The sequence below is a fragment of the Delphinapterus leucas genome, chromosome 11 (genome assembly GCF_059928025.1).
Source record: "Delphinapterus leucas isolate spDelLeu-1000000601 "Yukka" chromosome 11, BTC_Dleu_Yukka2, whole genome shotgun sequence".
Classification (NCBI taxonomy): domain Eukaryota; kingdom Metazoa; phylum Chordata; class Mammalia; order Artiodactyla; family Monodontidae; genus Delphinapterus; species Delphinapterus leucas.
The window spans coordinates 56,993,445-57,125,700 of record NC_143139.1 but is presented as its reverse complement, the minus strand read 5'-3'; the positions used below and the strand labels follow the sequence as shown (position 1 = coordinate 57,125,700).

Sequence of the window (132,256 nt, the reverse complement as noted above, 5' to 3'; positions counted from 1 at the left end):
TAGACATGATGACACTGTAAGACATGTGAGACTCCATAGCAGCCACACAGGTCCAGAAGAGAGACCTCTTGAGGCATATTGTGCTTCTAAATCCATATGAGCATGATTGAGTAGGAGTCAGTCTTATCAGGCCCAATTTAAAAAGCCTTGACATAGAAAGTCAAATTGGAGTTACAACTGCTGCTACTAGTGTTTTCCTTTCTTTTTTCCCTAACTTTGGGTAACGTATGAATAAAATGCTACTTTGAACATTTACTAGTATCTGCAACTTGCAGAGAGCCCTGTTTCATTCCCAGCCAAGGCTATAAGGTGTATTCTGTGGCTCTGTTATGAATCATGGTTATTTTTCTATTTATATAGAAGAACTACCTGGAGATGGCCTAGTCTTCAGTGCTTTAAACTGATTTTTCCAAATGACATATTTTAGCCCAGTTCCAAAAATGTTTCAATTGACGTGGAACTCAGTAATGCCAGGAATAAAATAATTCACTTGGGGAGGAAAAAATTTTGCATGAACTTAGAAGGAATATATGCCTCCTGTTTTCAACAAGAAAGCAGAAGATCTGAAATATTCAAGGCCAATTTGATTGGTCTTAAGTGATGTGACTTTATGGCGAGTGATGTGACTTTATGGCGAGTGCTGGTGGGTCTGAATTTTTTCCTCCAGTTTAAAGACACAACTGCATAGAAGACAGTGAATAGACTGTTAAGAATATAAGTCTGTTGTATCACAGCTACCACATAGAATTATGAATATTTTGCTTTTATGCAAAGCTTTTTAGTAAGTTTTGGAGCCCACCCAAAACAGAAACATATGATTCTTCAAGGGCACCTTCAATGTATGAAGTAAAAGCCCAAATCCAAACATGAAAGCTATTTGCGCAGCTGTTCTAAAAGAGAATATACTGCATTTGTCCTTTACTTGGTCATTTTAAAGCTTCAAGATTGAATATCAATTCAGCCAAAATCAAAGGTGGGTTTACAATGTTGTTTGGTCTGTCAAGCAAATTAAGCCTTGCAAATGTTCTTACCTAGTGATGTAAGACTTATGAAAGAGAATAATAGCCAGCAGCCTAAGGGAGCTGAACCAATTAGGAAGGGTGATAGAGGAGTTGGTGAGCTGTTTGCATTAATGGAGGTAATCAGGACATCTCCTGCCAAGGCCAGAACCAACACTCAGCTTGGCACATCCTACAGTCAAAATTATGAGACTGCCTGTGGATATATTTGGCACTTTATGCTGGTTGAAATGGAGCTACAAAGAAATAGAGGAGTGTGAACCATTGTAATGAAAAAAGCATATCTAAAAGATCTGGATATTAGATTTAGCTCCCACTAGCTGTGTAATCATGACAGGACATTTCATTGCTTCTTGTCTGTTTCTACATATACAAAATATGGAAATATGAGTACTTACCTCAGGGGTGTTGAGAGATCATATAATAGAAGTTATCTTTAAAAAATATATATTTTGAGTTTGGGATCATTTTCCAAAATTTTGAGGGCAAAGAGATGCTATAAAATAACAATTTGCTTTTTTTGGACATAATTTCATTGCCATCAGTTGGAGCATATGACTCTACCAATAGTCAAGCATGAGTTAATTGCTGTCTAATTAAAAAACACAACGGGGATCACTGTCATCTAAATTCAGTGGTTCATTCCTGGTGTTATTGCCTAAAATAACAGGTAAGACAATCCATTAGCAGATGGTCTTAACTTTTAAGTCAAAAGGGTCAATATGAAGACTCTATTTTTCAGTTCTGAGGATTCTCAGCATGTTGGGTGGGCTCTTTTTATGGTGTAATGGAGGATAAAGACCACTCCTTAATTCGGGACTCAGTGTTCACTTGTTGATGGGTCTAGAAAGAGCATTCGTTGCTCGTTTAAGTGCAAAGAGTAGACAGTAATCCAAGCCACTTTCCATACTTTTTTATTGGAATTGCTTATAAAGGGCATGGCAGTATTGACCAATTTAAGCTTACTTATGCTTCCAGGCAGAAGTAATAAAATGACCTAATCAGGCAAGAGAAATTGCATAAAGTTTGCATGATCCCCAAGCTGGAAGACAGCCCTCCAGGAACATAATCTTAAGAGTAGAGAATTACCTTATTTTTAACTATGATTTTACTTTTTATTGTAATGAGGCCAAATCTGGTGGGAGCTCTGGTCCCAGTGGTGGAAAGAGATAAAAATCACAGAACGTAAAGCAGGAGATAATTGGCAGCATTGACTTTTGGTGACTGATTAATGCAGTACTGAATAAAAGCAATGTGATCTAGCGGGGGGTGGGAGAGGAGAGTCTGAGTAGAAATAGCCAAGAGTAAAATCCAGGGCTTCCAATATATTGTAAATGAGCCTCCTATGTTAGGACTGGCAAATGAAAATAGCAGTGGCTTAGATAACCAACAAGGACCTACTTACTGTATAATATAGGGAACTGTACTCAATATTTTGTAATAACCTATAAGGGAAAAGAATCTAAAAAAATATGTATATGTATAGATATTTAACTGAATCACTGTGCTATACACCTGAAACTAACACAACATTGTAAATCAACTATTAAAAAATAATAAAATTATGCAAAAAAATAAAAATGTAAAATTGGCTATAAATACAAAAAAGAAAGAAAAAAGGAAAGAAAAAGAGGAAGGAAGAAAGAAATGAGGAAAGAAAGGAAGGGAGGAAGGAAGAGAAAAGGAAGGAAGAAAATTTCTCAAGTAAAAATCTAGGCGATGTGGCAGGAAGGAAGGGAGGGAGGAAGGAAGGAAGGAAGAAAAGTTTCTTAAGTAAAAATCCAGGCAGTGTGGCACTCCCTGGTGATAGAGGGCCTAGGCACCTTCTGTCTTGTGTGATCACTGTTCCCAAGAGAGCTGCCACATATGGTTCTGCTTGTCATGTCCTGCACATGGTCAAAGCCCATGATCGGCTAGCTTATCAGGCATCCTAGGGCACTGGTTGAGTCGGTCTGGAGGAAGGAGGGTCTTTTTCTAATTCACAAAAAGGGACCACCTGGACACCAAGTTCTATGGGGAGGGTGGGCCTTTTTCTGAATTGCACACAGCAGTGTCGTGGTCCTGATGGTTCAAGATGGCTTTTCCAGTCCCAGGCCTTCTGTTCACATTCTGTTTAGCAGGAAGGAAAAACAAGGAAAGACAAACTTCCTCTCTTAAGAGTACTTCATAGAAGTTAAATATAACCATATCCACTTTTGTCCCATTCTTCTGACATTTGGCCACTGCAAGGGGGCTGGGGAATGTAGTCTTTATTTAGGTGGCTATGTGGACAGCAAAAATTCAAGGATGAAGCATAGAATACATATTTGGGGACAGCTAAACATCTCTCCCACACCATCAAATTAGAGTAAACAGACTATAGAATGAGGTTAGTGGCTTGAACCTAGTTCTGATCTCTAAATAAAACTAATGGTGAACCACTAAAATCCCTTCCAGTTTTATAATCCTACTCTATAAATCTTTAGTTTGGAATAGGAAAACAAAGTACATTTCCCAGACTTAGCTGATTAAAGTAGGTTCAGGGATGGGCATTTAATAACTAATGCTTAGTTGAGGCCTTAGTCTATATCAGACACTGTTCTAAGTGCTTGAGGTTGATTAACTTATTTAAATTCTTATATCAGCCCCATGAGATATTGTTAAAATCCCCATTTTATAGATGATAAACTGAGTCACAACAGGTTAGGTAACTCAACTGAGACCCAGTAAATGACAAACCCGGGAAGTGGACTTCTGAGTGCATGCCCTTAGTTGGAAACCTACAACCTCTAAAGTGACAAGTTGGTTCACTGAGAAGCAATCCTGGGGCCTTTGGGAGAATTACTGAGAAGGAGGCTCTTTGTTGTTGTTACTAAACTAGTAGAACGTAAGCCTGGAACTGTGGCAGCCTGGAACTACTTCAGAAGCAACGTGAAAGCCCATTGGGAATGAGGTCCAGGAGGAACACGGAACTGAGATGGGGAAAGAGATTCTGGTGCTAGCAGGATTCACTGTGTCTGAAATCAGATACCCCTAGATTTTTCAGGTATTTAAAATTTTTTATTCTCATCACTACCTCCACCTGCCCCACATACCTTTTATTAAATTGAGCTTCTGAGATTCAGTAGAGTTGTCTTCTGACAACACAGTAAGTTAACCAAATTCAGCTAACATTTGTGGACCTATGTCTGAAGATCATTAAGTTGCATCACTGATTAAGACACTGAAGACAGAAGATGGAGTATGTTCTTAGAGCCACATGAATTAAGCAACTTAAGTAGTAACTTGTTGAGAAGTATGGAAGAATGGAAAGCAAGAAAGTTGCATATTTAGATATGTAGGGGGTAGGGCTGAGAAGACTGAAAATTCAGAGACAACTATCACAATAATGCTTAAGGTCTCTTTAATTTGCGTTCAACGCCTGGCTACATACCCTTGGGAAAGTTCGCTCCTCTAAGCCAACATTTCTTGTGTAAGAGGAGATTAAAACTAGCATTTATATATCTTATTTGAGGTTGTGAGGATAATATGATCATACAGGTTAAGGGCTTAGGCCAGTCCCTGGAACGCTAAATACTCAATAACATTAGCCTTCCGTAGCAGATGTGAGATTATAGAAGCAGTTTGAGGGAAGAAGCCTCAGAAATGTGGGTTAGGGCAGCATTTCAGTATAACTAGAGAAGGCTTGTGGTTGGGGGGTCTAATTACTTTCAATTCCCGAGAGTAATTAAGACCTGAAGAACAAGTTGGGACAAAGAAAGTGGAGTAATGCTCCATTTTATATATATATATATATATATATATAATATCAAGCTACTTTGGACCTATATTTATTTGGCAAATAAAGTTCCATTGAAGGTTTGGAAACAAAATGGTGCTGACGGATGGGGATAGCACTTGCAAAGAGATGAAAGGAAACTATGGCTTTTAAAAAGTTGGAAATTCCCTACTGTGGGAAATGTACTAAAGAGATTACAGTGATCTAGGCCTTTTCTCCTCAGAGTGATTCTAGATCTACAGCATCAGGAACATCTGGAAGCTTGTTAGACATGCAGAATCTCAGGGCCCACTCCAGACCTACTGAACTGGAGACTACGTTTTGATAAGATCCCTGTATGATTTTACACACATTAAAATTTGGGAAGCACTGGTCAAGGCTAGAGAAAAACGCATGGATTTCATTGTTTGAAATACAAAAGAATGCAGGAATGTGGTCCCAAATCACTGGAACATCTAAATGTTGGGAATACAGTGGATACACGTAGCATAGTTTTCTTCAGGCTCTGTCTCATTTGAGGTGTGTGCCTACCAAGCACAGAAATGTAGCACTAACCATTGATCTACATCCTATCAGTGTTCTTCACACTAACACTGATGCTAAGGAGTAATTCTGGCTCCCCAAGTTTTAAATCTTTTAAGTGGTCCTGAAATTTTAGTGAATGATAACTCCTTGTTTATTGTGAATAAAGGAGAGTTAGATTAGTTATGTATTGCTGTATAACACATTACCCCAAAGCTAAGCAGCTTAAAGCAACAAACTATTCTATCACTGTCTCTGTGGGTCAGGAATCCAGGAGTGGCTTAGCTGGGTGGTTTGGCTCAGAATTTCTTATGAAGCTGTATCAAGCTGTTGACAGGGGCTGCAGTCAGTCATCTGAGGCTTAACTAGGGCTGAAGGATCTACTTTCAAGCTTGCTCACATACTTGTTTGCAGGCCTCAGTTTCTCACCACATGTATGTATCCATAGACTGCATGAGTGGCTTCATGGAATGGCAGCTGGTTTTCCCAGAGCGAGTGAGCCAGGGGAGAGAGACAGAGACAGGCGGAAAGAGACAGAGAGGGGGCACTAAAAGTGGACGTTGCAGCCTTTCATAATCTAACGATGGAAATGACACACCATCACCTTTGCCATATGTTGGTCTCACAGACCAACCTTGGTACAATATGGTAGGGGATTACACAAGGGTGTGAATATCAGCAGGTGGAGGTCATTGATAGGCCATCTTGGACCCTGGCTACTCCAGGTGCAGCTTGTATAGCTGGGAGTGTCTTCAGTCTCTGTGGAGAGGAGGGTACTGAAACAATGTTTGGCTTGCAGATCTCATACCCATATTTAAACTTCAAGAGCTACTGATCCAAGCAGAAATGGATTTTAGTCCTAATTGGTGGGGAAAAGAGGGGAATATGGAAGCAAAGAACACCTATTCACTTGAGATTGCCTTTATATTCCAAAAAATTGGATGCAGAACACTCTCAGCAGTTAATTCATAATTGCATCAAAAGTGGGGAAGGGATGTTTTACTTGAAAATAGTCAAACCGACTCCTCTAAACAGGCCATACTTGCCCGCGTACTAACCTTCCTACATCAAAGGTTGGCCACAATGAGTGATGAATATAACCAAATGTTGGGAAAACTTTTGCAACTCCTCTTATCAACAGGCCTGCAGATTCTGCTTCAGGTGGTGCCATATGCTTCTTGATCAGCTCTGTGCATCTTTTTGCAGTCTCTCACACTGAACCGCGCATATGATGAACCCAACCCACTTCACCTCCCATTGTCTATATAAACTATTAAAACTGAAAAAAAATTGTATAGAATAGCTATTGTTGCCCATCTCCATGGAATTTTGGCTGGGATAGATGCCTCCAGTTCCTATATAAAAAATATTTAGGGACTTCCCTGGCAGTGGTTAAGACTTTGCGCTTCTACTGCAGGAGGCTTGGGTTCGACCAGGGCTCTAAGTTCTGCATACCATGTGGCATGGCCAAAAAAAAAAAATTTTTCTTTAAAATTTTTCTTCTTCATTACAGAGGTATTCAGAGGAAAAACTCTGAATACATCATTTATCATCAATATCACTAATCATCAGGGAAATGCGAATTAAAACCACAATGAGATATCACATCACACCTTTAGAATAAACAAGAAATAAGTGTTGGAGAGGATGTGGACAAAAGGGAACCCTCATGTGCTGTTAGTGGGAATGTAAATTGGTGCAGCCACTGTGAAAGTTCCTCAAAATGTTAAAAATAGAACTACTATATAATCCAGCAATTCCACTTCTGGGTATTTATTCAAAGAAAACAAAAACACTAATTTGAAAAGATATATACACCCTTATGTTCATTGCAGCATTAATTACAATAGCCAAGATATGGAGACAATCTAAGAGCCCATCAACGGATGAATGGATAAAGAAGATGTGGTACATATAGCAAGTTGTTACCTGTGCTTCTGACAAATTGGCTATGGGTGGAATGTTCCAAAGGCCCCCTCCTGGAGTTCAATACATTTGCTAGAGTGACTAACAGAACCCAGAGAAACATTTTACTTACTAGATGACTGGTTTATTATAAAAGTTTATAACTCAGAAACAGCCAGGTGGAAGAGATGCATAGGGCAAGGTATGTGGAAAGGGCTCTGAGCTTGCATGCCCTCTCCAGACCCTCTCCCCAGATCTGCACATGTTCACCAACCTGGAAGCTCTCTGAACCCCAACCTTTTGGATTTTTATGGAAGCTTCATTACACAGACTGATTGATTAAATCACTGGCCATTGGTGATTGAACTCAATCTCTAGCCTCTCTCCCTTCCCAGGAGGTTGGGGACAGGGTAAGGGGGTGACTGGGGGTGAGGCGGGAGTGGGACTGAAAGTTCCAACCCTCTAATCTCAGGGTTGGTTCCCACAGCAACTGGCCCCCATCCTTAGATCAGTAGGGACTTCCCCAAAGTCACCTCGTTAACATAACAAAAGACACCTTCAGGGCTCTCCTCACTTAGGAAATTCCAAGAGTTTTAGAAGCTATGTGCCAGGAATGGGTAACAAGACCAACTATATATTTCTTATTATAAATCACAATATCACACATTCTAAGAAGACTAACACAAGAATTCAGCTAAAACATTGAGAATTGAAAAGTTAGCCATTATTTGATCTAACGTCTCCTTCAATATAATGGATTTTCTTTGGTATCCAAGACTTCTGATAAATGAATCTTACTTAGATTAAACCCAACTCTGTCTCCCTGAATTACTCACCAATTGGTTCTTGTTCTCTGAAAGAGTAGTTCAGCTTACTCTATGACTGCCTTTCAAGTGCTATTAAATAAAAATGCAAGTTTTAATACTAGGTCCTCATCTTTGACCTTAGGGAGTCACTTAAATACTTTGACTCACTGTTTCTTCAACTGCAAAATGGCAAGTCCTACTTTGTTCATGTCATAGGGTTGTTGGGAAAGTAACAGTAACCATTTATTAAATATTTACTATATTCTAGGTACTAATGAGAACTTTATACACTGAGTTATTAATACTCCTAATCCTATGAGGCTGATGGTATTATTCCCATTTTACTGAGGAGAAAGTTGAGGCTGAGAAAAATAACTTGGCCAACTACTACAGAGTCATAGGACTAGGATTTGAACACAGTTCTGTCTGGCAGCAAATTCCTGGACTTAATCATTTTACTCTTTGGCCTGCTATGAAAGAAAGTACTTCATAAATTTCAATTATTCAAATATTTCAAATGATTTCCTTTAGCCTTTTCTCCAGGTGAAACATTCTCATTTTTTTTCAGTTATTCCTTGAAGAACTATCATTTCCCCAGCCCATATCATTAGATTCACTGTCCTCATGGAGTAGCATGTTTTTAAGGTTCCCACTTAATATATCCTAACTAGAATGGGAAGTGATGTCCTAATGTGGCTAGAGTTAGGAACAATATTCCACAATGCTTCTCCAGCTTATAACATGTATGTTCTACCTGTTTCTGAACCCAGACAAGCTAAAGCTTTGTTATCATCCTCCTCAATAGGCTGCAAGGGTCAAACATGCTGGAACTTGTGTCTGAAATGAATGAATCAGTGTAGAATCTGAGTTCAACATCTTTTTTTTTTTTTTTTTTTTGCGGTACGTGGGCCTCTCATTGCTGTGGCCTTTCCCGCTGCGGAGCGCAGTCTCCGGATGCACAGGCTCAGCGGCTATGGCTCACGGGCCCAGCCACTCCGCGGCATGTGGGATCTTCCCGGACCAGGGCACGAACCCATGTGCCCTGCATCGGCAGTTGTACTCTCAACCACTGCGTCACCAGGGAAGCCCAGAGTTTGTGGATTTTTAAAGAAATAAGTCTGAGTGGATTTTTTTTTTCCTTTAAAAAAGTCACACCACTGACTTGCGTTTTCTTGAGTGGGAGAGAAAGGGAGGGGTGGGCTGCCGGGACGTTCCTAACTTTGGGTACCCAAAAGCAAGTATGTGGAGAAGAGAGACTGAGATCCACCGCTTCTGAGGCAACTTTCGTATCAGCTGCCTGGGCTAAGAGGTATGAGATTAAGAGCAGTGAGATTATGTTATGGCCCTTGTTTCAGCTGAAGACAAAGTGTAGACTGCATAGTAGGATCCCACTGGATGCCTGTTAAGTAGGTTAGGTTGAAGCACGTGATTATATCTGATGGATGGGTGGGAAACTCAGTGCCAGGTACCCTGGAGGTGCTCAGTCGATATGGGTTCATCTTAGCAGTAATGCTGAGGCTTCAACTACTACTTGATGGTTTCATTTTACAATTTGTACGGGCAGAGCAGGAATCATCATTGAAGCTGGGAGGGTCTAGCACTAGGTGTTTAGAAAAATCATTTCATTTCTTATGTTTTGGGGGATGAGAACTAAAGGGGACTAGTGTATTTCTTTGTGCCCCGAGAATCACATGTATTTATCTTTTGGCCTTGACATGGTCATAAAATATGTTTTCTTTAAAGGAAAAATTTATGGAAAATTCATGTTCATGTTGAATGATTTTAGGGTTGATTTGTTATTTATGCATTTCTTTCTAATTGTGTTTTTTTCTTTTTACATTGCAAAAGAAGTAGATTCTGGCTATGAAGTCCAAACTATCACTGGGGAAAGTGAACTTCACCAAGTCATTTGTCATGACAAAAATGGCTTATCAGTCATAGTTAAAACAATCTAGGAGTTGGTAAAGATATTTTGATTTGTTCTTGTGAAAGATTTACTTCTTAAGACAAGTCCAGAATACTTAAAATACTGAAGTGCAAATACTTAGATAGCAAATGTATTTAAACCTCAAAACTCAAAACATTTAGGAGACCATGTATTTGCCTATGGGATCAATAAAGCACTTGAAAATATTTTGTTTTATAGTCACACATTTTATTACAAATTTCTTTTATTTTGTACCTAATAGAAAAGCAAGTTTGGAGTCTATTTACAAGTACTATATACATTTACATATATTACATACAGTTAATGAATTTAAAGAAAATGGGCAGAGAAACACAATATATATGGAAGAATATGCCACTGTACATGGTTTATTATCATGGTCCTTAGTATTACTGAATCTTTACTATAGTAATAAATACAGTTCTATATTTACACATCTTATAAAACATCTCATAAATGTATTTTTTTCAATTCCAAGTTAAAACATCTGATCAAAATAAACATGCTTATATAAAAATAAATCTACCTAACAGTCTTTTGGTTTGGATGTAGTGAAGCTAATGTAGTATAATAGAAATTATTAATTAATCCTTTGACCTTTAGTATTTAATAATTTTGCCTTGTACAATACCTAACACATGTATTAAATATGGAATAAGCAGAGAAGTCATGTTCTTGACATCAGGTAGGTTGATCCAAAGACAACATAGCTAAAACCAAGCTAAATAAACAGGATAATATATTACCAAGTTCCTGTTGAGTCAAAAGTGGTTTCAGACATTGTTGCTAAAGCTACTAGAGGTACCTGTGAGAAGTTATGTCAGTGGATTTAGTTTATGCTGTGTCTGCATTTGATTGTTACCTTATGATGCACATCAGTTTGAATCAAGTGATAAAACCTCCTGTGAAAAACGTGCACTCACCCAGGGGGAAAATAATCCCAGGTTGCTTACCGTCTTTTCTGCGAATGTCCATTGCCGGCAATGGAGTTTTCTTCGAACCTCTGGGCACCAAGGAGTTAAAAATGAATTAGACAAGACCTCATCTGTACATCATTGCCTTCATGGCAATTTATGAATTTAAGTTCATTTTCCTTTCAAAGTATTTGTAAGCAGTTTTATTCCACTGAGGGTGGAATCATCTAGTGCTGATACATAAAATCTAGCATCTCTAAAAATGATGTGACTATGAATGAATTAATAGTGCGTTATGTTATCCATTCACAGGGGTATTGGTGACCTGGAAGGATCCTTTCTGAGGAAAGGTGAAGCAGTACTAAAACATCTCCACATGGTCATTAAAATGAAATCCTACTGGTCACAACCATTACTTAGTAATGTAGGCCATTTAAAAACTCTTATTTTCCTAATACCTCCAACCATATATGAAGGGGTTTTCTGGTTTAAAACCCCTTTCGTAAGCAAGTGAGTTGAAAAACAATTAAATTGAAATCATGGAGAATTTTTTGAACATTTCAATGTTTTTAAAATATTTATATATATTTTAGGCTTACCTGAAGAGTGTGACTGAGTTGTATAGCTTGAACGAGTTATATAAGCAGCATTTAGACTTATTTTTCACTCTCTTGTATCAATAATTATCAGCTTTTTGACACTGAGAGGTTTTTTTTTTTTTTTTTTTAAATCAAGTTTCAACTCAGCTCTTTTTAGTTACTGCTCTGATATACTCAACCTCACATTTTTGGGTTTTCAATTTTTGAAAACTTTCTCTCACATATTAATTAGAGACATGGGACAAATGCCACAGATGAAAGATGACAGCTTTCGGTCATTGGATAAGCTGGTGGTGACCCAGAATTGGAAGGCAGGTCATAGGCTCTGCTGGCACTGGTGAAGGTTACCAAGGCCTGGGTTGAGTCACAGGACTGTTTCTCAACATCATCAGAGTTAATAGACATCAGGCTTGTGTGTTTCGATCTTGTCCAGAAGTGGGTTTGCTTTCCCAGGCTCCCCAGATCCTCCTTAAAATGAGGATTGAAGAGGATGTAGAGAAGGGGATTGAGACATGCAGGAAGGGGGACAATCACCAGAAGGATAAACTTAATTACTTCAGGGCTGATGAATGTGAGGTTCAGTAAAGAGGAGAAGGACAAGAAAGCCACCGGGCAGTAAAGGATACAGTTGGTGAAGAGCAACAGAGCAATGTGCTTCACCATAGAACAGTCCCAAATATTCTCCAGGTCTCCCTTTTCCAAATTGCAGTAGAGCTTGGTGTAGGCAATGGTCATCACGAGGAAGCAAAGGGAATTGAGCAAGACGAGGGCCACCATGTAGCCTGTGGCGCTGGGCTCCCCAAAGGGCAGCGGCAGGCAGAGCGGGGAGGCGCTGTACTCGCTGCCGCCCAGCAGAGGAACCGCGGCGATGGTCGCCGCCAGCATGGCGCAGAGCGCAACGATTGCTTTCAGACTGGAAAAAGGAGTTTTCGTTTCGAATTTTGCAGAGCATTTCACAGAGAACCCACGCTCCAGGGCTGCCAGGGTAAGCAGGAAAACCGAGGATTCCGAAGCAAAAATGGACAAAAACCCGACGACCTGGCAGCCGACACCCTGCTCCCACCACGCACCGTGCTGCGCAAAGCTGCCAAAAGTAAAGGCATCCACGCCAGCCAGCACAGCACTGGAGACCCCCGTGAGCATGTTCACCACGGCTATTAACCCAATTAACAGTTTTACGGAGGAAATGTACAGAGGGGCTCTGAACACGGTTGAAGTCACCAGGGCATTACACGTCAGGGCCAAAACTGCTATGGTCCACACTCCAATGCGGATCAGCCAGCTACCGAACAGGTATTCGCAGAGTTTGAAAGGGCCTAGAAGTCCAAGGAAGAAAAAGACTGGGTATCAAATTAGGGTCACAACTTTTGCCAAATTACCTCTTTGTTTCTCTTGTTAGGACACCAAGAGATAGAGACCAGTAACAGCCATGGTAACACACAGTTCCCTTATGGCACACTCCACTTTATTAAACCACTATTTAATGTAAAGGTGAATATACCAGGTGCCCAGATTTTCAAGCTATGCCCAGAGAAATGGAGCTGGGGAGTTTAAATCACTGGATTCAGGTCCCCCAAATACAGCAGTGTGAGGGCCAGGTAACAAGTCAGATCTCTGGTTTTTGTTTTTTTTTTAATAAAGTTTTTTTTTTTTTTTGATGTGGACCATATTTAAAGTCTTTTTTGAGTTTGTTACAAAATTTTTTTTGTTTTGTTGTTTTGGTCTGGAGGCATGTGGGATCTTTTCTCCCCGACCAGGGATTGAACCCACAACCCCTGCATTGGAAGGCAAAGTCTTAACCACTGGACCACCAGGGAAGTCCCTCCTGGGCGTTTTATGATATTTGTCCAGAATGCTTCAAAAAAGGTTCTGTAAACAGGGAAGGAGAATCCTAGGGAAATACTCAGTGATGTTAGAAGAGGAAGTATGAAGGTGCATTTCATGAGAATGTCGTCTTAGGTTTAGATTGACATTTGACGTTTAGGTGCAAGGAACCATCAAATTGTTGAAAATAAAATATCAACCCTCCCCAGCTGTCTTTTTGTTTTTTCAACTGGTCTATCCTATTTCAGGGAATGGGACAAACAATTAAGTGAATAATATATATAGTTTTTACTTATCTCTAAAACTATTATTTGCTTTAACCAAATAGCTATTTAGAGAAGACTTACAAGAAATCACTGTCAAAAATCAGTGATTACATGAAGCAAGACTGTTGCATACCAGACTAAATAGCTAATATTATTTTAAAAATTACATATACTTCTAACTATAAGATTGGTTCTTTCATTTCCATTAATCTGAATCAAAAGTCTCCTACAAAGATCCTATTTATGAATGGAGACCAACTCCAGGGAACGAACATTTGTATTTTAAAGGTCCCCATGCGGTGGGATATTGATGAGCTGCAAAGATGGCACAGATTTTGCCTTGAAGTGTAGCCAAATGTCCCTGATGGCCTCAGAATTAAGGGTGGGTACTGCTGCTGAGCAGTTCTGATGCCTTTCTCACCTGGGGAAGGTGAGCATTGCACCGAATGAAGGGCTTTCAGGTCTTCCTCAAAATCAAGCAGGAAATCTTCAAGATCACGCTCATCTGCAGGAATGAGAAGTTCTGGAACGATTAGTTCTGGAATGATTAGTTCTGTCTCTCTTTTCAGGGACCAACTTCCAGGGAGGAGAGTCCTGGATTGCCCTAGAGACATGAAATGTCACAAAGGGAACTGAGGGTCAGACATCCCACTTTTCCCTGGGCTTTCTTGCAAGTCTATTATAAAATTGCTTTGGGATGTTCTACTCAAGCTACTATATGACAGAATTTCAGCAGAACTGGGGGCAAGGGACAGTAACCCTGGACTCCCTGTCATAACGTCGAAGCTCTCTCATTCTGTTCTTGTTCCCTGGAGCTCACGATGGCCCCAAATTGCACTGACCTAAATTAGAGAGAGAGCGTGGGCCTCTCCATTCAGTGGAAGAACCACTTTATCCAATTTTCTAACACTTAGATAGCTATAGTGCAAATGTTCTGAGCTGTGTTCTCTGAGTACAAGAGGGAGAATTAGTAAGTTTCAATCTTTCTGGGGAATTCTGCTTAACAGAGGACAAATCAAGTAACTGGTGCTTGGATTAGCTATCCATGAAACAGGAGTTTTGTGATCCAACACACTTACTGATTTAATTGGTCTGGGGTGAGGTTTGGGCACCAGTGTTTTTTAAAAGCTTCTGTGTGATTACAATATATGGACCAGGGTTGCAAATCATTGTCCTTGAAAATAAACTCCACGAAGAACCTTGTCTCTCTCGTTCATTGTGTGCCTCTAGGGCATAGAACAGTGCCTGGCACACAGTAGACACTCTAATTGTTTATTTTTTGGGGGGAGGGTTGAATAAATATAGTAGAAATTAGGGTGGGTGAGGCAGATAAAGCAAAAATGAAAGCAAGAACAAGAGCAAGACATATGCTGTAGCCTAAAATAAAAAAGCCAAGGGCTATAATATCAGCTCCTTAATCAGGTCTGTGTGCAGGAAGAAAAGTTAAGATAATGTGCAGACAGACTGAATCGTACTTGCTTGGGAATCAACAAATCATTAAGACCCAAAGGAAGAAAAGCCAGTCTATTTAGACTCTGTGCAAACTTGCAAGGTTGGCAGGGAAAGGAAATTGGGGGCTGCCCAGAGCACTGCCTCATTACCACAGGTGTGGTTTGAGGTACATTGTTGTCTATTTAAGTCAGGTCTTGCTTCAAGGAAAGCCAAGTGCTTTACAGACATTATCTCATTTCACTTTCCTGACAGCTAGCCTTTGTGGGGGGTAGGTGGGGAGAATGTTTTAGGATTAGTTGGATAAGAAGTTGGATTCTTAAGCCCTTCTGCTGAAATATGGAGGCATCTAAAATGTCTATATCCTCCACTCCCCACTGGGGTTTAAGAATAAAAATAGATTGCATTTTCTGGAGAAAAAAGCGCAGAAGCATGTTTGAAAAAGTTATCCACAGGGATAAGGCCCTCAAAAAAGTTTATGAAAATATTGATTAACAATTTTAATATTTACCCCTGAGGACAATATGTGCTAAAAGGGATCTAAATGTAAATATAAGTATTAAGAAATCCCTTAGAGAAAAGATGACTTTTTAGAATGAATCCTAAAGGAGTTTTCTCTTTCTCTAAGTATCTTTAAAAAGTGGGATTGATCCTCAACTTGCTGGGGTGATTACATAGGGACTTGTTTGGAGTTCAGATGATCTGCTCGATGACTTTTCAAGCCCCGTTCAGACACAATTTCTTCACAGTGACATAGCAGCTCTTACCTTGAACTTGAAACATTCCCGCATCTTTCTTATGAAGGTCATCTGCACTGCTGTTGTCGCCTTTATTCCATTGATTAGAAATTTTATAGACATTTTCACATACTCCAAATGCACAGCACTGATATGCATAAGGCATTTCTATAACCCTTTGAATGAACAAAACCAAACAAAAACACACACTTAAAGAAATAGATTGTTAAATACGGTGCTCATCTTTCACTTAATAATTCTGCCTGTGGATCTTAGCCTTAATGAGTAACCTAAAGTATTAACTATGTGCATAAAGATGCTGATTACGGCGCTATTCATAACAACGGAGTTATTAAAAATTATTGCCGTGAAATGTTGACAGTTGCTGAGGCTGAGTGATGGATATATTATTTTCTCTACTTTTGAGTTTGAAAATTTCCATAATAAAAACATTAAAAAATGACTGTTAGGAAAATTGTAACACCATTAAAAAGTGCTTATGGTATGACATAACGTAAAGTGACAAAAAGGTGATATAAGTTTGTATACGTACTGTGATTCTAACAATTAAAAATACATTGGAAACAAAATCTGGAAGGAAATAACATAAAACTTTGTTTAAGGGTATTTGTAGACATTTTTTCCTCTCTTTTATTTTCTAAACTCTCTTTTGGGGTTATGGTTTTAAAGTATGTAAAAAGTACTGTGGTTTAATATATATAGAGAATATATATATGTGTATATACATATATATATATGTGTATATACATATATATATATAAAATCTTTCAAGGGACTTTATCGCTAATAAGTGTAACAGGTTTTAAAGAGCATTACTTCCTCAAACAAATATTAATTTAGTACATTTTATTAGAACATATACATAAGCAAGACGAATTTAAACATGTCAACAGGAGTACAATTATGTTATAATGTTATTTAATTACATGTCCTAGTTTGTATCTCACGGATCAATGGTTTTCAAACTCTTTCCATGAACTCTGTGGTTCCAGGAGGCATCTTTGAAGAAGGAAGGAAGTGTGGTCAGGAAGACACGTTCTCCCACTCCAGGGCTTGTCCTAACAATGCCCCAGGGGTGGGGGACTTGAAGGCATGAAATGCAATTCAAAAGAGTCCCATAAATTTTGAAAACCACTATAACACGCCTATTGTTTCACATGACCACAAATGTATCTTATTAGTTTTAATGACAAACTCACTTGAGTTCTGGAAAGTTTTCAGATGATATCAAGCTCTGTAAGGCATGATTTCCTGTTAATTTTAAGTGAGTTAAACCATGTAACCCAGTTACAGGAAAAGACGACAGGCAGTTGGATGATAGGTCCCTGCAAAACATCAAACAACAATTGGCTTTTAGTCTGTGTTAGCATAAAACGATTATGTTAAAAAAGCAACCTAAAGATGATTAAACTGCTCCATAAAAACTTCTAAGCAGGGTCCTTCCTCTTAATGGTAAAAGGAACCATTTTGGTTTTAGCTCCTGAACAACTCTTCTATTTACCATCAGAATTGCAGGAGAAAAATGTTTTAATCACACCCAAATTGTAATTTCTACATTCAGCTTAATTTTGCCAGATGGGGACATCGAAAATCAAGTGGAGGGTGCTACACATAATTTGAAAAGTGGTGCTGACTAGATCAAGTTAGGGGCGAGGGGGAAAACATTGTTGGGGGTTTATTTTCTTCCTTCTCGCCATAACTTCTGTCTGACCAGTTCCTTCTTTGTCTCTGAGACACAGGAGAGTGGGAGAGGAAAGAGCAAGAGATGGAAAGGGAGGGAAAAAATGGACAGGAAGATTTTCTGTTAGTCAAGATGGCATACTGTAAAATGAAAGACCTTTAGAACTGAACTGATTACTTAGTCCATTCCACCTGATGGCTCAGCAAAAATGGAAAATTTCACCTCAATCACCAGAACCAGCTGTCACCCAGATCGTCATTTATCCACATAAGGACGCACATGGCCTTGGAGGGGCGGGGGGTGGGAAGTGGGGTGCTCCTTTCTGGTGTGATCCAGCTCCAGTGCAGGAGACACTGAGGGCTGGGCATTCTGTGCACTCGGGCTTTTTCAGCAAAACCAACATTTTTGATTAATCAGATGGGGCCCAATTATTAAAAGACATGCCATAAACAAGTCATGAAATACTCACAGCTTTCTTAGAGATGGCAAAGTGGAAAATGCATTGGGGTGAATAATGGCAATTTTGTTCCAAGCTAAATTCCTATTAAAAAAAAAAAAAAAGGCAAGTGAGAGGATTATATAAAAGAAGACTGTGTGAAGTTTTACCATATATATTCATTCTTCTAACAAAATGTAATTTCCATTCAGGACAGGAGCAATTAACTTATCAAATCATCTTTCAGAGGCAGATATTAATAGTATAAAATGATGAAAGAGAGAATTTTAAAGCAACCTTGCTTAAATCAATCCAGGAAAATCCTTCAGGTGGATACTTTAGATTTTACTCTCTTCTTGCTAAAAAGTTGACTTTAACATGGTTGTAAAATTTTATTAGGGCATTTCTAAGATGAGTAGGGGTCAGGGAATTGGAAGAGACAGGAACTTCTGAGGCTCTTCCTCTGACAGGCAAGTAAATTTTAAGTTATAAAATGTCCCCGGACATGTAATGAAACTCAACAAAAATTTGTGTACATTGTCCATGTATGTCAGGCCTTAAGAGAAACACAGAGATACTTAAAAAAAAAATTCCCAATAAAGAGAATGGACATTTAATTCTTTTTTTTTTTTGCGGTACGCGGTCCTCTCACTGTTGTGGCCTCTCCCATTGCGGAGCACAGGCTCCGGACGCGCAGGCTCAGCGGCCATGGCTCACGGACCCAGCCGCTCCGCGGCATGTAGGATCTTCCCGGACCGGGGCACGACTCGTGTCCCCTGCATCGGCAGGTGGACTCTCAACCACTGCGCCACCAGGGAAGCCCCTGGACATTTAATTCTTAACTGGGAAATGAAGAAGAGAGGGGCTAGCATATGTTAGAAATAAAAGCCTTTGATAACAAAATCTACAATTTATTGAGAAATAAAATTCACTCACCCCTTCCCTCCACAGACATATATGTAATGAAATGTAGATAATTTTACAGGAATAAGAAATTCCACATTTTAGAAAAAGAGCAATGAACTTAAAATTCGTATTTTTAGAATTCATAACTCAGAAGGGAACTAAAGTGTAGACATTTGAGGAAACTGAAAGTGATCACTGTCAACTTTTCTCTAGCACAGAAAAGTAATTTATTCATGGTGTTGGGCCCCCTGAGTTACCTAGGATAAATGGTATTCACAGAACATATACATTCTCATTTGAAAGGCCCCTGAACTGGGGAAAACTGGAAGCCTTTTTAGTTTTCTCCTTTCATCAATGGCAGAACAAAAGAAAATTCCAGCGAACGAGGGGAAGGAATGGCATGGAAGGAGTGGGAAAGCTACAAATGGGAATTGGGCAGGAGACTGTCTTCTGTTGAGCTGCTCATCAAATACGTGTCCAGTGAGGGTTGCAAGCCCTGCCCCCTGCACTAGATGCTGGGGATAAGAAGATGAAAAAATTCTTGTCGTTTTCAGGTCGCGCATGGTGTACCTGATGGCGGTGCTGAGTGCTGAGTCCTGTAGCAGAGAATGTGCAAAGCACATCAGAGTAGAGAGGGCTCAGAGGCAGGAGATGTTGTTCTTATGGGATGGACAGGGGCAAGTTAAGAGTGGGGAGGAATCCAATGGGTGACAGGACCAGGAGAAACAATGGTCCATGTGTCAAGGGACTGGGAACTGGTGGGTGAGAGATGAAGGTGTTCCAGGGGGTTGGAATCAGATTCTGAAGGATGGTGCTTGGAAGTTTGGTTTTGGTATTGAAGACAATAGGGGAATAACAGAAGATTTTTGAAGCAGGGAAATAACATGATTCAATTTCTACTTTAGAAAGATTCTGTTTGGAGAATGAGATGAATGGGTAAAGACTGATGGTGGAAAGTCCGGTAAGGAGGGTGATGACAGTGATCTAGGAGAGTGATTCCATGGGTGTCTGGTGAAGAATATTTAAGTTCTACTCTCAGCAAATTTCAATTGTACAACACAGTGTTATCAAATATATCGACCTTTGATATATTTGAAAAAGAACTAACTTTTGGAAAGAGCCAGAACTCCAACCTGGTGAACAAGGCAGGTAATAAAAGTAGGTAATGTACAATATCTTTGTTTCACATTTATTTTAAAAAGTTAAAGAACTTCACAAGCCGATTTTAGACCAAAAGTAAGGAAAGGGCAACACAATTAAATTCAGAGCAAGATGAATTTCAAAGTGAATTTTTGGGAGAAACTGATTCTCCAAGGTGAATTTAAAATGTTTTGAGGAATGGTATTATTTTATGAAGGTATAGTCTCTTAAATGTTAAGAAAAACTTTAGGAAAAAAAGGGTTTTTAACACCATCCTGCAGTTTAAACATTACATATCGTCATCGTTCACCAAAATTACACAGAAATCCAGTTTCGGGATGGAAAAAAATCTGTCATGCACAAAAAATCTGTTACCGTTTTTTTTAAACTTATGGTTAATATATGGTATTTTCAGGTAGTGTGTGGTCTACCTGATGGCAGTGCTGAGTGTTGAGTCCTGTAGCACAGAATGTGCAAAGCACATCAGAGTGGAGCGGTATTTATGGTATTTTCAATATATATTAATATATATAATAATCTATTATAGTATATATTAATATATAATATATTATACATTTATATAATATATTAGTATCTATAATATATGTCAAATATATGGTATTTTCAATCATAAAGTGGAATTTAATATTTACAAATCTTAGCCATCTGAGCAACAGAAGCATTTTCCAGGACAGTTGTGCTTAAACCTTAGTGTACTTGTTAAAATACCGATTCTCAGGCCCTACTCCAGAGGGTCTAACTCATGAGGCAGGTGAGAACCTGGACTCTGCATTTTTTACAGTCACCTCCAGGTGATTCTTAAGCACTTAGAGAGACTCACATTGAAAAACTGTTTGACCAGGAGAGAAAAACAGGCAGGAAGAACTGTGTGGTCACCCCGGTTTTGCAGGCAGAACAATCTCCGCCATTTCCCAGCTAGGAACAGAAACACATTTTGTAGGCAGTTCAATAGCTTGGCCTCCTTCCTCTTTATCAGAGTTTCACGTCTGCTGACTGGCAGAGGGCAGATTGCAAATTTACTGCTTTTGAACCTGTTCCTGGAAATGATCATGAGCAAAATATTTGCCTTCTCCTAGCAGATACATGCACAAAGGCCCAACAGTACAAGTATACAGTGAAAAGAAAATATTAGGGGAAGACCCAAAAGAGATAAAAAGTGCTCGATGTTGGGGAAGCTGCCGAGAGAGAGTACTCACAGAGAGCGGAGGCTAAACAACTGCTGGAAGGTGTTGGCTCGAATTTCACACATTTCATTATGTCGCAGGTCTCTGAAATGACAGGTTCCAAAGATTCATTTCGGAGCCACAGGTTTCAAAGATTAGTCTTCAGAGAACTTTTACAGAGGGGTCACCTGCCCTCGGTCACAGGAACACATGAACTACGACTACCGAGTGACACTGAGAAAAATTTCTTTTTGTTTAAAAAAGAACACTGCAATGTAACCACATAAAAAAGTATTGCCTCTCTTTCAAAGCCGCTCTTCCCCTTGGGTGAATCTGAAGCTATATTCCAAATGCCAACATCATTCAAACACCTTGAGGATGCCTCTCTCTGCCCTCTGAGTCTTTCTTATATCCTTGGAGGGTCTTCAGGAGTGTCAAGTTGTTACCTTTCAAGGTGGATTTTTTTTCCCCTCCCTTCCTCGCCCAAAGGCATTCGGAGAAAAATTAAGCAGAAAAGGATAGATGGTTAGTATTGTTTTGACCAAAACCAAAGCATGACTATAAAGCAACAACGCTGATGTTTTACGGAGGAGGCAATTTTCAGACAGGAATTCTAAAATGTTTCATGCATAAGTAGCATCAATGGCACCTGAAATATGACTAATATGGCACCTCTTCTGAAGCTTACTATTGTGGTTTAGAATAGAAATTTTTTTTTTTTTGGCCGCATGCACGGCTTGCCGGATCTTAGTTCCCAGACCAGGGATCAAACCTGGGCCCCCGCAGTGGAAGTGCCAAGTCCTAACCACTGGACCGCCAGGGAATTCCCATGAAGGTTACTATCGTGAAGCAAACATACCAACAAAAGTACCCCCATATTAAAACGTAATGCCATGCATATGAGCTTCACTTGTGTTCAGGAAAAAAAACAAAACAAAACAAAAATAATGCCACTCGTTGGAGGTGTAAGTTCCAAAAAGTTCCAAAGCTCAAATAAACCCAGTTCATTACTATACCAGGTTAGGAAAAAAAAAAACCCACAACATACTAAATGCGTTACTTATAGTATAATGCATGGTAAAATAATATCGTCTATGTCTCCCAACTTTACAGACATCCTATACAGTCACAGCTCCTGTGTGTAAGAAGAGAAAGCATCACATGTCTCCCCAGTGAACCACAGGGTAAGCAAACCAATGACCCCTGGAAATGTGAGTTTTGGCTCTTGGTTTGCACTTGGTGACTTAGAGACTCTTACAGACATACATTTTCTGAAGCTTTCGGCAGACTGAAAAACTGGGTAAATCTTCTAGCAGGTTATAAGATAGATCTCTGAAAAACAGAAGGTACAAAAGGGAAAAATCTGTTACATATTAATTGTAAGGAAACATGCTTTGCTCTCTTTTCCCCTCCACCATGATCTAGCTCCCAAAGGCAGACTATGAACTTTTCCCCAGCCCTGATGTGCAGCAGGTAGTCATAGGCATTATTAGATTAAGCAGTAGATTCAGATGTCAACTGAAATGTAACTGTTATACTTCTTTAATTGATTTAAATAATTTACTTAATGAATTTATTTATGTTTTGTTAGTGATGATCTACAATGTTCTAGCTATTATCTTACAGAAATGAGTACAAATTAAATTAAATAATTGTGCCTCTGTTTCTAAGAGCTGCTGTATCTCTGCAGCTGAGAGAATCATTGTTGGTTCTTTTCTAATCAACAGAAAAAGAATCCCAACAACAATTCAAAACATAGCACTAACTTTGAAATCAATCATTACAAGGGGGGAAAAAGAATCTAAGCAAGTCTTCAGCCCAAACTCAACAAATTACAGAATAACAAAAACATCTGGACATATTTATAGTATAATATAACTAATCTAAAACAAGCCATGGTAATTTGCAGAAAGCTTAAAAAAAGAAAGCTGGTAGATAAAGTAACAGATATACATATATATATATATATATATATATATATATATAAATCTTGCCTCATGTTTTAAAAGTTATCAGCTAATCAACTAACTCACTTTCATGCCTGATTCTAATTCTTAAAACCAGATCACCACTATGCAACTGAAACAGCCATATTGTTTTCTGAGAGGGTTTTAAATTACTTTATTTTTGAAATTGATCACTTTATCTTACATTTATTGAATAAATAGAACTTAAGTAGAAATACAGTTCAATTTACTACACATGAATAATTCAGACAAAGCTGTGTGCAAACACAAATTTGTAGTTTACACTAGAGATTTGAAAGACCAAACCAAACCAAACCAAAACAAAACAAAACAAAACAAAAATGCCCCACACCTATGCACAAACACAGCTGATTAACAACATGGTGTGTATTTTTGGAAAGTAGTGAATGTGATAAAATGGACACACATATTATCAAAGCTGATAATAATCTGGTTCACTCATTTCCACAGACAGCAAGGGGAACAATCCTTCCTGTGTAGCTCTTAGTAGAGGGTACATGAAACCTTCTTCTACATAAAGACACAGTGTCACCACCTTCCTACCTATTACCTAATGATTTTCATGGCTAGCATTGATCAAGCACTTCTTATATATAGACACTGTGTTTACAGCTTGACCTGAATTATTTCATTTAATCTTTGTGGTCACCTTATGAAGGAAACATTTGTGTTGATTCCCATACAAAGCAAAGACTAAGATCACCAGCTAGTAAGTGGGGAAAGCCACACACAGTCAAGTCATTCCCATGGAGAAGAAGCAACTTGGAGGCAAAATCACTCATGTACAGTGACATTGCCTCATGTAACAGCTACTCAGTGGATGACGCAGCCAAAGGAAGAGAGCTCTCAGACCTGTACTTCCAGAACAGAAAGCAGAGTGGAGTAAATGTCACGACCCCGGGTTCTACTATCAACTTTAATTCTACTTCGTTGATATGCTGGACGAAGCATTGATGTCTTTTTCAATTCTCTTCTTTAATGAGAAGATACGTGCTTTGCTGATCTTGCAGGGTTGTTGTGAAGAGAAAATCAACGCTACAGGTTGACGTGCTTTGAAAATGGCCGGATACTGCCATTAATGCAGTTGCTGTCTTTCAGGCCTTTCTAGGTTTCCACTCCAGGAAAGAATAATGGTGTAAAGGAAGTGAGAAGACGATGATAAGAGCTAACATGGTCGAGGAATTTACAGTGCTCCAGGTGCTGGTATAAGTGTTTGACGTGTAGTAACTTATTGCGTCCTCATGATGATCCCCTGAAGGAAGTGGCTACATCTCTTATTTTATAGGTTGGGAAATGGAGCCCCGGAAGGGATAAATAACTCGCTCAAGATACTGTGATAGCATAGAGGCCGGATATGAACCAGAAAAATAGACCCCAGAGCTTTTGCTCTTAATCAGTTCGCCAGTCAGCCTCGGTGTATGCAGCTTTAGACCCGGGTGGTTTACCATTCGCTGTGTGACATACTGGAGACAGATGCGATTTAAATACTGGCTCCCTATTTATTAGTTACAGTATGTGGAATCCTGGTCATGTTACTGAGCCAGCTTCCTGAAGAAATGAGGATAATTATGCTTATTCTGGGTGTGGTGGGCAGAATTCGAAGACGGCTCCTGAGATTTCCACCACCTGGTGTCTATACTTGTTCTCCCAGTTATTCAATCAAACCATCTGCATTTGAATTCGAACTCTGCTACTTTCTTGCAGTGTGATTTTGACAGATGTACTTTACTTCCCTAATTCTCTCTTTCCTCACCTGTATCTATACCTTCTAGGGAGATACGAGGTGAGGAAGAGGAGACTTGTTCTTAATCCCCTTCCTTTATACATGAACGACTCACTTTAAGGCTGTTATGTGGTTTATTGCGACTCCTATCACTGAGCAACTGTGGCCTGAAAGTGACGTAGTGGGCTGGGGGGAGGGGAAGGCAGAATCACTGAAGAATGTTCCCATTCTTCCACTTGACATTTGTAGAGCTGCTTGTAGTTCTGTTACTCCGGAAAGCTTGTGGTGGAATCACAGGCGTTCGACTGCCGCAGAAGTCTGCCATGTGAGAACAGAGCCATGCGAGAGACTAAGGGTGCTTTCACTACATCCCAGCAGTGCTTGAGAAGGTGCTCACAGGGCGTTGAGGGGGGAGGCTGAACATGGAAGGTCAGAACAAGGCTCTCCCAATTCCTATAAACTACTTTTTGTAAAATGTGGGAAGGGCAGAGGAAAAAAGCCCCAAGTCAACAGAAATAACATATGCAAGCTGTTTAGCCATTAGATGAAACATTAGAACGTGGCACCAGCAACTATACCGGAAGAATGTTTGGTTGCCTTTATCAAGGTCTGTGTGGGTCTGATAATTTTATTTTGGCATCCATATTGGGTTTTTGATCCATGATTTTCTTTTTTTTTTTTTCCCTGCTCTGCAGAGGATTTGGGGCTGGGGGCAATGAAGTTATTTTGGCTTGTTCATATCCATTTTCTGAAGGGAAATGTGTGCTAGTTGAAACTCTAATGGGAGACTGTTTGGGACTTGGAAACAAGGGGTACGTCGTTGCCATTATTACCAGGGTCACATCTGAGAGCCACTTCCCTGGCCCCAAGTAGGCAAAGGAGGCCTGACCTCCTGAAAACCTGCGAGGAAAGAACTTTCTCCTCTTTTAAAGGATTATTGAAATAATGTTGGTCATTTCACCCCCGTTTACGCAACATTATTGCTTTACTGACACGCACAGCACTTGGAGATTCGGTAACTGATCGCAGACAGTCTGAGGAAGAGATGAGATCTGTGCTCCAGTTAAAGTCCTGTTGAAACACAAACCAGACATCATTCTTGTATTTAGGCATCACACAGTGACATATTTTGATTCACTGATGTTAAGACTGGTCAGGCTTGAAGGGTAGTGCAAGTTCTGGGCAAAGTCAAGAGCCTACTCAAGTACTTACAGACTCTCCAGGCTCGCGGTACCAGTTAGATCAGGAAATTCAGTTATTTGTGAGGCACCATTCAAAGACCTAGAAGGAGGAGTACATGAGTATTACTGGGAGAAGATTCTAGGAAGGGGTCATTTTTATGGCCATTTCAAAGCACTTGAAATGTTCATTTGGTCTTCACAGCAACCTTGCAAAGGGAAAATGATCTGTAAGAGAAATAAACACTTACAGTATTCTTAGTTCAGGTAAGTGTTGAAAAGCAGATCTCCCAACAACCTGGATAGGGTTGTCATAGAAATGTCTGAAAAAATCCAAAGACCAACGTCTTAGTATAAAACTTGAATGACAAATGAACACCTGTTCAGAATTTCAACAAATGCCTTCAATGTACTTGTGTAATTTTGATTACTTGGTTTCAGGTAAACCTCAAAAGTATTTTCATTCGTATTATGAGACTTTTGGTGAGAAATCCATACTACATAAAATTGAAAATCTCTGACAGCAAGGCAGATATGAATGTCAGCTCCTATGGAGAAAAGCAAGTGAACTGACTACCGTTATACTTAAAGCTCTTCCTCTGCCTCCAATATCTGTGGCCTATCCATTGAGTGGCAAAAGGTAGTTCAAGGTGCTGACAGTTATATCATTAGCTAAAGAAAGATGAAGTTCTATATAGTCACATGAGGGTCATATCCTCTGGTCAAATCTTATGACACACACACAAAGGATCCTTCAAATTATTTGAGAGGAAATTTGCTACTCTGGGTTTTTGTAACATTAGATTTAAAAAAATCAATGATTGCTCTAAAAGGTAAGACATTATTAGAACTTCAAAAATATTTTGTTTTACAGATGTTTTCAATGTAAAGGTATTTGAACCGCCTGGTCAATGGAGTCCCACAAACAGTTCTTAGCTGAGACATCCTTCCAGTTCAATTAAATTCAACAAATATTTATTGGTGTCTCTTATGCTCAAAGCATGAGGGTAGGTACTGCTTGCGGTTAAAGACTGATTTATTAAGGACTGTCATTAGCTATCTACTATGTGCCTGGCATTATGCTAGATGCTGGGGATGTGAATAAGAATGATAAGGTGTCCCTGCCCTAAAGAAGCTTGGAATCAGTTGGGATAAAACAAATAAATAAGGGGATATGACTCTCTGGTTGACAAAGCATTTTCACATCTAGAGCTCAATTAATCCACCTGCCAACTTTATAAGATCCATGGCATAGACACTTAGGTACTACTTCCCTCATTTTTGGAGGAAGAAGCTGAGGCTCAGGTACTTTGGTAAGCTCATTGTCTCCCAGAGCTTCAACTTTCTAATCTGTTAAACTAATGTAATAATACTTAGTAGTAGGGTTTGTGTACACATTAAAAGAGCTAATGCACATGTAACATCTGGCACAGGACCTGGGATATAGTTGTCACTCAACATGCCAAATCCCCGTCCGCACTCCCACCCTCTGACTTCTTCTTTTCCCTTCGATTAGACAACTGGTAAGAGAAAGGGCTAGAGCTGGACTATAGGTCTTTTGTGTTTGTTTTGTCTTGTACATCTTTTTATTATAAATCTTTTTCTAAAATATTTTTATTGAAATATAGTTGATTTACAATGTCGTGTTAGTTTCAGGTGTACAGCAAAGTGGTTCAGGCATATATATATACACATATATTCTTTTTTTAGATTCTATTCGATTATAGGAGGACTATACATCTTACAATTTAAAAATGGAGTTGTCCTCAGAATATTACATTATCCCTTATCTACACTATATGCTTGTTTGTATGTAATTATGTTCATATACCTGTGCATGTAAGTACAATGGGCAGCTATGAATACACATGCTTATGTACATAAGGCATAAGTATCACAAACACAAGTCGGAGCTATAGGGTTCTCAGGAGGGAGTTCTCTCATGAGGTCAAGAAAAACTTCATGAAAATGCCATTTGAAATAGACCCTGGAAAACAGAATTTCGACAAGCATAGTGAGGGGACGGAACCATAGGAGCAAGGGAAATAAAGGAGGGGATCTGTTCTATGAATGTAGCTTAGTTGGTCTGGGTTATGGCGTAAGGTAATTGAGGGATGGGTCAGGAGGGTTGGCTTGGGCCATGTGGAAAGCTGAGACTGTCAGGGAAAGGAGTTGGCGTTTAATGTAAACAGACAACACTGACTGTATGTTTCACAGCAAGAGAATGACAACATGGATGCTGTGCTTCCAGGGTGAGCACACTGCTAGTGGTAGAGGCAGGGGTGTGAGCCTTAGACTGGTAGAAATCTAGAGGTAATGGCTAGCAGAGGGGCTGGTGGCAGAGGGGATGGAAAGAAGTTATGGATAGGATGGGGACTACAGAGGTAGAAATGAGGCCTGGGTAGCCAATGGACAAGGAAAGCAAAGAAATCTGGGTTGGGGGGAGTGTGGGCGGGGACGGTGGTGACAGAGATAGACATGGAGGCAGAAGCAAGGACAGAAGAGCTTCCGGGAGAAAACAGTCAAGGCCAGCAAAGAGTGGAGAGAAGTGCTAATAAGTATTGGGGGGCTGTTAGTCCTCTTCAAGGGGTATTAACATATCAAAAGGGTGATTAAGAAAACCAGTCCTGTGGCTTCAAGGAAAGAAGGGGCAAAGAGAGGCAATGCAATCTGCCAACTTCTCGGTGTGTAAATACTCTCTAATGAGAACTAATGTTTACTGGCAACAAACTTTAACCCCCTTAGTTTGCCAACATACTGTCAGAACTTTTCAGAAATGAAGAATGGTATTTTTTTTTCTCAGTTGTCAGGGCTAATTGGGATTCCAGCTCATTTGTGACAAATGCTACACGGCTCCAGAAAGCCTCTCTATCAAGTTGGCACAGGATGCGGAATATCTGCCAAGAAGTGCCCTAGAGTCCTTTTCAGAAGTTGTCCTTACTCTCCTCCATATTTCAGACCCCCCCACCCATGACCTTAGGCCAATACTATGTCCCAAACCTGCCAGTTGTCTTTTAAGAGCCAGCCTATTACTTACATATTTTCACCTTCCTATATGTACCTACACAGGATCAATTTTCTGTTTGTGCTAAATATGAAACATAGAATTAATCCTACTTTGAAGCTGTAACTCTATCTTATGCCATTATGGCATACAGATCCTCATATACACCTTCCTAGAACATATGCACCTTTCCAGAATTGCATCCTAGTTTGTATAAATGTAACTCAGTGTTTGGACTCGAGAATGAATGAGTACCGAATGGCTACTTAGCGTAAAGCCGTAGTCTCCTCATCTCCCCCTCCTTGCAGTAAAGGACCTCTATCATATATAATAATGTATGTATGTGTGTATTTCTATTTCAGCTTTATTGAGGTATAATTGACATATAAAATTGTACATTTAAAGCTTACAGTGTGGTGATTGGATATACGTATACATGGTGAATGGATTCCCCCAACCTAGATAATTAACTATTTATCATATATTTATCTTTTGGGGGGTGAGAACATAATAATTTATGTTTCTACTATACTTGGGTTCAAGTTCTGAATGACTAGGTGACCTTGACATTGATGCTCTAAAAATCAGTTTTATTCCTTAGGAAATAGAGATAAGCAAAAAAGCATTTCATAAGATTATTGTGCAGTGACACAAGGCATTTGAAGATACCAAACATAAGGCAATGCACATTGTAGGTCCTAAGAAAAAGAATCTCTAATATTGCTTCAGCATTTGGCTGAAACTTAGCAAAACATCTCCATATACACTACAGTGACCGAGACAAAACTTGGGCAAATATAGAACATTTATTGTATTATGTTTAAAAGTGCAATTCATGCTATATTGCAGGATAGAAAAATCGAAAAGAACTATGGCTACTTACATTGTAATAAGAGAAGGGTTGCCTACAAAGGCTTTCTCAGGTATCGACTTGATATTGTTGCTATGAAATCCTCTAGAAAGAGAGGAAAAGATAATTTATAGAAAATAACCTGTGGGGTAAAATCATTTAATAGTCCCCTCACCAAACCCGTGGCAATAATCAGCAATTTTAGTAACTAGAGGATAAGGTTAAATTCCTCTATGCATTTTGAAATGCTTGTGCCCTCACGTACTCTCTAGGAGAAAAAGATATCACAAGCTGTCATCTGGAAAGAGGAATAAAGAATCTGAAAATAATAACTGTGCTTTATGGAAACTTACAACCTAATGCTATAAAAAGAAAATCCATCTGTTAATATCCAATAGAGCATCATGGTATAACAACTTGAGACCGAGGAAACCATCTTTGGAGAGAGGATTATGATCGCTCCTCTTTACCCCATTTAAAGCCAGGAGAAGAGAAAATTGACTTAAGCTGCAGTGAAGTAGAGATTTAAGTAATCTCCTTATGAGGACAAAATTTCCTGAGCTGAAGAAAGGTGCCCCAGCTCAGTGAGTCTGTAATAACAAATTGATTCTCATCTGTCGGTGCTAATGTTGTCTGACTGGCAGAGGGGTAGAGTCAATGGTCTTTGGTCTATGTGGGCCTGTGGCTGAATGAGGTGAATGGCAGTCTTGGGGCTGCCTGACCCAGACAATGATGACTTCCCAGCTAAGCCCTGTGTGGGGTTTCCTGAGGCAGAACCACATAGAGGTTTCTTCTTATAAACAAGCCCTGCTGTCTACCTCCTTTAGCTGTGTGTCTTATTTCTCTCTGCCAAGAGAATAGACTCTGTGTTTATTTTCCTTTCCAAGTGTTAGAACATTACATAGGTTATTCACATTTTTAGGTACAAAGAAAAGTAATTATAATATATGAAAGACAATATATGCAACCTAATAGCTGAAAGTTCGCTTTACTGTAGTAAAATGGTGAGTTTCTTTAAGAATTAAATAAGATTTATGAAACATTAAAAAATATGAAATAGTGTATATGAAGGCATCTAGCACTATACTAGGCACATATATTGTGTTCATCCAGTCCTATGCAACCTAGGAAAGTTTGTCTTTTCGAAATGCTCAGCAAATAACTGAATTCCGATAGAGTTCTCATCAAACCTATAACGTATATAAATGTTGGGAAAATGTGGCTTAGGAAAAGAGTATGGCTTAAAGAAATATGTATCCTTTTTTCTAATATATATATATATATTAGAGAAATCCATTATAAATTAAAAAATGATTATCTGCCGTTTGTTGGTGATAGAAGCAAATTAAAATATATTTTGGATGCAGTTAATCATTATTTACATGACCTTTTAAATTTTTCTAGTAAGTCGTATTAGGTGCAATAGTCAAACATACTTTAATATAAATTCACAAAGAATAGTTCTCCCACTAAATTTGTCCTACTTACAGTTCTTTAAGGTTGGACAGTGTCCTGATTGCAGTGGGGAATTCATCAAGATTATTATAATTTAAATCTCTGAAAATAAGTAAATAATATGTTCAGTTTTTCACTTAAAAATTCATATATATTACATTTACAAGGAACGTTAACATGCTCTTCCCATGGACCAGTATCATTGATAACAATTCTCATTCCTTTTCTTAATGAAGAGAGATTGTGTTGGTTGGCTGACCACCATCATTCCACAAGTATCTGCACTAAAATGGTCATTAGACTGGTCATGAGAAATTTCAAAGAGTCACGGCTCAATGGCACTGGGCATTAAAGGAAGGGAGGGGACATACAGCAGTGTGAATGTCCAAGCGGGAGGGACACTTGGCCAGGTGTTGGCGGCTGGCCGCTGTAGCTCTTCACCCGAACCCTGCTCACCAAGCTGCCAGCTAGTCTGTACCCTCCTCGAGGCTCTTGAACCACATCCACTTTCCGGTCCCCTCCTCCATTCTCTGACTTTGTCCCACTGCTTTTCAGATGTCCTAGAGGACATCTAGGAGAGTGGCTTTGTTCCTGACTCTGGTACAGTTCCTGTCTTTCTCCCAGCCTGAGGTCCAGGATGGTAGCCTGCTTTTGGAGAGGCTTATGTGGTACAGGGTACTCTCAGGAAGAACCTCAGGTCTAGAATTTCCACACGGTCACAAATAAAGATTCAGATCCAAAGGGTGACGTCTGTGAGGCAAAGCTCTCTATCATCCTTCCTGCATAGAGACGGAATGGCCAAACAATCTCAAATCATTCGTTTCTCTGTTATGACACAAATGGCTTTTCAGTTCCATTACTCACAAGCGCTTTATAGACTTAACTCCACCGTTTATCTACATCTCCATATGAAAAAGTAATTGCCTCCTTGTCTCTGGGAACGGCAGATTTCCCAGATGACGCAGAAAAACCTTTTGGTCAGGCAATCAGATGTGGTTAGATCTTCCTCTGTGGGGAAGAATTCCTATTTAACTTTAAGAGAGAGATAATTTGACCAAGTTAAACATGAATCAAGATTCCTACTTGTCTGGCACAAACCATCCTTAAGCTATACAGCAGGCAGGAAACTTGTGTCTTTTGTGGACATAAATTTTCTTCCTGTTTGTAAATCTCTCCAGATGCTCTGTTTTGATTAAACAAGGATTGGGTCCTTATAAATTACTTAGATTTCTAGTGAGGGAAAGGAAGAGGTTGGGAATAACCAATCTACTGAGCCTCTGTAGCCCTGGGCAAGGTGAGGGAAGAGGGGACATTGAGACTCACATGAATTTGCCCTGAATGCATGTACTGCATGAATTTGCAATCCTGGGTCCTTACCTCAAGCACCCCGTGGTGGGGGGGGTGTGTGAGGAAGACTATTTATGGAAATACCTATCAAAGCCCATCTTGTTTTTATGTTCCTGTTGTGTTGAAAAGGACTGGAAGGTGCTATCCATTGCTAATATTCCCCAGCCCAGCCTTTGTGTAAATAAGGGAGATGTTCTAATTTTTCCAAGCCGCTGATGGGAACAGCTTGCCTGTGCCTTTAAGTCGACTTCAAAGTCCGGCCTGGACAAGTTCACCTTTGGCATCTCCTTATGAGGATGATTCCTCCTCTCTAAGAGGAAGCATAGAGTGACTTAAGCAACCCTGGAAGGACAGCTGTTAGGTCCTGCAGGAAATGAGTGGACCCAGATCTGGTTAGAAGCTAAATTGACCAGGTACAAAGTGCTAAGCTCTGTATGCAAATGAGCAAGGGCTCCAAAGCCATACGAGATGTGGTCTTTGGTCACGTCCTTCTGCAGTCCTGGTCAGAGCCAGTGTTGTAGATTCAGCGGCGCTGTGTGGCTTATTACACTTGAGTGTTAAAAACATGGAGGTGAGGAGGGCGCAGCTGGAACCACTTCCTCTCCCAGCACACAAGGTGATCTCACTGCCTGTGAGCACCCTCATTAGGCCTCTTACTCAACAGGGCGATGAACAGCAGCCCCTCCCCTAGGAAACAGCTCAGCCCTGGGGAGGCCCGTAAGAACTGTTCTCGCTGTGGCTCTGGGTGGTCAGCTGGCTGGACTCTATGTATTTTTATTACAGACCAACGCAGAACTGAGGTTTTGACCCACTCTTTGGAAGTAGGGTATAGTGGTAAGCATGGATTTTGGAGTCAAACTAGGGAAGGAAGCAAATCCCAGTTATGCACTGACTGGCTATGTCGTGTTGATAAAGTAACTTAACCTTACTGGAGCCTAAAATGGTATGGTAGCGCCTGCTCTCATGGGATGCTTGTAGGAGTGACTGAAACAATGTATGCTGAGTGCTCAGTACAATATTGGTTAGAGATACACTCAATAAATGTACTACTGTTACTACTTTGTAGACTTCCGAGTTGCTTCAGCAGGAAGCTTCACCATTTGCTAATGAGATGCCTGTTCCTTCTGGATTGGACAGAGTTTGGCATTTGCTACTCTGCATCCTCTCATTCGGGGTGGGGGGGTTGGACCAGACTCAGGAAGAGTGAGCCTGAGTGACAATATGGAACTGATCCTTGACAGAACACATTCCTAAGCAAACAGTCACTGCTCAGTAGAGGACATCTCATTTAGCTTATAAGGATTCTAACTAATTTATCACTCTTGATAGAGTAAAATAAAATCTGTTTTGTTGCTCAGCTCTGTAGGGTGTGTGTGGGTTAGATGCAGCCACTGTAAATTTCTGTTTAAGCTCGGGCAATTAACCAAACCAAACAGCAAGTCTGACTTTAAGGCTATTTCGATTCCTTCAGAATAGTCGTGAAAACACTGAAAAAAGGGAAACAAATAAAAGGTCAACTCACAGAGTCTCCAGGCTATGGAGCCCATCAAAGCATTTCTTTCCCAGGGAGCGGATTCTATTGTTGTGGAGATGCCTGCAGGAGAACATTACTGACAGTCACGGAGGCACACTGCACATGGAAACCTAGGCACAACGCTTTGATTGCTGAAATCCAAAGAAACTTATGCTAAAGAATGCACTGATTATATATAAGAAATGCTTTGTTTAACGTTTTCGTTTGTTTGTTTTAAAGGCTATCCGCCCCGTTCACTCTTACCACAGATGATTCTATACCCCAGAATTTAATAGGCAGTCACAGTTTTACCTTTTGGGTTTGAGATAGCATGGAGTGTATAATAATCACGGAGTGAGCAACGAGACTGATAAAAGTAAATTCAGGTTGTTCAGTGTGGTTTTGGGATGTAGGATACTAAATAGAGAGTCTGACCAACACTGACAAATGGAGGATGGAAGGAAGGTCCTAGGTTTACTAAGCACATTTTCTATTAAAGCTGATGGCTTATCATGGCTACATTCCCAGGGTGGGGCTACAGGTTAAGAGGAAACAACAATCTCAGCCACAGAGAATGGCGATCAGATGTTTTGGCTGCCCAAGGAGAGTAGTTATCTTGACATAGTATAAATGGCTCTAATTATCATCTTTGGCTCAATGGTTAAATTGGTTAGGTCAGGGCCAGTGAGAACAGCTGTGTGCATAACTGAAAACCGGACCAAGTCCCAAAGGGGTTTTTGGAAAATGGGCTTAAGGACAGGGGGAAAAAGAATAGCTGGATCTCTGTAAATTCATTCCCTCTAGTGGAGGGAAAAATTAAAGCACCTACCCAGCTTCTGGTGGGATAGAAGCATCACCTTTGTATGTGAAATTCAGTATAGAAATTTGTTACTATCACCCCACATGTCCTATCCTTTCAGACTAAGGTTTTCATTCTAATAAATATATGTTGGTTTCATGTGACATCTTTGTGACATTTATTGAGGATTTTTTACATGCAACACATGAGGAAAGAGGGTTGAGGGGAGCCTAAAAAGATGGATGAGATGCTGGCCAGCCGTCAAAGGAGTATATACTGCAGTGCAAGAGACTGACGTGTCATCAGGAAAAGTGGAGTGATTGAAGACAGCGATGGGCTGGTGGGGGGCATGGAGCAAAGCCAGAAATAGTGCAGAAGACGCCTTCCACGAAGTCTCCATGCAAACTGCTCTTAGAGGCTGTCAAGCAGCTACTGTTGTCCTATATCAGGATTGCCTGACATAGTTATACACGTGGGACATCCTTCTACACTCTTGAACTGATTAGTTTTCAAACTGTTACTTGAGAATCTTTTTGATTTACTTGAAATAGTGAAATCTGGACCTCAAAGGAAAAAAGCCATACAAATGCATAGCTCGCTGTCAAGGGTTCATTCCTTGCTTCTGTTCCCTTGGAAGGGGGTCAAGAAGTTCTTATTAAATAATAAGAAGGGCATATTTCAATTTGACCTGCATTATAAGTTATTATCAGAAATAAGGGATTTTTTTAATTAACTTCGGTCGCAGGACTAACCATATAGTGTGGTGATTACCGGTACAATACACAATGGCTTCCCTAAGACAGAGGTCATATTTTGTTATCTTTGAATGCCTAGCAGTGCTTGGCCCTTGGCAGGTGCTCGATAAACGCTGTTTAATTCTTTTACACAATTAGAACATTTGTGAGTCATTTTGGGGGGTTTTCCCTCCCTTAAAATGTCCCTATTCAAAGTCTGAAGGGCTATCTGTTTAAGGTCAAGGTCTTACAGTGAATTACAAGGTGTTACAGTGAATTTAGAAACTGTTAAAAGAGAGAGGAAAAAAATCAATAAAACTTACAGAACCACCAAGCTGGAGAGGTTTCTAAAGGCGTAGTCTGGTATGTGGTGTATTTTGTTCAGGGCCAAGGTCATGGCCTGCAGCGCTGATAAACTTCTGAAAGCCTGGACAGGGATTTCTGTCAGAGCGTTGTCATCCAGCCACAGGTGCCTCAGAGAATACAGGCCACTGAAACAGCTGGGGGGCACGGAGCTGATGTGGTTGGCATCCAGACGCCTGGGGAAGAGAGCAAAGCAAGAGGAGAAGAAGAGAGCGAAGCCCAGGCACAAGATGCGCCTTTGCAGGAAAGCCTCAATCTACTGATTAATAGGAGAGAAACAGGACCCCCTGACACCCGGAGCATTCTGCTCTCCTGGTAGCCTCTTCTCACTCATGAGTAGAACCACTGCTGTAAAATTCCACAGTGCCGTGATTCTCTTCCAGCCTTGTGGATAACATGCTTTCCGGCAGGGAAGTGGCCTCCCCTGGGGTATAACGTTTCAGCGTGATCTTTTAGCTTCCCTTTCTGACACCAGGAGAAAGACACCTTCTCTCCTCCTTCCCACCCCAAGACAAACAAATGCTGTTACTTTCCTGGACTGTTTTGAACATACAAAACATACTTATTGACTGGCTCTGGGAAAAGATTATTTCAGTATTTGAAAGGGACCAAATAATTTTTACAAGGCTGTCAGAGGCATGCCTCAGGGAGAAGGGAGGTGCCCCCCCCCTTTTCTTACTATTGTGCTGAAAAGCCTAAACCTGCAGGCTTTCTTGCTCATCTGAACCAAAGACATTGAGCAGATGTTTGTTTTTCTTGACATTTTAAATGAACAATAAAATTAACAGCTTTCCCAGTTTTTGCTTGCTTTTTCTACACACTGCTTTTTTTTAAAAAATGGGGAAATACATCTAAAAATAGGTCTAGTTAATAAGCTGTTGCAGCTTCAGAGCCAGCAGAGGGAGTGCAATACATTTATTTCACCCTAATCCAACATAAACAATGGCTGTAATGACAATGCCTTAACTTTTCATGTTGAAGTGACCAGGCAGGCACAAATTGAAATTTCCTGTAAGGTGCATAAACAACAGAACCATCAACATTCAGCTATGCATCCAACAGCCCTCATTCATTTTTTCCAGTCTGTTCTCAAGGCTCACTCATTGGTTTGCATTTTCAAAGCTAGGATTAAAGAAAGAGAAGAGTTGCGTTTTAAGCAGCGCATGTATTAGGAAGGATTAGAAAATCACGAGTGGATTTTGAAAAATGTTTTAGGAAGCACTTAAGACTAAACAGATGCAGGAAGCACACAAGGATCACAAAATAATCCCCTGCAGACCAAGTTTAAACAGTTTAGAAATAGAGTTCTCTGTGGTAGGGAGCTAATCTCAATGGAAAGCAGCTCCTCACTTTTGGTCACACATTTCACTCCACCCATGCCCTCGCTCCTGCTTCTGCTGACTGAATGGGGAGGGATGCCCTCAAGGTCCTGGGCCAAGTTTTTTTTTTTTTTTTTGCGGTACGCGGGCCTCTCACTGCTGTGGTTTCTCCCGTTGTGGAGCACAGGCTCCGGACGCGCAGGCTCAGCGGCCATGGTTCACGGGCCCAGCCGCTCCGCGGCATGTGGGATCTTCCCGGACCGGGGCACGAACCCGTGTGCCCTGCATCGGCAGGCGGACTCTCAACCACTGCGCCACCAGGGGAAGCCCTGGGCCAAGTTTTGATACTGAGATAAGGTCACTTGGAACAAACAAGTCCGGTGTCACAGCCCACTCACAATTAAATTTCCAGTAGAACAACTATCATTGCAGGCAGCAGAAACGCAGTTTCCAAATATCTCAAGGTTCTGTCTACAAATGGAACTGGAAAGGTTAGACGAACTCAACACCATCTCTTCCCCTTATTCCAGCAACAACATGCTCGGCCCGTGTTCAAATAAGGTATAATGTCATCAGGGCATGAGGAGGTGCTTGATTTTGTTTGACTAAGAGTAAAGCACATATGTAACTCTCCTTAATGACTGCACTGATTAAAGCATGATGATTTTATTTAAATAATATGAATTTCCGAGTTTTAGTTGACGTACTGATGATTGCTAGTTGCTTATGCGTTGAAACTACAAGTGCTTCTAAGTCCTGAAAAGGACTGACATTCAGGTTCAGTGTAGCCATCAGGTTACATGTACAGAAAAGGCTTTCTCTGCATTGAGTCACAGGCTTGTCTTTTTCGCTATTTAAGTTACTACCAAAATTTCTGCTGGATCTTGAAGTGACCCTGGTATCAGTTTCCACTGTTAAAAAGTCCATTTCTCTGGATAGGTGTCTTTTATGAATCATCTCCCACCTCCAGTAAAAAGGATGTAATCTGGCTTCTACACCGTGATCTTAGAGCAATTTGCTATCTAAAATGAGTAGGACGGGGCAATTCTTCACGGTCCTAATACTCCAAATACTAATACACCCTGACCCAGTACTCAGGTATCCTGAGTGCAGCATTAAGCTTTTCTCTTTCTCAACAGTTTCTTCATCCAAGAAGCTCCCCATAAATGGTATTCCTTCTCAATGCAGTGTTTTTGAAGTCCACGTCCACCTGGCTGCAGTGGTCCAAACCTATTTCAGAAAGTGGTATATTGTTCACGCTCAGAGGTATTATCTGAGTCAATCTTAACAGAAGATCCCAAGGCAAACCAGAGTATAGAATTCATCATCCAGCCACTCATACAGGTAGTTCTTACAGAGCAAGGTTAAGACTGTGGACAAAGCAGCTGGCAGGGCACGAGTTGTGCCTATTCAGTGAGTAAACAGAAAGCTCATATTATGTCAACCTGGTCTGGTGGGACAGCTGGGCGTTTTCTATTCATATGCTTGAAAATGCAATTGTTAAGCACTGGAGTGTAAGTAAAACGCGAGAACACAGTACATGAAAACACACGTAGAAATGTGGTTCTATAATATTATCAGGAGCAACAAGAATAACTACATTATACGGCTGCACTTTATAAGGGTTTTTTGGTTTTCATTTCTATTTCCTGCAAGTCACAAAGGTGTGTGTGCGCACGCAGTCAGCTCAGAATCTGTGAATCAGTGCAGAGGTTTGGGATGAGAAATTTTGGGTCCAAATCAGATAACAGCTGTATGACCATGGCCAAGTCAACAGACTTCAGCATTCACATCTGTAAATTGGGGGTAACTCTATCTTACTAAAGAAAAGAACACAACAAGACTTTGTAAACTATAAAGCACCTTAATGATTTTTAAATCATTACTGCTTGAAGTGGGTTAACAGTTTGCATTTTTGTTTTTTGACCATAAAACCAGTCAGAAAAAAAGAAGTCAATTAAAATTTTCCCTTAGTCAAAAGTTGGTTAACATGAGTGCCAGCTTGTCAGTGAATTTCAGTTCTGAGACATGCAGACTACTTCTTTCATCCCTCATAACAGAAATGATGAAGAGGTGTCTGCGATCAGACACCCCTACTTTTCAGCCTTCAGTATTATCATTATACGTACGTGTGTGTGTGTTTATCTATATCTATCTACCTATCTATCTACCTATCTATCTATCTATATCTCAGTATCACAAAGGGCAAATAGTTGTGTTCCTGATACATTACTAAAGAGTACATCTTCACTCTGAAGGCAAAGAAGAAGTGGTGACATGGGATAGATGGCACATTCTCAGAGAAAGTTCCTAGCAGTGATCTTGGCATTTAAGTATCCATCAGTAATGGGGTAGAGGCAGCATAAAGCCTGCAGTGCAGTTAGGTGTAGCAAAATGAAACACTTTAACGAAGGGAGTGGCCTCACCTTCTTCTGGACAAACAAACCTCTTAATTATGATCTTGAAATGCAATCTGAAAAGTAATCACTATGTAGGAAATGGCACCCATTTTATGCTCTGTATGTTACTTATAAGTTACAGAAAATGATAGATAAAATAAAATGTTACCCTACTTCCTATGTCACATGCAACCACCTACATAATGAGCATATGGTAAACTGGAAAGTGCATTGAGTTAGGAGAATTAAGACACAAATTTAAGTCAAGACTCTGTCACTTATTAAATTCTGAGATTAGGGGCATTCTGATTAATTTCTCTGAGGGTCAATTTTCATATCTGTAAAGCAGAATCACAACATGTCACAAAATTGCTATGGGAATTAAATGAGAAAAATATATGCAGAAGGGTTTTGCAAACATTAAAGCACTCTACAAATGATAGGCTTATTACTGGAGAAAAATCTTCACATTTAGGAAGTAGTATCATTCCCCCTACCCTGAAGTTTCTTTTGTTTGCTCTGAAGCATCTTAATCCTTTGTAATTTCAAATCTCTCTATCGGAGATTGCCATTTTTTTTTTTTTTTTTGGTCATACAGACTGGCAGGATGGCTGATTTTCTACTCACTGTACATCCTTAATACATATGTCCAGCACTGCATGTTTTGATTGGTGTTATAGGAAGGCTTCCTTCACAGAGAAAAGGAGATGCACACATCTTTTGTGTTTCTCCAGCAAAGGTCCAAAAAGTCCCCAAAGGCAAAAATGGCTGAGGAAAAATATATCCTCTAGTGCAAGAACAGAATTTTTATTAACTATGAGCCTCTGCAGTGCCACTTAGAGGACCACAAGTGATGAGAAATGGATTCGTCATGGCTTTTGGGCATACGTTGAAACTCCTTCTCTGGAGGGAAGCCTGGAGGTCGGAGGGCTCTACGATTGCCAAAAGGGATTCTACTGCACAAACTGCTGGGCCAAGGGGGCTGTTTCTCAGGGACTCTGGGTTGTCTCTCCTCACCACTGGCACCTGGTTAGGACCATCCATTTCACCCTGACAGGCTTCAACAACTTTGAGTATCCAAGGTAAGCATTTGGAGTCTGAATAACTTCACTCCCAGAAAGTTTCTGGATTACTAAACCTATGAGAAACGTCTCACCTTCCCCCAAGTGATCTTCAAGATCTGCATAAAACTATTTCTCTGGGATGGGGGTGTCGTGTTGTCTCCAGAGTGAACACCCTAATAATGGATGTGCTGTGGAAAGGTCAGTCTGATAGCTGTGTGCAAGAGGGGCTGGGGGGACAGGAAGTGATCAAGGCAGTTGCAGTCATCAGAGTGAGAAAGGAGGAGTGCTTTAAAGAAGTATGGGAATGTGGAGGAAGGCCTGGTATGAAGGATGCTAAATAAGTGGGTCTGACCAAACATGGTGATTTGCTAGATGTGACCAGAAGGGAAGACAAAGAAGCTATGGTGGTTTAGAGTTCTGGGCAACTGGGTGGAGGGAACCATGCAGGGATGAACGTTACCCAGTATTATACAAAATAAAGATAAAACAGAACTGCATGTTCACTGTGAATACAGTTCTGTAATATCAGTGTATCTTATGTGAGGAGGAGCTGGAACGTAACAGGCAAAAAAAAAAAAAAAAAGCTTATTTTCTTAACTTCTCTCTCTGAAGTTTTTCCCTAATGTTTTCATGCATAAAAGCTTAATTTTACAAATTTTCTCTTTTAAAAGAAACATTTTGCCTATATGCTCCACACTCCTGAAAGGAATTTTTGCTTTATAGATGGCATTATAGTAGGGATTAGAGAATCTATGAGGTCATTCTTGCTATTGTTTCTCCAGAAAATAGCCCTTTACATATATCTTGTATATGCTACCTTGCCAATGTATCACACAAACTTATACCTTTGTTTGAGAATGTCTTTGATGAGCCATTAACTACAAAGAAGAAAGCGTTAGTCAAAAGATAACCCATTGATATTGGCTAATTCCCATCTCAGATGACTGTAATATTGTCAATTATTAACATGGATGACTGGAGGAAAAAAAAGGCAAAGGTGTGAAGAATGCTGCAGCTGCAGGTATAATACAGCTTATGGGGACTCTTACAATAAACAGAGCTATGAAGCACAGCATTTGACACAGCTATTTTATATTTGGATGAGCATTTTTCTTCGTAAGTTTTAAACGATCAACTCTCTTGTACACACATTTGTACATTTTATGAGACCATTTTGAACAATTCCTGAAGAGTCAAATGAACACAGTGATTTAGTTCATTTATAAAATTTTAAGAAATGAAAACAGTTTCCATTATTATCTAACTTTTACTATGAAATGAAAAGCATGTAGTTCCAAGCTTGTATATAACACAATTTGACCAATTCCCTAAAGTCTTTGTTATGGTGAAATTTTACTGAATTTTATTGCACTGAAACCAGTGGATCATTGGAATTGAATTTGTCAGATCATTATAATAATACTATCTGGATAGAATTTTATCTATATGAACTCTTACAGATTGAATTCGTATTGATTTATATGAATTCTTCCTAATAATGAGTCATTTTTATTGTTAGTATTGTTTTTTAATATTTATGAATCATGACAATGTGGAATTCCACCTTCTAATGAAATTTCCCATCTATAACCTAGGAAGATACTAAGCATATAAACACCATGATTGCTTATATGGGAATTTTTTCTTCCATCTTTCTATTCTCCATCTTATTTACTGGTAAACTTAATGTAACACCAGGAAGAAAAATTATTGCTTTAGACTTGTCTCTGAAAAGGTAAAAAAGTTTTTTCCATCTTTGCAGCTTGGGGAGAGGGAAACTCTATAGGTTCATTGAAGTGTAGTAACTTAGAGACTAGTCCCAACTCTAGTTTCTGTAATTACCTACAGATGGACAAATCCACTAATGGTGATTGAGGTCAACTTCTTTCACCAAAAAACAAACCCTGGAGTTCTAATTATAACTTTTCTTGGGAAGGGTCAGATATGCTCCTGTCAGAACTAATAGTCATATCATTTATTCTTTCTCTTGGATGATTACCAGGAGTTTTTGCAGGATTAAAAAATATATTTAGTTACAAAAAAAAAAATAATGTAGAGACTAGTCAGCTGGCTCGACTAGTAGCCGGATGAAGTGTCTAATAGAACCAAACCTCTGCCTCTCTGGCATTACTGGGAAGTACAAGACTCCAATGAGAAATATATTTTAAAGTCAATTTACTGGAGTTGCTCAGTTTCTCCGAGGTCCCCATGGCTGTGTATTTTTTAACAGGGAGATGATCTACAGCCAAAGTAACATGAGCGTTGATTTCTTTAGCTTCATTTTTCTCCATAGAAAACAAAGACCTCCTTTTTGTCAGGAGCACCGTTAGTCTCCCAGCTACCACCAGGTTTTGAAATCCGGGGGTCATTTTTGCATCTTCCATTGCTGTCCAGACTAACATTCACCAAGGTCTCTCCATTTATCTTCATCTCCAAGAGTGTCGACTTCCACTGCCTATTAAGTCTCTTATCTCTTCACACCTGCGTCACTGCAACAGCCTCTAGCTGGTCCTTTTGCTTTTGATCTCTTATCTCTTCAATTAATCCTGCAGGCTGCTGCCAGACGAGTCTCCCTACAACTGGGCTCTATGTCACGCCCGTTAGGAATCCACAGTTCTCCCATGTTACCATTCCTTTTAAACCCAAATTTTCCATTCTTATATTCAAAGCTCACCCACCTTATCTAGCTAAACTTTTCTCTTATTTCTGTGTCCCAGTCAAGTCCCTTTTGTAGCTTCTTCCCACAGTATCTCTGAGCCTTGTGTTCAGGAACATCCTCTCATTCCTGCCTAATCTGAATCTCATCAACCTGAGACAATATTTTGGTTCCTCTCTCAACCCTATTCTTGAAGTGGGGAGTCCTCAGCTAAGCCAATGGGAAAGCTAAATCTTGTAGACGGATCAACTTCAAAATCCCTCAAGGAAACACTGGGACCCAACTCTTAGCTCAGGGAGGGCAGGGAGGAAAAACCAGGGTACAGAGATAAGAGTTGGGAGCCAGGGAGATCAGTGAACGCAGGCTACAGTCAAAGCGGGGGAGATTAGCTGATCTTGAGCAGCTGTTTAGAACATCATTTAGAGTTGGATGCTTTGGTTCAGTTCAACAAGTATTTCTTGGGTGCTTTCTTTGCAGGTACAGTACCTGGTGCTGGAGATCTAGCAGTAAACCAGGCAGACATGGTTTATAGAGCATGTTTGCTAAAGGGTAGTCAGTCAAATCATTACAATGAAGTGTTAGGTAACAGGAAATGCGTGGTAGAAGGACCTAACCTAAGTTTCAGTTTTCTTTGAGATCTAGATCTGGATTTCAAGCTGCCTATGTGACATCTCTACTGAGTTGTTCTTCCTTAAACAAGACATTTGGTTTTGAAAATGTTCAAGACCAAACTCATTATCTCCCCAAATGTCATGCTCTACCAGCATTTATCTCAGTGATGGGTCTCAGTAAATATGTGATTATATAAACCAGGAACTTAGGAATCATCCTCCACACCTCTTTCTCCTTCATTCTTTGTAGCCAATTCATTACCAAATACTGCTAATTTCATCTAAAAATTTCTCAAATCCATTTCCCTTTCTCCATCTCCACTGCCCCCATCCTGACAAAGTTCTCCTTTCTCTCCTAGACTATTTCAGTAACACAGAGCCAATCATGCCCTTTCCTATTCAAAATCTTCCAGTGGATTCTCACTGCTTTTACAATAAAGACTAAAATTCGTGACATGTCCCAAAGAGCTTTCAAGGGGTCTGGACCCCACCCGCCTCACTAGGCTCTTCTTGCACTTTTCCCACCTCATGCTTCCTGCTTTGGCCACACTGATCTTGTTTCTGATCCTTGATGTACCAGCTCCCCTCTCCCCGCACCATCACTGCAAGGTTTTGCACATGTAGTTCCCTTTGTCTGGAAAGTTCTTCCCTCTTCTCTTTGTCTAATCAACTCTTACCTTTGCAATATGAACAAGATACCCTTTTCTCACCTATAGTTTCCTCATCAGGAAAGTGGAGACAAGTTCCATCTTCCAGGTAACGAGGGAAGAGACAACCAAATGCATAGGGAAACACTAAGGAAGTCTGACTGGTCCACACATGAATAAATATTGCTCTCGTCCCTTCCTCAATTTCTTTATTTCTGTTCTGAAGCTTTACTAGTTTTCCTCCTTTTTGTAAACCTCCATAACCATATACCTAGAGGTACTATTCGTTTCTGTCAGGTTCCTTCCCCTCACATTAGTGCATTCTGTTGTGTGCCCATTCTCTGTAGTGGATTCGCTCAGATAGAGTAGTACACGATAGAGTAGTACTAAAATTGGCAGATTTTGGAGCCAGAATTTTTATCTGGTCTTACCTCTAGCCTGACTCTATTAAAGCCAAATGACCTTGAGAAGGTCAATTAACCTTTCTGAGTTTTCTCCTTCCTCATCACTAAGGAAGGGATAATCTTGGCTCCCACCTCATGAGGTTTCTTCGAGGGTGAAGTGAGGTGATGGAGGTGAGAGTTTTAATAAATATCGACGGCTCCTGCTTTTATAACCGTGGGTGTTTTTGATTTTGTCCTTGTCCTGTTCCTATACTTTGCTGCTTCTTTTTTTTTTTTTTTTTTTTTTTGCGGTACGTGGGCCTCTCACTGTTGTGGCCTCTCCCGTTGCGGAGCACAGGCTCCGGATGCGCAGGCTCAGCGGCCATGGCTCACGGGCCCAGCCGCTCCACGGCATGGGGGATCTTCCCGGACCGGGGCATGAACCCATGTCCCCTGCATCGGCAGGCGCACTCCCAACCACTGCGCCACCAGGGAAGCCCCCCTTTTGATCTTTTAATCTTATCCTCTCGGTTACCTCCCGTTGCTTTCTTTTCTTCCGCTCCTTGTCTTCTGTTACTTCCTTCCCACTGTTTAGCCTGGGTCTGAAACCCAATAGGCTCCTGGACATTAGCAGTGGAGAACTGCTGCTGGTTCCAGGCTTGCCTTACTTTCTGCTCGGCACTGCGAGCCCTGCCTCTTCCTCCTCACCTCCTCTTCCTGCTTATTCTCTTTCTGGATTATTAGTAGCAAAACCCTACTATGAAGAGTTGAGGTGAAGTTATTGACATTTCACAGGGTCCAAGGAGGGGGGTGTCTGTAGCCCTTAAGCTGACGTCACAATAAGATGCTCAGGCAGATCTTGTTCCAGGCAGGAGTTATATATTCTTCTTGGCTTTTAAAATAATGTCTTGTACTCTAAAGAAGATTATTAGGTAATTGGAGAATAGAGAGAATGCTAAAGACATGTCTAATTCTCCCTTCATTTTCTACTTACCAACTCATTATTTTTGTGATTGTGCATTTTCCACAGTTAGTTTTGCTAGTGCAGACTTGGCATGAAAATCAACATGTATTAATATCCTGGTTAACTGGACAAACATGAATGTGTCATTCTCTTTGATCACCTTGAACTTCCACTAATGACAGTGAGGTGCTTGAACATCATTAATGACAATCAATAAGTGAAGCAACGATTTTTTTTCATAGATCGATTTCTTAACTACTATTATTATTATTATTTTTTTCGGTACGCGGGCCTCTCACTGCTGTGGCCTCTCCCGTTGCGGAGCACAGGCTCCGGATGCGCAGGCCCAGCGGCCATGGCTCACGGGCCCAGCCGCTCCGCGGCATGTGGGATCTTTCCGGACCAGGGCACGAACCCACATCCCCTGCATCGGCAGGCGGACTCTCAACCACTGTGCCACCAGGGAAGCCCGATTTCTTAACTATTAATACAAAGGTGTGAGGTTATGGGAGGGTTAAGTTTTGAGTTTCCATCAAATCACTGTAATCTGATCCCAGTCCACAAATGACTATGATGCCCTAAGTTTTTTGGTGAAATCCAATTCACTGTGAATTCTGATTACATTTCCTATTCCTTTCCAAGAAACAGAAAGGAAATTAAGTTATATTTGATTACATTACAAAAGGCCAACTGGTGTCTGGGCTGTCATTGCCTTGTCAGAAGCCTAACGTACATATTGTACAGGGGCAGGCTCTGGGCTACCGGGCTCTGGCACATGGACAAGCCCTCTTATTCTTTAGCTAAGCAGTTTGTAAGCAACAGCAGAGAGCTCAAAGAACACAAATGTACCTATGTGTTTTCATTATGAACAAAGCCAAATATTTGTTGTTTACATGGAATCAATGAAAATTACATCCCTTGAAATATAAGTATAATTTGTTTCTTACTCAGAGCAAGGTTACCAAGTTCAATATAAATCAAGTTTCTTAAAGTTTATTCAATGAAGCCAAGTCTGTATGGGTGGGGCAAAGTATACCCATGATCTATTTCAGTAGTTCTCAACCATTTTTGGTTTGTAGACTGCTTTGTTCATGTCATAGATGCTAAAAATTTTAATTCTCAAATGCACCATGTATATAAATCCCCTGAGGATTTTGTTAAAATGAAGCTTTTGAGCAAGCTAGACAGAGATGAGGCCCAAGGTTCTGCATGTCTCGGGAGGTGTTGATGTTGTCGGTCCATGGGCACATTCGAATAGCAGGATAATACAGCATGTGGCCTTCTAACTTTATCTGCCCCAGATTGTCAGCAGAACTAATAGGTAGATGTGAGCTATTTCAATTAAGCACAAACAAGGCGACTTTTTGAATAAAAGGCCCATTACTTTTATTTCATATTAGTTTATACTGGAATGCAAAATATGGACTTTGTTATTATTTCAAGTTTGAAGAGTTCAGGAGGATATTTGCAAATCATCTTAGGACACTCATTTTCCCAATCTTCATTTAAGAAGTACTTACCTATATAATTAAACCAGTTAGAAAACACTGATGTTTGGGTCTCCTACTCAGAGGTTCTGATTTTCATTGGTCTGGGGTGCAGCCCAGGCTTCCAGACTCTCCAGATGATTCTTCTTTGCAGCGGGAATTGAGAAGCCCCCCTTTAGAAGTTGCAAAGCCAGGAATGCATATGGGTGATGCACTCCCAGCCCCTGGGGAATGCAGAGTGCTTCTTAGAGAGTGAATGAATAATACAAGGAAAAGAATAAAGTGGAGAAAAATAGAGTGAATTCAAGAAAGAGAAAAGAGGAACCATTAAAAAAAGGGCTAAGTGGAGGTCTAAGGGTTGACTGTAGTCCAAGAAGAGCTGGATAGGTAGCTGAACGGAAGCCTCCCAGGTGTCATGGATGAGACAGGTTTCACCCTCTTTGTTATTTGTGTTGATATGAAAGTAGAACGGAGGCTGAAGTACGCATGCAAAATGAACGGACAATGGATAAGGAATGCACGTTTGCAATGACCATTAGGCTCAAAGCTGTTTTTATTTTTGGAATTGCTTGAAGGAAGCGGGAGAAATACTATTAAACACCTTGCGTCTGGGACAACAGTAAAACTTTAAAAGGGCTCACAGTAGCCCAAACCTCCAGAGTGGGTAGGGGACTCCTTTGGTTGGTACAATACAGTTTCTGTGTGGTTGGTGGTTAAGTGTATGCGTTTTTGAGTCATATCTTCATGCTTATACCAAAGTAGCACAAAAAATGTAAGTGAGACAAAGTGTCATAGCTGCACACACTGCCAACAGTCAGCACCTCACATGGTCTGCCGTGCTCTGGGCAAAGGGACCCCGGACAAACATTACATAACTGGCCGATACAATCCGGTGTGCACTGGGGGCTGAAGATCTATCTCGATGCCTCAGTTTGGATGCGATAAGCATCCTGCTAGAAAGTTAACCCTTGGCTTTTTCACAGGGAACACATATTTATAAGGTTTCAAAAGTCATTGTTTTTGTGAACCAGACACCAAATGCAAGAGACACCTGGTGAACAATAAATATCTGGACGGTAAGAAACTAAATCTGAACACCTTGATCAGAGAGGCACCACCCAGTTCGAGCGAACAAAAGATTCATGGTTTTCCCTTTCTCAAAGGGTTCACTTCTGTGGGTGTTCTGTTTGTGATCTTCTTTCAGCTGATAGTGGCTTTTGGTTACAAACTCTTATCCTTCTATCTTCCGCCTGCCTCACAGCTGTTTAAAGATCCTATTGGCCACTGCTATTATCTCGTTTTTCAATTCAGCCATTAGACCCCGTGCCCTGACACAGATAACCCACCTCCAGGGTGTTTTGCTGCTCTGGCTGGTTCTTTCCTTCAGGAAAAGGCTTGTGCCACAAAGGGGGAGTGATACTGTGATGTCATTACAGAGTTCCTGAAAATGGAGCAGACCCACCCCCTGCCACAAAGGGGCTCTTGTGGGCTTGTTTATCTCTAGGCTGGTGAGAACCTAGGAAGTCACTTTGTTCGACTGGAATAAAAAGCTTAAAATGGTCTCAAGTACAGATTTGCTTTCATTAAAAAGAAGAAAAAAGATCAAAGGAAGAAAGTAGCATCTCCAGATCTCACGTTCCTCCTTCTCTTGTATCACTTCAGTAAAAGACATTAAGCAAACTATGTGTAATTGTTAACCGATGTATTCTTTACAATGATGTTCAACTCGAGTCTGCAATATTTATTTGCATTTTATTTGCCTTTTTTATGCATTTATCTCCCTCATCATTCTAGACCAGAAACCACTATTTTGTTTGACAGATGAGGACCTCCAGTGTAAGTAAGATGAAAACATATATTACACATGTGGATATTGGAAACCATGCAACATTTCCAACACACTTATACATTCTGATGAGATGCAGATACTGATCAAGAACTCATGGCATAGTGTTGCCAAATAATCACTGTGAACCACTGCTTACAACCCAAGCTCCGAAACATCTAGCTGGTGAGAAAGTTCTCTGTGTGAGGAATAACTACTTTTTATTCATTCAGAGGTTTTAAATCAGAGGAGGGTGGAAACTCCTGATGGAAAAGTTGTGGATTCAGAGTAAGGAACACCAACACCATTGCTGTGTGTGTTTGTGTGTCTGTGTGTGGTGTGTGAATCTGAGGTATGTGTGTGTATATCTGTGGGACTGTTTGTGAATATGTTTGTATGTCTGTGTGTGGCGGTGAGGAAGCTCCTGGTTAGTAGACTTGCCCAGTATGACTTTAAGAGATACCATTAGATCTTAGCTTCTTGAATTGAGGACCCCTGGTATACATACAGAACTCAAAAAATTAAGCCTTTATTTGACTCAGCAAAATTGCATTACAGGGCAGCTCAGATAATCTAAAAACAGAAGAAACTGAAGATGCCAAGAGGTCTAGATTTTGACCCTCATTTTTCTAGATAAAAGGAGAAAGTATTATTCCTGATTTGAATTCAGGAGCTAAAATACTGTATAGGGGAGTATAGGACAAGATCCTGGATTTTTGTCCTGTGATACCAACATATACAAGAGGCTTTTCATTGCATGTTTTCTGATTAAGTCTCTGCCCTGAAACCTCAAACCCCAACACTGGTCTCTCTCATACATATTGTTTAATGAGGATGCAAAGAATTGTTGCTCTAATGGAAACTCTCACTGGCAACTTATTTAGGTATGGTCCCCACCCAAGGAACTTACTAAAATGGTCATTTGGACATTTCAATGCTCCTTCCCAAACTGAGAACATGTTGGAATTTCAACTATACTTACAGTGATTGAAGGCTTCGCAAATTCTGTAGAGCTTCTGTGGGTACCTGTCTTAGATGATTATTCTGCAGCATGCTGCACATTGAAACAAATGAAAAAAAACCCATTAAAGACAGCAATAATTAACAATAACTAGCATAGCAGTGTCAGGCACTGTTCTAGGTGTCAGGGAAACAGCTGAGCATCAGGCACAACCTTGGCCTGTGAGGAGTGACAGATAATTTAAAATTAACAAATGAGTATATAACTTGAGACAAGTGATAGGTACTATGAACAGAAAACAAAACATGGATTTGGGATAGATGGTAACAAGGGGTGAGAATTTTATTCTAAAGGTGGTCAGAGAAGATCTCTCTTAGGAGGTGATATTTGAGTAGAGACCAGAATGGCGTCATGGAACAAAACATGGGAACATCTGGAAAGTTACTGAGGAAGAGGGAAGAGCAAGTGCAGAGGCCCTGAGGCCGGAGCTTGCTTGACTTATTAAAGGAGGAGCAAAGGGTCATTGTGACTGAGGAGGAGTAACTGAGAGCAAGAGATTGGGAGACAACCTAAGGACATCTCATGAAGGACTTGCAGGCTTTATTTTAAATGTGGTGATAAGCTCTTGTTGAAGGGTTTAAGTGGGGGGGAATGATGTGATCTTATTTATGTTTTAAAAGAATCACTGTGATGACAATTAGATTAGACAAAATGGAAATAAGGATAAGAGTAGGAGGATATTAAAGATCTTCTCCCTCCTTGTGCATGATCATATTTTGATATAAATTAATGCTTCTTGTGAACAATTACACTTTTGCTCACCTAGGTTCAACAGTTCTGATCAGAACATGGGGACTACAGAATGGAGACACCTGGCAACAGGGAAATAAAATATATCATTGCTAGTGGGAAATAGTATGGAAAAATTCCCACTAGATTTCTTTTTTTTTTTTTTTTTTTTGCAGTACGCGGGCCTCTCACCTTTGTGGCCTCTCCCATTGCGGAGCACAGGCTCTGGATGCGCAGGCTCAGCGGCCATGGCTCACGGGCCCAGCCGCTCTGCGGCATGTGGGATCTTCCCGGACTGGGGCACGAACCCGTGTCCCCTGCATTGGCAGGCGGACTCCCAACCACTGCGCCACCAGGGAAGCCCCCCCCACTAGATTTCTTATACTTTGCTACCTCATTCATAAATGTTTATAGTGCAATAATTTTGCAGCCACTCTGCCCAACCCCCAGCCAGTATTTCATGGTCTATGTAAGCCAGAGGCAGGAAACTATTTTAGGAAAGCATTTTTAAAAGACATTTTAAATAAATATTTCTACTTATTAGGTCACAAATTTATACTTGGATTTTCAGAAATAATTTGCCTGGTTCTCTCATCTCCACAATTGAAGTCTCTTTTCATCAGATGACTACCTGGGATTCAACGCCAGGTATGTCTGACTCCGAAGCTTGATGTACTTTCCACTGTCCCTTGCAGCATTCTCTTGAGGAATAATCGTACAAATTCTCAGGTTGTATGCCTTTCACAGTATGATTAAGAGCATGGGTTCTCGGATCTGACTACCTCTTCCCTGCCAGTAGCCCCGTGGCCTCAGGGAAATCATTCAATCTCTCCACGTCTCAGTGATCAGTAATAATATCCACCCCCAGGGCTTATTGTGATGATCTAATGAGCAAAAGTACATAGAACAATACCTGCTGCCTGGTAAGCATTCAATAAAGGTTGGCCCTTTCTGTATAAATTGATAAGTACTCTTCTCAAAACTAATGATATAGTGACATTTTAATTAATGAGAAAATAAAATTGGCCAAAAAAACCACCTCTATGCCAGTGGTTCTCAAACTTTAGGGGTCATCAGAATTCACTGGAAGGCTTGTTAGAACACTGTTTTCTGTGTTCCACCCTCAAAGTTCCTGGTTCAGTAGATCTGGGTATGGGCCAGAGAATTTGCATTTTTAACAAACTCTCAGGTGATCTTGGTGCTGCTGGGCAAGGCACCACACACTGAGAACCGCCCTATGCTCTGCTAAGTATTTCTAAGAATATTTTCACCTGAACTTGAGGCTACATTGAGATTGGAGATAAGGTCTAAGTTTTGAGTCTTGGCAAGCAAACCATTTACCCTTCTTGACCGTTGGACTTCTATCTGTGTGATGGGAATAGAATAATACCATCTGATTGATAAGTTGTTTGTGGATTACAATATGAAGGCATTTATTACACTTTCATATATGCAAATATGAGCTCCTATCAAATAAGACGTGTAAAATATTTGGAGATCATAAAATTTATGCTCTTCTCACCATGGCTGAGATTCTGTTTTCTAAGGATCATAATTCTGTCACTTGTAATCCAACTTCTTTTTTTTTTTTTTTTTGTGGTACGCGGGCCTCTCACTGCTGGGGCCCCTCCCGTTGCGGAGCACAGGCTCCGCACGCGCAGGCTCAGCGACCATGGCTCACGGGCCCAGCCGCTCCGCAGCATGTGGATCCTCCCGGACCGGGGCACAAACTCATGCCCCCTGCATCGGCAGGCGGACTCTCAACCACTGCGCCACCAGGGAAGCCCAATCCAACAGTTTTAAACAAGTAATTTCATTATTTTAAACTTGGATTCAATTAACATTTCATAAATCAAAAGTCTCAAAATATGTTGGTTCCTTATGAACAAAGTCAAGATTTAGAGAGACTTCACACTTCAATTACCGGTTAGGTAATTGGGAAAATTGTAGCTTGAATGCCGTATTTTGCATAATTTACCTAAATATTAAAAGTTTACGTTTATATGTTATTTTATACCTTTCCAAGCAGTTTGAATATATGATATAATTTTAACTTGACAGAAATGTTTTCAAAGTCACTCACTAATTGTGTGATAAATTTAAGTGATAAGATACAGATAATAGACTTAATTGACGTGTAAACTTTGTAGGTAATATATTACTGGCTCAAAGTGTGTACCGAACAGTCCTCCTATGCTTTGCTAACCAGACAGTGAAACTCTTATAACGTGGTCTTTCTAGAATATTGGAAAACTGGAGTAGAGGATAAGAGATATTTAAATGGCTTTTCTTCATTGAATAGTTGCAAAGTTTCTCAGTAGCTCTACATATCTACCTTCAGAAAATGGAACTTAAACAAGCTTTACTAATGATACCTTTTAAAGCTACCCCTGAGCTACCTCCCAGCAATTTAATTTTCAACCACTTCTACCAGTTAAATACCAAAAATATAATTAAAGAAAATCACTTAAGTCCTGATCTCTCCTTAAATAAAGAACTTTTGTTTAATTACTTTCAAATGACAAAACAAGAGCAAATTATCTCCATTATAACCTTATAGGTCTTCAGTGAGTTAATTAGAAAATCCTGTTTTTGTTTAAGATCTTCCAGTGGGAAACAAAACAATTAAAGGATTCATAGCACTATGGAGTGCAATTAAAACAGAGCATTCACAACATGGCTGCAGATTTCTTTCATAAATAATCCTTTATTCAATGCAGCAAATACAAGCAGAATGTACCACGAACTGAATATGGGTTTAGGCACTTACAATTTCATTTTTATCATTCACATATGGGTGAGAAAAGAAAATGAAACACTATCTCTAGGGGCAAAGGATGACTTCATATTTTCTTAATCTCTTTCCCTGAGGAGCTGTAAAACTGTAAAATATTCACAATTACATGCAGTGTCCCCAAGCTACTTTAACAATAAATTTTTTGGGTTTTTTTTTTTTTTTTTGGCCAACAGGGCTAAATAAGGTCAAGTACAGGTACTGTGAAGCAGGTGAGAGGAAATTATACGTTGAAAGAGGACTCTGTAACAATGGCTTGATCCTTAGGTATTTCTTCTGCCTACTTGTCCTATGTTTAGATATCAAGTAGCTATCCAGGCTCTTTTCTGGGAAGGAGAGAATTTTAGTTGTGACTTTCCTATGGTTAGTTTTATCCATCACCTCCATGTGGCTTTGGTTCTGGTGCTGGTGGCAAGAGGATAAGCCATTCCTCGACTGAATGGCCTACACAAGAAAATGAACCTTTGTTGAGGATAGCCTGGTTCAGAATTCCATGGGACTGGGTATTTTGCAATACTAAGCCAGTAACCTTTTATGGCCAATATTTACAGGGATAATCATCTTAAATTTTAGTGATCTTCCAGAGCTCAGAGTAACAAAATTTTTGATATAAAACAGTCCTCACCAAGGAGGGCTGTTGCTATCTTCATTTCCTATCTTCTAGGATTGGATTACTCTTACCTTTCTCTTCTTTTCCAGATCCTTTCTTACCCTCCTTATATGATCAGGGCCCCAGATGAATATTACTTGTATATTATCTTTCTCACCATGCTACAATATAATCAGTTATTTCTTTCTTCCAATGACTTTACAAAACATTTGAGTCACTTTCCACAATGGTAGGACCAGGCCTGTCTTGTTCAGCATTTTACCTCTAGCACTGTGGTTCTCAACCCTATTAGACCTAATTCTCCCTTTAATACCAAATATTTTGTAATGCTTCATCCATTATATTAAGACAAAATTCATAAAAATATAGCCATTTACACACATCATTTTAAAGAAAAAATATCAACATAATGTACTGCCCTAACTGTATGATAAAGGAGAAATAAAAGTAATTTATAATAAAGGGATTATATGTATTACTATATATGTGATGCTCAGACATGACTATCCTAGGAGGTATTTCTATGAAAGAGTCAGATGTTTGCCTCCACTTTTAATGAATAAGGTTGGGTATGAGAAAAGTAGCACGATCAGAAGTTATTCTATGCAAGAACAGGGAGATGAGAGTAGAGGTCTAAATGGATACTAGAATAAGACCTACAGTTAAGACATATAACAGATTATACTTATTTTATGTAATGCTTTATGGGAAAGAAGGAAATAACTTTTATTAAAACAAAGATAACATACCAAGACATATTATAGATGTTGCAGTGGAGAAAATAAGAAAGTGTTACATTCTCACAAATGAGTGTTCCTTATAGATAAGGGTGATATCAAAATAATTCTCTCTCTTTTACGAGATAGGACTGAAATACCACAGAGAACATCCATCCTATCTCAAATCCATTGCATGCTGAGGTGAGCATCTGTTCTCCAGTACTTCAAGAGGCCCTTGGGAGCACACCCCGCCATAGGTAAGAAGGAATTGAGGCTAAACTGGAAAAAGAAATAGTCATGATACCACCTGCATAGAAGTTGGTTGGTAGACCCTGCCGGATAGTGGAAGAGTAATATTAAAAATGCAACAGGCTACCCCCAAATAAATAAATCATTATATAGTTATCTCAGCACAGATTTTGTATGATTGTGCTCCCAACATTTTAAAAGGCCACATACGAAGTATTTATAAAGCAGACTTTGTTAATGAGATTCAATGAGAGCCCTGTGTTTCATGTTTCTCTGCTAAGTTAATGATAGTTATTTTTAAGAAGACGTTTTACAACTTCACAGTTACATAGCTTTAATTTGTTTTGTGGTTTCTGAGGTAATTCTTCTACTGCACTAATATCATTTTCAAATAAATATGTGGGTAGAAATCACAGGATGCACGATCTGTGTTAACTAGTCAATGATTTTGAGAGATTATATTTATACCATTTAATTTTTCCTGTACAGATTATTAGGCATATGCAGAACTTCATGTAAAACCTTTCAGTATGATTACATATGAAAGTATTATTGATTGAAGTTTGGTGTGGAGGGACAGTCAGAAGTCAAGAGGGATGCAGGGGGATTCTTTATGCTGGGCTGAGCAGCTCATCACAGGACAAGTTACTACACGCCTATCACCTGGAAAACCAAAGATGCTTCCACAAATTTCCAGAACTTTCTGTGGCAGGCGTGATGACCATGGTTGAGAAGCATTGCTCTAACACTAAATACTTTCCAAATATTTGACAATTGATTTGCTCATTGAATACTAGTCTTTAAGTCAGCGAAATAAAGAGAAGAGTGAATACTATTCCTGGCAGGGGTCTTGCTCCTTTTGAATCCCCCTCACATTGATAATGATCCAGCTGAAGAGCAAAGTCTGAAAGTGTCATTTTCTTGCTTACATCTTTTTCTTGGCTTCTCATCATGCTTAGGACATAATAATGTCTATGCTTTTTTGACATGACATACAGGATCCCAGTGACCAGGACCTTTTCTCTCTCTCCAGGCTCTTCTCCAGATACCTTCTCCTGAATGCTTAAGTACCACCTGTGTAGGGCTGTCTGTTCCTCCCAGGTTCCTCCTGCCTCTGTGTCTCTATGTATAGTGTCCCCTCAGTCGGCTACCTTATGTGGATGGTTGGTTCAAGGTTTGGCTTCTAGGTCAACTCTTTGGAGAAACATCTCTCCTAGGAAGTCGAATTTGAACCATCAGACTGGACAGAGTCCTTCCCAACCTCTGTAGTTCCACAGAATCAGAGTGATCTGTTCATCTGTCTTGGTCACAGTATCTTGATCCCACAATCTACCACTAGATTATAAACTCTTCAAGGGCATGGCCATACTTATTGATCTTTGTCTTTCCAGCAATAATTTGTTCAATGCCACTTTGAGTGGTGTGTGTGCATACATGTGCACGTGCACACACACACACACACACAATCTAGTTCGGTATATCCAATATACATTTTGTCAATGAATTAAAATAACTCATTCCAATATAATTTATTTAACAAGTTTCCAAAATACTTAGTGGTACCTATTTCGACACAGGGAAAACATCTTAGGTGTCTCATCTAAACTTGATTTACGTGATGCATTTTGAATGGTTCCAAATATTTTGCTGGATTCGTGGAAATATAGGCACATTAGAATTGGTGCTACAGCCTAGAATTTCACCACATAATGGATTAACCTTAGGATTTGGAAGTATGACAACTTAAAAATATTGCTACCTAATAGTAAAAATAACTCAAGGGTAGGGAGATCAAACCCAATCACCTAAGTAGACCAAGACCAAATAACAGTTCTGCTTTTGAATTTACCTTTTAACAAAATATTAAATTTAAATAAAATTGCTTTTTAAAATAGCCTATGTATCCCTCAGGTCAATGAAATGCAATTTCTATTAAGCAGAAATACATCAAATGCCTTTTTAGAGTTTATAACTTTTATCTCAAAGGAGATAAAATCAGGTTGTTTTCCCTGAGATAAAACTTTCCTGGTATGAATTTCAACTTGTGTTATCTATTTTCTCTACCAAGGTCCCTTTCTTTTCTACAAAGAATAAACTGAAAGAAAATTAAACAATGGGTACTAGAAGAAGAAGGTATCAGTGATAATGAGTTTTCTGATAGAAAATTAGGAAATTGGACATTAAATAGTAAGAAAGCCCATTTTTTACAAGTCTCAATGAATTAACATTTCTCAATTAAACAACTACTCATTGTATCTACTATGCACTAGGCTTTTCTACATCTATTCACAAGTGGAACATAAACTTGATTTTTTTTTTTTTTAACCTGAGCCTTATTCAGCGCATCACAAGGAAACAGATTCTGCAAATGGTTTGAGGCTGTGATCTCATTATGTCAGCATAATAGTGATTTATTCACTTGAATCAAAATGACTCAAAAAACTCCCCCCAACTTCATAGCACAAAAGGAAAGGGAAATACGCTTTCACAAATTTGAGTTGATAAGTTGGTTATTTAGGGGCAAACAAAGTTTTGACATTAAGGTTAGAAAAGGAGAGATGAAGTTTTTTCACACACAAATCCAGCGAGGTATCACATGTTTCTGTGGTATCAAAGAAGGCAGACTGGAATTTAGATGAATTATCTCATGACTCTAAATAGCTTATTGGAGGAACTCAATCTTTACAAGTTAATCAGCATCCACTTGACACTAAAATCAGAATTATAACAAACAATACCCGGTTTACTTACAGAACTTTAAGACTGTAAAGGCCAGCAAATGCTCCCTTGGGAATGTATGTCAAAGCGTTTCCGGCAAGACGTCTGCGGGTTTCAAGGGAGAGGAGGGAGAGTAAGCATAGCTCTCTTCATGTGGAATTCATTTAGTTGTTAAAAATGCAATACAATTATGTGCAGACCACGAATGCCAAAAGCAACTCTAAAGAACCTTGTTTTGTTATATTTTGCAAAAAATTTCTTTAAATCTCTAGTCAAAAAGCTGGCAAAAGAAGGGCCTAAGAAGAAATATAATAAATTACCTATTTTACAATAAATCACTTAATAGCTTACACTATGTATATAAAACTCTCTATCCGTTCATCTGTTGATGGACATTTAGGTTGCTTTCATGCCTTGGCTATTGTATATAGTGCTGTAATGAACACTGGGGTGCATGTATCTTTTCGAATTATGGTTTTCTCCAGATATATGCCAAGGAGTAGAATTGCTGGATCATGTGGTAGTTCTATTTTCAGTTTTTTAAGGAAACTCCATACTGTTCAAAACAGAAACAGACTCACAGACATAGAAAACAAACTTATGGTTACCAAAAGGGAAAGGTGGGGGGGAGGGATAAATGAGGAATTTGGGATTAACACATCCACACTACTATACATAAAATAGATAACCAACACGGATCTACTATATAGCACAGGGAACTCTACTCAATATTCTGTAATAACCTATAGGGGAAAAGAATCTGAAAAAGAATGGATATACGTATATGTATAACTGAATCATTTTGCTATACACCTGAAACTAACACAACATTGTAAATCAGCTATACTCCAATATTAAAAAAAATTAAAAAAATAAAACTCTCCTTAAAAATTTTTTTTTTTATACAAAAAGTAGGCAAGGGAATAGAGAGGGAGCCATGGGCGGTGATTGTGAGGGCAATGGGCTATTATTTACAGGTACGACGGTTGATGGTTGGGGAAACCCTTCTGCTGAGAGGGCATTTCAGCAGAGGACTGAGCCATGCAGGGACCAATGTGAAAGGAACAGTGGTGCAAAAGGCCCGAGGAGGGAGTGTGCCTGGCATGGTCCAGAAACTGCAAGAAGACCAGCATGGGTGGAGTGGAATGACCAAGGGGAGAGTGACAGCAGGTGAGGTTGGAGCAGTGTCCAGAGTCACTCCACACAGGGCTCTGGAGGCCACAGTAGGGACTTCGAGCAGGGGAGTGATGGGATCAGTTCTGTGTTTTAAAAGGGCCCTTCTGACAGGACCCTTTTTTTTAAATACATTTATTATTTATTTATTTTTGGCTGCGTTGGGTATTCATTGCTGTGCGTGGGCTTTCTTTAGTTGCGGTGAGCAGGGGCCACTCTTCGTTGCAGAGTAGTAGTACTCTTCGCGGGCTTCTCATTGCGGTGGCTTCTCTTGTTGCAGAGCACGGGCTCTAGGCGCGCGGGCTTCAGTAATTGTGGTGCGCGGGCTCAGTAGTTGTGGCTCGCGGGCTCAGTAGTTGTGGTGCACAAGCTTCATTGCTCCGCGGCATGTGGGATCTTCCCGGACCAGGGCTCAAACCTGTGTCCCCTGAGTTGGCAGGTGGATTCTTAACCACTGTGCCACCAGGGAAGTCCCTGACAGAACCCTTTTAAAGGGGGAATAGACTTTGGGGCAAAAGTGGAAGCACAGGAGGCAACTAGAGCAGTTCAAACAGGAGCTGCTGGTGTAACACAGCTGTGGTGGAGGAGGTAAGTGGTGGAATACGGTGGAGAAAAAAGAAGAATCCTACCTGGCAAACCATTTGTGTCAAGGTGAAACGTAGGTAGCCAACATTTCATATTTATGGTTATATTCTATATAACCCACATGCATTTGATTAGTTATCCAAAGTACTATATGTAAACTGAAGGACATGGTTTGCACAGGACCGTGCTATAAAAGAGTTGCTTATTGAATTAAGACAGACTCAGACTTGGTTGACGATCACAGGTGGCTTAACTGATCAGACTAAACTGACCAGGAACTGTTATTTCAGCCAAAATGTCCTTAACTATCCTGTTCATAGTCATGATTTCAACAGTACATTTTTTGAGTTCTAAAACCTAGCCTGAAAATGGGGGCTTATCGACTCTTACTGCTGCTATGTGATCGAGTAGCTTGATGGTTTCTGAGTCACTGACTTTGGAAATGAAAAGGAGAAAGTAAAAACGTTCTATTTATTTATTTTATTAGTTTAAATTATTGTTAGGGTAAATACCTTTCTGTTACATTTCCTGAATCATAGCTCACTTCACATGAATTGTTTTTCTTTTCTGGGCAAGGACTTTGAGAGCCGCAGACTATATTCAGAACTAATCTGTATAACCACTGACCTGTGTTATCAGGGGAATTTGTCTTAAAACAAAGGAATTTATGACGGGCTATTAGTTATTCGTTGTGCTGGTGGAAGATATATCTCATTGTCCAAAACCACAATTTAAGGAAATCATTGCATCCTTCCCCTCATTTCTTTACCACGTGGGGTGGTTTTAGCAGTTAAAAAATTAAATACATATAAACTATAGGGAAAAAAAGACTTTTATATAAATGAGTACACAAATAGTGAGAAGTGCACACACATCTTTCCTGTGAAGATTTGAACTAACAAATCTCTGGGCAACTACGTTCCAACCCTTGAGACCCACATACCATTTGGCTGGAAGGTTTTGTTTTTTGTTTTTCTCTCTGTTTCTAAAATTATTTCACAGAAATGTCTCTTTCATCATCTTCATTTCTATAATAAGATACAACTTAATAGGAAAAACTTTTATATCTTTTTATATCACATAAAATTTTTTTTATCCTTAAAGATACCTCTCCATATAGAAGACTCAAATTGTCCTATCATTGTTAGTTTTGCTGACTTAACTGCCATAAAAAGTAAAAAAAAAAAAAAAAATCAGTAAGTTACAGTAGACACATTCCTCTTCAGATAAATCAAATAAGCAGAGGTTTGGGTATTGTAACAACCAACTAAAATATTTTTGAGAATGTATGTTTCTTTGAATCTCTACAGTAATTTGAATCTCTAAAGGAATCCAAGGGTTTTTTTGTTTGTTTTTGATAGCTTCGTTTTGTAAAATGGTGGGATGAGAGCAAAGCACTCAAGTGTGGGCCCTGATTTCTCCTCTCTGGACATTGGTCTGGAGGGAGAGAGGTGAGTGAACAAAATGGGATGAGCACTGAGAGTGGAAGAGGTACTTGACCCTGTTCTCTGATTGGGACCCTCGGGAAGATTACTGTGCAGGGAACCACGGTCCAACATCGGTCCCCTTGGCTGAGTAGTATTTTCAGAGGTAAGTGAAAGGGCCTGGTGAGTTTTAATAGGCTTTCCAGGTCATGTCTTCCAAGAACCCATTTGTCTTTTAACACTCAGTTTTTTTTTTCTTTCCCTTTTTGGCTTATTTTTTTCTCACTATTAACTTGCTGCAAGACTTCACACAAGTCATTTAACTTCTCTGGACCTTATTTCACTTATTATTATTTTTTTTGGCCACGCTGTGCAGCTTGCGGGATCTTAGTTCCCCAACCAGGGATTGAACCCCGGGCCACCACAGTGAAGGTGCTGAGTCCTAACCACTGGACTGCCAGGGAATTCCCTTATTTCACTTACTTTTAAAAAATGACAGGGTTCTTCCACTAAAGTCTTTTTCTACCCTACAGTTGTTTTTGTTACACATAGATTTCCTCCTTACCTTCATTCTTTTCTCCCTTATCCTCCCTCCACCCATCTTTTTCTTCTTGTTTATTAAGATTTCTTTATTACACGTCACCAACATTTTAAAATCACTTTCTCATACTTTATATCAGGAGGTAGATCAGAGGTTATTATGCCCATATTTTGAAGATACAGACACCAAAGTTCAGAAAAGCTTTATGTAAAATGAAAAACATCATCTCTTTCCTGATTTTGTGTAAGTGTAATCTAGTCCTTCCTTATGGAGCATGGAAGCTATCTAACAGTGGTGCTACTTAAATAATCAGAGCAAAATGAACTTGAATATGACAGCCCCTATGATTTAAAAGAAGACATTTCAGACTACTTAGCAATTTCATGCTGGCTCCTAGTAATTACTGCTTTATTTTCCAACTTTTACAAAGTATATGAGATCTAGAGGGCACACATTCTATACATGCTAAATTAATTTGTATCAGAAATTTGGTAAGGGCTAACGTCAGGCTTAACGGTAGTAGTTTTTCCCCTTTTCCCATTCTTAAGATCTGTCTGTTTCCAGTTTTCTGGTACTATTTTCTGTCTCGTGGTTTCCAATATTAACTTCAGTGGCTCTGTTCCTATTTCTGAATTTCTTTTTACTCTTCTGATTTATAATTACCTGAATAATTGTAGTTAAACTATCACTTAAACATAAAATTTCTGAAATGTCAAAATGTTCCCACTTGAAGAAAAATTCTCCTAAAATAAAGTTAGCATAAACCATACTAATATTGTAATTAGTGACTTTCAAAAGACAAAGTGATGCAAGCAAATACACTAGTCCATTCAGATTGACTATTCATAATTCAATTCGATTGACTAAAGCTGGGCTCTGGGTTCCTGCATACAGGAGCCAAGAGTCTGGGTCAGTGAAGTGTGAGACACAAATAGGATGAAACTCATAGTCTGATGTAATCTCTTAATCTTGCCTCCACTGGCAGTAATGCATCATCACTGTAACCGACTAAGTTTACCATGGTTAGGTTTGCTTTCATAAGATGCCTGTGCTAGTTGGAAGGGCCCAGATACTTAGCATTTAACCCTCTGACATTCATCTTTGGTAAGGTTTGCTGAAGCCTATTCAGCAGGCTTGAATACAAGGATTATCCACAGATCTTCTCAGGGTAGAAAAAAGTGTCTTTCTTAATATGCAAGAAATTGAGATTTTAAAAAACCCTTTCTCCCCCAATAAGTTAAGCATATCTAATTGGTCAAGTCCAGCCCCAAATCATTCCTTCTTAAACTGTGTATTTATGAACTGTCCATTTTGTTTTCCTTATTACATAAGATCAAAAACATCAGATTTCAATGTTTAAGGGCTAAGACCACTGGCCTGAATAAGTGAACTCTTCAGGTCAACAGCGAGATCCTTTAGTGGTTATACGGCCCTATGGTTTCTTTAACCAAAGACTAATGAAGTTCAATTTTCAACTCCTTTGTGAAGTATTCCTAATTACCTCAGTCCACAGTCAACTTTCCTATAGGTTATATTCTATACAATGCTGTCTATAAAGGTTCATTTTCTACCATTTTATATGTAGTCTACTTGATTTGATTATAGGCTCCTAAGGTCAAGAATCTTATTGCCTGCCTAGAGCAGGGAGCTGAATTAATATGTACTGATGGATCATTTGATCTTGTTTCCAAAGACAGTTGGCCATAGTGCTAGAGTTACTTCAGGTCTGGCCTAACTATTGCAAGATCGCTGGCTAGCCACTACATAAACAGATCAGAAACAGCTGAAGAATATTCCTTCTTCATTATGCATCAAATTTAAACTCAGCAATTTATTTGAGCACTTTCAATATGCCATGTACAGTCCTTTGGGTCACAAAAATAGTATGTACTTTTTGTAAAACAACTTACAAGTTCTAGGCACAATGTAAAGTACTTTATATACATTGTGTTATCTAGTGATTTTAAAAATCACATTAAACAAGTGACATGATTATTCATTCCCCTTTTACAAGGAAACTGGGCCTATTTGCTCATGCTTACGTAGAAAAGTTTACACAAGAGAATTTGGTTCAACCATAGCATTTGGGCTCCAATATTTGAGGTTTTAAACATAACTTTGGTCAAAAGTAGGTTGGTCTGGAGCTTGGGTTGATCAGGAGCAACCAATCTGAAACAGGAAAAACCCAAGGATGCAAGTGACTGCATCACTTGAGGTACTGACAATAAGAAAACCGTTGTTCACTGCCTCATTTTTTTTTAAATATTATTTTACAATCTACTTTTAATTTTTAATTATTTATTTATATTTTTGGCTGCATTGGGTCTTTGTTGCTGCACGTGGACTTTCTCTAGTTGCAGCGAGCGGGGGCTACTCTTCGTTGCAGTGCGCAGGCTCTAGGTGCGCAGGCTTCAGTAGTTGTGGCACGTGGGCTCAGTAGTGTGGCTTGCGGGCCCTAGAGCATAGGCTCAGTAGTTGCGGTGCAGGGCTTAGTTGCTCCGCGGCATGTGGGATCTTCCCGGACCAGGGCTTGAACCTGTGTCCCCTGCATTGGCAGGTGGATCCTTAACCACTGTGCCATCAGGGAAGCCCTGCTCCCTGCCTCTTATTCAAAGTCCTCCCATTGCCTTCCGGATCCTGTACAATCTTTCTGCTCTCATGACTATGGCTGGTTGTTTCCCTCTCTTCTTTCTAGCCCCTCATTTTTTTTTTTTTGAGTATAGTTGATTTACAATATTGTGTTAGTTTCAGATGTACAGCAAAGTGATTCAGTTATACGTATACATGCATATATATCACATATACATTCTTTTCAGGTTCTTTTCCCTTATAGGTTATTACAAAATATTGACTATAGTTCCCTGTGCTATACAGTAGGTCCTTATCGGTTATCTATTTTATATATAGTAATGTGTATCTGTTAATCCCAAACTCCTAATTTATCCCTCTCCCCACTTTCCCCTGTGGTAACCATAAGTTTGTTTTCTATGTCTGTGAGTCTATTTCTGTTTTGTATATAAATAAGTTCATTTGTATCATTTTTTTAAGGTTCCACATATAAGTGATACTATATGATATTTGTCTTTCTCTGTGTTCACCACTCTTTTAAGGCTCATCCTCCAAACATAGATGTTCTTCAAGTTTCTGTCCTCACACCTGTCTTTCTTCCTTTATCTAGTGGCACTCAAAGTTTAGTGTGCATTGCCATTGTCTTAGGAGTCATCAAAAATTCAGATCCCCAGGCAGGCCCCAACTCAGGTTTAGTGACTTAGAGTTTCTGGGGGCAATGACTCAGGAATCTGCATTTTAATAAGCAGCCCAGGTGAGTTTAATATGGATAGAGACCCATACTGGGAAACAGAGCCTCTACCCTCTCTCAAAGTCCTCATCTGCTCCGGCACCTTCCGCAATCACCTCTTTGTAAACAACTTTCCAATCATTCTCTCTAGAACAGAATCATCACATTCCAGACTCACATTCCAACTTCGTTAGTGACATTCCCATTTGGGTGTCCTGCTGGCACCGTGCACTTAGTAAACCCAGAACCAGACATCCTCTTGCCTCCAAATTATTAGTTATTCCCCTTGAATTCCCTGTTTCTATTGACAGTGCCTCACCTGTCTCCTAGCACCTAATGTTATAACCTTACTCAGAGTCATCTTGCACCTTCAGACTTCCTTTCAGTCCCTAGGTCCAGTCAATGATGAGTGCCTGACTCTCTTCCTCTGTTGTAAAGCTTCCATATATCCCAGTGGGTCCCAGCCCCCCGTAGAGCTTTAAAAGAATGATGTCTGGGTCTCCACTGAGACCCATTAAATCCGAATCTCTGGAAATGGGCCGTGGTAATTAGTAGTTTTAAAATGTCTCTGGGTGATTCTAATGCCTCTGCAAGGTGGGAAACTCTGAAGCAGTCCTCACGGTTTCATACTGATAAGATCACCTAGAGATCTTCATGGTCTCCATCCCCGGAGACAATGATTCAATTGTTAATTATTGGGAGAATCAGGAGAGGTGATTAGTCAACAAATTTGAACAGTTATCCAGAGGAGACAGTAAGAACTTGAACTAGGTGGTGATGAAATAGAGTGAACAAATGGGAAAGAAGATGCGGAATTATGAGCTTTAAGACTTGGAAACTGGCTGATACAGGAGGTGAGAAAGAATGACAGATGCAAAGGCAGTGACAGACACAGTGAGCATAAGTTTGGATCATAAGAATGCTGATGGTGAGAAGCAAAGGCAGGAGTAAAATCTTGTTGTGGAGGATGGTTTGTATGTTCATGAATGGATCTGGTTCTGCACTTGCTGAGTTTTAAAGTATTGGTGGGGTAGGTGGAGGTGTCACTTGGGTAGTGGAGGATTCTCAAAGTGTGGTCCCTAGATTTGCAGTATTGGTATCACCAGAGAATTTGTTATAAGTGCAAATTCTTGACATCCTCCCCTTCCACCTTCAACCTGCTGAAGAAACTCTGTGGCGGGGTCCAGCCATGTGCGGTTTCACAAGCACTGTAGGAGATTCTGATGTCACTAAAATTCGAGAACAACTGGCCTAGAGTAGCAGTCCTTAAACTTCATCATGCATCAGAATCACCAGGAGAGCTTGTTAAAGGCAGTGTCCTGAGTTCAGAGTTCCTGATTCATTAGGTTGGGGTGGGGCACATGGGTTGGGGTTTGCGTTTCTCACAAGCTCACGTGTGGTGCCAATGCTGCTGGTCCAGGGACCACACTTTGAGAACCACTGGTCTAGCAGTCAAAGACAAAAGAGATCTCAGCTAGAAATATGGATTTGGGGGTCATCTACATAACAGAGGTCGTTCAAATCTTGACTCTCTTTCCCAGACAACGGTAGTTGTCTCCTAATGAGTTTGTAGCCTCCTAACAGGTCTCTCTGCTTCCGTAATACCCCAAGCTATTTTGCATACAAAAATCAGAGAAATCTTTATAAATCATAATCCTATTTATTGCACTAGCTGCATACAATCCTCCATGGCTTCCCATTGCTCTTATTTGAATTCTGTACATAGCCTGATTGTTCCTGCATGATTTGGCCCCTGCCTTTCTCTCCAGCCCCATCCCCTGTCACCTCCCCTCCCTCTCACTCTGCTCTGGCCACCCTGATCTTCTTTCAGATCCACAAACATATCACTTTCTTTCCTACCTGAGGGCCTCTGCTCACACTATTCCCCTACTAGATACACTCTACCCTAGCTCTGCAGACCACCAACTCCCCTCATCCTCCTGAGCTCAGTTCAGATGTCACCTTCTTTGAGACACTTTCCCTCCTTGTCATCCCTTGTTATTTATTCTCTACTTAACCATGTTTGTGTTCTTTATCACTCTTGTCATAATCAGCAAATATCATCCGTGTTTGTTTCCTTGCTTATCATCTGTCTCGCCTGGAGTGGGGACTTCTTGACTGAACGAATGAAACGTAGAAAGTCATATTCATTCTTATGTCCCCGCTGGCTAAATAAATACACGCTGAATGAATGAACTGAAGAGAACTGAGAAGGGAGGCAATCTAGGGAATGTCTATATGTTAGGGGTAGAGGAGAAAAGAAGGCTAAGGAGAAAAAGAGGAGGCAGAAAGGTAGGGCACTTTAAGAACAGTGCCCTAATCGCCATTACAATTGTATATATTATATGTATATATATATAATATATACACACACACATACACACACATGCACACACACATATATACACACATATATGTAGATACACACATATATATACATACACACATATATGTAGATACACATACATACACAAGGACAGATCTAAATCTCTATATCCAGCTGTATGAACAGACATTTGGAAGAGAACATAAAATAACACTAGAGGAAAAAAAGTTTCAAAGAGGCAGCATTTTTTCTTTTCTTATATTTTAAATTAATTCTTTAAAAAATTTTAATACAGATTTTAAAGGTAAAGAGGCAGCATTTTTTTTTTTTTGCGGTACGCGGGCCTCTCACTGTTGTGGCCTCTCCCATTGAGGAGCACAGGCTCCAGACGCGCAGGCTCAGCGGCCATGGCTCACGGGCCCAGCCGCTCCGCAGCATGTGGGATCTTCCTGGACCGGGGCCCGAACCCGCGTCCCCTGCATCGGCAGGCGGACTCTCAACCACTGTGCCACCAGGGAAGCCCAGAGGCAGCATTTATAATCAATTACCAGATCTATGAAAAGGAGAGACTGAGCACTCTGACAAGGCCAAGGGTCAGGAAGATTATTTATGGGCAAGAAGGTGTTTTCATTTCACTAACACAATCCAATAGGTGAATTAGAGTTTACCAAAGTTCTTTCATCATCAATTCATTTGATCTTCAGACAAAAATCTCAAAAGACAGGCAGGACAGCTCTCACTATTTTTAGCAACATGATGAGGAAGTAGAAGTAACAAGCATAGACTGTACTTTCAGGAAGTTTGGTGGTATTTCTCATTACTAATTTCATCTGAAATAATAGATATCTACTATTTATATAGAGATTCTTTAAGGCCAACCATAATATGAGCAAACAGTTTCAGGGAACAATAGTAACTTAAAAACAAACCTCCCCAGAGCATCTCAGGTTTCCTTCCTAAATCGAGTATTTGATTCCAATAGCATTAGAATCTGGGAAGATTTTAAAATAGTACTGGGAAACAAAGGCCTTTAACTTAGACTGTTTAAAATGGTAACAATTCATTTTTCCCTCTGGTTTAATCAAGCTACCAATCTAAGTTTAAAGGAACTTGTACATGTCAGCATTAGGCACGATCTTTTAGTTCCTAACATCTGAACCACACTCTGATGGACCAAATGTGGGATTTATTATTTGTCCAAATAGCAAACATCAACATGAAGTCCTTAGTAGAACTGAAGAAATAGAACTGGGAGAGATACTGTTGGAGAGAAATACAATTATTGCTCAGGATGTTCAAACTTGGTAAAAACTACCTGCACTGGTTGCCTATATCCGTTAAACCTCATGGTTGGAAACAGTTTTTCCTTCACAAATCCTGGATCCCTGGGATTACTCCAAAATCAAGCTCATGAAATAGGAAAGAAGGAAGTGAGAATCCTCTTGAAAGTGTTTTCATTTCGCTAACACAACTCAATATGTAAATTATAGTTTACCAAAGTTCTTTCATCATCATTTCATTTGATCCTCAGAATCTCAAAACAGGCAAGGGTGGCTTTCACCATCATGCCCTGAGGCCCAGGGAGGTCAAGTGGATTATCCCCTAGTAAGTGGCAGAGTCAGGAGAGGAGTCCTGGGCTTGCTTCTGCTTCTAGGTACTGTGTTCTCCTCTCTACACAGCACACAGCCTAACCACACTCAGATTTTTTTTTTTTAGGAAAAAGGCTCTCTCTCTTCCTTGTGCTATCACGTTGCACCAGCAGGGCGTTTGGCCTGTGCATGCCTGGTCACCTTGCGGAGTCATAAAACGAAAATAACAAATAACAAACAAGACTTGAATGCACCAAGACATGTGACACAGGTAGTAAGTGTTCCAGAAGGTCAGGAGGAAGAGAAGACCACCATTAATCGTGACGGCTTTAATTCTTCTTAAATATTTGCTCTACATAGCCACTTTCTCCAGGGTTACAATATATTTAAAAAATACATTAGGGATACCTCTAGGACTTTATTCATTCTTAGAGGATTTTGAAATACAGGACCAGTGATGGATGAGAGATGAATCATGACTGTCTACACAGCTTATGACATAGATGGATTAAACTAGGGAGATGATAATTGGGCAATTAGAGCTAAGGGGAAGAGTGGTAACTTGGCTTTATTAATAGTGTTTTCTAAAAATTGAGTTTTGTGGTGGGAATTTTATTAATATCATTGAGAATATCAGTACCAGTTTCTGAATGAATGGATAAACAATAAAGCATAGAGATGAACTGAGTAAACTGAACAAAAGAATACTTTCAGAACAGTTTAACATTTGAACAGTTTGTTATAACAACAGATACACACACACAATAACAGATACAACAACAGATGTAACACATACAATAACAGATATCTAAATGTCTGTTTCTAGCTGTATGGATGGTCATCTATTAGTTCACTTATTTATTATTAGGTCATTTATTTACTATAATATCTTATGGAAAAACCTGGATGAATTTTTTGGCCAACCCAATAGAATACTATATAAAACATGCTGCTTAAGTATATTTATGCATATGTAAAAATAATAACTAAGGTTTTGTTCCTGTTGAGTAATGTGAAATTCTGCACCTGAAAATTATGATGATACTTTTCTCAGAGCCAATATATGAGGGTAGTGAACAAATAACCTGAATATCTAATCTCTCCCTGCTGGGTAGACAGCTCTTTCTTGCTTTCTGTCTCACTCTTTTTCATTCCCTCACATATACCCAGACACACACAGATGAACACACCTATCATTACGAAGCTCAGTTTAACAAGAGTTTAAAGTGTTCAGCTGTGCAGACCACTATCCTAGGTACTATCGGGGAAAAGAAAAGCACAGATGAATGAAGAACAACTCCAAAGCCTCCTTCTGCTTTCTGAGTATGGCTTTGAAAGTGAATTTGAGTCTTAGTTCTGACACTTATGTACTCCATTATCTTGGGTAAGTTCCTTGTTTTCTCTGTACTTGGTTTTGTTTTTTTTTTTTAATAATCTTGAAGTGAGAATAATAATAATATCTACTTTTATGGGGTTGTTAAGAGGATTCAGTGGGATAATGTGTGCAAAACATTTTGAACAGTGCCTGTCACAGAGTAAGCTATTACTGTTGTCATTATAATTATATTATTATTTCGAAGATCTTATACTCCAGAAGAGAATACAGACTTAAACATAGCTGAGTCTAACGGAAACAATCAGCACATAACAAAGGCATGATCAAAATGCTCTGCTAGATGGGTGTGTGTGTTTAAACCCACAACACCCTAAATTTAGCCTTGGGAAGAAAGGAATAGACCAAGCAGAGTTGATCATTTTTCCAGGTTCTATAAATATTATCCCCTTTTGCCACTAAATGAATAATGATGTCTTCAAAACATCAGTTAGATGCAGCACAGAATTATACATGGGAAAGTGGTCTTGCTTTTAAATTCAGCAAGTTGGCCAGCTCAGCAGAGGGAATTTCAGAACAGAAGGAGGAAATGGAATGAATAGTCTTTAAAGGGTCCCATCTACTTCTGAAATTCTATGATTCCACGGTCAAGATACTTGATGGAGTTTCCAGAGACATAAAAATAAGGTAATTTGTAAAAATAGGCTTTTCAAATGGTAGTTCCCTCACCTTCTTTCCCCTATTTTTTTCTCTCAATTATCTTTTGAAGAACTGGTCTTGGATGAAAATTAACATTCACCTCATGAAGAAAGAGGAGTTATTCTGAATGAATTGGGTCACCAAGGGAGGAACTCTATTAAACAAAGTCCTTGGGGAAGTGAATTATTTATTGATTTGGTTTGTGGTCGAAAGCTGAGGTGTATGTTGAAGGAGAATGGAAGCCTTTTGCCATTGCATATTATAAGGAAATTAAAGAGAAAGGCAGTGGGAATGCATATTTTAGAAATATGGGGGTAAACAGGACCAAGTATTGTATATTAATTATGGTGAGAGAGGGCAGATGAGAAGAATGTAAACAAGAAAAAAATGCTGATGTTTGAAATTTACTAAAAATAATCTAAAAATATTGGCTCATGTCAACTAAATCTGTTACTTTTTTCTAAGGCGGTGAACAAGTATAAGAAGCTCCTTTTACGTTTTGCTTTCTCATTAGTTCATTCACTCATTCATCAAAAATGTATTGATTATTCATTACACACCAGCCAAGACTAGGACAGACATGGTCCCAGTCCTGATGAGGGTTAAATTTTTAGCAACAGAAATGGCCAGAGAGAAAAGAGAAGAGGAGCCTGGACAACCCAAAGTGAAAATCCATTTTTTGAATGATAAAAACTTGCTGTGTAATCTAGTAATCTAAGCTTTTTTACCATACTCCTCGATAACAATATGGGCATGTTCAGCTGATTTCAGTAGTAAAATAACAACATTTGTGAGAAAGCTAATGCCATCAAAAATAAATATAGATCCAACTCTAAAGGGGAGAAATTTGAGAATATTATCCTCTTGAAAAAAAATGATCAGTGTAGTGTAATTTGGTTGTGATGGATGGTTCTTTCCACCTCCCAAGGTGGATCGTGTGGTGCATCAACAATTTAAATTACTCCCCAAATTGGACCCGGACTCTAGGAATTATAAAAGGGGTATTTTCAAAAGAGGTCATTGCCTAAACAATTCCTTTAATCAACAGTCAGAGGATTTATTTAGCTGATGGTGCCAAATCTTCTTCATGAAGCCTATGACGACGGTGCATCCCTCCCCTAAGTCCCCGTCCCTCAAAAGAGTAAGAGGATCAAATGAATTTTTAAATGCAGATTTTGGTTTATAGAGTTCTTTTTCATCTTCTGGAAAGTGATTACCAGACTTAATCAAGATTCCTCTGTGTATCATTAGCTAATTTTAGCTTCCTCCTTTTTAAAAAAATTGAATTTTATTTTTTTACAGTGAGTTTGGGAGAGACCAGTTTTAAGTCCTCTGTGGATTTCATGGTTTTCAGTTCAAGCCTTCAGGGAAGCTCAATTTAAAAGTAGGAAAACAGTAATTAAAAGTGATTAGGACAAGAAGTTTTGGTGCTATGAAATGAGGACTCAATTCTCCCTGTCATAAGCCAAACCAAGAGGCAATTTTTGGTTTTGATTATGGCTTTACTTGCAATTTTAATAAACATGAACCAGTATTCAAACTTCTAATATCCTGCTGCTTAACTATTTCCAAAGAGCTCTCCAGCTCTTTTAAACAGCTTTTGTTTTAAACTTTTAATTTGTTTGGCTCAGCCTCACCTTAGAAAGTTGTAGCTTCATGGTAAACCCTTTTATAAGTTGATTTCCAGAATCCTAAGCGATTCTTTCTTTTCCCCTCCCAGCTAAGTGTTTCCTCATGTGCCCAGATCGTTGGTGCTGACAGCTTTCCTGCCTTGTTTTATCTGGTTCTCACAGTAAGGACGAGAGACAAATACAAGAACGTGTCCAGTGTTGACTAGATGCGGCACGACTCCGCTGATACTTACAGCTCCTCCAGGAAGCGGAGACCGTGCAGAGGATTCGGGGGAAGCTGACTGATGTTGTTCATACTCAGGTCTCTGGAGAGGAAGAGAGGCAGTGTGTGAGGAGCGGCGTCTGCCACCACAAGGCAGTCCAGCTGTTCAGTTCACACATTTGCAAGCAATACAGCCAAAGGAACTCGTTGTGTTGCTTGACAAATGAATCGCTCTTTTGCACGTTAAATATATTCCTTTCCTCCCATGTCCCCCCCAACATCATGGGCTCTCAGTCAAATCAGAGACCCTAGGAGGAGCTGATACGGAATTCAAAATGATAGACCATTCATGGGCATGGTTGTAATTCTTCATGTTTAAAATGACCTGAGTAGACCAGCAAAGGGAACAGACATAACTCAACCACCCTAGACATAACTCAGCGTTGGGTCCTGCTTTAAATTTTGTGGCAAAGAGAAATGTCTTCACCATGCAATTCTGGAAGTCCTCTTTCTCTGGGACTATAAGCACCTTGTAAAAACAAATGTTTTGATTCAAAGAAACTTAAAAAAACAAAACAAAACAAGACAAAAAGCCTATTCCCTCCTTCGAACATGTTCCTTCTGCAGGTTCTCGGATTGCATTAAATAAGTGAAATGAACCATAAAACAAGGGTGTAATGCGATCCTGCTCTGTAGCACACTTCCTGCTGGGCCTGCACAGTAGTTCCTGGCACAGGAAACAACAAGCCACTTTGGGCAGAACTCAATCAATTTTTGTTTTAAGCGAAACTCCGTGTAATTAGATTTTATTGTTTTTACTTTTCTATTTCTTTACTGTCTCCCACATAATCCTACAGCATCACTGGTATATGCTGTCTGTATCTCAGAGGCCAAAAGACCAACCGATAGGCAGAGTCTACTCAAGACCAACTAAGACCGCATAACAGTCAGCTGAAGGTTGACTTGAAAAATGACGTGCTCAAACGCCAAGTCTCAGAACTAATGCCATTATAATCTCAGAGCGGGTCTACATACTTAAAATTTATCTTGAGATAAGATAAGGAGCTTATTTTTATTTATTATTTTTAAAAAATGATTCAGTTGACATATAACATGGTATTAGTTTTAGGTGTACAACATAATGATATATGTACATATTGTGAAATGATTACCACAGTAAGTTTAGTTGACATTCATCACCACAGTTACAAAATTTGTTTTCTTGTGATGAGAATTTTTAATATTTACTCTCTTTAGCAACTTTCAAATATACAATATTGTATTATAACTGCAGTCACTATGCTGTACATTACATCCCCAAGACTTATTTCTTGCATAACTGGAAATTTGTGTCTTTTGACCACCTATGCCAATTTCACCCAGGAGCTTTTATTTTATTTTTTTAACATCTTTATTGGAGTATAATTGCTTTACATTCTTGTGTTAGTTTCTGCTGTATAACAAAGTGAATCAGCCATACATATACATATACCCTTATCCCCGCCCTCTTGCATCTCCCTATCCCACCCTCCCTATCCCACCCCTCTAGGTGGTCACAAAGCACCAAGCTGATCTCCCTGTGCTATGCAGCTGCTTCCCACTAGCTATTTAACATTTGGTAGTGTATATATGTCCATGCCACTCTCTCACTTCGTCACAGCTTACCCTTCCCACTCCCCGTGTCCTCAAGTCCATTCTCTATGTCTGCGTCTTTATTCCTGTCCTGCCCCTAGGTTCATCAGAACCATTTTCTTTCTTTCTTTCTTTTTTTTAGATTCCATATATATGTGTTAGCATACGGTATTTGTTTTTCTCTTTCTGACTTACTTCACTCTGTATCACAGACTCTAGGTCCGTCCACCTCACTACAAATAGCTCAATTTCATTTCTTTTTATGGCTGAGTAATATTCCATTGTATGTATGTGCCACATCTTCTTCATCCATTCGTCTGTCGATGGACACTTAGGTTGCTTCCCTGTCCTGGCTATTGTAAATAGAGCTGCAGTGAACATTGTGGTGCATGACTCTTTTTGAATTATGGTTTTCTCAGTGTATATGCCAAGTAGTGTCACCCAGGAGCTTTAAAAAAAATCCGGATTATTCTTGTTATTGAAGTGGCCACAACCATTGCACCTAACCGGCAGATTTCAGTGTTGATAGCTTGATACCTTTATCAAATATTAACTTTTAATCAGTGGTGCCAAGAACTAAGGGATCATTCACTCTGTGCCTTTAAAAAGTCACGAGCATGTACAGGGAAGATAAAATATTTTGCTAAATGTTTTAGAGTATGGCAAACCCCCAGAGTTATTAATTTTAATATTTATTAATTTTAATTATTAATTTTAATATCATTGTTGGTAAACAATGATGTAGCTGAATAAAATGCTATATTCTCAAGCTAAAACTAAACAATGCTAAAAATATAGACTAGAAAAATTTGTATTGTCCATATATTCAAAATCTGATTTTTTCTTCCTGGCACTGTTTAGATAAGAGAGCCAGATAATTGATTCGCAATTTTAGTTCCCCGTGCAGATATTTCTCTGAAGTAGCAAGGTTGTTTAGTTCACTGAACAGGCATATATTAAACTAAACAATACAGTCTCTGGATTCCTTACAGTGTCTATATAATCTCTGCAAAGACTTGATATTTCTAAGGCATATTCACTTACTTTTAACTGATATCCCACTTATTTCCTAAGAGGACCGGGTGGTTTGCTTCTAGAGCATGTTTATTAGTAACTTAGATCAAACCAGTCTCAAGACAGCTGGTGTGGATAGCACTGACATTCCTCTCCTCTCCTATTTCCCTGTGTGATGTGCAAATCAGTCTGGGACAAACACTGATCTTGTCTATTGCAGAAAGCTCTAAATAGAACAAGGAAATTTATGTTTAAGGAGATTCATAAGCACTCCACATTATTTTACTATTTATTACCCTATTTCAGGCACCTGGAAGTGAAACTTACATCAGCAGTCACTCTCAGGGTTCCCCCTGGAGCATTTTTATGGTGGAGCAGCAGAAAGAATACAGCCATTGTTAGTGTACAGTGTCCTGGGTTTGAATCCTGGCCTCCCCATGTGCTAGCTGCACGATCTTGGGAAAATGAACCTCCCTGTTCAGGCTTCCTCGTATTTAAACAAGGGTGTTCCTACATTAATAGTTTCATACCCTATGATAGCTGTTTCCAGTCAGGAGGGAGAGACTTAATTTGCTTCTTGAAAAGGAGAGTACCTCCCTTTCCCAACAGGAAATTAATCACTTCTCCCTGTTACCTGACATTGTGGTTCCTCCCAGAAAATGAGCTCGTACATTCGGCCCTCCATATCCGTGGGTTTCTCATCCCAGATTCAGAGAGCTGATTGTATTCACTGAACTACACCATTTTACATAAGGGACTCGAGCATCCTCAGACTTTGGTATGCGTGGGGGCTCCTGGGACCAATCCCCCAGTCACACCGAGGGGCGGCTGTATTGCTAAACCGACCCTTTACGACCTGTTTTCTAATATAGACTGTTTACTTTCTTTTTCTTTTTTTTTTTTATTGAAGTATTGTTAATTTACAATGTTGTGAAGGCAGTTTTCTTTTAAAGAGCTGCTAACAATGCAGATAAACCTATGGCACAAAATAACTTAATAATAACAATCTAAAGTAAAATGAAATAGACTTTTAAAACATGAATCCAAAGTGGGTAAGGTAAAAATTAGTCGCATTCACCTTTTCTCTTCTGTGTGCACCTTTTGCATTGATGTTCAAATGTAACACCGGTCTAGCTCAGTGCTTCCCCAGCTGTCCATGGTAAAAGAGCAATGAAAAACAAGTTCTACTTTGCTGTGGACTTATATTTTTATAAAATTAATTAATAGAAAAGTGAAATAACACAAAGATATGCAAAATACAAGCCTCAATATTTTGTTATGTGACTTGACAGATTATTCAATTTCTGTGAAAGTTTCTAAACCTTTACTCTCAAATCCTTATCTGTTGTGGATTAGTAAAAAATAACCCTGGCCTGGGAGGGGTCCTCAGACCATGCCTTTTGGTGAGCAATGCTGTTCTTGCCTTCGTGTCAAGAAGGGCAAGACTTAAATTACTTTTAGCCAGTTCAACTTTGAGTAAAACATGATAGAATGAGAATGTTTGGCTGCTAGAGAGGACTGGCACTCAGCAGGGTGAGGTTGCCCACTTAAAAGGGAAGAAAATGAGGTTCACGGAGTTGAGAGGTCTCCAAGTCACAGTGCAGAATTTAATGGGAAAGCCCCTGGGCTGGAGCCTAGGGCTGTACTTGCCCTTGGTTTTTTGCTTTTCCTTTTTTCCAACAAATTTTCCACTCTGTATAAAAACATCCTCATTCTCACTCTTAAATTATTTTTTAAACTTTTCTGTTTTTTCTTCTGTAGTATTTGGTCTTTCTGACCCCTGGAACACATATAACTTTAGCAGAATAAAGGGATCTTAAAATAGTTTCCAAATCTGTGCATTACTTACTTTTTAAACTATCATTTAAAAAAAGTCCCTATTTTGCACCACATTTGGCCCATGGTTCAGTTTCCTAAAATCAGTGAAGCAATGTAATGCACTTCTTTAATTTTTTTCATCTTTTGCCAAGATGTTGAAATTAATTTTGAAGAACTGGTCACTAGGTAAAAGGATTTCATCAGAAATGGAGGATTCATTGTGACAAGATGGTCAAATATGTTAAACCATTCTTCCCTGTCTCTGACCCAGCTCTTGTCTACACTGTGTTAATGACCACATCTAGAAATCTGGAATAGGATTTGCAAAGTTCCATGGGAGCAGCTGACTATCTACTGGAACCATTGCCGGAGCTTTAAAAAATATAGATGCCTGGGTCCCATCCCCAGAGTTTCTGAGTCAGTTGGTCCAGTATAGGCATTGGGATTTTAAAAAACTTCTCAGGTTATTTGAATGTTCAGCCAAGGCTGTGAACAGTGCTTAGGAATAACTCTTTCTGAATTTCTAGATGGGTGCTCTGAGTTCTACAACTCACTCAGAATTTAGGAGGCTAACTAAAGATATTGTTTCCTCTGGGTAGAGAGTTCCCCCCAAGCAGATAGTATCTTTCTCTTGAAAGTGTCTTTGTTGCTTGCAACTCTATTATTTATTTTTCTTCATGTGACAAAATATTAATTGAGCATTAATTGTGGTCAGGTCTAGGAAGACAGTGGAGAAGAAATCTGAGTCATCTTCAACTTTTCCCTTTCCTGCTGTCCCTATGTCCCTAAGTCACCCAGTGTTAATTCTGCTGCAAAGCTTGCTCCTGCATCTGGCCTCACTTCTTCCTTCCTGGCTGCTACTTTTGGTCAGGTCCCTGCTCTGTTGGTAACTGTTCTGCTCTCCTGTTTACCGTGCCTCCTCATTCTAGGTCATCTTCTACACCATGGCCAGAGAGGTCACCCTGAAAAGTCCATCCGATCATGTCACTCCACTCAGAGACATTGCTGGCCAATAAGAAAGGCATCCCCTCGGATGATTTGGAGAAGCGCTTCCCCTCTGGGAGGGGAGGGTGGTAAATTAAAGAAAAGGTCATTTGCCTCCTGCAGAAGCAGCCAGGGAGCAGAGTGAGTTGGGTGGCAAAGAGAGCTTGGCTTGGAGTTCAGCCCCCCATGGAGAGCTCCGGTGCCAGGTACAGCCTACACAACCACACCCAGCTGGGACTCCCCTGCCTGAGAACTTGGGCGGACTTCAGGCCTCTTAGAGGAACCAATGTCCCTACCTTCGTAGGCTCTTGGCCTACGAAGGAACCTGGCCTAAAGCATGTTTCCACCTTGATCTTATGCCACCTTCCTCTCTGCAACATGTGTTCCAGTTACACTGAAATTCTTTCTGTTCCTCTTTGCATCTGTCTTTACCCATGTGATTCTCTTTCCCTAGAGTGCATTATCCTCTCTATTTCCAAATGACTACTCCAGTGCTTAACAGACTCCCGTGTTTCAGACACAAACTCTTCTCTTTCCAGCTTAGTTGTTCTCTATTTCCACCTCTAGTCCTTGGATACTTCCAGGATCAAAGACTTGTCTTACCCTAAGATCATACATTGATCTCCTGGATCACTATCTCACCATCGCCCTGAACTGTCTTTTGTTTCCCACTACTGGCAAAACCCCAGCTCTGGGAGAAAACCGTAATTCATCTTCTCTTTTACTATCTCAGTGGACTGAGTGCCACTAGAAAAGAAAAACTCACAAATGTGCAGATTAGTTACTATAAATTCATGGTCTTTGTGGGCTCTCTACACCGCTGCACAGTCCTGTTATTTGTTATGGCTCAGTTTACTCCTGCAGGGACTGCTGCCAACCTTTACCGCTTGCCTCAGACCCCTTAATGGACAGCCACTCCCATCATGGTCACCTTCCCTCTGACTTCGTGGAATTAACTGGGATTCTTTAGATCAAACATGACATAGGCCAAATTTTTGTTCTCTTTTGTCCCTTGCTTAAGATACCCACAGTTTTCTCTTGCTCATGGGTCCCATCTCCCCACCCCCAGGATGCTACAGCACATGATTTCATGAACAATTCCTTCTATTTCCTGCATTTTCAATTTCTTTCTCTTCCCTTTCAATGTATAAATGTAGTCAAGTCTTTTCCATGAGTAAAACAAACAAAAAACCAGATCTTACGATCTCATGTCTTCCTCTACCTGCTACCTAATCTTTCTCATTCCCTTTGGGGTTGTTTCTAAGTCTCCAGTTGTAGTCTCCACCTCCTATTCCCTTCTCAGCCCATAACACACAGGCTTCCAGCCCTACACGCCAATGAAACTGCTCTTGCCATAGAAACAATGACCTCCATGTTGTCAAATCTAATGAACACATGACTTACTGGACCTCTCTCCTACACCAGACTCTCTTTCTGGAAGCTCTATACTTTATAGTTTCCAAGGCATCATTCTCTCAGGATTCTTTCCCAACTTTCTATAGACTCTTTGTGGGATCGTCTTCTATCTACCCCTTATGTGGCAGTATTCTCTGGAGCTCTACCCTTGGCCTAGTGTTCTGCAATCTCTGCCCTTTCTTCTTGGTGACTGTTACTTACTCTCACGGGTTTAAATATCACTTAGATGCCCATTACCCCCCAAAGCCATATTCCTAGTCTTAATGTTTCTCCTTCAGAATCATTTATCTAATTTCCTTCTGGATATGTCCGTTTACCAATCTTGCAGGAATGCACTGTGTCTAAAATGGAAATAATTATTTTCTATTCCGAACTCATTTCTTTTTCTGTGGGGCCAGTTTCTAGTTAATGCCACCACCATCTTCCTGTCAAAAAGCTCAAATCTTTGATACTATTCAACTCTTCCTATTTTTCTTTTTTTTATCCTCTCTATCCCCTTTTCTCTCTCCTAACTCTGTCCTTACTCTCTCTGACCCAGTCATCTGAAACTGCCTCCCAACTCTGTGGCTGCCTGCTTCCAGAAGCTTCCTGCTTCTTATCCTTTGAGGCCCACCCTCCGAATGGCAACTAGAGTGATCTATCCAAAAATGCAGAATTAGCCACCCTACTTAAAACTTTTCAATTCCTATCACCTCCCAGATGAAATCCCCATTTGTTAGTATTGCATACAAGCTCCACTGGGGAGCACACCAACCCTTTGTCACTCTGGCATATTGATTCTAATTCATCCTTCAAGACTCGGGTTGGGTGGGTGTCATCTCCTCCAGGAAGCCTTATCACATTTGTGTAAGTGATTTGCTCTCCATCCTCCTGTATCACCCCATACATTTAATGACATCATATTGAAATGATGTGTTCATGTGTCTGTCTCCTGCAGTAGGCTGTATTCCTCATGATCAGTGGCCATTTTTTCGTCACAGTACTCCTAGTATCTAGCCACATGTTTGCATACAGAAGATACTCAGTGAATGTTGAATTGAACCCTCTTCTACTGCCTCTGTCCTATGAGTGAGCAGATGATCTTACCCAATCCATTAAAAAAAATCAGGTTTCTCATCAAATGGCTACATAATCCTAACTGTGAGGCATGTAATCCTTTTGGTATAAAACACTTTTGGGAACAAAACACACTTTGTGTTGCGCCCACCTTCCACAATGGCTTTTGCTCACAATTAGGGTTGTGGTTTCTCTTTTCAGTCAATCCTATTTGTTTTCTGTCCTAGGGATTCCTCAGAGATTCTCATCCATTGAAAGTCCCCTTCTACCCCCATTGCCCAAGTACATTTATGCTCATGTTTCTCCTCCCCTCCCCCACTCCTTCTACGCTTCTGCTCCTGCCTATATCCCCCCTCCTGTTCTTCCTCCTTCTTTTTATTCCTGTTCCTCCTTCCCCCTTCTTCTTCTTTTTTAAAAAAATTTTTACTGGAGTGTAGTTGATTTACAATGTTGTGTTAGTTTCAGATGTACAGTAAAGTGAATCCGTTATACATATAAATATATCCACTCTTTTTAAGACGCTTTTCCCATATAGGTCATTACAGAGTATTGAGTAGAGTTCCCTGTGCTACACAGTAGGGCCTTATTAGTTATCTATTTTATATATAGTAGTGCGTATATGTCAATCCCAAGCTCCCAATTTTCCCTCTTCTTCTTTCCTTCTACTTTTCCTTTGCTCCTCCTCTCCTGCAAAAATATCTACCCTTCTTATCATTTCTATGGATTTGTTGTGGGAGAGGCATGACTGCAGTAAGTATTTAGTCCACCATCTTAAAATCCGGCCATACTGTCTCTATTTGAGACTTGATACGTGAATCAGTGAACAGAGGGGCCATTCCTTATAGCGTGATTATTAAACAAAGAAAGCAACAACAACAAAGGTTCTTTAATCTCTGCCACAGTTGAAGACAAATATTTTCTTCTTTAGCAGCACCATGCAATTCCTATTTCTTCTAAGTACAATCATGTTAAATTTGTCTTGGGAGATCCAACAGCATTTAGCTTTTTGCCAGACACCTTTGTTAACAATGAATGGATCCAGGATGGAGACATTCCAGCACTTTTTAATTGATCACTTTTTAAATACATTTCTAGAGATAAGCCCTCCTGTGAACTTCAAAAGGAAAGGTGCAGGCTTGAGTAGCATTTTATGACAGTATGAATAATGTATGTCCGGATACTTTTCTCATGTTATTGTTTTTAACTCCAAAACAATGTATCTTTGAAAAATACTTTTTACTGAAGTATAACATATATGGGAAAAGGAATAAATCCTAACTGTCCAACCCACTGAATTTTCACAATGTGAACTCACCCTTGTAAACCAGCACAAATCACTGCTACCACCTCAGAAGCTTCTTAACTCACTGCTCCCCCCAAAAGGAACCAGTCTGCTGACTTCTAACATTTTATATTAATTTTGCTTGATTTTGATCTTTCTATAAATGGAATCATAAAGCATGTTTTTTTTTTAAAGACTATTTTTAAGAGCATTTTTAGGTTCACAGCAAAATTGAAAGTACAGATATTCCCTATATACCCCTTCCCCCTCCCCACATGTATAGTCTCCTGCCTTAACATCATTCCCCACCAGAGTGGTACATTTGTTACAACTGATGAACCTACTGATACACCATAATCACCCAAAGTCTGTAGTTTACATTAGGGTTCACTCTTGGTGTTGTACATTCTATAGGTTTGGACAAATGTATAATGACATGTATCCAGCATTATAGTATCATACAGAGTATTTTCACAGCCCCCCAAATCCTCTGCGCTCCGTCTATTCTTCCCTCCACCTCTGGCCCGCACAATCACTGATCTTTTTGCTGTCTCCATAGTTTTGCATTTTCCAGAATGTCATATAGTTAGACTCATACAGTATGTAGCCTTTTCAGATTGGCTTCTTTCACTTAGTAGTACAGAGAATAGCTTTTTGTGTTTTTCTAGCTTCTTTCCCTCATTTATGAGATTTATCCATGTGTTGCACGTAGCAATAGTTAATTCCTTCTCAATGCAATATGTGTCTCATTTTGTTGTTATACTACAATTTATTTATCTGCTGAACTATTGATGAACATTTGAGTTCTTTTCAGTTTGGGGCTATTATGAATGATGCTGCTATCAACATTCTTAAAAATGCCTTTCCTTGAAAGTATATATAAGTGCATATCTGTTGGGTATATATCTAGGAGTGGAATGGCTGGGTCTAGGTATATATGTATCATATGTTCAGCTTTAATAAATCCTGCCAAATAGTTTGCTAAAGTGGCTATATTGATTCATACTCCCACCAGTAGTGTATTAGAATTCCACTGGTTTCCATTTGTTATAGCCAAAATTGATATTATTCTTCTTTAAATCTTAGTTTGTTTTGGCTAAATGTATGCACAATGGTATCTCACTATGGTTTTAATTTGCATTTCCCTCATGTCTAAGAGAGTTGAGTGCCTTTTCATATGACTTTGACCAGCAGGATACCCTTTTTCTTGAAGTGCCAGAAGAATATTTTATTTGATGACCTTCAAATTCAAACTTACTTGTTGTAAAAAGTGAAGCTATACATTGATATGTAAAGAAAAAGCTAATAATCTCCTTACTCCTCTTCTAATAGTATTTTCTTTCTGAGGTTTCAAAGTTGTTCTTTGAGATAGTTGAGGTGTAATAGTTAGGAGCATGTATTCTGGAGCTATTTTGCCTTAGTTCAAGTCCTGGCTTTGCTATTTCTAAACTGAGTAACCTTGAGCAAGTTATTTAATAGCTCTGTGCCTCAGTTACCTAATCTGTGAAATGGACTTAATAATAGTATCTGCTTTATAGAATTGTTGTGAGAAATAATTGAGCTAATGTATGTAAAGTACTTAAAACAGTATCTGGCATGTTATAAGCACTACATATTTGCTATCATTATTATTATAAAATAGAATCTCTTTTATGTTTTTACAAATTAAAACTCTTACCTATACAGATGTATCAAGAGCAGAGAAATGTTAGCTTACTGATATTTATGGTTATCCTGAAAAAAATCTCTTTAAAGTTACAGGATAATTTTAAAAATGTTTAGAGACAGTAGGCTTATGTTCTACTGGTCCCTTTGCTTTATTAATATTAATTTTTAATGGAAGCTCTGAAAAGACAGAGCCTCTAAAGCTCTGTCAATAACAAGAGAAGAGATAGATACAGTTTTTGTGAGATCATTTATCTAAAAACCTCATGTACTCAGAACACACCCCAAAATAGAAAACTAAGCAAGCAGACAACAAAATAAAACAAAACAAATGAGCAAAGGAAAAAATAACAATAGCAAACCAAACCTTCTTTGAACAGTCAGAATAAGAAGCCCACAGAGCCAGTCGTGAATGTTTATGTACTTTTCTCAGAGGAAGATGTCCCAATCAGAAAGGAAGTATTCTTTATTTGGGCAATCTTGTTGTTTGTTTGGTTTGGTTTTGAAATCCATGGTGGCAAATTACTCACGGGAGGCAGACTCAACAAAGTTGGCAACGATGTGGGAAAGCAGATTTAAGAACTAAAATCATCATCATCATTTTCATCCAACACGTAGATCTTTATCCACCTAGTGTAACAGTTCTAGACGTACCAAAAGCTTCCCACCCAATTTGGAACCACTTTCCCTGCACCTCCCACAAGATAGTATAGAGCTTTATATGTTCTAAAGGATGGAATAATCATCAAAAATCATCAGAAAAGTTTAAGAATCTAAGAATACACTAAGGTTCTATCTTTTCTACTTCTCTCTATTCTCTGTGAACAATTTCCAGACTTGAACTTGCACCTGCACTACAGATCTTTCTTTCTTTCTTTCTTTCTTTTTTTTTTTGCAGTACGCAGGCCTCTCACTGTTGTGGCCTCTCCCGTTGCGGAGCACAGGCTCCGGAGGCGCAGGCTCAGCGGTCATGGCTCACGGGCACAGCCGCTCTGCGGCATGTGGGATCTTCCCAGACCGGGGCACGAACCCGCGTCCCCTGCATCGGCAGGCGGACCCTCAACCACTGCGCCACCAGGGAAGCCCCAGATCTTTATTTCTAACGGCTTTATATTTGGCCTTCTCCATGTGGTTAATTGACCAGTCACCTACAGCCCAACACATTTCAAACTGGACTCATTGTTTTCTCTCTTTTTCCCAGACCAGCTTTTCTCCTTGTGTTTCCTCATCTTGAGTAATGCATCACTGTTCTCTCAAGCAACCAAGCTGGAAACCTCAGGTTTATTGTTTTTTTTTTACGTCATCCTATCATTCATCGTCCAAATGGTCATTAACCCTATTGATTATATCTCTGAAATGTTTCTGGAATAATAACTAACATTTAGCTGACACATACAGTCTAATGAATCTTCAGATAACAACCCATTTTATAGATGAAGAAACAGGGACACACAGAACTTTAGCTTTCCCAAGATGACACTGGCAGTAAGTGGCAGAGCCACGGTCTGAACCTGATCTGTCTGACTCCAAAGCTTTTGGGATCAGCCCTTTTCAGCTACACTATGTACTAGAATCCAAGTTCTCATTTCAATATTTGGCTGCCACAGCTTAAGTTCTGGTCCTAATATTGCATCACCTTTCTCACTTTTAAGAATTACCACGCATGTAAGGAGATAGCTCAGGGAAAGTTTGCTCCGCACTTTTCTGAACCTGGTCACAGGTTGGTGGAATTTCTGGCTGCTTTTACCTCTTGGCCAGCACTTTTGGAGTGACTATTCAGACCTCTCTGTACTACCGACTCTGCTTCCACTTAGCCTTTGTACACCCTCTTTTGGGTCTTTCTTGGCTTCCTGGTCTGTAGCCCCTGGTCCATCTCTCTTCCATCCCCAGATCCCAGAATTCCAGTCATAACTCTGGGTTTCACACTCATCTGGGGGTGGGGGGGAGTTCAAGCAATTTCAATGGGATCTTAATGGTCCTCTCTACCTTCATTCTTCCCTCCTTCCCAGTCCATCTGGAATTATCTGAATTTTTTCCCTGAAGGATAAAGGGGCTAATATTTTATACTGTGTTTCATTTTTTTCTTTTAACAATAACTCCATTTATTTGTCTAGAACTGTACAGTTTACAAAGCTCTTTCATGCCCACAATTTGTCTTTGTATGAGGTATTTGAACATGAGTATTTGCAGAGTCCAAACTAAGACTGTACTATAATTCACAATACTAATGTTCACTTGAGGAATATATTGATTTTCTTTATGCTTGAAAAAAAAATCAAGCAAGTGGCTTTGGAACTAGAACAGGGTTTCTCAGTCTTGACTCTATTGACCTTTAGGGCTTGATAATACTTTGTAGTGGGGGGCTGTCCTGTGCATTGGAGGGTGTTGAGTAGCATCCCTGGCTGTACCCGCTAGACACCAGGAGCACCCCTCCCCCAGTGGTGACAACCAAGAACTTGACTGTTATGGGCTAAATTATATTCTCCCCTCCCCCCAAATTCTTATGTTGAAGTCCTAACCCTCAGTAACTCAGAATGTGATTGCATTTGGAAATAGGGATTTTAAAGAGGACACTGAGTTAAAATGAGGTCATTAGGGTGGACCCTATTCTGATATGATTGGTGTTACTATCAGAAGAGGAAATTTGGACGTAGACAGATACAGAGGGAAGACCATGTGAAGACACAGAGAGAAGATGGCCATCAACAAGCCAAGGAGAGAGGCCTCAGAAGAAACCAACCCTGCTGACACCTGGGTCTTGGGACTTCCAGCCTCCAGAACCACGAGAAAATAAATTGCTGTTTTTTAAGCCACAGCCTGTGGTACTTTGTTACGGCAGTCCTAAGAAACGAATGCACAGACATTGCCAAATAAATGTCCCCTAAGGTCAAATTGCCCCTGGTTGAGAATCAGTTAACCAGTACACATGAATTACACACAAGAAAAAACTATTAATTTTGCCTTTTGTGATGACAGAAAAAGTAAGTTTCCAATGACCTTTTTTCTTTGAAAGAGGGAATTTAGAAAAACCTTCCCTCCCTACTCCTCTTTCACATCATAAATTCCTTATAGCAGAAAATTTCGTTACTTTATTATTGAACAACGAAAATATAAAACAAAGAGCAGAGCCAAAGACTATAAGATATGGTTCATGTATAACCCAAGGAGTGACTCTGAGGCTGTGTCATTGAGTCTTTTAAACAATTCTGGAGCTGTGGCTGCACCGAATGTTTCCATAATAATTACCCAGAAAAGACTCCCAAGGCAATATTTCAAAGAAAATCTTCCAAAAGCTTTCATGAAAGGAGCTAGATCTATTTTATTTCACCCAGGCAGAAATGCCCATTGTTTTCCCTGCCCTGTGCAATAAGTAAGACACTGAAATATCTTGCAGTTAACATGGTGTGACCATGGGACCCTTCCATGCCAACAGGACGAAATCTTTCTCTCCCATCCACATTCCTTCTAATATCCTGAAGCACACACAAAGGCTCTGAGTTATTATTAAAAAAGACAGATCTGACCCATCATCCTACCTCATCCCATGGGTTCAAAAGGCCTTTACTGGTTGCCCATCATTTGCAAAATGGATCCCATGTTGTTCTCTAGCTGTGGTATGAGGATAGCAAAATGGGTTACAGTTTTGAAAAAGAGGTCAGGGTCTCAAAAGATGGTTCTGCCACCAACTTGCTTATTGTCAGTTTTATGCTTTTCTGGTCTTAACTTCCTAGTAGGTATTTCATGCTGCGATGGTGAGGATTAAATGAGATACTGTAGGTGCATGCCCTTAGCTCAGCATCTGGCACTTGAAAGGGCTTTACTGGTTGTTGGCTGAAGTCTCCATGGTCCAGTCCTGATCTACTGGATTAGGTTTACCTCCATCTAAACTCTTCCAAACAGTCTATATTCCAGTCGCACCAGATTGCCTTTCATTCTCCCAAGGTGTCCTGAGGTTTTACCCTTTAGACGGACACAAGATATATTTCCTGTGAAGCTTGTGTTCAAGGGAAGGGATTTGGAGCATCTTATCCTGTGGCTTTCTGTGCCCAGGCTCTGTTGGAGTCACACAGACTAGAGAAGCTGCATGTCAAGCGCCTGGCACAAGGCTCCATCCTGAGGGAGCAGCCGTCATCTCCTGTAGTCACATCTGCCCACCTGTGTCCCACTCAGTCTTCGTTCCGAAGCGCTCTTGCACTTCCTTGCTTCTACTCCTGGCTCCTCTGCAGATGCCCCACGTGGCGGCCAAAGGTAGCCCTTCAAAACCGAATTAGCTCATTCCCTGGCATGGCCTGAAATTCCCCCAGTGGATTCCTGTTTGCTCTTAGGTTAAATCCAAATGCCTTAGCATGGCATTTTTTGTGTGTGTGTGAACAATAAAGTGGGTTTATTTAAAAAGACGACGACAAAATTTGACATTGAGAGAGATATAAAAGACCCACAGGATTTAGAATTATTAAATACAAAAATGATTGGCTATAAACAACGTAAAAATAATTTCCCAGTCCCCAAAAAGAAGTATGGCAATTATAAAATTTTTGTTCTGTATGTGCATTTCCCTTATAATTTTTAAGAACCATTCTAACAGTCTATTTGTGTACAATATAAATTTACCATAACCGTTAATAAAAAATTATTTTACATTTGAGTTTACTGAGTGTGCCTTCTTCTGTAAGGAACAGTATCTTTGGTCTCAAGTTCACCTTGAAATTTTTATTTACCACAAAGATCTTTTTACCCCTAACTCCTTCTACAATAGAAGACAGAGGCTAATCAGTCATGGGTCCTGTAAAAAACAATGTGAAGAAAGGTTCTAGAGTGACCCAAAATGCCAATGCAGATACTACCTTTCAGTGGCCAGCTAAGAGGTCCATTCTGCGCCAATGAAACAAATGGAAGTGAAACCTCAGAACAAGCAGAGCTTAAGTCCCACGCCAACATACTGTGGATGTGAGGCCAGCAGAGGACATTCCATCAAACTCAACTGAGCCCAGTGCATGAGTGGGGACCCTGAGGAAGCCCAGATGGTCTGCTGTGAATCCCAGCTGGGTGCAGATGATACTTAGAAGGACAACGGTATAGCTGGATGTGAAATCTGAGAACCTGCCTACCACAAGCTGCTTATCTTTGAACCCAAGGCCTTAGACCCAAGACCCACGCTATTTCTCCTCTCTGAGACAGCACACCTAGTAAAAACAGCATCCAAGATTGGTTTCATTATCTCCTAAGCAGGTAGTGGTGACATCACCACTAGCGCTATAGCATCCAAGCTCTGATACAAATGGATAAGCTTCTGAGTCAGTAAGAGCAGAAGCTGTGTCCGGCCATCTGCGTCCGAAAACCATCCACAACGCACAATTGGCAGATGAGAAATTAAAAAAGGATGAGGTCATTAAAGTGTCTCACTGGAAACATGATTCCACTCTTTCAGACAGAAAACCTACTAGCCTGGGAGACTTTCACCAAAGTACTGAAGGATCTGATGCATGGGCTTATTGCCTGAGACCTATAGTCTTGAGTCAAAAAAAATCTACCAGGAGGACAAGAAAGATCTAGTCTGTGAACCACTTGGTCAGAAAGGTCCTGTTTAAAAAAAAAAAAAAAGGACCCACTTTAACAAACGTCTCGTTCAAAGTGCCCTGGCTGGTTGGCTCTAAGACAGCCTGCCAGCAACAGACAGTTCTTCCAAATTATCAGAACTGGTTATGAAGTGTCTTCTGAGAATAGTCTGACTACTCCCTTACACCATCAACAGTATTAAACTGGGCAGGAATCTCTGGATATTCACTTCCTTGAGAAGGTCTCCTCACCCTCATACCGACTCACCGTCCCTTCACTCACCCACTCAGGTTATACCTGCCCCTGGGTGGTTCCTCCTAGACCCCGAGTGCTTTCCCTTCTCAGGTCTTCTCCCACGACACTCCTCTGCACCTCACCCTCCCTTCCAAAGGCTGTTCCTCTTTGTTCTTAAATATCGCTTTTTCAGATAAGTCTTCCTGACCTTCTAATCTAGAATAGGTCCTTTCCCGTATCGCCTTGCTCTTCTTCCTGCCTCCCTCTATTCCCCTCCCACCCACCCCGCCACCTCCCACCATCATTCTTTTCCCTTAAGAATAGTTTTTGGTCACATCTTTGTTTTTTATTTTTATTTTTTTAACATCTTCATTGGAGTATAATTGCTTTACAATGGTGTGTTAGTTTCTGCTGGATAACAAAGTGAATCAGCTATACATATACATATATCCCCATATCTCTTCCCTCTTGCGTCTCCCTCCCACCCTCCCAATCCCACCCCTCTAGGTGGTCACAAAGCACCGAGCTGATCTACCTGTGCTATGTGGCTGCTTCCCACTAGCTATCTATTTTACATTTGGTAGTGTATTTACTTTCCTGTCCTCCTTTCTTGAATGCCATGAGGGCAGGGGGCTGCTAAATCACCAGCTTTTAGCGCAGTGTCTGGCACATGGTTGACAATCAATAAACACGCTTGTTGAGTGACTGATGAGCTGAATGCATGTCACATTCTCTGGCATTATTCCCTTCCCTTCTTATTTCTAGGAGGATTATTTTTACTAAGGATGTTTTGAGTCTCAGAGGATAGCATAGCATGCAGATTAAAGAATACCTTGTTTTTCCTTTAGACAGCTGGCTAAAGTGTACTTTAAAAAAATAACTCTACTATAAGTGCTAATCTATTTATCAAAAACATATTGATGAAAAATAGATTAAAAAAGAAAAAGAAACCCTATAAATCTCACTAATTTTTGAGTTAGCTTCTGGTTGAATATGAAAGATGTAGAAACATGATTGTATTTCAAAATCAAATCGGGCATACATTCTATACCTATTTTGCTTTTGAACATTTTATGAGCCTGCATAGACACATACACTTTTCTCTAAAATAAATTTTTTTCTCCCATTAAACGGAACAGTCTTTACTGTTCTTACCTCAGTGGTATGGAGAATGTGAATTCAATGTTTATAAAATGTATTCTGAGATCCTTTGAAGTCTATCATATATTTAATGAACTCTTGTTATTTCTGCAATGCTTTAAGGCATTTAAAACTCAAAACAAATTAGTAAAAACAGAAATGTAATTCCCAAAAAAGCCAAAATGCTACAATATTTGAATTAAATTAAACTACCCAAGAGTTTGATTTACGCATTCCTTTTCTAAGGTGTTCCTAAACACTGACTTGCATTAGAAAGATGAGAGACAAAAGTTTCTCCGTGTTGCAGTGGAACTTTTCAATTATGCTATGGGAGTAATATCCTAGCTTAATGTTTGTCTTCATTTCAATCTGGGGCTGATAGACCAACTCTAAAGAGATACTATTCACTTTCAGATAAACTGTTTTTCCATTTAATTTAACCAAGATTCCAGTAGAGGGAGCAGAGTCAACAATTAGAGAAGAGAGACTTTCAGAGTTCAGACACTCAACAAGGAAAAGACCAAAGGCTGAATTAATTTGAGAAATACATAAGACAATTTTAGCTACCAATAACTTGGCTTATCTATCTACCTTCCGAAGTACTGTGGTCATGAAAAGCAATTGTCTGCCTTTCCTTAACTACTGCCATGGAACATTCATTTATATGCTTCTAAGTGCCGCAAGAGCCAATAAGTCACTGATGAACTTTTGAAATCAACCAAAGGTGTAATCATTCATTGTTATTGGTTAATGAGTTGCAAAGCTCGAGAAAATGTAAAAATAAGTGTAACATTTAGAGCCTTTTAGACCAAGTTTGACTACATACACAATCAGAAATTCAAAATGTCAGTGTAAGCTATATCAAATGTACAGTTATTAACTGAGAAAAAAATGGAAGAGAAAAAAACCAGGGAAACCTTAAAAAGGTAAAACATGTGCTTGTATTTTTACAATGAATCTTGTTAAGGGAACTGAGTCAGGTGTGGGAACTCAATGATTGCGTATTGATGATGAAGCTAAAAGAGCAACACAGGTAAGGGATTGTACTAAGCACGAGGAAGTGAGTTTACAAATCTCACTACAAATTAAACAGTAAGAAGTAGAGTTCTAACACTGATGGAAACTTACCATTAGTTGTCACACTGCCAATTCCATTTGCCCTGGAGTTGGGGCATACACAGCTTGTGTGACGGTGTGTGGCAGGCCTACTTACTAGGTCCCTGGCAGTTCAGTGACATGAAAGGAGGCCATTATTAAAAAGAAAAATCCCCAGGGCTGTCTGTGGAATAAATGATCAGTAACAAGATAAGGATTTTAAGAATTAATACAATAGTGTGTAGCTTTAAATGTGTTTTCATGAATATGAAACTTTTTATTCTTTTATTTTACTTCTTTAAATTATAATTAAATTTAAATTTTATTTTAGGTCAAAGTGATTATACACACACACACACACACACACACATTTGTACCTACCTACGTACATATATATATATCAAACAACTACAAGCCTTATAATGAAAAAACAAACACAAAAACAAAGTCACCAGGCCCCTGTGGCCCTTTCTATCCCTGGTTCCCACTTCTCAGAGGCAACCATTTGCACCTCATACTCCAGAATGTCTCAAGGGTCACTCTCTTCAGACTGTAACTTTCCAGTCTTCTATCAGGGTTATTGTTTGTCGTGGGAGTTTGGATGGTGAGGAGACAGTTGTCTGACTGTGTGAGCTAAGGAGATATTTAGCTGCTTATCATTAAACTTTTCAGTGAATCTCCCTATTTTCAATAATCCTTGACCTTCAAAAGAATCCTCTTCTAGGATTTTACACAAGAGTTAGCTTGCTTCTTGACTTAGCCCATGCCATTTCTCTGCTAAGTCATTTCACGAATTTGTTAACACATCCTGCCTATTATAATTTTCTCTCCTGTTCTCTTAGTTTTTGTAGGTTTATGCTTTTTAAATTACTTTTCTGCCACTGAGATAAACATCTGTTTAATCTGCTTTGTGTTTCTGACATTTTCCTTAAGCTGAAACCACACGCCAATTATTCAAATATTACTTGTTTCAGGTATAGTGTTTTACTTTTCCAATCCATAGCAGCCTGATTAAAAATAGTCATGATATACATGGCTTTTCTCCTAGTCATACTAAGGAACTTTAGTCCCCAACACATTTTCTTCCCAAATCGTTCTGGAAGTTCCAGCCTTGGCTGCGATGACAAGAACTAGTTCTTTTGACCACAGCGTGGTATCTATGTTTACCCCTTCTTCTGCCCTGACTTGCTATGGTGATGTGTGAAAATGCTGTCAATGATGAGTCAACTGGGCTCCAGATGCTCAACCCAGGCATTTTCTTCCTGAGACTAAAAAGTATGTGGGGTGCTATTGGTACCATCATCACCAATGCCACCACCACCGCTGATGCCACTGCTCTTGAATTTTGCAGGTGGGCACAACTCCTTTTAGATCCTTCCTACAAGGGTCTTGGGTCCTCCATGTAAATAAACCTTTCCTCAGTTATTCTTAAATCCCAGAGTAGATACAGCTTGAGTGCAAGTTAAGTAACCTTCCCAGAGTGATCCCACTTAAAAGTCTGTATGCCTCTAAAGAACATGTCTTTAATTACTGCCTGTCCAGAAAGCTGTCAACACATTTTCCATTAGTTGGGAGGGCTTCTTGAAGGAGATGAGGTTTCAGTAGCTTTTTTTTTAGTGTTAAAAGAATAGTAAGGTAAGGTGGGCATTCAGAGGGAGTGGTTGGAGTTCCAATGGGTGGGTTTGTGTAACTTTGCTGTCCACCTACTGATCTGGGTGGCTGGACAGTGTCCTATTCTTCCCTCATTAATATGTGAGTCCCATCTGACTACTCAAAGAAAACAACCTTCCTAAATAGAGGAATCCTATGTTTCAATCATCGACATATTGGTGATTTTTTTCTATCCTATAAGCATCTCCAAGCTAACTCTCAAAGTCCCAAGGTAGGAGTAAAATGACCAAGGGGGACATGAGATGTACAGAATAAAAGCCTTTTTCTTTTTTAAGTAAAATAAAAATGGTAAAATTTCATAGTCCTATGGATCTAAGACCAATCTCCCCATAAAATCCCTCCCAGATCTTAACTGGTTGGGAATTAATCTCTTCCTTCACCAAACTCTCAAAGGACTTTCCTTCTACTTACTTTAAACAAGTAATTATGTTTCTACTATCACAGTCCTAAGAGGTATCCTACACTTAAATTGAGTCTTAGAGAGATGTATTGGCTGAGATAAAGGGAAGTGTGAGAGGGAAGAGGGTTCTCCGGGAGGACAGCATGCACGCAAGCACCGGGGCATAAGAGAGCAGGCTGCTCTCCAGAAATTACAAATAGGCTGGCATAGTTGAGTGGAAGTGCTTGTGTTGCAACATGACTCAACATAAGACCTGAAAAGCGTCAAGGGCCAGAACCAGACCAAGCCGGCCGCCTATGTCATGTTGAGAAGCTCAGAGTATCCTGGAGGCTCTGAGAGCCACTGCAGGATTTTAAGCAGAGAAATGACATCATCTTTGGATTTAGTAATTCTCTTGGGTGGTAGTTCTTTTTCTTTTATTTAAAGACTTTAAAAGGGGAGTGATGTTTTGTTTTCGGAGATTGTGTAGTATATTTTCTCTATTTCTTGATAGCGAGCGTTGAATATTTTGTCATTTTTTTGTGCATATTTCATATTAATTTAGAATTAGACACACTAACAGGCTTCAATTAGAACAATTCTTCACACGTTCTTTCTTTTGTGGTCAAGAAATCTTCCTAGATGCATTTTTAAAAGCCTTACATGTCTGCTAGCCTCAGACAGGCTGTAAGAATCTCCTTGAACCTTAATTGCAATTCCAATTAGTCATAGATCAAAACATTAACGTGGACAGATTAAAGCAGAAGCCCTCATGCTTTATTTCCTAATATCATCTGTCTTTGCTTTGAAAATCACACCAACGGAATCTTCTGCATCTGCACACCCCAAAGGCAATTTAATCTCCCTTGGCCAACATTAAAGCTTTAAAGTAACTCTACGCTATGATGTATTTTTCCTCCTTTTCCAAGTTCAAGTATTATATAATTCACTTTTTATCAGCCTTATTCTTGTAGATGGTCAGTTGCCACATTGCTTATAGTTTTAACATCATCTAAAAGCAAAGCTTAAAGTTAAGTAAATTGATTTTTCCACACATTGTCATGTAGAACTGAGCATAGTCAAGGACATAATCTAGAGTGTATTAACATGTTGCTTTGTAATATTTCTATTAATTCACTATTTTAAAAGATCTTGGAAGTAAACCACTCATTTATAAGCCTTCAATGCAAACACGAGCAATTTCTCCCCACTTACTGGATGTATTTTAGAATATATATTTCATAGATGTGAGTTTCCCACCTAAACTGAATCTTACCCTTTAAAATGTCTAACTTTTTTAAATGTTAAAATTTCACATATAAATTGTGAATTTTAAAAATTCTATAATGCCTTCTTAAGAAGAATTAAAATGTTTCTTGATATTCATGGTTGCCACCTTAATGGCAGTACCTGTGCTGGAATATCTTTTGACTATCGAGTGAGGTCTGTAGGATTCCTTGTCTGGATAGCAAATGATGGCAGATAGGTTGGTTTTATTTTGGGGGTCTAATCTGGGCCTAATTTGGGGGTCTACTTTCTGCTATTGATTGGATTATCAGTTGATAAGTCTTGCAGTTACCAGTGAAAAGCGGAAAATGTCTTGGTGTTTAGCTTTTATGTAATTGTAATTTATACTCGGCATGCATATAGGATCTAAATAATCAAGCTTATCAAGATTATATGTAAAAGAAAACAAATAGGATATGAAAGAGAGTCAAAGGCTCCTTTTTAAAAGAGGCTTTAGTGTATGGGATTTATACAGTAATATTTGACACTCAGAGTCCAGTTACATTTCTTGGCTCTGTTTTAAGAGGCTGAAGTTGCTAGAAGGCTGACCTCTGGGAAAGGGAGGCCTTATTCATCCGGCTGGTATGACTCCGATTTCTTTAATGGGTGCAGATGAACACAAAGTGTATCACTTTGGGGTCTGAAGACATACGTAACTATTTTATAATTCATTTGTTGCATACAGTCACACCAGTAATCTGATAAGTGAATAATCATCACACTCTGAAAATTAAGGGTGACATAGGTTATTATCCTAAATTTACTCTTCTTTTGAATCATATATTAAAAACACCTTAAAGTGAATTAGACAGGATAGTGGAAATTAGTGGAAACATTATTGACTTTTCCGAAAACTCAGCTTGTCATATTAATTCATTCGAAGTTCATTCATTTATCATTCAACAAATTAATAACGAACATTTTAAAAAAGTGTTGAATAAATGTTAATTTATAAACACATTATGTAATTTCCCCCCAAGTCATAATTCATTCACTCATGCATTCATTTATTGACTCAACCAACATTTATTGAGAACCTTTTATGTGCCAGGCCCATGAAAAGTGCTGGGAATGCAGTAAGACATGGACACTGTTAAAATTTTCCCACCTGGATGGTTAATCTCTTTGAAAGCTGCGATTTAGTGAGAATTAAATACTAAAATATGGTTATGCTCACATATGAATTATTTATAATATAGTATATTTGGGCTGAAGCCTCGACCAATGGATTCATTGAATACTCAGTGAGAGAGAGAATTTAACCCGAAATCATAAAGTTGAATTCTGCTATCCACTTAAGATTAGTTTTGCATTATCCTTTTTGATCATAGGATGTGCTTCATACAATCAACTCATGCTGCGGTATGCATATGCCATGTGTAACACATTTTTTGCTACTGACTACAATGATTGAAGTCAGATGTTATAAGCACTCGTTTAGCCAGTATTCTTAATAGTGTCATAATGCTGGTGTTGAGAGACAAGGATCTCGCCTGTGTGGTACAGACCCCCCAGGCCTATCCTTTTTCAGGTTATATTTGTTTAGCAGCATTCTTGAGACAAAAGCTCTGCCTATTTTCCATTTCAAAAGAATATTTCTTATTGTAAAATCTCAGACAAGACAGGAGGGCTTGTTGTGGCAGTTTGATGTGGGAGATGTGTTTAAATAAGGAAAGCATTGTGGAGCCTGTCATATCCATTCAGGCAGTTCTGTCTATGGCCCATTACCCTACTTGTGGGGTATGTATATGTGGGCACACTTGCAGGAGAGCCTGGCGTACCAGAAAGGGCGCTGACCTGGGGGTCAGATGCCTCCCATTCTGCCACTTATAAGCAAGTTATCCTCAGCCATAAAAAAGAACAAAATAATGCCATTTGCAGCAACATGGATGGACCTAGAGATTGTCATACTGAGCGAAGTAAGTCAGACAGAGAAAGACAAATATCATATGATATCGCTTACATGTGGAATCTACAAAAAGGGTACAAATGAACTTACCTACAAAACAGAGAGTCACAGATGTAGAAAACAAACTTATGGCTACCAGGGGGTAAGGGGGGTAAGGTAAATTGGAAGATTGGGATTGACATATACACACTACTATATATAAAATAGATAACTAATAAGGACCTACTGTATAGCACAGGGAACTCTACTCAATACTCTGTAATGAACTAAATGGGAAAAGAATCTAAAAAAGAGTGGATATATATATATGTATAACTGATTCACTTTGCTGTACACCTGAAACCAACAAAACATTGTAGATCAACTATACTCTAATAAAAATTAAAAAAAAAAAGCAACTTACCCTCTCTCTGTATCCCTTTCTTTGTCTATAAAATGGGGATAATAACGGTTATCTCATAGGGTTGTTCTGTGGATTAAACTGCAACATAATGTGTGTATATGCATGCATTTTATTATGAATTGTTCATAATATACATAGGATGGCTTATCAACCAAGAATATTATATATGTTATAGGCATATCACCATTTGTGAAAGAACTAAGACAGTTAATATTACAAGTACGTTAACATATGTCATATTTTCCCCCCGATTCAGAATCCACTAAGTAATCCTTTAGCAATAATGGTAGCTATGGACTTCTCTGGTGGTCCAGTAGTTAAGACTCTGCACTTCCACTGCAGGGGGCACGGGTTCAATCCCTGGTCAGGGAACTAAGATCCCGCATGTGGCGTGGCCAAAAAATAAATAAATAAATACATAAATTTCCTTTAAAAAAATAATGGTAGCTAATATTTATTGAGTGCTACTATTTCACAGACACTGGGCTAGGCATATGCAGTCTTCACAATGATCTTTTGTGGTACGCACTGTGGATAGAAAAGAGACTGAGTTACAGAGAAACTAAATACCTTGCCCGTGATCACTAGCTGGTAAATTGTGAAGGATTCAAAGCTAGGCAATCTGATTTAGAGCTCTCACTTAAAAAAAACCCACAACTGTGTTGAGATATAATACCATACAATTCTCCCATCTAAAATTCAGTGAGTTTTATTATATCCAGAGAGTTGTGCAATCATCACCAAAATCTAATTTTAGAACACTTTCCTCACCTAGAAAAGAAATTCTGTATCCATTAGCAGTCACTAACCATTCTATTTTCGGTCTCTATAGATTTGCCTATTCTGGACATTTCCTATAAATGGAATCATACACGAGGTTTATTCATGCTATGTCATTTATCACTACTTCATTCCTGTTTATTGTTGAATACTGTTTCATTGTATGGATATACCACAGTGTATTTATCCATCCAGCAGTTGATGGACATTTGGGTTGTTCCTAATTTTTAGTAAAGCCCACATTCTTACCAGTTAAGGTAGGCTCCATTATTTAGAAATTGTTTACTATTATTAAAGTTTTGGTTATTAGATATTCTGCTTGTTTGCCTTCCAGGTAAAAAGAATTTGTTAATTCATAAAACATTTATTAAACAAATATTTTATTCCAGATGGGTATGTCAGGGGCTGAAACAAAATTGCTGTCCTCATGGGGTTTATAGAGTAAGAGGAGAGAGAAATAATTAAAGAGTTACAGAAGTGGTAAGTGTTTTAATGAAGATGTAACCAAGATGCTGTGGGACTCAGTGGAAGGGACCTGTTCAGCCAAGGGGAGTACAGGCAGGGTGGGTGAGATCATGGTGCAGGAAGCTTTCCTGGAGGGTGGCCTAGTGCTGAGTCTTGAGGGGTGAGTAGCGATTATCTAGGTGGAGAAGAGCGTGGAAGACCATCTAGGCAACAGGGACAGCATATGCTCTACAGGAAGCCCAGCACATACTACACATGCTTATTATGGTTTGTTACTAGGTGCACATAAGGCTGTGGAGGGAGCTACGCCCGCCTGGAAATAGGGGTGGGAGTAAGACTGTATTGGGACTTATAGGTCATACAAGGAGTTTGGGCTTTATTTCATAACTCTGTGTTTCTCCCAAACTATGCAGGCGTAATTTTGCCATATAAGGGCAGTAACTGAACTATTATTTTATTTTTTCGAATATTCTTTTATATAGCTATATGTTGTGTATATATTTGTATATAGAGATGTACCCATAGATGTATAGATATATATTGACTCAGATTACCTAGGTAAATTTAATAAAAATGAAAAATTTCTATTACTACCTATAAATAGAAAACCAGTATCACCTGTCATAAATAGAAGGACATTGTTAAAGTATACACAGTGAAAACCAAATAATGTTATTAAATCCTAGATAGATTCTTAGTTAGATTTGCCAAGTCAAGCTAAGCCTGAAGCCTGTCTTCCCTGTGATAAGATGGGAGTTTAGTGGGTGTAAGAGAGGAGTTGAAGACAAACTAGCCCTCATTGAGGCTTTCTTGTTGATGAAGCCAGAAGGGTTGAAAGGGAATGAAAAGGGAGTAACTCTCCCACTATATGATGAGACCAAGTACCACTACTCAGGTACTGCTGGTGGTATGGATACCCCTGGGAAGTCACTGAAGGATTTTTGGCAGAAACACTTATGGTATTAAGATGACATTTCTGGAAAGATTGCTCTGGTGGTGGCCTACAGAATGAATTGGAGGACGGTCAGGTCAGAGGGGGCCATTCCAAGAGTCCAGGTAAGAAAAGCTGGTATGTGTGTCCTGCGATGCTACCCTGGTTATGGGTGAGCCTTTTTTAGGTTCTAGCTTTTAAAAGAAAGAGCAGGAAGCTGACTACTAGGCTTTCTAGCTATTGCAGGGAGGGATTTGAGGCTCATGTGTCCAAACCCATCCTTCACGGCACTCGGCCTTTAATTGTTGCCAAGGCAGTTAAGTGGCAGCGTTTCTCCCTGGGCTGGGGGCGGGCGGGGCCCACTGAAGTGAGCCGACAAACCGCTCTAAGCCTTCATGTGTTTATCCTTTCAGCTTCTACTTCACTGGATTTTCTGTTTCTCCGCTTTGACCTCACCCCCATCTCCTACCCCTCTCAGCTTCTTTGTGTCAGTGTCGCTTTCTGTCAGATCACTGTCAGCGACCTGGGGAAATGGGCAAACAAGGCCAGAGCGTGCTGCCCCTGAACCCGCTGGCGCCCGGGGAGGCCCCAGAGCGAGCGGCCGCACCCCGCCGTAAAGTGACTCATCCAGCTCTCTGGGGACCCGTCAAAAGATAGGAGGAGCCTTCCTGCCTGTGAAATCGCCTCAAGATCTCACTGAAGTGAGTACAAGAAGGAGGACAAAGTATAAAGTGGGGCCAGTTCTCATCCACGTTGTGACTGGCTCATACTTTAAAATTGCACGCAGGATTTTACCCTATAGAGAAACGTTTTGAATATAATCTCCTTGGCAATGGGTTACTCTTTCGGCTCCATAAATTTTACCTGGGCCATAAAACCAATGGCAAGATGCACAGAAGAATGAAGGTGGAAAAACAATGATGCCCATATTCGTTAAAATCTGATTTGTAATATGTATGTGTCTGTGACATTCTAGAAGTCTAAAGTAACCTATATATTGACATAAAAACTAAAAAAAAAAAAATTTAAACACCTTTCAAAACCTTTAATTGTGTATTTGAACAATGTTGCACTAAACTTTCAATACTGGGGTGCTATTCACGGCCCTATATTAATAGAAAGGTAACTGAGAAAGATACTCTATATGAACAATTGCCTGGTAAGAGTTTGTCTAATGCTCACTGGCAAAAAATATATATATAGGTATCTTCTGAGCACAGGAATATATTAGAGGAAGGCTTACTGTCTTCTTTTTCTGGGCCACATGTAGGAATTCAGCAAAGATGTAGAAAAAAAAAGGCAGGAAAGAGAAAACTCAACGGCGTGTCCACACACCTAAAAACCAGAGGCTACCACAGAGATCCTTCAAAGTCGTCTTCTATAGTGGGAGGATTTCCTTTAAATCCTTTTCAAAAGCATATGGCTGGCTTTGAAAGCTTAAATGGCATTTGTCAACCATCAGTAAATCTTTAAAATTGTTTCTGCAAATAGGCCAACTCAGTTTCGGCTTTTCCCATTAATCTTTAGGTGGGACCACTGAAGACTTTTTCAGAGCCTAGATAATGCCTTGATTAAAAGGCTCATTCAGGACGGAAGGCTTCAGCATTCACCTTGGGTACATAGTCATTTCTCCAGGGTATTCATGCGTTGTTATTGCAACTCTGCAATTGTGCCCCAAACAAGACGTTTTTGCCACAAAGCTTTGAGTAGAGACATTCTTTAGTGAATTACTGAAATCTTGCCCTTCTGTTTATCACAGCTTGTTATTTTTTATCAAGTGCAATGAGTTCAAATAGGAGCCTTAGACTGACAACTTTACAATTGTTACTATTTAAAACAGACAACGTTTTGTTCTTTTTTCCACGTGCACCCGTGGTCCTGCTCAAACTTCATGTACCTGTCTCGGTACTGCCTTACTTACGAGTTCATCATTTATAGCACAGCTTCTGGCAAGCAAACATGGAAACAAATTAAAATAGATGAAGGCTAAAGCATGAACAATATTTGATTATCATCTTAAAAAATTAGTAATGTCTAGTGAAAATTAATCTGCTTATCACACGTTACTATTACATAATGTCCCTTAGTCTATATAATATTTTTACAAGTATCTCAGTTTTATAGAAATACTGTGAGAATAAGAATTCAGATAAGGCTCTGGGAGATCTTTGGATGCAGTGGTGCTATACAAGTTTAAACAATAAAATACTTCTTTGGATTTTCATGAGGTTAAAGTACACCTAATTAGGGATTTCACCTGAGGTTCATCTCTAGAACTTATATAGCATTGTCGTGGAAATGGCGTGAACAGAATAAGTAGTTTATAGGCACAATATTCAGAATTAGGGCAACTACAATTTCTGTCCACATCATTTTCACGCAACCTGCCAAATTAGTGTCAATTATTCTTTTCTTTCAGGTCCAACAGAAAAATCAGCTCTGATCTCTATCGTCATTCCAAATATTTTTTGATATTACTAATTACACTGAAGTTACATGCAGATAACACTCTCCTTAGGAAACAGCACCATTAACTGGCAAACAAACAAACAAAACCACTTTGATTACCTCAGGAAAGATCACGATAATTGGAGACACATTTGAAATGACAACTAGCCATTCCTGATGCAGATGTTAAAAATGACAGCAAATGGGGAGTGTACAGTATCTTCCATACTGAGTCCCCTGGCATTTATTGTGCCACCATTTCTTCAGGCCAAACTCACTCCAAAGGTACTGTCACACCAGTGAAACCTTGAACAGTTCCCTCTCAAATATACAATTACCTTCACCACCTTTTAAAGTAACTCTTGTTACTTAAAACTTCAGCCTTCTGAAAGCAAGTTAAAATCTTCGTCACAGATGATCTTACTAAGGCAAAATTCATATTTGGAAATTCTTCTTGGAGTCCTGGGGAAAGCATAGGCTTTGGAATCATACAGCTCTCTTTTCAAGTTCCCTCTCTCCACTATTTATTAGGCTTGTGACCTCAGAAAATTCTTTAACTATTTTGATTTCTTTACTTATGGAATAGAAATAACAAATCTCACTGGTTTAATATCACGAGTAATTAAGATAACATATGGGCAGTCTGGCACATCATAAATGGTGGCTATTTTTGTTTAAAAAAAAATCTGGTCTACATTATTTTCCTTTTCTCTTTCCTCATCCTCCAAGTATTCAGACCCTGCCTCAAATAACTATTTTGGAAACTCTCATTATCACTCAAGATTCACTGCAATGTTAAACTCAGTTGCATTCTCCTTAATTCCAAGGAGGACAGATTTCCAATTTCACTAAATAATAGCTCCCCAAAGAGCCATAGTTATGTTCCTATCTCCCCAGTTTCCTTAAATTTGGAAAATCTGAAAATGACAACCAGATCTTAGATACCCAAGAAAGTCTTTTAATTTTTCAGTTCCTTATAATTTGCCAGATCTTCCTCAGATACTTCCCATAAAAGGCCAGGGCAGAGAGAGGAAACTACTAATCATATGTAGAATCTATTTTGTTTTTTCTTGGCAGGTAACCCAAATGCAAAATAGTATCATGATGAAGAATCACAGATGCAGAACATCTTTTGTATTACTTTCTTTTTATCCCCAAAACAAATGGATGATTTAAAATTTTAATCTGCTACATTCACTTTCCATTTCTTCATCATCTTCCCTTTTTATTTTTAAATTTTAATTTAATTTTATTTATTTTTTTATACCGCAAGTTCTACATCTTCCCTTTTACTTTAAAGGTGTCAGTGCAAGATGTTTCTTCTTTGCACGATACCCTCAATTCCACACCATCTAATACTTTACCAAGCAAGAAGTCCTGAATTACTGCAAGCTTAGTAAGAACATTTAAACTTTTTAAAACTCTATCTCATAAAAGAAAAACGTTGCTAAAATGAAATAAACGAATGTTAAGCCCTTTCAGGGTTGATGATACAGAAGTAACATAATTTCATAATCCTCCTTGCTCCTTCAATTCTCCCCTTGATTCATAAAGAAGGATTATACCAGTATATTTTGTTCTCATTAAAAAAATACAAACAAAAAACTGTTCTGTTCAATGGATAATCCTTATAGCAGTCTGTCTAGGTACTGTAATTCATGACTTTCTACTTCTACATAAAGGCGTAGGAATGACTCAAGTACACCAGCCATCTAGTTGGTGGCAGCCTGCCAGTGTTCCCAGGTGCAGTGTTGGATAAAAAATTATCTCATTCTATTGAGTTCTAACAGTGTGCTAGACATTGTGCGATGAAAAGGAGCACGGAACAGGTGTAATTACTGCCTTTCAAGAGTTCAGAGTTGAAGACCAACAAAACATCTTTGCTGCTGTTGTTTCACTGAATTATTTTTATTTAGATTTTTCTGAGAGGTTAGGAAGTGGCCATTTGATAACCTCTGTGCTGTGGATTATCAGAGACTGCTTGTTTTCTCATTTTCAGTTAATCAGTTTATGTTACCTGAAAAGGGGGTTCCGAGGTAAGTTTCTAACAGAGGAACTGAGAAACATACTTTTGTCAGGTGTTAAGTGGCAGGAGGCTTACCCAATGGACCAGGAGAATATAAATGTAGGAAGAGAGGAAGTTTATGCAGCTGGTTGGGAGATGAAGTTGGGCTAGTCTGGTAGTATTTTGAGACTCTTTTGTAACTCTCCGAGGAATCCTGGGAGACAGAGTTTTGTTTAAAAGACAGGTGGAGAAAAGCCAAAGAGCATAAACATTCTTTGGGACAGGAGAAACTCACAAACATATATACACATGATTAAGGCAGGAAAGGAACTCGCTAGAAAGTTAAAGGAATCTGTGGAAGAGAAGAGAAAGAAAATGGAGAAGGAGGAGGAGAATTAAAGTCTGAAATAATTTCCAAGATCCTGTTGAGGTCTGGTCACTCTCAGAGTGGCACTGCCTCACTGTGGTAAGTCAACTCTGATTACTTTCCCAAGAAACATGGCACTCTGGCCGGTTCCCTCCCTCTTCCAGACTAAATCTTTCTTGACCAGTTGTAGCGGATGTTATGGTATGCCTCTCAGATGCCCCCCTTCAGGACTGAGTTGCTCCTCCAGCCTCTAGAGCTCCAGCTGAGTCGCCCTGCTGAGCAATTAAAGTGAGCCTCCTTGCTCAAGGTCACAGTCTGGATGGGGGGATGGGGGGGCGGGGAGGGTGTGGAAGGGAGAAACCTACATCTGATAACTGGTCAGTGTGAGGTATGCAGGGACACTTCAGAAGGGCCACCCCAATGGTAGAGCTCCCTGGAGGCTTGGCTGAGGACTTTGCTGCAACCTCATCCCAGTTCAGCTTATTCCTCTGCCCAATCCTGCCTCCTTCACTTCCCTCTCTCCCTGCAGGTGTGATCCTAAGGGTATGCCCCAGGAAACTTTCTGTACTCAAATCTCCAACTCTGAGCCTGCTTCCCAGGAAGTCTTTTCTTTTCTAACCTACACTCCTGTTTTCTGAACATAAAAGTCTCATGCCGGGCTTCCCTGGCGGTGCAGTTGTTAAGAATCTGCCTGCCAACGCAGGGGGACACGCGTTCGAGCCCTGGTCCAGGAAGATCCCTCATGCCGCGGAGCAACTAAGCCTGTGCGCCACAACTACTGAGCCTGTGCTCTAGAGCCCACAAGCCACAACTACTGAAGCCCATGAGCCACACGACTGAAGCCCGTGAGCCACAACTACTGAAGCCCGAGCACCACATCTCCTGAAGCCCACACCCTTAGAGCCCATGCTCTGCAACAAGAGAAGCCATTGCAATGAGAAACCCGCATACCACAATGAAGAGTAGCCCTCGCTCGCCACAACTAGAGAAAGCCTGCGTGCAGTAAAGAAGACACAATGCAGCCAAAAAAAACCAAACAAAAAAGAAACCAAAACTCATGCCAATTTTTCATGCTCAGAGAATTTCAAATTAAATATCACTACTAGACTAAATCAAAACAATTATGATATTGAATGTACTTAAACAACATACATATCCTCACGCTGTCTAGCCTGTTGAAACTCACTTTAATAGGACTTAGGACAATTTTCTGCCCATCTACTTGAGGGCTATAATTGTAGCTTATGTGATATAATTCTGATTTTTCTGAATTTGGTTGTTCATTTTTCTGTCTCTTTCACTCCGGAGTCCTATCTCTCCTCTATTTATGTTAACCCTTCTGGACATTCGTCATCTTCTTCCTAAAACATTTATTAAGAGTACTGGATGGTACATTTTTCTGAATATGTCAGATGCCCCTAGCTAGACTGTAAACTTTGGTGGCTGAGGTTGTCTTAGTCTTTTTTGTACTTCACAAGCAGTTCAAAGTTTATTCTGTGCACTGCTCCTGGTTCTGTAATAAGCACTCTATACGGGAGTATATAGATTCACCTCTCCCTTTCTCCCATCTTCCTTCCTTCCTCTCACTCGACAAGACCGCACTGGCACTTTCTATGTGGCAGGTACCGTACTAGGCTCACAGGATTCTACAGTAAACAACGCAGACATAGTTCCTGTCTTTCTAGAGTCTGACATTGAGATATTTGTCATGGGAACAGACATTAAACTAATCATAATGCAAATAATATTTAATCACAATTGTAAATGTGAAGCAAAATAAGATATTTTGACACAAAACCATGATACGAATAATCTTTTTAAAACTAGTATTTAAGTCCACTCTATAGTACTATATTCTGGCAGAGGCTTCTCTATCACTTTGGCCAAAGATTCACACATCAAAGGGCCATCAAGTAACCTCTGACACAGCGCTTTGTTTTTACCTATGCCAACAAAGGCCTCCAAACGCTTTTGGCTTAAAAGCCAGACAAGGCCCCAAATTTTATATGGTTACATGATATACTGGAGATTACACACACACACACATACACATGCACACACACACGCGTGTATATTACATACACAAAATACAATTCATATATGCTAAAATGTATTCTAATAACCTACAGAGAAATAGTAAGAAATGCAAGAAAGATAGTAATCTTTTCAAGTTGAGTAATCAATTAACTTGTGTTAATATTTCCTTCAGTACTATGTGAATTAGTCTTGAAGCTACCCAGCCAATTAGAGATTTGAAGAGAGAGACTTAAAAATCATCGTTGTCATCATCACAGTTGACATTTATTGACTGCTGTCCATAAGTTAGGTGCTGTCCTGAGTGCTTTGTTGACTCAGTCTATTTTTATCTTCCTCTAGAGTGACAACCAGCATTGTATACAAATGTAGAAACTGAGGTTTTGAGATAAAGTAATTTGCTCAGGCACACATCGAAGTGACAAAGCTAAGATCTTAACCGAAAATTTTTTCTCTCTTTCTTTTATTTGAAGTATAGTTGATTTACAGTGGTGTGTGTGTGTGTGTGCAATATATATGTATATTCTTTTTCAGATTCTTTTCCATTATAGGTTATTACAAGATATTGAATATGGTTCCCTGTGCTATACAGTAGGTCCTTGTTGTTTATCTATTTTATATATAGTAGTGTGTATCTGTTAATCCCAAACTCCTAATTTATCCCTAATCTAAATGTTTTTGATGTTAAAGTCTGGATAAAACTCTCGACTGAGGCTAAGAGAATATGCAGTCAGAACTACTCTAGGTTGCTGCCTAGCGCTGTGCAGCCGTGCACTGCACAATTCCCGGAGTTGTGTGATCCAGTGATTTTGATCACCTGTGGCACTGTTCAAAAAAGATGCCCAGGTTCATTTCCAGATCTACCAAATCACAGTCTCTGGGGTGGTACCAGGAATGTGGACTTAAAAAATTCTCCATGACTGATTCTAATTTTTGCCCCAGATGTGAACTATTGAACTAGAGTATAAACGCATTCAAATATTTATGGAATTTTATCTCATCTGTTGTTAAGTGGCTAAATTAAGTGCGCTACCACCATAATACTGTGACCAGATTTTTAATAGAATATCACCACAGTTGATGTCTTTTTAAGTACAGTTTTATTTACTTATTTTATACTGATGTGTAAATGCATAATCCTAGTCCATGACACAATTAACATTAAAAATTCAAGCCCCTTACAGCACGTTGGCCCCCACATACGGCCTCAGCTACATTGGCTTAAGTTTGCCCTGAAGAGTGGTTGACAGATGAGAGAATTAAAGTTATCTGGGACATTTTAGTGAAGTGTTTTGAAGCCTTGGATAAAGATGTTAGGTTTGAGGCACTGGACAATGTTAAGGCAAGGTGGATCTTTAAAGTAAGGAGTGGCACAGCCAAAGCTGGCGAGAGGAAGACAGGATTAGCCAAAGTGCAAAGGTGAGCCGGTGGGGCAGGGGAAAGTGTGAGGAGGAAACTGCAGCGGTCCAAACGGGACTTAACACGAATGCATCATAAAAGAGAATGACTGGACTGGCCTCCATAGTGCGGGACAATTACTCCTGGCCGAGGAACTGGACGTGGAGCTTAAGAAGAGCCTGAAGGAAGGATTTTCACACATGGAGATGGAAAAACAGCAAGTCCAGCCAGAGAGAGTGGTATGAACAGAAGTACAGAGGCAGGAAAGCCAAGGAGTAAGTTAGGAAAACGGGGTCTGGTCCAATTTGCCTGGAAATGATGGGAAAGTGTGGAAAATCAAGGCCGAAAAGGTAAAATCATAGAATGACAGAGCTAAGAGGAGCTTTAGCTTTAAATTAATCTAATATCTCAATTTGCTAATGAAGACACCAGCGACAAAGAAATATTAACTTAAATGACAACTAGAAGGAGGCCAATGTGACACCAGGGACCCCTCTCCAGTGAGTCTCGGTCCTGCAGAGTCCCTGCTGTTGTTGGAGCACAGCTGGGCATGATTTGAGCTGGTCGTGGAGACCTTGCGTGTGGGGCGATGGAACTGGAGCTTTCCAGTCTCTGGGTGTGGCTGGAGCTTTCTGAACCGGGAAGTTTAGGAAGATGAATTTGGCAGCAGTGCATGTGTGAGATGAGAGGAAGTAAGGAGAACAATTAGGAGGCTGTCCGTGTGTGGGCCAGACACAGATAACAGGCGTTATTAGCCCCATTTCACAGATAAGGAAACTGAGCTTTGGACTGTGGCCAAACCCAGGCCTGGCGGATTCCAGGATGTGTGTGCATTCGGAGGCTGGAACCGTGGAGGACTTACCCCGCTGAGGGAGGGAGCAGGGGATGGTTGGCAGAGTCCACTCCAGCAGAGTGGTTGGGAAGACGGAGGGCTGAGAAAAGACCATTTGGATTTGGCAGTAGGAGGTCCGTGGTGGTGTCTAAGAGGGTGATTTCAGTTGAATGGTGGGGGTGGCAGGCTGATTTCAAAAGGAATGAAAGGGTGAGTGGGTGGTAATGAAATGGTGGCGGTGAATATAGCCTCCTCATTCAAGAATTCTGGCAGTGAGAGGAAGCAGAAAGAAGGGAAAATAATTTGAGGAAATAGCAGAACGGAGGGAGGAACCCCTCATTCCACCCATAGAAAATATTTATAGAACACGTATAGGTGCCAGGCACTGTGCTAGGCCATGGGGAACACGATGATAAATAGCCTATAGAGGGAGCAATAGAGGACGCCATCATAATAACTACCTTTAAGTGGAAATCCTATGGGGTAACATGCCAGGTTACCAAATTTAATATAGTATGGAATATAAGACCAACCTTTTCTTTTTTTTTTTTTAAACATCTTTATTGGAGTATAATTGCTTTACAATGGTGTGTTAGTTTCTGCTTTATAACGAAGTGAATCAGTTATACATATACATATGTCCCCGTATCTCTTCCCTCTTGCGTCTCCCTCCCTCCCACCCTCCCTATCCCACCCCTCCAGGCGAAGACCAACCTTTTCGATTTCAAGCTTCCAGAAGAAAAGGACGTGGTATTGTCTTTATCTTTGTGTCCTCCCAAAGCACCTTGCATGGCACGCTCTCAATAAATGTCTGCTCAGTAAATAACCCATGGGTCCCAGGAGATAAGAGGGAAATCCAAGTTGGGGGTAGCTTTGGAAAAGAGACAGAACATGTCCCTTCTGAGACATGAGGGAGAGGGAGGTGGGGTGCAGAGGACTCGTAGGTCACCAGAAGCCTGGAGGTCTAGATAAAGCTAAACTGTGGATTCCAGCTGCAGTGCTCAGGGCCAGAAAAGCTGCATGAGTTGAGATTACAGCCCCCCAAATGAGAATTGATAAGGGGCACTTCCTGGGGCAGGTCTGTCATCATCCTGTTTTCAGCAGAGGCAACAATGGCCTCAGAAGTGGGTGGGATTGAGTTTCAAGATACAGCAGAGTTGAGAGCGCCATCCAGAAATCATTCATTCCTCTATTCTTATTTCAGAGGGTGGGAAAAGATGTGGAGAAGGAAGAAAATTAACCTTCTTTTACAGTTGGAAATGGAAGTGGAGTCTAAGGCAGCTTGGAATGAAAGCCACTATGTAAGCAAGGAGGATGACTCCTGAGAAAAGAAGCTGCTGTGGAGAAAGCCCCCAGTCTTATTTCACTTCTACTTTTCCACGGGTCTGTGGACTTGCAATGCCTGTGCATGGATGGGGGCATTAATTTGCAAGTCAAGTATTCCAGGCTATACATAAAGTTAATCCAGGGTAATATTTGCACTAAAACGGACACTGGATGGATTCTCTCATTTAGCAGATGACACACAGATGAGAAAAGGTAAAGGGTAGCCCTCAGTCATATGATTAATCAATTGTAGGGTGAGATTACAACCCCAGGCCTTAGAGGTCTGGTCTCCTGTGGAGGGCCCAGTCACGTGTAGACCCAAGACTTTACTTGGCAGGCATCAGTCATGATTAGAACTGTACTTTACCAAGTTTCTCTATGCTAAACGCAGTCTCTTCTTGCGACTTCTTGGGGCCACTCAGATACTTTCTGTACTCTCTCTCTCTCTTCAAAGCTCTTCTCAATCCCAGTTGCTGTTGCCTCACGTCCAGCAAACCGGAAAATTTCCTTCCATGTGCTTTCCCACTCCTGTGCCTCTGCTGATGGGGCTCCCACATTCTGAAGGACATGCCCCATCCATGTGGTAAAATCCTCTCCATCCTTTAAGGGCAGGGCAAACATGACCCTCTCTGTGAAGTATTTTCAACTCCTGGTGGAATGAGTGGTTTCCTTCTCTATGTTTCCATGGGACTTTATACTGACTTCTGTAATATTTATTGATAACGAACCTTACCTTGTATTTACTACCTACCAGGCACTGTTCTAAGTGCTCTGCAAATAATAACCCTCATGAACAACCCTAGGAGAAATGTTGTTTCACAGATGAGGAAACTGAAGCCGCAGGAGTTGAATGATTTGCTCAAGGTCATACGTGATAGTGCCAGGATTCCAAGAAAGAGCCTCTGACCGCAGAATGAGGCTCTTAACGACTCTACTGCTTTGGTTTACTTGTCTGTCGTCCTCAAGCAAATTGTAAACTCCAGCGAGCAGAGGCTGCTCCCTAATTCATCTCTGTTTCTTAGGCTTAGTCTAGAACTGCCTGACAGTAAGTGCCCGGTAAATGTTAGATGAATAATTGAAAGAACGAATAAATGTGCACGCTTAGGTCTGACCAGTTCCCCCTTGTGAACAAAAGTTGGAAGAGTACTGCAGGACTCATACTGCGAACGAGAGAAGGACAGAGAGCAAATCTTGCCTTCTACTTCTTGGCTTCCCATTGAATCCAGGAAAAACATACAGGTTACCACCTGCATACAACACATATATGGTAACATTCAACATGTTACCACCTCCTCTCTTCAGGTTATTATTAGGGATGCAAATAAATGAGTTCATAATTGTGTTTCAGCAGGACTGAAAATGAATTTGTATGCCCAGTAAACTAAACGCTAGTAAAGCAGAAAGTATACTTATGAAACCAGAGGACAACTATAGAGCCCCTTGCCATACAGCTGTTTGTAATATATTCCTAGGAGAGGGTTCCTAGTAATGATAGGTCAGATCTCACAGGAGGACCCTGTTCCCTAGGAGTGAAGACCTCCCGAAGTACAAGGTACTTACTGGTCCTTGGCATCATACTTTATGTTACAGTTGCAGAAAGCATAGAGAAGAACTCAGCCAGTGCTCAAACTTAAACAGGAAAGTCTGTCTAGAATGGTCTTTCCCTCTCTTTCTTCTGGCCAACTCCAACTCGTCCTCCAAGTCTCAGATTAAATGTCACTTCCTAATGGAAATCTTCCCTGACCACCAAGACCGGCAGGTTCTCTTTTCGTGTACTCGCATTCTCCATCACAGCTATTTCATAATCTTAATAATATTCATTTAAATAAGCCTTTTCTTAATGTCTGTTTCCTCTGCAAAGGCAGGGATTGTGTCCATCTTGGGCACTGCAGTACTCTTATCATCTAGCACAAAATAGGCAATCGATGAATATAAATTTTGTGAAAGGATGAATGGATGTGGAGAACGTGAAGCTGAACATTGTTAAGATCTCCTCCACAGCCACAGATTGGCTTCTTGGTCCTTATAGTTGGCACCTTTTCTAGACCTTATGATACTTAGCCACAGAATGAAAACAGACTTATTTGCATTTTTAAACACTTCTATTACTAAGAACTTTTAAGAGTTAAAATGTTTGTTGACTGTAGTTGTCCAAACTAAGGGGAAGATACGAGAAAAAGTAAATCAAATGATTTTGAGTAATTTTAAAAACAAGGTAGAATAGCGCTCTTATTTTCTAGTTTCCTTTGGAATTACCGTATTCTGCAACAATAGTTTCTATATAACTTGGAAACTTGGTGAGCTCCGACCTCACGGAGAGATCCTTTTAAAAGATCTACTTATTTTATAAGACACAATGAGTCTGACATGAAATGTACACTTTGGTAACTAAGAACCCTAGCAAAGGAGATTAGTGGTCAAAAAAGCAATTAAGTTTACAGTAGGGTTACAGATACCATATCTAGTACAACAGCTTGGAAAAGGAAGTAATGCAAAGGTCATATCAACAAGAAAAAAAGATACACTAAATAGTGGTTTTTTTAAAGAAACAAAATCCTATATTTCAAAATCTTTCCTTCTCATCTAATAACTACATGTGTTTGGGTGTTTAGAAAAAAAACAGGAGAGGAGGATGTGGCATTCGTGAAGTTGGTAACTGGCACAAAAACCGGTGAACCAGCCTGTGAAATTTAAGCATCTGGGGAGTCAGGTTCCTGATTAGCCTTTTCAGTTTGATCTCAGATCTCACTCTAGTATATCTAAGATTGTAGAATCCCAAGCTGGCTGTGCCTGTGTGCTTTAGAGGAGTCGTGCTTTAGGATTCAAAAAAACACATCCAACTACTCCAACCACTTAAACAACTTAAATGCAGAGCTTTTGGAAAAACCAACAGTGTTTTTAGGACGAGGCAATAATCATACCTTTTCACGTGAAGGTAAAGGTCTCCCCACAAAAGGACAGGGCTATATGACAGATACCAATTATAAATCACCCTTTGTAATTCTATTTAGTTACATAGCATTGTAGGTCCCAGGATTTACAATGGCTGTGCAGCCCAGGAAACTATCTTTAGCTGGAGCTCCTCTTCTGTGTCAGTATTCTATTTTGAACTAACAATGCTCTCAGATGAGCCGAAAAGATGTATTTAGCTCCCACCATTACAATTTCTGATCCTCTTTACTTTAGCTCTTTTGAAATAACATGAAAGCTTTGGCTTGCTAATTACTTTTATCCAGCCCATAGAAAAATTAGTTTATCTTCCTGATCAAAGCAAATTAGGCAGATCATGGCTGATTAGAATGCAACAGTAAAATCGCCATACTTTCTCTCCCATCCCCTTTCTCTCAGAAATAAGGCCTGTGTCAAATATGTAGGTATTTCCCACGGCCAGGCCGGACTCTGTTTCCAGCAGGGACTGCCGCTTGGACAATGGTTCTTACACACACACTAAAGTTCTTTAGTTCAGTCATTGTGTTCGAAAAGAACTAGTCACCCCTTAGCTAGCATTTGATGAAACATCTAGATTTACATATTTCCTTAATTGCATTTTTGAATGTGAGTGAGATTTATCTGACCAGAGTTAAATGCCTTCTTTATTCCCCTACTCAAGGCAAAATTCAACTCCATGCTCTTAAAAAAAGTGAGGTGGGGCTCTGTGTGTAGGGAATCTTACTCAATTCTGATCTGAATGAATTTTAGGGTTTCAATAAAGTGGGATGAGGGAGTTATATTACCAAAGACAGGAAAGATAGACCTTTACCTCTCAAAGTGGAAATGTCAACTTCTAAAGCTTTGGCTTACTCAGCTCTTTCCAAAAGCCTATTTTGACTTTAATACTGAATGTGATTCCTTGCTGCCAAATTCCTCCAATCAGTAGCTAAAGGGCTCCCAAATTATTGTCCTTCATAATTTCTCACTAAAATTTCTATGTGACCGTAAAAACTTGAAAGTTAGGTTTTATTTTCTTTGTTTATTTACTATAAATTAACAGTAAATCTTGTATTTAGCTCCATTTAAACCTCCCTCTGCAGCTGCCCATTTGAAAATTAAAATGGTTGCCTTCTTTCACTTCAGTGGGCACAATACAAAACATCCATTGAGCTTTCTCTTTATTGCAGCTGCCAATGCCCAGCCGACTTTTAGCAAACCAACCAAGCGGAATCACAATGCAGCTGCAACATTTTATGGTATTTCTGTTGGTTCTCTTTTGAGACTGAAGGTGTTAATTAGGAATCAAAGAACACAACCCTGCCAGCTTTCTTTCACAAACCATACCCTGGTCACTGCAGTTTTCAGAAGAAAATAAATCTAATAAAGGGATAAAAATGTTGTTTGTCACACCAGTAAAGTGTACTTAAGACCCTTTGATCAAAAGCTTTTTATGTAGTCTTGTCAGATGGGCTGGAAATATTGTATTTTTCCCTTTTCTCTCTCTTCTTCATGCAGACTTCTCTGAATTTTGAATTTAATTTAAGACTGTCTGGAAGAAAAAAGGGTTAGCATGGTCATATGGGGGATTCTTTATAGGTGTTAACTGGTCTCAGAGTAGGATCATTTTGCTTCTTAGAAAATTATTCATATTCAACAGTCCATCATGTTACAGCTTCCCACAACACTGGGCCTCCTATTAGCGTGTTTACAATATTCAGACTATAGGTTCTTATGCTTACACTTTACATATGCCTCTGCCAATACCATATTTAGTGTAATGATTACTTATTAGGTGAATCTCAGTGTTTTAGAGGATCCATTTTTTACATCACAAAATTGAGTATTTTCATAAGCATATAAACCACATATTTATATATATACACACACATGCAAACATATATAATGTTAATTTATCAAATAGTTTGTCATTTTGTATAGTTTCTTTAATGCATCTTGAGTATCATGCATTCAAATGTAACAGCGTGAAGTCATTACCTTTAATCTTCAGTCAAAGTTAAAAGCCTAAAGTAAGTTTATGAAGTTAGCACTGCTGGGAATTAGTCAAGCCTGCTAGCTTTCTCAGCACGAGGTTTTGCTGCTAGATGCACAAATCATGCCAAAATCCATTAATCCTGCTTGAGAGAGGCAGAAAGAAGGTCTGCTTGTGGATTTAATGTTAATGAAATGAATGGGCTCCAGAGGCTACCTACAGAGGCCCTCTAAACTGTAAAACAAATAAAGTCATTTTAAGTAACGCTCACTGCAGGAGGGTAAACAATGCTCCCAGAATTGCTGCACAAAATGGGTTTGACTGTGGGTGTGTGGAAACCTCCCATTTTCTACAATCCTGCCACACCTGCCCTAGGCCAATACCCACACATGTCAAGCTGATGGATTCATAGAATGATCGATTTAGGAGCTATCTTGGAGCATGTGCTCACTTCTCCTACTTTACAGATGTGAAATTCAGGCAGGGAGGCTCTGCATCCTATGGAGAGTCTACGGCTGATATCAGTGGGGTAGCTAGACCTAGTTCAGGGGTTCTCAAAACTTGACTGCACATTGCATTTGCCTTGGGGAGTGAAAAATCATTCTGATGCCTAGCTTCTTCCCCCAGAGGTTCTGATTTAGTTGGTTTGGTGTGTGATCTGGTCCTGGAGATGGTTCACATTAGGTCTCAAATGGAGCTGAGATGCTGACAAGCTTGAGAACCGTGGATCTAGACTTCTAATCTAGAGCACTGCTCCTTTGCATGTTTTGGTGTTCTTTGGTTTTGCTGCACCATGATAGTAATGATTTCCCAGCTCTTAGCAGTGTGCCAGTTGCCTTGTAGATAGAGTAGATACATGTATTTCGGGATTTTGAGGTTGTTTCCAAAAGGAGTTTCCATTGTGTAAATGCAGAGATGTGCCCGTGTGTGTGTGTGTGTGTGTGTAGATCTTTGAAGGACTGAACTCCATCCTTTGGGTGAGCCAACCCCACAGCAGAGACAGTAGCCAGGGTCTGTGCCACACTTGACAGCTTGTCCTCTAGCCTCACTCTTCTTTTGATCCTTCAGTTCACCTCACCTTTGAGTCTCTCTTGACAATTTTGAAATCCCTTCGTTATAGGTCACAGTCTCCTCGGGAGAGTCACTTTCCTCTTACTCCCCTTCCACCTAAAGAACTTTGCTTTGCCTGAGAGACAGACCCTTCTGACTCTTCATTTGAAGTTGTTCAACTTTTGCTGCCTTCGATCCCCCTTGGTTTAGTGATTATTTAGACTGCTTTCTAAAGCCAGGCTGATAGATCCCATTTCTCCAATCTGTGCTGCTGGATAACACATAATGTCTGTCTGAAAGTTTCTTTTAATTCTGGCTTTAGGGCTTCAAAATAGATCAGCTTCCTACTTTAGTAATTCAGTAGGCACTTGAGAATTCCAGAATCATCTTTTCACATTTAGTAAGAGAGAAAAGTGTTCCTATGGGGGAGATTTCCCTTGTCCTTTGCAGACCTGCTCTCTTGATTTTGTTGGTCATGGGTAAAGCGGCTTGCTTTTTCTGCAGAGGGGTGCTGAGAATCTGTAGAGATGGTGACATGGGCTTATCCAGCAGAGTTAAAAGACTGTCCAGTCCAATAACCACCCATGCATCTCCCCTCTCTGCTGGGGGTCCACTGGACCTAATTCCAGAGGCCTCGTGCTTAAATATAAGCAGAGTGGTGCTCTGACCTCCTATTTAACTTTGAATCCTGCCCCCACTCCCAGATTCAAGTCACTGGTATCTATGATTCCCCAGGAAATAATTTTAGCCTCGTTGTCATCACTGACTGCAAACATCCTTCCTGTAATTGCATAGAACTGCTTATTTACTGAAAACAGCTACTGAAATTCCTCATGAAAGTTCAACTCTTTTGAATGTATTTTCAGATAGACATAAGCCTATTCCTTAAATCAGTTTTTTTCCTTAGAGTATAATTATTTTTTCAGTTGTTAATATAAAAAAAAAACACATTTTTTTTTTTTTTTTTGTTGCGGTACGCGGGCCTGTCACTGTTGTGGCCCCTCCCGTTGCGGAGCACAGGCTCCAGAAACGCAGGCTCAGCGGCCATGGCTCACGGGCCCAGCCGCTCCGCGGCATGTGGGATCTTCCCGGACCGGGGCACGAACCCGTGTCCCCTGCATCAGCAGGCGGACTCTCAACCACTGCACCACCAGGAAAACCCCACATTTTTATTTTGTTGAAATTTTGTTTTTTTCCCTGAGTGCATCTTTGGCTCTGAGGAAAGGTTGGGTCCCCTATCTCCCTCTTAGTCCCCCTAAATCCATCATTTCTCGCCTGCTGCTATAGCAAGTCAACTGCTGGGACAGAAGCTTCTAAGAGCCCAAGAAGTTACCAAACTGAATTTACCCCACATACTCAGGAAAAATCGTGGGGATGGGTAAGATGAAAAATGAGAGGATAAAAACAATTCAAGCCCAGGACCACAAATGGTGGGCCATTCATGAAATCATGTCTGAGGAGTGTGCTCCTAACATTGGGCCGCCAGCCCACAATCTGTGACAAAGCCTTCACTCAGTGTCAGCCACCCTGGAGATTTGTGCAGTGTCTACCCAACGCTATACGCACATGTGAAAATGTGGAACTTCATTCAATACACAGAATCTTTTATCTGTTTGCTACTGAGGACCAGAGATGAAGGCTAATTTTTTTTTTACTTGAACAGGTGCTGGGTGATGACTTACTCACTTCAAACTTCCCCTTCTTCCTTCCCCTACTCTTGTACCTAGTAGGCATCTTGTTCTCCTCTCATTTTTAACATTAAAAAATCTTGTTTAATGAAAATTGCATTTACACTTGTAAAACTTTAGGGCAATTGATTTAACTATTTTGGGGGGATAACAACAAGAGGCAACACTGTGTATTTGAAAAACATGGGTTTAGTGTTATAACAACCGTAACACCATGGCCGACAAAACCAATAACATTTAACATTTCATGCATGCTCCACATATGAGGTACTATGCAAAGTTCTTTACATGCGTTATCTTACCAATCTTCACAACAATCCAGTGAGGTAAATGTCATTATTATTGCCATTTTACTGATGAGAAAACTGAGATGTGGAATAACCTGCTAAGGTTATTCAAGACAGGGCTGTGAGCTTTGTCAAAAGATGTTCTCATTTCTGAAGTAGGGGTACTCATAACTATTTTATGAGACTCAAATGAGAAATTAGGGGTAAAACTGTTAAAAAGCACTTTTTGATTTTTTTTTTTTTCTGTTTTGGGAGTTTACAAACAATGCAGTCTGCCAAGTTCAGAGGGAAGGGCCTCTTGGTCACCACATTATAAGATTATACCGGAGATTCAATCAGCTTATCTCACTCTCTGTTATACATTTGGTGGCACCTTGTATCTTAGGCGTGGATGATGTGCGAGCCTTACGTAGAGTTTAGGGGAACAGAGAGTGTCCCCTAGAGAGGGAAAATGGTGTTGACTGTCCCTTAAGTGTGCCCCGGCCATAACGGCTTTTGACGTTGCCCAGGCACAGGCATGCAGGGGCAAAGGGTGTTTGAAGAGGTAGGTGTTAAAGTTATTCAGGTAGAGTATTGCCTATAGAGCACAAGATGACTGCTAGTGAAAAGGTGGTTTGTCATTCACAGTTGCCAAGAGCAGGGGGGCACATCAGCCATGCAGGACCACATGGTGGGTAGAAGAAGGAGAGGGAAGAAAGCAGGGGCAGGAGCCTTTACTGTGGTTTCCGTGGGAAGGAATGGGTGGGACAAGCAGACTTAGAATTGGCTAGTTTGAATAATGTCATCAGGCTCAGGGTGTAGGTGTTGCCCCGAGTTATCTGGTACCTGGCCCTGGGGTGATTAGGGCAGGAAATATTGACCTAGTGTGTAAGAGTCCTGCAAGAGCCTGACAAAGAAGGAGGTTGGGGTTGTGGGCTTTGGGTGGCTTGGTTTGCACATGAAAGGCGCACTTGCAGGGGGAGTTGCTGCTATCTCCAGGGATAGCCCTGGGCGAGGCAGTCCCTCCTGGGTAAGCAAGGCCCCAAGATAGCAAAGCATCATAAAGTACAGAAAATGAAAACCATGATTGGTACCTAGGGATTCTGTGAGACTCCTTTCTTCTTTGGTCCAAGAAAATCTACAATTCAAGGGGAGTATAGAGTCCAGTAGTGAAAACAGACAAGCAGATCAAGTATGGTGATCACAGGTGGTGAGTGCTGGGACAGTCTGAGCTCAGGACGATGTGGGAGCATCAGACAGGTTTCAAAAATGGTGGGTCACAGAAAGCTTTCTGGAGGAGGTGATGTTTGAACTGAGTATGGGAAGACTCAGAAGTTGGAAAGATGAAAAAGAAGAAAGGCATTCCAAGCAGAGACCAACACATGTGAACACCTGGGGAGGCCTGAGACATGGCAACTGCAGGATGTGGTTTGATATGGCTGGAGAGGAGAGAACGTGGGGGGTTGGGGAGGGGGGATTGGCAACAGGGTTTGCGAGTGAGGGATGAGGCAAGACAAGTTGATTTTGTGGGTTAAACTAAGGAGTTAAACTCTACTGTGAAAGCCACAGGAAACCACTGAAGGATTGAATGTATGGGAGACGTGAGCAGAATTTCCTCTTGGACAAACTCGTGGGGTGGCAGGGAGTGTGTGTGTCTTGGGGGTCTATGCAAACCAAGATAGGAGACTGCCACAGTTATCCAGGCAAAAAGGGAGCAGAGCCAGAATTAATGCAATTTCAGTGCTAGGGGAGAAAGGGAACAGATACAAGAGACAAGAAGGCTACCTGAATTTGGTCAGATTAAAGTCCCAAGTGAAGTTTAAGTTACAGTAAAGACATGTTTAAAGACTATGAACTGAAATTTGGGAAGTTAATTATTTATTCCTCAAACGAAATCTGATTGCTTCTTTCTGCCTTACGGATTTTTTAGGTGATACAGAGACACTTTATCTGTATCTACAGTGGGCCATAATCTTATCAGGTTGAGATTCAGGCACATACCTAGATATGAACATATAATATGCATAAGCAACAGGATACTTGGTAACATCTAGAAAAGTAACTGGGAGTTTTAGAATTCACTTGAGTATCTGGCACTGGAGCGAAAAGGTGGAAACAAGGAGCATTCAACCGGGGATTTTGGGAGACTTGGGTTCCAATTCCATCCTTGTCAGTTATGTGATTTTTGGGTATGTTGTTTACCTCTTATAAGCATGAATTGCATCATCTGTGAAAATGAAGGTGTTGGATTAGGTCATCTCCAAGGTCTTTTCTATTCTAAAGCCTATGGGTAGACATAGCTTTTGACTCATCAAAAACCTCTGCAACCCATCTAAGTGATTTTAATTCCACTTATTTGCACAATTAGGGTAATGCTCTAGCAATCATGATTAAATTTCAGTTTTGCACTGTGTAACGTGACCTTAGGTATACAGCTTAGTCATTCTGGTAATTTGTGGATAAAAGATTATCCTTTTAGTTCTTTACAGTAGAGCTTACTCTAAATGTAGTTAGCTATTAGTGCGAGCTCTGAATTGGTTTTACTGTAATTAACATAAATCTACCAAAATTAGCCTTTCTCTTCCCATTATACAATTAACTATGTTCTGAGGAGTTTCTACAGCTAAGGCAAAGGGGGCTTCAAATTACTCTGTAATAGTCATTCAGGACCAGACCATATCCACCTAACACTTCTCAGGATTACAAGACCCTGGGGCAGCGGACTTTATGCTCAAGCCAGCAGCTGTTAAGTTGGAAGGTGGATCCTTGCTCTCAGTTAATCATGCTGCTAAAACTTCTGAGATCTTCAAATGAGATAGGTTTACACCCTGGGAGAATCTGGTTTAACTAGGATTTCCTTTTGCTAGCCGAGCTTGAAGACTCAATGAAAAAAGATCTTGAACTTCCTCCTGTACTCCACTGCACTGAGCCCCGGAGAATAACAGCTGCTGGGGGATGGGGGCTTCAGTGAGTTCAGGTCTCCCACCACAGGGATGGTGGCTTCCGCAAGTTAAAATCAAAGACCCCGATTTCAGTGCGTTTAAGAGTTGATAACTTTAATCCCCAAGACTCTTCTTTCTAAACTTCCCTTCGTCTTGTAGATTGAAGCCCTGGGGGGTAGAGTGTCTGAGATAAGGAAAATGCATCCTTCCAGTCCTCCTCTGATACTCTCTGGAAGAGAGGGATGGAGAAGGATAAGGACAGACTCAGGAGAAATGTACCAACCGGGGCTGAATGCCTAGCGGAGGTCTCACTGTCTCTCTGTTCTGCCTGTGCTATTTCTTGGGTGGCAGATTTCCACACACCCTTTCCATCTCTCTTGCCATATTTTTCTAGGCTTTACTCTATTGGGCAGACAACACTACTAATTATAGAGTACATCTATGGTTAAATGCAAGCAGGTCTGCTAAGGGTCCCTTCAGGACAAGAAGTATGAAGAGAAAATAAAGAGGAAGATTTCTTATTTCAGCCTTTACTAGAAGACTCCAAACTCATCCTGTAGATCCATTCAACACACACTGTGAAATAAATGTTTATTGTGAACATCTTAATATATACACATAATAGATGATTAAGGAATGTAGCTCCTTCCATGGAAATTTTTATAATCAAATAATCTTCACCGTATATGTATACAAAAAGTGAAAGGTTATTTTTGTGCTGATAGATTTAAAGACCAATTGATTATGTAACAGAGTTCCTTCAAATAAGTGCCTCACAAAAAAATTTATAACCTAAAAACTTCAAGCGCCATGTGGTATTTTGTGTGTCGAACCAATAAACTCATTAAAATAACATTGGGTAAACCCAAACACAACACAATGAAAGTTCTAACACAGCCCACATTAACCAACCAACTTTAAAATAATATCTTTGTTACGTGCTAAGGTTAAAAATTCAGCAAATTCTTTATATTTTTTCCACTTGAGATCATGTGTGGTTTTCTACTTTCCCGAGAAGTACACTTTTGTGGCTTTTTTGATCAAAAGAAGGTTATTTTTGCAAAGAGACATCTTTTGTAGAGGTCCCTGTTCTACTTAATCAAGGTTTCAAGAAAAAAAGGAGCACAAGAGTGTTTACTAGTTTTTTTTAGCAAAACATAAAAATTCTTAGATTCTCTTCTTAGTGTGGACTTTGGAAAGGAAGGCGTGCATGTAAGGTTCGTCATCACTGTGTGTGTGTGTGTGTGTGTGTGTGTGTGTGTGAGAGAGAGACAGACAGACAGACAGACAGACAGACAGAGACAGAGAGAGAGAGGCAGAAAAGGAGGTGGAAGGAGGAAATAAAGGAATTTGGCTGCCAAATTGAGTAACAGTTTGAAACACTTGGTTTCCAGTTGTGAAAGATGAGCAACAATGGGGAAAAGTTTGGGCTAACAAGGGACCACTTGAGGAAAGCTTAATCTCAGCTGGCAGGCTGACGAGGAAGGTCAGCTCGGTGCACGCGTTCCCAGCTGGAGTTGGGCTCCCATTGCCAGAACAATTGTCTTCTGCATTGCAGCTTCTGAAGCTAACTGAAGGTGCCTTCACAGCCAGTTCCTCGGTGTCTCCCCTTAAAAGGGTTGGCTCTCCACTGCCATGCCATGTCAATGTTATGTATCATTTCCACCGAGCAAGTGGCACAAAGGAAACTGTTTCTTATTGGTGTGTTGCTGTGTGTGTGTTAGTGTGTGCATGAGAGATGGCTTTCTTTCCCCTTGACCATCACAGTCTTCGTTAGGAGATGAAATCAAACTCTTTCTGAAGCCAAGAAGGGCAAAATGAACATGGAAAAAATGTGCATATGTTAAAAATGAGACACTTGAAAGTTAGGGATTGCTGAATAACTTTTTTACATATATATTCCTTTTCATATTCTTTTCCATTATGGTTTATTACAAGATACTGAATATAATTCCCTGTGCTATACAGGAGGACCTTGTTGTTTATCTGTTTTATATATAGCGTTGAATAGTTTGTATCTGCTATAATTTTAAATGATTAATGTTCACAGAAAACTACAGTTGAGTGTACTGTTGTAAGAGCTTTTAGAGATTATATCCCAATGTAACCTAAATTTTCTAAACGTCAGTTCTTCCTTGAGGAGGTGTTCTTTACATTGAATATGCTTTATAATTAATTGGTCAGCTATTGATTTTTCATGTTGACTTTGTAATACAATAAATGATTAACACATAGGTTTACAGCAGCAAATGAACAGAAGGACTGAAGAAACTAAATGGATAGTTCAGGAAAAGTTCTTTGTTTGAAGGAAGGGACTTTTCTCTGACTTATCCAGATTTCTTATTTACACAGAAGTCTGTATCCCTGGCTTAATTGTTAAACTGTGCAGAGCTTACAGAGTGATCAATAAGTAGATAAAACTTTGAAATAATTCTCCATTCTCAATCAAATAAATGATGTGTCACTTCATCTTATCTCATCAGTTTTAAAGGTAAATACAAACTTAAATAAAATTGGCCTATTAAGAAAGTTCATGTCTCTCTGAATTGACAAATAGTTCCAAAGAATTCAGCTACTTTATTTGACACATAGATCTGGTCATAGAAAAAAAAAGAAGTTTCATTTTTAACTTGGAAGTTATTAGTCAGCTGATCACTCTTTATAATACTTGGGCACTACCACAATTTATCTTCGACTTGGAGACAAGAGAAATAGTTTTTGTGGTAGTAAGAAAATGGATATATGAAAAGGTATCTACTAAACTTAAAAGATTGGCCCTAAGCTATATCATATTATTCTCATTTTACTGAAAACTAAAAACTGCATTTCCCAGGATTCCTTGAAGAAATATTTGTGGTATTAGAGCTTCATAAACTGTGTTCCTAAGAAGAAGTATTTCAGCACCAATTACAATTACTATGAGCCATAGCTAAACATTAGAAGGCTGGTTTTCTTGTGTTTCTGGTAAACTGGCCCTGAAGATAATTTCAAAGAGGCCCCCCAAACATTTTGAGCAATGGAAATAGCCTTGCAATAAGCTAACGGGCCCCCCAAGATAGGGATGATAACAGTACCTGTGTCAAAAGGTTGTTGTGGGATGTGGGATTGAGTAAAGTAGCAGCATAATGCCTGGCACTCAGGAAGAACAGTATAAACGTCAGCTGTTATAATTAGTGTCATTACAATAATAAAGTAATTTAGACATGTAAATTCTGGTGTGTTTGTTAAACAGGTCACGGCATCATTTAAGCAAAATACAATTTAAATGTATTTCCAATGGGGCTGAGCCATAATTGTGGGATACCAGTAGCCTTGTGTTGTTCTCTTACTTGCAGACAAGTAGTTCTCATCTGTCTTTCTCTGGGCTCTTTTAGCCACTGGGATTTCAGCAGCTGGTTCAGCCAATTCTATTCAATTCAACATTACAAGTATTTACTGAACATCTCTTCTGTGCCAGGCACTGGTGTGGGCACTTGGGAAATAAAGTAGAAAATTTCCTAGCCTGGCGGAGCTCACAGTCTAGTGAGGAAGATAAACCCTGAAGGAAAGACAGCCCATCATTACCTCCCGGAGAATTATTCCATCTGATTTTAAGGAAGATGGTTTCATGGACAATGGTTGGTTCTTTTGCATACTTTTAAAGTAAATTCCAGCTTTTCCAATCCCAGATTTAAACATTGAGAATGAGGGTATGAGGAAGTACTCCTGCTTACGAAGCATTTTAAAAATAGTTAACCCAATGTGTGGTTAATGGATGTTAACTAGACTTATTGTGGCTATCATTTTCGATACAAATATTGTATCTTTATGTGTACACCTGACACTAATGTTATACATCAATTATATCTCAATTAAAATTAAAGATTTTTAATTAAAAAAAGGAAAAAAAGTTAACCTACTAATTTGAACACCCTGTTGACAGTCTTTTAGCATTACTACTAGATAACATTATTCCATATTGTGAAATCAAATGATCAACGTTCTTCTACCTACCACTTTCAAATAAGGCATTTCCACTGGGCTCAATCAGTGTAAAAAAAAAAAAAATTAACTTGAAGAGGTGGGAGAAAATGCCAGAGATTTCAAGAATGAGCCTGTTTCCTACCATGTCACCTATGGAGAACCAAATTAATTTTGAATTATGAAAATTTTTATAAAAAATTCCACCACACAGCCTATGCAATGTCTCCTTTTCCCAGAGCTAAGGAGTTCCATGGGTGAAACTGAGCATGTAGTTGGCGTCCATAATGACTGAATAAAACTGTATATCGAAGCTGACAGATCTGGGAATAAAAGAGTTGTAGTAGGTTGGAACTCATGGGTAGTTTAACAAATGAAATCCTAAGGTACATCAAAAATAGCAATAGGACTAAATTACCAGCTTGGTAAGTAATATATCAGTGGTGGCTCTAACGCCAGTCTGATTCATTTTTCTACTACAAAATGAGACTGTATAAAGGAAAACACTGCACCAGGAGTGAGGAGGTTGAATCTCATAGGAAGGAATTTGCCTTCTCATGAAGAATTCAATTTACCAGAAATATCTACTTGTGGGTGTTTACAAGGAAATGTGCCATTTAGCATTATTCTAAATTTATATAAATAACTGAACAAAACCAAAAGAATTACTTCACAAAATTGCTCAGTGCAGCACTCACTACTGTTTTTCATTTCTATATTATGGCATATGATTTGGTTTAATTGGAAACATACTTAAATTTATAGCTAAAATGACTTAAATGTATACATTCAATAGAAGAAATATATAAAATGCTTTATTAAGGTAAGTAGATATTAGGTATCAGTTGTAAAACTATAAATATTCCGCAATGTCTCTAATTTTATGATAGTTAATTGTTTACTTGGTTATTCTGTCTATGCTTTTGACAGTTACATGTTTTGGAAATTAAAAACAAACAGTTCAGTTAAAAACTTTGAGAAATTATAGACTAGTTTTGTGTTTCTGAACTTTTTAAAGCACATCCAAGTGGGAATGGTTTCATTATTAAAGTATAATTTTATTTAATTACAAAGGTTATTTTTTTATTCCAATCTTCTAACTCATTTGTGACTGCCACCTTTCGTTGCAGATCAGAACTCTGCCTTTACTTCGAAGAAAATGTGTAACGGGAAAAAAGATCGAAGATCTGATTGAGGATCATGCTTACTGTATGTAAAAATTCATTATTGTCACAAAAACTCTGCCATGCACATGTTGAACATATTCAGTAAAATATTTATTCTAAATCTACACCACAAAATTGTTTGAATCAGAGCCACTACTTAAAAAAGAAATCACTCGGACTCACTCAGTCACTTAGTTTCAATAATTGCCCCCATAACAAAAACACTACTAAGAAAACCCGGGCATCCTGAAGAAAAAGAAAGAACTTCATTAAAACGCAGAAAAGTCACTGATATTATTATATTTTTAACGAATTCTGCACGTAGGTTGTAGAGCAAACTATGAATTTTGCAACTGACCTAAACTGTTGTAACAATTAAGGCTTTTGTAACCATCTCTAAAGTACAAAATTTTCCTTCATTTAAAATAGTTTTCTTTGCTTGAAGAGAAGTAGAAATATATTAAATAATTTTCAAGGAAGAGTCTGAAAAGTTTCTTTAATTTTGAAACCGTACCTTAAGTGCTTAGAACACATGTATGACACCAGGGCATCCTTAATTAGTTATCATTGAGATTTTTGATTGGTTTTTTAAATTAAAACTAGTTTTACCAGTTATGTGTAAAATTAAATTTTGTTACAAAGTTACATATGGAAAAGTAACCAAACTACACACACAAAAAAATCTTTCTCTTGGTTCCTTTAGTTTATGTGACATAAATTTGCCTGTGGATGAAATGTTCATGTCTTTAAGCAATAGCAGGGAAAAACTCAGTTTTCGTTTAAAAATAAAATGGCTGTTCTAGATCAATAAAGAAAAGTATATTTACTATAGTAAGATATTCATTAGGATTTAGTTTTCTATTTGGATGCCACACTAACTGGTTGAAAGATACATCAAAGTAGTATAGGGAGCTTACTTTTAAGACCTTATTAGCAAAAATGTCCACATTTGATGCATTAAAATATCTTACCTATAGTAAGATTAGATGCTAGCACTACTTTCTTTCTGACAGATCACTACTGCTAGGTTGAGATGCACTAAACGTTGGAAATAATTATTGTCTGCTTTTATGTCTTAACCTTGGTGTGTTCCTTGTTTTCTGCTGAGTGAGCTTTATTAGTCCCTGTTGTAAAATCAGAGCCCAAAATCACTGGAAGAGAGAAACAGAGAGAGAGAGAGAGAGAGAGAGAGAAAGATTAAGATTGAAAATTTCCAGTGTTTATACCATGCATGTTCAGTGGTCCAATTACAGATCCACTGGAGAATGCAGTTCAGTAAGAAAAGAGAGTTAATGTTTGGACTGGCTTAAGACTTAGCTTTTCTGGGGAAGAAAGATTCTAAAGCTGTACATAAACAGCTCTAACCTTCTATGAAGAGACTGAAGAAACTTTCTTTACCTACGAGTTGGACTAGCCCGTTATCAGATTGTGGCAAATCTATTTGCCAAACATGTACAGCTGGAAGTTGCCACCATCAGTCTGAAGAAAATGAAATGCTTGTTCTTTTCTGGGGAGAGGAGGAAGATTAAGAGATAACATTTTCACTCAAAGAAATGGTGGTAACTTATTACAAACAATAAAAGATAGTAGTCTGGTCTTTCACCCACATCAGTCTTTGCACACTGCAACTTTCTCACCAAAGCTTAATTACCACTGGGCCCCAGTGGAGCGGGGCTGTAACTTCGTGTTCCCATTTAAGAGCAAAATGAAGTTATCTCTTAAAATAATACAACCAGTAAAGCACATGCTTATTTATTTGAATATGAGTAAATAAAGATTTCTCTTTCAGGTTGTGAGTGCACAAGTGAAGGAGAAATGGTCACTTAATTCTAGGTGTAACCAAAAGAGGGCGCCATCTACCCTTAATGTCGGCACAGAGTCCCTGAGGTTGTCAAAACAAACCCCCCAACCTCAAACCCTTCAACCCACCAAGGCAGGGCATCCGATGACCTCTGGCATTTTGTACTCTATAAGGAGACCAATTCTGAAATTGCCCATCACGAAGAACATCAGTTTGGTTATTTACTTCAGGACTGATTTCTACACTTAGCACTCATATTCCCTGAAATGTTAACCATTAGATGCAAGTATTTGACATTTCACTGTGACACTTTCCACAGACACTCTGAGTTTAATATTTTATAGGACAATGAGAACATTTCCCCTTAGGCCAGGATACAGGCTGTCATCAAATAGCACGAGAAAAAGCTGACAATTAACTTCCTAATGCTATCTTAACTCCAAGGGGTTATCCATAATGATAGATAGGGAACAGTGGCAGTCAGAGCTCCCCAGCACATGGAGGATGCAGTTAACTGCATTTGAGGTATGTGGGAAATGATTTGAAGCAGTATTTTACTTACACCAACTTTTAGTAACAGAAGCCTAACAAATGAGTGAGAGAAAAAAAGTCATGACATTTATTTTCTGTATCCTTAAACAAGTTTTCTAACAAGTGTATTATTTAAATAGGTAAATGTTTGGGGGGAATGCACAACTCCCTTGTGTATGGCCAGTTTCTTCAGGGTGATAGGGAAGAATAGTTCTAGGCTCTTAAGTGCAACTGCCAACCGCTCTCAGAAATTCACGATACAGGAGAATATGTGATTCTTGAAACACTGAGTTTAGCAGTTAAACCCTGAGGCTGGAGATGAATAGTACAGACAATTTCATAGTACAGATAGTTGTTTAGGAGGAGGAAATGTGAATTCTTAGAGAATGATCACTTAGGCGAGCAGATTTCCATCACTGTAAAAATATCACTACACCATGCAATTAAGTGCCACTGAAGGGAAACCTGGTGGGGAAATAGAGTAATTTTATAAACTTTTCAGATAGGGAAAGCAGCCAAAATAGTTTTATGGTAGGTGAGGAAGGGACTGCCGTCTACTAACACTAAAATCTAGCAGGATAATCCCTCCCTTTCAACGCAAAATCAAAGCAAGTAAAAAAGAATGTTTTTTTTTCCTTCCTCACTCTGTCTCTAGAAAAAGAATCACTATCTAGTGTAAAGCGTTGTGCAAGCCTCTTCATGTTTCTTCCCTCCAGAAAACAACTAAACAGAGGAAAGACCGAGTTCACAAACATCCCAACTCACTCCTGCCAAGGTACATCAGAGAAGCCGAAACTGGGATTGCCAGGGTTTGGGGTGGGCTCACCGCAGTGCCTCGAGTTCAAACCTAAACGTGTAACCTTGTGGCCACGAGTGCCCCTTTTCCCGAGTGGTCCCGACCCCTAGTCTCTCTGCGCGAAGGAAGCGAGCCCCAAATTCTCCACAGGGCAATGGAGAGTTGTCGCCTTGGTTCCCAAGAATCGGGTTCCTCCTGGGTCACCACATCCACCCGACCACCTGTTACCCTCCGGGCCTGGATTTTCCAGAGACCAGATTATGAAATGAGCCGCTGCCTCGTCTCCGTAGTTGGGGTTTGGAGTCTGTGGTGGGGGGATGACGGGCTGGGAGGATCCCCGAGGGATGACAGAGAGCTTCAGGTCTCCACTTGGGTGTCTGCGCCGCTGTTTACCCGCCCCGCCGCCTTCAGCCCACTTCCCTTTCCTCCCCCGGAGGAGGAGATGGTTAAAGATTACACCGTGGCCGCGGGCACTTCAAAGGGCGGCTCGGGCAGCCAAAGGTAAAGATAACGTTCTGGCAGCTCTTATCGGGTTTGTGGTTGCCACATTATAATCACTTCATTTAAAAAAAGGGGGGGGCGGTGGGAGAGAAAGAAAAAGAAAGAAAAGAAAAGAAAAGAAAAGAAAAAGGTTACATCACGCGACTGTGCAAGAGATGCAGAGTAAATTCCTTTGGAGCTGGACGAGTTGGAGTTCTCCTCTGGGGAAATTTTTACAGCCCATCTCTTCGTGGAACGCGACAGGACAAGGAGGGGAGGTTGGGGCAGGGACCAACTGGGAAGCCTGCCCTTGGGTTCCAGGCTCAGGGGCACAAATGCCCACACTGCAGGCAAATGCCTCCAGTCGGAGGAATTCGCGCGGCGACCTGCCTAGAGCTGGACCGCAAAGCTGCAGCGCACTAGCGCTTTCCCGGGTTGCACTTGAAGACGCTTCTCTGCGGGCCCAGAAAGTGCGGGCGTGCTACCCCGAGACACGTGCATTTCCCACGGGCCCAAACACGCCTGGCCAAGACGCCCTTTGCAAACTCGCCCGCCCCCTCCAGAGCAGGCGGGAGCCGAGGAGCCCCCAGCCTGGCCTAGGGCCCGCCTCCTTTCCTCCCTCTGTCCCCTTTCCGGAGCGGAGTGGAGGCGCACTTACAGGTAGGAGGTGAAGACACTGAGGTTGGAGGGCAGCTCCGAAAGCCCCAGGTCGGAGCAGTCCACCCTGAGCAGCATCCTGCCGTCCGGCTCGCACTGACAGTGCGCGGGGCACCCCCGCAGCAGCGCGCCCGGCCTCGGCGAGCCGCCCCCGGCCGCCAGCTGGAGCAGGACGGGCAAGGCCAAGAGCAAGCCGACCGAGGAGGTGTCCATGGTGCCCGGGCAGGGGGCCGCGAGCGGGGCGCGGCGGGAGGGCAGCGTCGGGCTTGCGGCGGACGGTGGCGCGCCAGGCGCAGCTCGGCGGGCTTCTGCGGCTCCGCGGGCGCCTACAGCGCGGGGCGCAGCGCTCCTGGCCCCCGGCGGGGGCGCCGAGGAGAAGCGCTGCGGGGCCCGGCCGTGCCCCTGCCGCCACACGGGCCTCGGGAGCGCCCTGGCTGCAGCCGCTGCGGGGGCCGTGCGGGCTGCTGCTGCAGGCGGCCTGCTCGGTGTGGAGCAGCATCTCCGCTCGCACGCTCGTTTTTTAAAGCGCTCCAGCCCGAATCGCGCGCCCAGTGACGTCAGCGCAGCCCGGCTTCCCAGGCACCCCCCGCCTGGCCCCACTTTCCCTCCTCCGACCCCCTCCCTCCTTTCCCGACTCCGCGGCTTGGAGGCTGCTGGCGGCGCGAGGTGCAGGCGAGTTCTCAGCGCTCGAGCTTTGCCTCCGGGGCGCGGATTCCGGCGCTCAGCACCTCAGGAGGGGCAGGGGACCCCCATCCCCACCCCCACTCCCTCCTGCGTCCTGGCGACCCAGATCAGACAGCCGAAAGGGACCTGCTTCAGACGGACGCAGACAGACGCGCAGGGGCAGAGGGATGCGGCACGCTTCCTCTAAGAATACTTCAAATAATGGAGGGACTACATGGAGTGCTTAAAAAAAAAAAAAAAGACTACAATTCAATCCAGAAAAACAGTTACACTAACAGGGTAAGGAGGCAGGCGTCCCCAGGCGAAGGATGGGTGGCCTTTTTGATCCTTACCTCAAGCCGCCCTGTCTGGCTCGCTTTTGCCCTAAAATCGAAACGCTGGGCTAATCGCTAAGTAAATACAGCTTGTGAGCAAGCACTCCAATTCTGTCTAATCCACGGGGTAAGAAGTCGAAGTGACTGTTTTTTTAAAGTGATTTAGGATCCTCTGGAAGTCAGTCACCTTTAGTAAAGCAATGCGGGACAGACAGATAGATGGGTGTTTGCTTTTGTTCGGCGGCCTTTTCATCCTAAGTGTCCCAGGGTTTTCTAAGTAAGTGCAGTCCCACCCAGGTGTGAGAACCATTGCCAGTGCAAAAAGAGAGTTCTCACACTCTTCAAAAGTGTTCTGCAGGGAACCCGCAGGGGAAAGGAGGAAAAGGACTCAGGGCTTTCTTGGAGAAAAGGCCTCGGTGAGGAGCCAGTCGACGTCTGCAGACCTGAGTGAGTGGCTGAAAGAAGTTAAGGCCCAAGCCTGCCACTTCAACTCACAAAAATGTACAGTTTTCACTCCAGGCACAATGTCTCCTTGCTTCATGAAGGTGGAGAACCCTTATGGCTTTTAAGGCCTCTCTTAATCTTCTTCCATCCTGCTGAGTTTCCCATATAAATTTCTGAAGTTTACAGTTGGGAAGATTTTTTTCTTTGCGTGTATTTACTTTCCTTCATTTAAGAAGTGATCCCCAAAGCTGGCTAACCACCTGTGGAACTTGAAAAAATATATAGATTCCTGGACCTAAATCAGTATTCTGAACATGCTCCTTTCTATGGTGAATCCCATCATTAGCAAGCTTGTGATTCTTTGG

General features: G+C 40.1%; 1 protein-coding gene across 1 annotated transcript; it reads right to left on the bottom strand.

Moving 5' to 3' along the window:
• Positions 1–11,573: 11,573 nt before the first annotated feature.
• LGR5 (leucine rich repeat containing G protein-coupled receptor 5) lies at positions 11,574–130,662 on the bottom strand. Its single transcript, XM_089921039.1, is given in 18 exon segments — positions 11,574–12,786; positions 13,982–14,065; positions 15,777–15,922; positions 16,967–17,092; positions 17,918–17,989; positions 21,148–21,219; positions 22,381–22,446; positions 25,825–25,896; positions 26,038–26,145; positions 26,255–26,326; positions 29,891–29,962; positions 31,346–31,414; positions 34,182–34,253; positions 36,029–36,244; positions 50,406–50,477; positions 58,297–58,368; positions 73,096–73,167; positions 130,451–130,662. Coding segments are annotated over 18 exon segments (2,763 nt in total). The 3' UTR covers positions 11,574–11,698.
• Between the last annotated feature and the right edge of the window lie 1,594 nt (positions 130,663–132,256).